Source organism: Podarcis bocagei, assembly GCF_964188305.1.
Source record: "Podarcis bocagei genome assembly, chromosome: Z".
Classification (NCBI taxonomy): Eukaryota; Metazoa; Chordata; class Lepidosauria; order Squamata; family Lacertidae; genus Podarcis; species Podarcis bocagei.
The window spans coordinates 30,375,840-30,518,652 of NC_138140.1; the positions used below are offsets into that span (position 1 = coordinate 30,375,840).

The window sequence follows — 142,813 nt, forward strand, 5'->3', positions numbered from 1 at the left end:
TGAGGTCTGTTACGAAAGCTTTGAAGACGCTGAGGATCCCTAAGTGTGTTGGTGTCTGTTGGCATCGGTCGCTGTGATGTTTGGGCAGAAGAAAGCTTTTGAAGCTCCCGAATGATTGACCAAGAGGGAGAGAACATGACAGTCAGGCATGTATCTCTGCCAGGGTCCTACTTGAGAGGACAAGCTCCTGAAACACCTGACATCATAATGATGTCAGGTGTTGGACACCTATCAAAGCTTTGGGGTTGCTGTAACTGCCAATCAGCTGATCGTGGGTTAGAGCAACTGCCTTTGAAGATGCACTTTCAGTTTATTGGTGCTGGGGGACACACCTTCAAAGAGCCTACCTGTCCATTGGTCAAGGGGAGCTCCTTTGAAGTCTCTGCTGTTGTGCTATTGTGCAGTGCTTTCCAAACACTCAACAATGATGGTACAATGCTTCCAAAACACCATGCACAGGGCTTGCAAAGTGTCTTGAGCAGTGCTTCTGAAGATCATCAATCAGTTGCTTGTTGGTGCCTATGGTTCCTTTTCCTGTCTTTGTCCATCTTTAAAAGAATTCCTATCCTATATCCCATATCCAGAGCTCTTTGTAAGTAGAACATGGATAGGAAACCTTGTGCCTCACCAGATGCTGTTGGATTCCAGCTCCCATCAGCTCTAGGCAGAAACGCCTGTGGTGAGGGATGATGGGAGCTGTAGTCCATCGGCATCTGTACTCAGTACTGAGGGTGCATTCGGACATGGAGAATATTGCTTTAGTTTTCCAGATTATAATCCTAGTGCCTCTGTCCCATTTTCTAATGTTTCTGCAGACATGCTGTGTTATGTAACTATGACTTCATTACCTTTATACCAGCATGCCATGCTAAATTTCATTCGCACCAGTGGGCATGGTGCGACATCTTTGGACAACGCTGTTACTCCCCCACTCTTTTATCCATGGAAACAGCAGGAAAGAACTGTATGCCAGTATGCTACCCCAAATTTCCTCACTTTACTCCCATAATTTTCAGGGTTAAGGAGGCTGCAGTTGGATTTTTTTCTGGAATCAGCACAGAAATTATCTCTAAACATGTGCTATATTCCACCTGTCTTCTAGAAGTGGCTTTTACAACATGCGGAAGCTCAATTATAACGCAAAAATTAACAGGGAAACATCGGGAAAATGCAGCGTGTGTTAGATGGACCAATGGTCTGATTAGGTATAAAGTAGCTTCCTGTGTCCCTACTGATTGGGGAAGGGTTGTAATAGTAGCAGCGCTTGTGTTTTACATGCAGAAAATCTCAGGTTCAATCCCTAGCATCTTCAGGTAGGCCTGGGAAAGACCCTAATTGAAAAGCCTGGATAGGCACTGCCAGTCATTGCAGATCATACTGTTCTCAATGGACCAATGATCAGTCTCAGTGTAAGGCACCTTCTAATGTCCCCCTCCCCATTTTTTGTATTAGCCTGCCAATAAGCCAACAAATTGCATCTACCCAATGATATTTCCGTTGACTTGAAAGCACACTGATCCCTGCCTTGTCCTGTACAAGTTGAAATGTGATGCTAAACCCTCCGTCATCTTACATTTTCCAGTCCTTTTGTCCCTTGCTGCGTAGTAATTGCAAATGGCTTGCAAATAAACACCCGGGATTGTTTTTTTCCAGAAGGTTGGGCATTTCCTTGAGAGGCTGTTCTATCTATCAGCAGCCCATTTAAGTGCTTTTGAAGGCTTGTATACAGGTTCCTTTTACAGTGTATTTGAAGTTTGTAATCCTGCTTAAATACACATAAATAGGAAGGATTAACAAACTGCTGTGCAGAGGCCAAAAGAAGACAGAGCTAGAGGCAATCAAGGGCTGGCCTATCAGATGCAGGGAATGAAATGGGGGGAAAGTGGGAAACTGTCAACAAAAATAAAATGTTACCGATCCTCGGCCCTTTCTGTTTATGCTGGAGGAAGCTTAAAATAATCTGTGGTTTCTGATGCTTGATTTAGTTTTCCACAAGGCTAATTAGCACCAGATTAAGTTTGCTGCCACTCTCGCTTAGGACGGAGATTGACAAATTCTTGCTGTTTATTTGTTTTCCGTTTTTAAAAAAAGGACCGGAGGCCATAACAACATGACACATTTAATAAGGCTGAAAGTAATGTGGGGAAAAACATTCATGTATATAGAAGTTTGGCAGCTGAAAGGAAAGTGGAGAGGAGAGTGGATGTATTCCTCGGATCTCTTTGCTCTTTGTTAAGAAGAGTATTCTGTTGACTGACAGTTCTAAGGAACAATAGCGTGATCCAGCCAAGGTTAAGCATTCCTAAATCCCACTGACTTCAAGATTTGAGATGGGCTCATTATCTGTTCTAAGAAGCAGGCTTGCAGCTTGAGGACAACTGCTGGATCCAGCATTGCTGAGAGATTATCAGGTGGGCTGTGGCTTGGGATGAGTGAATCTGTCAATACAGTAATGGTTTCTTTCAGTTTCTCATTCTTCCACTCTTAAATTCAGTTCTCCGCATTTTCACAGCAATCTGCCATTAAAAAACAACACAAGTAGCATTTTAGTGCAAAGTTCTCCAAATATACCCACCTTGGAATTAATTTTTGCCTAATATATACTACACACACACACACGCACATTTTCATATACTTTTTTCTGCTAATATTTGCATTCATATGCATAATTTTTGTACACATCGCCTGGCTGGAGAACTGCACTGCTAAATTTGGAAATTTTGAAGGATGGCTGTGTTTTGGTTTGGGAAACTGTGAATTAGATGTGTTCATCTATATATGTGAACGGAATCAAATTTCTTTCTCATTCCTGTAATGGTATGTATACAGTAGTACCTCGGGTTACATACGCTTCAGGTTACATACGCTTCAGGTTACAGACTCCGCTAACCCAGAAATAGTGCTTCAGGTTAAGAACTTTGCTTCAGGATGAGAACAGAAATTGTGCTCCAGTGGCGTGACAGCAGCGGGAGTGGTGCTTCAGGTTAAGAACTTTAGCTAAAGTGGTGCTTCAGGTTAAGAACAGTTTCAGGTTAAGTACGGACCTCCGGAACGAATTAAGTACTTAACCCGAGGCACCGCTGTAATAGTAATAACAACAACAACAACAATAATAATAATAATAATAATTTTTTATTTATACCCCGCCCTCCCCAACCAAGACCCGGCTCAGGGCGGCTAACAACCAATAATAAAAACAACTTGATTAAAATACAATTTAATCTAGTTGACAGTAGTCATCTTGCAGGGGCTTGGGACTCATCAGATACTCAACAATGGCCATTTCTGACAACAATGGCCATTTCTGATTTGCACACCATTTATGGATGCCAGTTTAGCTGAACAGGCTTGGATTTTAATCCAACTGGAGAGGGGGGAAATGGACTTTAAAAGTTTGCCTCTCACTTGAGGTGGGCTTCTTTGACCCTCCAAAGCTTCCTCAGGAGAACTTTACCATATCTCTAATAGCTGCTGCCCATGCATAATCCTCTTCCTCCTTTGCCACTTAAGGGCGTAAGAACCCTGCTAGATCATGCCAGTGGCTCATCTAGTCCAGCATCCTGTTCCCACAGTGGCCAAACAGATGCCTGTTGAAAAACTGAGAACAGGACCCAAGGAGAAGAGCATTCTTCCCTTCTGTAGTTTCCAGCAGCTGGAATTCAGAGGCATAATTACTCCTGACTGTGGAGGCAGAAGCATTTCCCTTCTGCTGGAAAACTTTTCTGATATGTCTGTCTCAGACTTTAATGTATCTCTGTAACTTTAAGTTTTATTTCCAAACATGCAAGCAGGGTTTAGGTATAGGCAAGTATGCCTGCAGTGAACCAACTGGGCAGCTCTCTCCAGCTGGGAACTGTCAGCACCCCCCCCCTCACACTGCCCCTCTGCCTTATCCAAAACTGTCAACAGCTGTTTCATGCACACATACACACATCTGGCCCCTCCCTCAGTTGGAGGAGTCATTTTCTCTAAGGCACAGTGGGTATCTCCTTCTAAGGCATGGGAAATGTCCAAAGGAAGATCTTATAATCAGGAGCTTCCTTGAACCTCTCTAAAGGAACCTTGTTATAAGATAATGGTCCCATACACCAGTGGGACTTGGGTAAATTGTAAGGGTGGATTGTAGGGTGCCTCCAAACTTTTGCTATTTTGCAGGAGGGAGTCAAGTGCATACAAGGAATATAGGTTTGTGCAATTAAAGTAGATTCACAAGCTTTGTCATCTTAGCACAATAAATCTACTTTTAATATGTGTGTGTATATGTTTGTGTGTTTGCATGACTTTTTATGCTTAGGAAAGTGCTAGTGAAATGTGTGGGTTGTATGAATAATGGGAAGACTTGTAAACACTCTGAAAGTAAATTAGGAGGAATGTTTTTGTCATGCAACCACGCTGTAAACAAATCAGTAAAGACTAAACATCGTCTGAACACCATGTAAGCTTTGTGCAAGCAAATCAGGACCAATGCTGAATACACAGGTCATCTGAAGGGCCATTTATTTATATATGGAGTGGTATTACCTTGTGTCCAAGCCTTTTGGAAAGATGTATAATTCACCCTACAAAAATTAAACTAAGCTGAAACTCTATACACAAGTATCTGGGAATTTTCTCAGTGTATTTCTATGTGTAATTGCTGAGAGGTAAGCCTCACTGCAAGGCTTACTTGCAAGTACATGTACATAGGCTTACAGCCTTAGTGAGATGTCACATATAATCTACACCTTTATTATTCTTTTTAGGTTTTATAAAAGATTGTATTATGGCAGGCAGATCCTAACTGAAATATTGGGAACAAACCCAGTTTCCATTTTTAGGCGTACAGAGTCCAGCTTACAGTGCTTTTGAATAATTTTGTGTCCTATCAAAACTCATGGAAAGGTAACTATAACCCTGTCTCACAATTGTATGAATAATTGCATCTATTTATTTAATTTTGGAACACACTTACACACAGAGACAACTTATTAAAAAAAATATGCAGGCAGAAATGCTACATTTGCTATTGTGGCCTTCACTTATCCTTTTCTGATGTTAGTTTTCTGGCAAGAATATACTTAATTTATTTATTATGGTGACTTTTATCACCATAGCTATATGTGCACATTCATTATTTTTCTTCTTTTGATTAAGAGAACCTTCTCAAATAAAAACAAACACAAAGAGGTCCCTAAAGGCCACATCATAACCCAGGGATAGCCTTCTAGAAGTTGTTGGGACTACAGCTCCCATGATCCCCTGACCAGAGACCATTCTGGCTGTGCCTAAGGGGAATTTGCATCCAACAATATCTGGAGCGCTACAAGTTCCTACAAGCTTACACTTGATGAAGCACCATCCTATTATCTTGAACAGCTAACCACAAACCTGCCTTCAGCTGGTCGGTCAGGACCCACTATTGGGTCATGCTGTGATCCTAAGCAGGTTGCAACAGAAGCACTACCACCATGCAGATATATGGTAAAGGATAAAGAAATGGGTCCCCAAACACATGCTTGGGTGAAACGTGGGTCCTGGGTCTGAAAGGTTTGAAAATATGTGGTCTAGAAAGTATGCAGGCAATTTCTGAAGCTCAGGTGGTGATGTTGTTGAGGAGGATTCAGAATTTCTAGCAGGTAGACTGAGTGGGGGAAGATATACCTGAAGGGCTGTCACATAATAAGGGGCAAAGACTTGGGGTTGTATCCTATGTTAGTGATGCTCAAAAGAGATCTACTGAAATTAATGAGCATCATTAGCAAGCCCATAAATTTCAACAGGTCTTCTCTCAGTATAACTTAGGTGGATGCAGTCCGCCTTCTCTGCATCTCCAGAAAGCAGTACTAGAATAGGTTTAATTTATAGGAGGATAGATTTTGATAGAATATTGGGAGAAATATATTGGATTATGTTCAACAACAGTGCAATAATTTCTCATTGCACAGTGGAACATCCTCCCCTCTCCTCCTCCGCTGCACTCATCTCTAAATCTCTTCTGGGGGTCCCCTCAGCCCCCTGGAGCAGATTTGTGGGTGGTGTGCCCATGGGCAGAGGAGTGGGGGGAAATGCTACCATGCTAGCACTAATAATTGAGTTTTATTTAGCTGAATACTGGCTCCTGACAGTAAGAGCAGTTTGACAACAGAATCAATTACCAAGGACCACTATGAGCTCTCCCTCACTTGAGGTCTTCAAACAGAGGACATCTGCAAAACCACACACACACACACCTAGTTTATTGGCTCCAACAGAAGGCTTCTTTCAAACTTAATATCAGCAGGAGAGAACCCTACAGGTAGGGAAGGCCTCTATGGGTGCATGTGCATATTGACAACACCCTGGTACAAAGAGAACTTTGAATGCTTCTCCCACAGTTTACCACTGGGGAGGTGAGGAAAGACCATCTTCAGGAATGGGGAATGAAGTCTTCAGAAGAAAGAGACTGTCATCGTCTTCTTGCCGACCCTATCCTTTAAACATTTTTTTTTTCTTTGCATCAACTCTGGGGTGATAATGTTACTGTTAAATTATGCAGCCTGAGGCTTAGCTTGGAGATAAACAGAAGGAGAAGTGGGGGTGGAGATGGGGGGGGGACTCCACTCTAAGCCATCTCAGATGTCTGATGATAAAGGCAAAAGCCAAGGACTTAAAAAGCATTTGTTGCCTATTCCGAACTCTGCTAATAATACAAAACCCTGATTGAAACAGTTTGTGGTTTGAGGTATGACATAAACGAAAAGATATTTCCCGAAAATCAAGGTGCTGCTTGAGCTCTTCCAAATGGAAACGAGAAGGAAGTCTATCTGGTAAGGTTTTTCTTCAAAGGTCACTGCTGCAAAACACATTAAGACCCAGGAAAGATGAGCAACACCATCCAGTAGGTAAGGCTCTTATCTAAGGAAGAAGTTTCCATTTGAAGTGCGGGGGAAACTGAGAGCATGTTAATTAGAAGTTAGTAAGGAACTGAAGAGAGGGACTATGGTGAGGTCAGTGAGATATAATAAAATGGCTGAGAAGCTGGAAGCCATCCAGGGAGCATCTGAAGATAGCCATCATGTGCTGAAAGTGGAAATCATGCAGACAGGAAGAAGAATGGCAGAGACACTGGGTGTGTTCACACTTCCCTTAGTGATACCAGGATAAGTACAACTAGGGATGGAGGAGAAATTCAATACAGTTCACCATTTACAGACAGACGTACCAAATCAACATTTTTTGAAACAACATGTGGACTGAAACACAGCTGTTCTTAAATAGTCACACTTATCCATATTTTGCAATACACATATACATTTATACGTGCCCTTTACCCACCCACCCACACATAACTTGATAAAGGGTGCATACAAATGCATATATTAATGAAAACAATATATGGAAAAGTATTTTAGCAGGGAAAATGGCTTTGAAAAAAATGTATATTAGGCAAAAATGCAGCTAAATGTGTATAGTAAGAGAAGGGCACACAAAAAACGTAGATGAATTTTCATGAGGACTTTAAGGATTTTTTAAAATGTTTTTTTTACAAAGTGATGTAGAAATGTGGAGAACTGATTTCATCTCAAGTGTGTGTGTGTGTGTGTGTGTGTGTGTCAGTGAGAGAGTGAGTGAGAGAGAGAGAGAATCTTCCTATATACATAAAATTGTAAGGCTGTTGTCATGCTGCAGTTCAATTGACCACCAGCAGGACACACCAACTCCAGCATGATGACAGAATGGCAGGCAGGCAGGCAGGCAGGCAGGCAAGCAAGCAAGCAAGCAAGCAAGCAAGCAAGCAAGCAGTGTGAGTGCAGGCAGCCCATGTGAGCTTTTTAATTGAAAAGGGAGTTGTTTCACAAGTGTGGTTTGGCAAGTCTAGGGGTACTCCATATATGTCACTAGAGGCCCAAGTGACCCCTGTGGTCAGGAGTGATTTTCAGTAGCACCAGCTGCAACTGTTCCTGGACCACAGCAGCCTGACCACAGCACCCCATGCTTTGGTAACCTCAAGGCTTGATTGTTGCAACATGCTTCATGCAGGGCTACCCTTGTATCTGGTCTGGAAGCTGAAACTAGAAAAGAATACAGTGGCCAGATTGCTCAGAGGAACATCAAAATACAGTCAAACCTCAAAACTTGAACATAATCCATTCTGGAAGGACGTTCGACTTTGAAACATTCGAGTTTTGAGGTGCAGCTTCTGATTGGCTTTTGCACTTATCAGAAGCTGCATCGGACATTCGTCTTTTGAGGAACATTAAAAAAACGGACTGTTTTCGACGTTCAGGAGCCGAAACATTCAGCAATGGAGCAGTTCGAGAACCAAGTTTTGACTGTATTAACATAACCAGCTAATATTCAGCAGTTCTACATGTGCTCTCCTGGCAGTAAGTACCATTGAACACAGTGCAACTTGCGTAGTCATGCATAGAATTGTGACAGAAAAAAGCAAATAAGTCAATGTCCATACCGAAGATATGGAGCATAGAGGCTAACAGTTCAATCCTATACATGTGTACACAAAAATAAACCGCACTATAGTCAATGGTGTCTTCTCCCAGATATGTGCACTGCAATCCTATATAGGCCCCAATGAGCTGAATAGGACCTGGGAAAAGGTAAGCATAGGACTGCAACCTAAGATTATTGACTTAATTCCATTTTTAAACCTGTACCAAAGGAGCTTGCTTTTCAGGGATGCAAATATAGAAACAACTGCATCAAGGACTTAGCTGCTAAATATTTTCTAATTCTGTTGCTCTTGTTGTTTGTTGATCCTACCACCATCTGCCACAGAAAATGGCATGATATAACAGTGATTTCTCTCCTGGGCAAAGTTCCTGGAGCCTGGAGCATTTCAGGCCTTTCTGCCTGAGCCAAAGTTGCAGCTCTGAGCCTTTGATGTCTGCTGCAAAGGCATCCAAGGACAGTGTTTTGAGACTTTTGAATCTGTGTGAACACAGAAACTAACCTTAAGACTCCAGGATTGGGAAAATGTTTTCAGTGCAATTGTGGCATGTCAAGTTTGTGTTTTCATTGAGAAAGACTTGGGGGCCTGGAGAGTAAGGCATGGGGAAACAGTGGCATAGCTAGCCACTCAGGTGCCCGGTGCGACACGCGTGTCCTGCAGCCGGGGGCGGGGTGAGCCACCCATGGGGGCGAGGTGAGCTGCCCATGGGGACAGGATGCACTGCATGGAGCCTCTCCGCTGCCTCCCCCTCAGCTATGCGGCGGCTGAGGGAGGGTTGTGGGCAGATGCAAGCCCCACGCTGCCGTTTCAGGCAGCACAGAGCCTACAGGCACCCAAGCCGCCACATCACTTCCAGGAGAGCCACGTGGCTCAGGCATGCTGCAGACCCCGTGGTAAGTGCTGGCCCCCACGGCGTGGCACCCAGTGTCAGCCACGTTCCGTTGGTTGAGTGAACTAAAAAGTTTTGTGAGCCCAATTTTTTGTAATTTTGTCATCCCCTCCTTCAGTGATGACACCCGGGGCGACCGGCACCACCCGCACTACCTTCTTCTGCCACTGGGTAGAAGGTACTGCAGTATTAGGAGAGCTAGAGCAAAATTAAAAAGAGAGGGAGCAAGAACACAGCCCTGTTTCACACCTCTATCTATAACAACAGGGTCTGACACCTCGTCCCCTGGGATTATTCTTGTATGACAAGTATTATTTGAATAAAGCTTTTTAATCAGGTAAAGTAACCTAGGATCTAGGCCCAATGACTCCAGTTTGGACCATAACAGCCCCCTATCGACTGAATCAAAAGCAGCCTTAAGATCTAAAAAGGCCACATATAGGCCTTCTTTATGGTGCCGCGAGTACTCGGGGGCTAAATGGGATAACACTAAAAAGTCCTTATGAAAATTCATTGGTATTTGTAGTGTGATTTATTTTATTTTTTGCAGATCATTTTTTAAACCTTTTTTTACCTTTTTGTATTTTATTTTCATTAATATGTGCATATGTATGCACACTTTATCCTAGTATATGCATTTTTGTGACACATTACTTGGCTGGAAAATTGCAAAATTCAGAGAGGTGCAAACATTGAGGGATGGCTATGTTTCGTTTTGCACATTGTTTCAGAGAGTGAGAATTTGGAAGGTTTGCCTTTACGTGTGCACTGTATCAAATTTCTCTCCCATCCCTATATTGGAGGACCATTTCCTCTATTTCTATAGCACCTTTACAAAGTAACGTATGCACACGTTTTAAAAAGACTGGGTGGGCCATGCCCCAAGGAACATACATTCTAGCATCGTAATAGTGCAGCTATCACAAGTCCAGGTAGTGCTTGTTGACAGAATGTTTTCTGACCCACAACGAGCAGACAACAGGTGCATTTTTTAAAAAAGCATGGCAGTTACTGATATCACTGCCAAAATTTCAGACTTATGGAGGCCACAGGACCTAGTGTGTAAATTTAGATGTCCCAAGTGAGGCAGCCACACCCTAAATTCAAGCGCACAGTCTTGTGCAGGCAGTGAAACTTAACTTCTTCAACAAGAAAACTTTACCAAAGAGAATCTCCAGATGCTGTAGTTTAGCCATTTCTTTGTTCCCATGGTTCCAGCAAGATTTGAAGCTTGTGTTGGTTTGTCTTCCCATCTGATTACTGAGATAGTTAATTAGCCAGCTCTCAGCTGCAAGGCTGATGGCAGTGACACAATTACTTTAATCAACTTTAAAAAAAACCAAAAACATTTTTGAGTTGGCTTACCTGTAACAGCAAGTTCTCAACATCAGAATCCAGCTGCTGCATTTAAATTGTTGACTGAGATGTATCAGGATGCACTTCATTACTGGAACTTCCCAGGTCATCTTGTTCCAACTAATTACTAAGGGATTCCAAGGGTTCTTCAGCCACAAGGACACTCACGCTACGGCTGCCAGAGAAATGCTGCCTTTCTTTTTCTTTTCTTTACACATCTGGGCCAGATTTATGTTCAGAGTCGAGTGAAATGATCTCATGCACTTGGAGTCATAGGATCACAGAGTTGGAAGGGGTCTTCTAAGGCCATCTATTCCATCCCCCTGCTTGATTCCAAAAATCTTGAGCTAGAGAATCCTCAATACAGGGTGGTTCAGCTCCTAAAGGAAGGCCTCAAATAAGGGACACTCTGCCACCAGGTTATTGGTTCCATTGCTGAGCAGCTCTTATAATTTCTCCAAGTGTTCAGCCTAAATCTGCCCTCTTTCAGCTTAAACCCATTTGATCTAGTTCTGCCCTTTGAGGCAGAAGGAACCAAGCCTGTTGCTCTCTCCTATGTGCCAGCCCTTCAGGTACTTGAAGAATGTGACCGTGTTCCCTCTCAGTTTTCTCTTCTGCAGGTTAAACATACCCCGTTCTTTCAAACTTTCATCATGGAAGTTGTTTTCCATACCCCAAATATCTTTGGTGTTCTCCTCTGAACACATTCCAATTTGTCTATGTCCTTCTTAAAATGTGGCAACCAAAAAATGCCCACAGTACTTCAGATGCAGATTAAACTGAAATTATTACTTCCGTGACTTGGAAGCAGTAGCTCTAAGGATGCAATCTAAAATTGCTTTAGCTTGCAGCTGCATCACACTGTTAGCTCATGTTGTGCTCGTGGACCACTACAATCCTAATATCCAAGCATTAAACTTGTATGTTTGATTGTTGTTGTTGTCGTCTAAATGCAGGACTTTACATTTCTCTCCCTTGAATTTCATTCATTTTAGTTTCAGCATAGTTTTCTATTCTACCAAGGTCACTTTGAATTTCATTCTTAAAATTCTGGATTCACCGCTTTGAATTGCATCCCTGCATTTATGGTGGCAGAGAACAGGGCTGCATCTACACAGCTATTTTAAAAAAGGCTCTGGAAATGCTCTGCGAAAAACAGTTTTAAAGCTCACAGTGGAAAATTTTATAGAGTTCTGATTTCAGCTCTACAGTGCCATCTGGTGTCACCGTGTTATAACGGTGTTATAACACGGTTATAAACATAACAATGTTTATTTTTACTAATATAGCTGAGTCCCATGACTTTTCAGTGGTGGCTCTCCATTTGGGAGTATTCTGCACAGAAATACTCTGCTTGGTACCATCACTGTCTGTTTTTAGGTGCCAGACAAAAGCATTCTTATTTACTCAGGCTTATGGTTTTTAATTGGGAGGGTAGTTAGATGTGTCAGTAGCCCCTATTCTGCTCAACCTTTAAGTGGGGTGGGCAGAACTTGTTCCTTTTAAATGGATTGTCAGATGCAAGCAGTGCAGTTATTTAACTAATTTATTATGCATTTTGTGTTTTTTATATTATACCGTATTTTTCGCTCTATAGGGCACACTTTTCCCCCTCCAAAAATGAAGGTGAAATGTGTGTGCATCCTATGGAGCGAATGCAGGCTTTCGCTGAAGCCTGGAGAGCGAGAGGGGTTGGTGCGCACCGACCCCTCTCGCTCTCCAGGCTTCAGGCAGCTATCCGCAAACCTTCTGAGTGAGGTGGGAGTTGGCGCTGCGCTCCCCGGGCTTCAGGCTGCAGGCAGCTATCCGTAAGCCTTTGGGGTCCGAAGGCTTGCGGATAGCAGCCTGTTCTTTGGGCTGGGGTCGGGGGAAGCTCGGACTTCCCCCGTCCCCAGCCCTGCAAGCTCTGGGAGTGACAACGAGGTTGCGCACAATCTTTCCACTGCTCCTGGACCTGTTCTGGGGGCTGGGGTCGGGGGAAGCTCAGGCTTCCCCCGCCCCAGCCCTGCGGCTGGGTTTTTTTTCTTCTTTATTCCCCCCCCCTAAAAACTAGGTGCGCCCTATGGTCCGGTGCGCCCTATGGAGCGAAAAATACAGTAATTTTATGTTGTGAACCACCCTGACATTTATGGGTATAGAGAGCTATACAAATTTTAATAATAATAATGGTGGTGGTGGTGTTACATGGTCACAGCCAGGAGCTCTGCTCCACATAAATGTATCTTGCAATGTACAAAAATCTATTAGTTTGAGATTTGCCATTATTTCTCTTCTTTTTGTTGCAAGGTTACTAGTGTAAAGTTCTGTGGTCAATGCAGACTGAACTCTCCTACTCCTGCAGATACAGGGATACTGGGTTTCAAGGAGATGGGATGTTAGGCTTCAATCCTACACAGACCTCACTGGGAAGAAAGCCACATTGAACATTATGGCTTTCTTCCAAGTAAGCATGCATTGAGTTGCATTGTTATTAACTTATTACATGTCTATCCCACCTTTCCTCAAAGCAGGCCAAGAAGACATTCACAGTCTCCTCCCCTTCCCCCATTTTATCCTCACAAAAACCCTGGGAAATATGTTAAGCCAAAGGATGGTGACTGATCCAGGACTACTCTGTGTGCTTCATGAAGGATATGGCCATCAGTGGCTGCTAATGTTCTGTGTCACAAGTTGAAAGAGGGCTGCTGTGCTCAGGTTCTGCTATAGGCTTCCCCTAGTAGTCATCTGATCAGCCACTGTGAGGACAGGCTGCTGGACCAGATAGGCCTTTGGTGTGATCCAGCAGGACTCTTACTTAGCTCTTATTAAATCACCGCATAGTGTACTTCAGCGTTGATCAGCCAAGTCCAGCAGACGTCAAGGGAAGCCACAGATATGCATTTGACGTGTTAAGCACAGATTAAAGGAAGCTGTGCAGACATTATTTCATTTCACATTTCACATTATTACCTGGCTGGCAAGTGAAAGGAGCTTCAATAAGATTCCTTTAATGGTTGTGAGTTTTGCATAAAATATGCCTATATTACGGAAAGGCAGGGAGATTGTCACACCCCAGGGACTCCCCAAAATTGCAATTGCTTCAGGGCCCCTAATCTGTCCCACCTAGAAATATAGCCATCCTGGAAGGGCAGAAAATTATTTCAGTCTGGCTAACATTAATGTGCAGGCTATTTGCTTTCCTCTTAATTGCCTAATTAATTCATTCCCCTCTGCAAGTTTGTGCTTTAGATCATCGTCCAACATTTCAGTTGGAGTTTGTTTAGCTAGTGACAAAAGATTAGAACTGATAGATGGAAATGCATTTGAAGTGGCTTTGATAATCGCAGATTTAGAACAGGTTGATGTTTCAGTGGTGGAAATCCTTCCTGGGGATCCCCTCCATATTCTTTCTACTTAATTTCACTTGCTTCATGCCATCTATTGTACGAAGTGATCCATATGTTCAAACTTTTCCATTTAATTGCCATGGAAATTTGATAATTTCATCCTAAAGGAAAGTGGAGGAAAACTCAGGAAGAGCTCCAATTACTTCAAGGGGGGGGGGTGTAATCTTGATTAAAGCACTTCCCCCATGGAAAGAGGGACCTCCTGAACTTTGCGGAGAGCTGACTGCAGAGAAGCTTATCAACCTCCACCCATTTTAGGGCCTGAATAACGGTACAGATTTATTATTCTAGATGTTGTTTCCCCTGCCCACAACCAACCCTGTCCCAGTAGTCCTGAAATGTAAGCACCTCACAAAAGCACCTCAAAACCTGTCAAAGTTGCTGAATAGGATTTATATTGTTTTCTTTCTAGAACATTTATTACTTATTTAAAGGCTTTTTATGAACCGCTTGATATTTCAAAAACCTCCAAGTTGTGTATGGTGTAGTATAAAAACCATACAATGTCTCATCAAAGCATTAAAACAAAAAGATAACCTCAAACCAGTAAAACAGCAGTATAAAAACACATAAAGGGATGTAAACATGTAACCCCGGGTCAGGAAAAGCCTAGGCAAATAGTAAGTCTTCACAAGATGTCTGAAGCAGCTGAGAGTTGTTAAATGGCAGAGAGAATAGCATTCCCCAATCCAGAGGCAATAGCAGAAAATATCCATTTCCAGGTCGCTGCCCTATGATTTGTTGTACATCACCCCAATCTTGGAGCGGTACAAGATTCCAAGAGTTCCAAGCACTTACCCAGGGTTCATGTTTCCTTTTTAGAATGAGGGATATCAGAGACTGTGGCATCTTTATGATATGTGCTTTATTTACACATATGTACAACCTGAGTCTATGATGGAGGGGCTCACAAGCATTGACATCCTAAAAGGGTCTTGTTTCTTCCACAGCAGCAACCCTGGATTCAAACTGAAATCAAACATTGCTCGTTCTCTCCAGCTTGCTGCTTTCCCCTCTATCTCACTTCAATGCAGCTTTTGATCCTAAACTCTGGCTTCGTCTGTTGAGGGAAGGAACCCCCACACACTTTCCATCTCGTACAGAGCCTCTTTTGTTTCCCCATAATGGCTCATCACCCAGGCTATCATCTCAACAGGAGGCCAGCCTGGCGATTCCAAGAATTAGAAGACATGGTTAAATTTTAACACTTGAATTCATAACAATATTCTCTATTTCGTGGCCCCATGAGTGGAATTTTCCAAGATGGTCTATTAGCTCTTACAGGGTTGGTGTTTCTCAAACACCAAAAGGCTTTTCTGAACGGGGAAATTTGTGCAGACATACCACCAGTCACAGTAGGGCTGGTTCTAGATTTGATGGGGCCCTTAGTGTGTACATAGGCCCAACTCACACAGAAGCAACCCTACTATGAAACTGAAAGTTGGGTTGGCCATTACTGGCTGTTATCTTTGAGGTGTGGAAGATAGATGTGACCTCAGGACCACAATTTGTTGGGAAGATGGCAAAGAAAATCCTGTAGATTGGGGATGGGGAACTTTTTCAGCACAAGGGCCACATTCCCTTCTGAGCAACCCTCCCAGGGCCATATGCCAATGGTGGTCAGGGCCAGAGGCAGAAGTGGGTGGAGCAACAAATGGAAATGTAAGAGCTCCCTTTTTCCCCTCACCTATATGGCCCCTGTCTCTGAATATGTGAACCTAGGTCTCTGCATCAACACAGATTGTGGGATGGCCCTCTGTCATGAATGCTTCAGTTGAGATTCCTGCATTGCAGGGGGTTGGACTAGATGACCCTCAGGGTCCCTTCCAGCTCCTCAATTCTACAATTCTATTATTTGTGCTCTAATCATATTTAGGGTGAATGCAGATATTGTACAGGTGCCCTCTCAAGATGGTTTGGACTACAATGACCCTGTTGGGTGGGTTTGATGAGACTTGTTGCCCAAATCATCTGGGGTGATGTTTGGTGAAAGTTGTTCTACAGGATGGTGGAAAAACAAAAATGCAAGGCAAAGTTTTTCAAAATGGTTGGGAGGGTGGGGTATTGTTTTCATTTCATATGCTATGAATTTCTGTGTTTTTATATTGTAAACCACCCTGTGATCCTTGGATGAAGAGAAGTAAAGAAATAAAATAAATAAAATAATAAATTTAAATATGAGGCTTTTGTTTTCGGAGCAGGGAACCTAGGTTCAAACTACTTCCCCTATGCTTAGAAGAATGCATAGGGAGGAATCGCCCAATTCCGATTCCATAACACCAAAAGTATAAGGGACATGTCCCCACAGATCACCACACCCTCTGCTGCATGGTTGGTCTGAATGAACAGGTACTGAGGGTGGCTGTACATGTGTAGGACTGGGGATCCTGATGGCCAAACTGTATGTACATAGGAGTCTTCCTTGTGATGAGAAACCCTGACTGGCCAGACTACATACACGTAGGGCTTGTTAAATATAATTGTTTAATTGTATATTGTTTAATTGTATATTGAAATGGAAAGTAACTCTGTATGCGTATTGCTAAAGGTTTAACATTGGATAATTCCACTGAAGCTAAGCAAGACCAGCTGAGTGCTTAACAGTTGATAATTAACTTAGAATGTATCTCTGCCAGCTCTCGTGATGTACAGTCATACCTCATGTTGCGTTTGCTACAGGTTGCACGTTTTCAGGTTGTGTCCCGCGGTGACCCGGAAGTACCGGAAATGGTTACTTCCAGGTTTCGCTGCTCACGCATGTGCAGATGCGCAAAATGACGTCATGCACATGCACAGAAGCAGCGAATTGCAACATGCGCGTGCACAGATGCGAGTTGCTTTCTTTTCAGGTTGCGAACAGGACTCCGGAACGGATCCCATTTGCAACCAGAGGCACCACTGTATTTAACTTAGATCACATGGGGTATTCAGTTGCAAATCTCCATTTTGTGTGATTTCATCATTGTTCTCTCTCTGAAGCAGTTGGGTAGAAAGGTTTGCAAATGATTTTCTCTAAGAATACATTCTTAGGCTGTAATGGAGGCTGCGGCAGAGGCAGAGCTTTGTTTCCAGCTCTGGATGAAGTAATTTCATATATCTAAGATGCTGTACCTGTGCTTGGAGAAGCACGTGATATTATGCAACTATTTGGATGCACCTTCAATGTTTTGAGTGTCTGTTTTGGAACAAGTTCTGTTAGTAAAGCTTTGGAACCATATTTTTTGACTGGACAATGTTTATTTCAAGAAGAGTAGTTTTTATGCATCCTATTGCTTCCATATGCACAATATTAATAATTGCAATAGAGGTTTTCCTCACATTTAGGAATCCTGATTGGCCCAAAGTTACCAACTTTCCTCCACTTTTCCCAGGACACGTTCATCTTGGCTACTTTCCAATCTTCCAATCCTGGAGGCTGATCCGAGGAACAAGTTACATAGAAGACAAGCAATTTCTCATTTGAGTTCCTTGAGAACTCTCCGGTGGACACCATCTGGGTTCAGATATTTGTCAGCCTTTATTTTTTCCATTAGGGACAAGGGTGGCGCAGTGGGTTAAACCACAGAGTCCAGGACTTGCCGATCAGAAAGTCGGTGGTTCAAATCCCCGCAACGGGGTGAGCTCCCATTGCTCGGTCCCAGCTCCTGCCAACCTAGCAGTTCGAAAGCATGTCAAAGTGCAAGTAGATAAATAGGTAGCACTCCTGGGGGAAGGTAAACAGTGTTTCCGTGCGCTGCTTTGGTTCGCAAGAAGCGGCTTAGTCATGCTGGCCACATGACCCGGAAGCTGTATGCCGGCTCCATTGGCCAATAAAGCGAGATGAGCGCTGCAACCCCAGAGTCGGCCACGACTGGACCTAATGGTCAGGGGTCCCTTTACCTTTACCTTTAATTTGTCCATTAGGCCTAGATGTTCATCTCTCATCTCCACTATCCTCCTCAGTTCCTTTGACTCAAAGACTTCCCATTATGTAGTTCAGTCTCTTTTCTGTATCGAGCACACCTTTCTGTGGATCTGATCTATCCCACCGGGTGCAGTTGCAATTCAGGTTTGATATGTAAGCAAAAGCTTTTAAAAGGGCGGCAATTTAATCTCACTTCCACCCTGATGCAGGGATGGCATTGCTCACTGCACCTAAGGGCAGCCTGCTATCTGAGGAGATGCCAGGCAGATGAGGTGGCACAGACACCTTTGTCCTCCAACACCTTGCCACCACTCCCATGCCCTAGCATCAGCCACCTGAGATAGCTGCCTCATTTCCCCTAATGATAGGGTTGACCCTAGCAGCTGTGTTGGTTGGACTGGCAGTGGCATGGACAAGAACACCTGACCCTTTCAGCTGTATTAGGCTAGGCATTGCGAAACAACATTGGCATTGGGAACACACTGCCAATGAACAGGATGCTGCTTTTCACTAAATTTCCCAAGGGACTTCTCAGTAGCTGCTCCCAGATTTTAGAACTTGCTCCCTAGGGAAGCTAGGCTGGCTTCTACCTTCCTGTCCTTCTGCCGGCAGGTGAAGCTCTTGTTCCAACAGGCTTTGAGGGACTGACTCCTTTTCATTAAAGGGCTGGTGTCATGCTGTTTTTATTGTAATTACTGGTATGTTTAAAGCAGATTTTGTATGTTTGTAATTTGAATTCTATCAATGTTTAATAGCATTTTAATGACTGATTCTTCTGTTTTTAGCAGTCCTTATTTTTTATCTGTATGTTGCCTTGCGTCCCATCAGGGGAAAAGTCGAGGTATGTATAAATAAATAAATAGTCTGTAGGGTTGCAAATTTAGAAATAATTACTGTAATTTAAATAGAAGTATAATACATCATTTATGGATGCAAATTTCTAAAACAATTACCGTCATTTGAACAGAAGTACAGTACATTTCATCCTAGCAGAGGAGACTATGGTCTGTGTGCCTTCTTAGTGTGCCATCCAGGAAACCATGGTTGATGGGCAACTTCAAGGCCCCTCCTCCTGCTTGCCCTCCTTATGACTCTATATCTTTAACCCAGACTTTGACTGAATAGCCTTCCAAAGAGAAGACAGTCCAATGACAGCTCTTCCAATAAACATCTGCCCTCTACAAAGTAGGACACACAGCCACCATCATAGGCAGGGAGGTTCCTGCAGAAAAGATCCACATGAGTTCTTAATAAGCACCTTGAACGTGCTTAACTTTGACTGGGTCATGCCCAAATTTGAAACAATTTTGAACCTATTAGCAAGCAAGATTTCCATCGCCCATAACTCAGCCCTGTAGGGAAGGCATTTGGTTCCATCAATAAGCAGTAGTAATTTGAGGCCTGCCAGGGTTTCTTGCTTGTAAAGACGTGGGTTTTTGTTTTGTTTTGTTTTGTTTTAAATACAGATGTGAATTCTGCCTCTACCCTCCTTTGGACCCAAGGCTAGCATACTATGAGCCCTCTGGAGCTCAGACCGCATCCAGGGACAGCTCCCCCACCCCTCCCTGGACTTGATTATTTCATTGACAGCAGTCAATATCTCCCTGCATAGGAATGCATTTACTTATAGGCACATAAGTAATTCATTTATAAAATTGAATTATCCGACTAAGGGAGATTGTATGTTTTGATTGTGTAGCAGTACTTCTGAAACTGACTTAAAATTGATAAAAGCCAGATGGGAAGCGGAAACGGTCCATTTCATGACTCTTTAAACGTTTAAATTTCTTAACCCTTGGACTTTGAAAATTTCCCTCCAAAAGTTAAGGGTGTAGTGTGGAAGCAATTTGTTGAAAGGGTTCGTGGTATGCAAAACAGGTAATAAGCACTTAACAACAGTGTGTTGTGGAAATCGGGGAAGGGGGGTATTAAGTCTTTACCCCCTGGCTAAAATTAATCTCTTTATTGGGTGGGTGGAGGAGGTATTCTGAAAAGGAAGATGTCTGTCCAGAGAGGTATTTGTGCTGGCAAAAAAGGGGGGGGGGTTAGACTAAAATGCTGGGGGTGCCACTTCCATGGAGGTCTCCAAGCAAATAATTCAACAATGGAAGAAGTGTTGTGAAGGCAGAAACTCTTTTCTGCAGTGTAGAAGGCAGTTTGGAAAAGGATTGTGGGACAACAGGCATTGGATAGGAGAGGGTGCACAGGTCTATTTCTGAAAAATCAGGCCCAGACAACCATATTTGACCCAGATAGTTTTTTTGGTGTTACTTTTTCTGTCAAAAGAAGAAGAATAATGGGCTGATTCCCGTTTGATTGATTGCCCGAACAATTTAGAAAAATGAAAGAGGCTGGAGAATCCCCAATAGCAGGGTTGAATAATACACACACACCACACACACACAGAGCCTTGCTTTGTCAGACCCAATAGGGCTGGCCTTGTGATGAGGCAGAGTGAGGCAGCTGCCTCAGGTGGCAGAAGGTGAGGTGCGGGGAGGGAATGCAGTTGTGAGTGCCATGTGGTGTGCGCTGTACCCTCTGTGCTAACTTGCTGCCCTCCAGTGCAGTGGAAGGCCTCCAGTGCAGTTTTGTCCTTCACCTCAGGCAGCAAAATGTCTTGAGCTGGCTATGTGGCCAAAGGTCTATATAGTTCAGTGTGCTGTTCACACAGTGGCCAATCAGATGCCTGTGGGAATCCCATAGGTACGACCTAAGTGCCACAGCAGTGCTCTCTGCACTTGTGATTTACAGCAAGCAGTATTCACTGCCACTGGTCGTGCGGGTAGAACATAGGTGTGAGATGCTGTTTTAGACACTTCTGTAATGAGTATTATGGGGGGGGGGTTAATTGTAAAGATACTGGATGTATATTGGATATTTATAGCGGACTGTGTTTTATCTCCTTTTTTCATTGTGCTAGTGAATGGTGATGGCCTTGGCTGAGCAATCAAGATTTGGATTTCAGAAAGGGACCATTAGTTTTGATGTATTTATATGTATTCTGGGTTTTTTCTGGAAAACAAAACCATGCAAAAATAGGAGGAGGTGGGGCTGCCATAAGCTCAGTAACTTTTGGGGTGTCCTGGTTTTTACTTTTAGAAATATGATAACCCGAGGAGGAGGAGGAGCTTCTGGCATTTTGCTCACTAGCTCTTGCCTTATCCAAGAATGAACATACCAACTGCCCTCACCCACAAAAAACCCCCACCTGGGATTGGCATAGTCAACAGGTGAGGTAGAATCATATCTCCATGATAGAGCACATGATTTGCACGTCAAAAGCTCTAGGTTCAGGTTCAAGCACCACCATCTCTAAGTTAGACTTGGCAAGTCTTTTGCAGAAATTAATATTGCACAGTTCGAAGCAAATGGAAGCATAAGAACTGCCTCCTTTTGGAAATGACTCATTGTCCAGGCCCTTAAATATAGTATTCAAACTTTTACTGGCAGAATTCTTCAAAACAAAACATAAGCATCATAGACACAGCCGATATAGCCATACAATGTATTGTACATGTACATACAATGTACAGGTGCGGCATCTTACAAAATATGAAATAATCCGAACAGACATATAAGCAAAGGTCTCTCTCTCTTTCTCCACAGCCTGCATTCCAGCCTCCATTGGCCTTAGGCTTTTTACTCTCCCTTCTGGAGAACTTCATTTACATCCTTCTACAGCCACCACCCTTCCAAGATGACGGATTTGCAACTCAATACCTTAGTTACCTGATCTAAGGTTATAACAGTTTATAGTAGCAGAAAACAACCAACAGTTATTCATTAAGGAGCTCAGAGTCCTTTAGAAAACAACTGTGGATAAACCCCAATGTGAGCAACACACATTTAGCCATTATCAATTTTAAACCTTCATTAATTCATATACATTTTCAATTTCTGTGTCAATTAACAAAGTCTCCTATTGGAAACCCTGGATTGCCACTATCAGTCAATGTGTAGACAATACTAATCCTGATTTACCAATAGTTTCACTTTGTACAAAACAGTTTTCTATGTTCCTTACTTGGGCAATGCAGTAAAACAAGGGTGGGAGAATCTGCAGCCTTCCAGGTGCTGCTGGGAGTGCAACTTCCATCATCCCTGTTGACCAGGTTCAGACTGATGGGAGGTCACAGACTGCCTGCAGTAAAGAGAATGTCCTCACCTGTTGTTATATCTATACTGATATATCAAAAATTGTGTATCATTGTCCTTGTATTGATTTCCTGTGCATTCTAGAAACTGCCATTTGTCCTTGTGCTCTCAGCTGAAGATGGGTATCTTTCATGTGTCCAGGAACACAGTTTGTAGAACTGTATTAAGCTTCCTAACGCATTTGCCTTCAGTCAGAACAGGGTCGCCTTTTTCCAGTTTGGAGAAACAAAATCTATCAACAATGCCGTGTTTAAGATTTTGTCCTTCCTGCTCTATTCATATTTTCCAAAACAGTTTTCAATTTTCCTCCTTCCAGCCATTGCCAAAAATATATTTTGGCAGACAGCAGGATAAATTGCATAGCAGACACGGGGAAATCATTTGTTTTTATCTTGAGGCATTAGAGAAAAGCCGATAATTTTTGATCACTTGCAAACATGTTATGAACCATGCTGACATCCAGCGTGCTCATCGCAATGTCTCTTCATTTTATCTAAACTTTTCTGACAATGCACTCTGATGTTTGGCATAACAGGGAAGAAATTAAAGAGGATAGATTGCTCCTGACTAGGAATGGATTTCTAAAGCCAAATGCTCAATTTGTATAAAGTAATTGCATATGTTATTGCTATATACTATTATTATTTTTGAAATCATTGTGAAACAAAGGCAACTTGCAGTTGTAAACAGCTGTCAAGCATCACTGCTTTTACTCTAAAGCAGGCAGACGGAACCTGGTGCCCACCAGATGTTGACAGATCACGACTCACATCAGCCCTGACTGTTGGCTATGCTGGCTGGGGCTGATGGGAGTTGGAGTACAGTAAGACCTGGAGAGACACAGTTTCATCTCTCCTGTACTAAAGATATACAGTAATAGTCATATCAACATTATAAGTATCATTACCTGCCCTTCACCATTAGGTCTCAGGGGGTGGTTGCAACTGTTTAAGATGCAACTGATTTCATTTTGGTTTAAACATAATGCTATTGCAAAATATGGTCTGAAGCTCAACATCAAAAAAACGAAGATCATGGCCACTGGTCCCATTACCTCCTGGCAAATAGAAGGGGAAGAAATGGAGGCAGTGAGAGATTTTACTTTCTCGGACTCCATGATCACTGCAGATGGTGACAGCAGCCACAAAATTAAAAGATGCCTGCTTCTTGGGAGAAAAGCAGTGACAAACCTAGACAGCATCTTAAAAAGCAGAGACATCACCTTGCCAACAAAGGTCCGTATAGTTAAAGCTATGGTTTTCCCAGTACAGTGGTACCTCAGGTTACAAACGCTTCAGGTTACAGACTCCACTAACCCAGAAATAGTGCTTCAGGTTAAGAACTTTGCTTCAGGATGAGAACAGAAATCGGGCTCCAGCGGTGCAGCAGCAGCAGGAGGCCCCATTAGCTAAAGTGGTGCTTCAGGTTAAGAACAGTTTCAGGTTAAGTGCGGATCTCCTCAACGAATTAAGTACTTAACCTGAGGTACCACTGTAGTGATGTATGGAAGTGAGAGCTGGACCATAAAGAAGGCCAATCGCCAAAGAATTGATGCTTTTGAATTATGGTGCTGGAGGAGACTCTTGAGAGTCCCATGGACTGCAAGAAGATCAAACCGATCCATTCTGAAGGAAATCAGCCCTGAGTGCTCACTGGAAGGACAGATCCTGAAGCTGAGGCTCCAATACTTTGGCCACCTCATGAGAAGAGAAGACTCCCTGGAAAAGACCCTGATGTTGGGAAAGGTGGAGGGTACAAGGAGAAGCGGACGACAGAGGACGAGATGGTTGGACAGTGTTCTCGAAGCTACCAGCATGAGTTTGACCAAACTGCGGGAGGCAGTGGAAGACAGGAGTGCCTGGAGTGCTCTGGTCCATGGAGTCACGAAGAGTCGGACACGACTAAATGACTAAACAACAACAATGGCAAAATCTAGAGGAATAAAAACAGCTTTCAGGGGAAAATTGTCATTTTCTCCTCCTGCTACCTTGTCTAAGAAATGGTAAATCTGCCCAGTATACATAGGTTTCATTGTGTCATACCCTCCAACTATGTTCCATCATGCCACATCCTCCAGCATTTCTCCAATGAAAATAGAGACATGCATGTTCAATGGAATACTAAGCTTGTATTGGGATTGCAGCTTTAGTTGCTCAAAATTAATGCCATTGGGTTCTTTATTGCCCCTCTTTGCATTTTATCTGCAGGTATTTGCAATCAATTGTTCTCTTGTAGTGGAAATGAAGGTTCAGACACTCTTCTTAGCTCTAGTCCAGACTCTGCCAGCTTGGCACTCTCAAATGGTTTTTGAATTTCAGCTTCCATTAGCCCCAGTCAGTACATAATGGCTGGGGTTGATGGAGGTCACTGTCCAAAACATTAAATATTAAACATAAAAAACCCATCCCAGAAATAACAAAAAACCCCAAAAATTTGCAGTCCAAAACACTAAATTCTAAATATAAAATAACAAGACACCAGATGCTAAGATGATAAATACTAAATACAAAGACATAAAATACAAAAAATAGTCTCTAAGTGGTTTACAAAAATAGCAAGTGTGTGTGCAATGAATCTGTAAAACCACAGTAGAATATTATAGAAAACTGCAGTTCAATAATATTAGCTATCTGGTTATTACAGCAGCTCTCACACTATTAATTAGCTAGGACAACCTTTGCCAGTGCTGGCTGGGGCTGATGCTGATGAAAATTGCAGCCTAAAATACACAGAGAGCACCAGGTTGGCAAAGGCAGTCCAGTCAAGGGTGCTCAGAGAGAGAGAGAGAGAGAGATTGAGAGCAGAAAAATGGTTGTTTGCATCCCATAGCTGTTCCTGGTAATATTGCAACTTCTTTTCACATAGCTAGAGCAGGCTGCATGTTTACATCCTTTGCAAAAGTGACATTTCTTTTTCTTTCTTTTATGTGGGTGGGGGTGTACAAACAAGCAAAAAAATATATCATAAAGGAATTACAAGAGTATGCTTTCTCACTGTTTTCTTTTTTCTGTTTGATTTTTTTATTTTATTTTACAAGTGTAAAGTTATAACAATACCAAATGTATATCCATATTTAGATAGTTCTCTGAATCTCCTGACTTCCCACCATCCCCTCCATGGGTCCTATTTTCAACATTTTCAACTGCATATTATTACATAATCCATAGTATTACTCCATACGGTCCATAGCATTTATTATGAGTATTATTAAAATTCAGCTAATGTTTTCATCTGCTTACAGTGGTCACTTTCTCACTGTTTTCAAACAAGACAGCTGGCAGTACTTGGAGTAAAAAGTACCAACTCACACACCTTGACAAAGGTAGCTCAGTTAACGGAAAGTTTATTGAGAGACACGCAGTAGAGTGTCTTTAAACATCAGTCTCAGTGAGTACAAAAGAAGGTGGCTTATACCAAGTCAAACCATTGATCCATCTAGCTACACTGACTAGAAAAGACTCTCCAGCGTTTCAGACAGGGGCATTCCCAAACCTACCTGGAGATGTCAAGGAATGAGCCTGAGACCTTATACATGCAAATCAGATGCTCTACCACTGAGAGACAATGCTTCAAATGGTAGCCAATCTCAGTCACCTGAATGACTTGCCAGATTTCCTTAAATATCCATGGGGAGATAAGGCAAGCCAAACTTCCTGGGGAAAGGGGCAAATACTCTTGCATTGATTCCAGAAACCACCAGACAAGACCAGTAGTTTCTTTTTGGTTCTAACAAATTGGTTCTAAGTCTCAGCAGAACCCCCAGTCTTTTTCCCCAGAAAGCAAACAGTAGGTATCAACTTTTGGAGAATACTTGGGACAGTCTCATGGTCTTCTGCTATACACTGTTAATCACAGCTCTTTTTAACTCTACCACCCTCAAATAAAAACCACTATCAGTAACAAAATGCTCACAAGTTATCTCTCTCTTTCTATAAACATGTCTTCATTGCACAACCACTTTACTCGTGGTGCAGAAACATTCATTGACTCTATGCCTTCATTTATCCTCATTCTCTGCACACATTTCTTGGTAATGCCCACTAGGTGGCAGACGAATACATTTAATTGACAAAGGTCTATAAGGTGATATAACAATATTATTTTGGGATTTTCAGGTATCAAAAAATTGTTTATCACAGCTAGTGCAGTTCTCCAGACATTTAGGATTAATAGGCCAAAAAAGGAAAATTGAAAAGCAAAGGAAGTAAATTTGCATTGATCAAACCACAAGGCCTGTTCTCAATCTATGCAGTTTTGTCTGTATAGTGCAACTGCTTGATAACTGCAGTGCAATTTCAAGAGGTAACATCAAACCCCACATTTGGGAGTCCTGGATTGCCTAAACCAAAATGGACCAATAAATGGAATAGTAATCCCCAATCCCAATTGTTCTGATGTTTATTTCTGAATGTATATAAGGCACCACATGCACACTTCAGCACCAATTATCAAACCTTCAGTTCATTACCAATGTGCAGATATGCATGAATACAACTCAGCAAGAGAACAACTTTGTTGTGATTGTGCATCCAGTTGCATCCAGATTCTTTTGTGCTGTGTTTTACTAATTGGCAGGGGTGCCTGTCTGTGTGTGCATCAATAAAACAAAATGAAATGCCTCATGCAATTATACCTATGATTGTATCAGAATTGCTTCTTCTTTTTGGCAGTGTTTTCTCAGTAGGCGTAAGTGTAAGGGAAACAGTTTTGCCGAAATATGTCAAGGAACTTGAGGAACCGAGATCTATGACGTATTCTGCTTGCTTCAGTTCTGGAGTTAATTGGAGTGAAATTCATCAATCTAAACCAGAATTCCTTCTTTCAAAGATGTGTTTATAAAATTTTCAAAAACAGCAACATAAAAACAAGATGAACAACAAAGAAACAAAGAACAACAACAGCTGTGTGAAGCACGTTATCGCAGTTAAAATAAGCAGAAGATTCAACGAACGTTTGCAGAAGTAATGAGACAGACTCCTAAAAGGGACACTTTTGGCAGTAAGAACCCCACACAGATACGGTGGCCTCGCCCCATAGAGGCATATGGTGTTTGTGGGGCTATACAGCATGCTTTTCTTTTTCTTTTTAGGAATATAAATAGATACCATACAGCATCAAAATTGTTTTGTTTTTCAATTCCCATTAAAGCCAACCTAAACAAGTGACTCTTTGGGCAGAGAGAACTAGAGTAATGTGGGATGTGGGGCCTGAGGTCCCCCAGATATTGTATGCATTTGACTCCCAACTAGGGGCATCTTACCCTAGAGGCTAGTGGTGTTGGGCACCAGGGCACCAAGTTCTGGAGGGCGCCGGGGAAGAGGCAGAGGCTGGACGCGCTGCCCCCCGGCATCAGCTCACCGCCCTCACCCGCCTCCACCATGCCACCTGTGCCAAAGCAGCACCGTGCCCGGAGCCTCCATGGCATGAAGCAGTCAGCTGAACCGGGAGGCACCACGTCCAGCCTCCGCCTCTTTCCCACCAGAGGAGCTGCCATCCAGCCACTGCCCACCTCCTCCAGCCCCGCTGGCAGTGCCGTCCTCCCTAAAAAAGGTCGACAACTCTGGGAAACGATGGGTGGGGTGGGCTGCCAGAGGGAGCTTTGCACCATGGCGCCGGATATGCTTAAAACGGCCCTGCTCCCAACAGCCCCACCATCAGGGCCAATGGTCAGGATTATAAGAGAGAGATATATACAGTGCTTTTCTTCTAGAAAAAAGGCGCCGGTACTCACCATGAAGTTGTTACGAGTGCCACATTTTAAACCAGTGCTTTTCTTCTAGGGAAAATTGGGTGCCGGTACTGCTTACCCTTGAGTGTCCCTGCCCAAAAGCTGTACTGTATATACTGTGTAGTATACTGGTTTTCATGAGAAAATAACAATATAGAAACAGGTAAGTCCCACCCCACCCTCACAGTAGAACAAGCAGTTGAAAAGCTTGCTGAGGATATCCAAAGCAAAAGAAATTACAGCGTCCAAATGGCAGAGGACAAAAGCCATTTCAGCTGGTGTTCAACAGTCTCAGGAAAGCAGATAAAAGAGCCTTGTATGTGTATGGCTCCCTTAGCATATTTCATGAGTGGAATCCAGGTAGAAAAAAAGGTCAAAAGGTTTTGCTTTTCCTTTGGCTAATTTTATACGGAATGTTAATTTTCCTTCAATGTGCCAAAATTCATGGAGCCATTGCTCAAAGGTTAAGCTAACTGTCGGCTTCTAGGTTTTTGCAATTTCTAGTCGAGCAGTCAGTAATATGAAAGTTTTATGTACCATCTTCTCATTGTGACTTGGCCAATACACGATAACTGCAGTGCAATTTCCAGAAGTAACATTAAACCCCACATTTGAGAGTCCTGGATTGCCTAAACCAAAAGGAACCAATAAATGAAGTAGTAATTCCCCAATCCCAATTGTTCTGATGTGAAATAAGAAGAACCACCAGACTTGTCACTGTATTAATTTCTTTAAATATCCAATCCCAGTTGGATTTGGAGTCCAATGGCAGGTGGGGGGTCAGAGGTTAAAGTAATGATACTTTGAAATTCAGCATTCTTTTTGAAAAGAATTAAAACATTTGAAATTTCACTGCTAAAATTTGACTTTCAGAGATACTCTTAAATCAACAAATGCAATACATTTACACTTTCCACCCTCTGCCCCCCCAAAAAAACCTGACTTGGATCCTAAAATAAGATAAGGAAGTTCCTAGAATAATTTTCCCCATTCCCTTCTCCCCACTGCAAACATTCTAACCCCCTACCCGATTAGTACCGGGGGGGGGGTCCCCTGTGTGGTTGCCCTGAACAATGTGGGCTGGAGTATGGGAGCTACTGAGCAAGAGGGAATCACTGAAAATTGGTCTTTGATTCTAAGATATGATACCTTAAGAAAGTTCACAAAAAGAACATTTATTGTGTCTTATTCCACAGTGTTCAGGAAACAGGAAAGGGAAGGGTGAATATATTCATTTCTGAGTCTCTCTGTTTCTCATTTTTTCCTGTCTTAGGTTCCGTTCTCCACATTTCTGCATCATTTTGGCATTTTCTTGAAGAAAGACCAGCATTTTAGTACGTATTAATTTCTCCTCTCACTCACACATTTTTGTAGGCAATGCCCCCTAATATACACATTTTCACAAAGAAAATTTCCATAATGTAATGCATTTCAGTATGTTATTTTCACAAATACAAGCATTTTTATGTATGCTCATATGCAATTTTGGAGAATTGCATTGCAATTTTTAGAGAGGTGCAAATTCTGCAAGGTGGCTGTGTTTCAGTTTGTATATTATCTCAGAAAGTGTGTACCCATCTCTAGTGGTAGTTGTGGCCACTGAGGGTGGGCAAAAGAGGGCAAGTTGGGAAATTTTTCACTGATTAATTTGCTTCCATTCATTTCATTAAATTGTCTTGGGGTCCAAACCTCTTCCTTACAAGTATCTTCATTTGTAGTTCAAGTGAAAGCAGAAGAGTCTTTTCAGTGATGGCACCATTCCTTTGGAATGACCTTCTCACTGTGTTGTGTCTCATCCCAATTCTGCATAATTTAAGATGCCGGTTAAAAACTCACCCTTTTCACTGAGATTTTAGTGTCTGACATGTTTAAGTCACTTTTATGGAGTACTTAACCATGCTGCTTATACAATTTATTATAATTTTTGAATGCTTTTGTTTATTATGTACTATGTTGATAAGGAGATCTCTTACTAAATAAATAAATGGACTCGAATTAAAGAACATATACATTTGGGGGGGGAATGCTGTAAGCACTCTCAAGTTAGGAAAATGTGCTCTAGAATCCACACACACCCCAACTAAAAAAACCCAAAAAATACCTACATTCTGGTTAGTAATATAAACCATTTCGGTTCAGGAAATTGTAAAGAACTCCTTATGTTATTCTTCCTGGGACAGTTAAATTAAATTGATCTTGAATTATCAGTATCAAGGAATTCTGCAAATGAAATTGTTGATGAAATCCCCCGACCGGAATGGACAGGAAGCTGGACCTCCACTGAGTCTTTTTGGAGGCAATGAAATTTTCTATTGACCACAAACTGTGCCCCTGGAGGTATATAAACTGATGACAACCACAAGTTCTCGGAACAGAAAGCAGCATCCTCAATTGTCTCCTCATCCCAGTGTAAGTCAACCAACTGCGATGGGGAGAATTGAGCCAGCAGAAACATTAAAATTTTGCAATCTTAAAGGAATATCCCCATGAGCAATATAAAGCACAACAGTCTCATTTAAATTTAGGACCGTGGGAATGACAGGCTGTCCGGTGCATGTGTTCAGTCGCTATTGTTCTAACAAGAGGCTAAGTGCCTGCCAAGCGTTTGCATATGTTCAGCATCTGAAAGTCGTATTGCTTCTGACAGCAAAGAAAAGGCACTTTAAAAATAAATAATAAATAAAGATAGCAGTTGTTAGATGAACTAACTTGAATTGCTGTTGTAAGGAGTTGCCACGTGCCATTTCATGTATCTCTGTTTTCTGAAAACTAATGCTTGAACAGCATGCTTACCCGTTCATTCATTTCTTATCTCTTAAGACACCCCCCCCCCCGGAGGGATTCAAATGCATACCAGAGCACAATTAAAGTGTTTTTAACGCCCAGAGAAGTACACATTTGCTGCAAAGCGAGCAAGTACTTCGAGTGAGGACGTCACACTGTATCTTTAAAAGCTTGGTGGTAGGGCATGGGAACTGTTGGGACACCTTTGTTGCTTCTGTCCAGTTGTGTACATCTTGCCTGATCCCTAAACTCCAGAATCGTGCCTCTTGAACTCTGTCTGCTGCTAATCCTGTGCTGTTACTTGCTTGAATAAAGAACTCTTTCTTACATTTAAGAGCCTCATTGCGTGTGTTGGGTGAAAAGCAGGAAAATGGGCACAGTTTTCGTTACCTGTGTTTGTTATCTTTTGGGGGGGGGGTTGGTGGCAGCAGCAGCAGAACTGACTTCATTCATTGCTTCTAGCAGCTGCCATTTCCCATTCAAAATGCAAGTTGCATTTTTCTGAGTTGGTCCTGGATGGTAGTGGAAATGATGGCTGCCACCAGAGTCCTATGTTTCCCCTCCTTCCTTAAACAAATGAATGGTGGGATGAAATAAGTTTGTAGTGATGAAATAAGGCAATGCAGGGAGAAACACATACCCCTAACTGAGAACACTTACCCAAATGTGTGAACTTCCCATTGAGTAGATATTGCATTGGATCCAGATTATAGGGTTGGAACCAACGAATTATAAATGGAGAGAAAATAGACATGATTGCTGTTCTACAAATTATTATTTATTAAATTTGTATACTGCCGTTCAACCATAGATCTCAGTGTAGTTCATTGCATAAATGCTAAAAAAATAAAGTACCATGGTAGATATGGTTCAATAACAATTCTCATACATTGGCCTATTTAAGCAACTCCATGAAGTGTATTACACTAGCAGAACGACATTTGTGGATTTAGTTTCACTTTTCTCATATTGGTGTTCTATGGCAAGGAACAAAATCAGATTTTGTGAGCCGAAGATTCTTTTGTGAGCAAAAGGACAGCCTTGGATACAGTCAGTTGTGCTTGTTCTGACATTAGGTGTTGTGAAAGTGCTCTGGAACTTTGCTACACTCTACAAGTGAGAGAAAAATTAATGTGATTTTGTTTAGCCATATCTAAAACAAAAACAGCAACCATGATCAACCTACAAATAAGCAACCCAAACTAAAACAGAATGCATAAAACAGCAGAAGATCTGATGAAGCATCTTAAATTCACGAACAGGAACAAAAACTGCTTTTAAAAAAATTAAAAATAAGATTGTTGTAATAAGTATTTCATATCCAATGCTCCATTTATTATCAAGTTTGAGAGTGATGTATGCCAGAATGTACAAAAATTAAAGTGGTATAAAATAGCAGAGAAGATAACACTCAATCTTACACTTGAAAACACTCTCGTCAGTGAATTTATACGGGTGTTTATAAAGTCTAATTCTGGTTTCTTCTGGGTCATCCATCTTGCAGAATCCCACAAAATTGGATAAATAAATTTTAGTATTGAAAGAGGTACTCAGATATGGGATTACCGTATTTTTTGCTCTACAAGACTCACTTTTTCCCTCCTAAAAAGTAAGGGGAAATGTGTGTGCATCTTAGGGAGCGAATGCAGGCTGCACAGCTATCCCAGAAGCCAGAACAGCAAGAGGGATCGCTGCTTTCGCTGCGCAGCGATCCCTCTTGCTGTTCTGGCTTCTGGGCTTCAGAATATTTTTTTTTCTTGTTTTCCTCCTCCAAAAACCAGGTGCGTCTTGTGGTCTGGTGCGTCTTATAGAGCGAAAAATACGGTATATATTCTAGCACTGTATCAACACAAAAGCAAAAGCTCACTTTGGACGGAGTATGAGAATAATGCCCATCTAACAATGCAGAAACCTTAAAGTGACAGCTGTTCTTCTGAAGAAGTATGGATGATGTATTAAGTATTTTTCCAGTTCCTACTTAAATTTAGAGCAGCCAGTGAATGATGGACAATGGTGTCTGAAATTTAGGAGAGTTTCTGCTTGATAGGAGGGATAGTGCTCGTTTAGATTTAGGGGTGAGAGAGAGAGAGATTCAGTTCAGTTCTCACTTTGTTTCATATGCAAACTGAAACGGAGCCCTCATTCAAAACCACGCTTCTCTGAATTTTGCCATGCAGTTTTCTAGCCAAATAATGTGTATGGAAATGGACATATTAGTAAAAATTGTGTATACAAATGCATTGTAAAAATGAAATTGATTTGCAAAAATGTGTATATTAGGCAATCTGCTTACAAAGAAACATATATTAGGGGGGAATCTATGATCAACTGTTTGAACTCTGAATATGTTGAAATGCTGATTTTGAGATTAGAATCTGAAAGGAACTTTCAAAAAATGTTAAGTGCCATCCTAAACATGCCTACTTAGTAGTAAGTCTCACTGAGTTTAAGGGGACTGTGGGATCCAAAGAACTGTTTTAGTTTCATCTTGTCAGCTTAGATATGATGCATCTGAGGCAACATTTTCACCAGATTTCTATTTCATCAAAACCCAACCATGTCTTAGAAAGTTATCTTTATTAGTTGATATCTCCTTCTCTAAAAGATGCCCCTTTTTTGGCATCTTTTTTGGCATACAAGTTTCAGGCCATCAAAAGGCAAATTTTGGAAACTACCTGTTTATAGCATTCTGGAATACGGGGAATCAAATGTGTGTGTCATTATATAATGATTATATGGTTTCATTCATATTTGCACCAGAAGGGGGAAAATGTATAACAGTACTGCTTGTACATCACATTAATTACAGTAATTTGATGAAGTGTTTATCTTTTATCAAAATAGGGGATGTTTATCACTGGTGGAGTTTGTGTTTTGATGTTGCTACACTCATTTCTTCATTTCATTTTGGTTTGATACCATCATCAATCCTCATGGTGGCCCTAGGTTTTGCATCATTATCTTAGAGTTGCCATACAGCTGGAATTTCCCGGACATAGCCAGAATTAGGCCGTCAGAAACTGTGTCCGGGCCGAAATCCCTGAAATGTCCGGGGAAATCTGGACATAAGACAACCCATGTCGGTAATGTCAATTTTGGCGAATTTCCTTAAAAGTTATTTTGGTTTTGAGATTTTGCTCAACAGCTTTTGTGTCTGGATTTTCACCTTTTGAAATATGGCAGCCCTACGTTATAGGCTGCTAAATCTAAAATGGTGATCTACAGTTAGACTCTAGTGCATTTGCAGAAAAGGAAATACAGAGGCCCTTATGAGCACTTACTGCACCTGTGCACCTGTGTGCACAGATCAATGAGCTGTGCAAATGTACATTCTTTCACACACGTTGCACATGTGTCAAGACAGCTTATACCTGTGTTGGGAGGTGTTCTGGGAAAATAAGCTGCTGATGCTGTTGAAGAAGAAAAGTAAGCTTATATATGCACACAGAGAAATATATATTGGGACAATATAAGTTTGAATTCTCACAGGCAAATTTGAGTAAGGAAGTTTTGCTTTGAGATTGTTTCTGCCTCCTTCCCTTCAAATTAGTTCCAGCCCTATTTTTGAGCATTTTGCTGCTGTCCTAATGAATTGTCCTTGTATGTATTATTTGTTGTTTAATGTAATGCGCAATAGCGCATGAGAAATGTGCATGCATAGTATGCGTGGGAGGCTGTTTGAATTTGCCATGAGCAACAGACCCCTGAGCCTCTTTCTCATTAGTGATGAAAGCAAAATAATTGGTGCAGGAAAGATGCATTTTCTGTGCAGCTAATAAATCACAGATGCTCCATCATATGTTCCCATTACACCTTCCCAGCTCACCCGCTGGACGGTTATTTCTGTTTGCAAGAGATCTGTTTTGTTCCTTGCTCACCAGGAACTTCTGTGTCTTCTCAGATGGGCCCTTGGGGAAACAGCCCTATCTCTCAGCCTGACTCAGTACTCCTGAACTGACTGATTACCTCCCAGAGGTTTGAAAAGAGGAACAATATAAAAATGGAGAAATGCTTTTCTCAGTTAGAGGAAGCAGGAGTGGCTATAAAAATAAAACCAAAGCAAATATAATAAAGTAACACTGAGGCATCCTTAAATCTTGACTAGTAGGGGAAGGCTGCAACACTTATATGCACATACCTGCTTGCTGAAGGATTTGCAGGTTACTAGGATATGCTCCAGTGGAGAGTAAGTAGCTTGCTTCCATGAATTGAGTTTTCAGGGGAGGCTGACCCATTGGAGTTTGTAGGGCACAGTCTGCTCTCAGCCAGCCCCCAGCTGCCTGTCTTCCTACTTACATCTAGTCCATGGGGTGGCCCTGGCTGTCAGCTTCCTCTTCCTCTGTCTCAGCATTTCCTTTGTACAACACAGCAGAGAAGAAGATGGGGACAAAACTAGAATTAGTTGCCTCTGCCCACCACTGACTCTGGTTCCATTGGCCATTGGCCTCTCTGCTTTCTGGTCTACCATCCCCTATAGGCACCACCACTGGTGTTCATTGAGGGATCAGTGCTCCTCAAGCATGCATATTTTTCACAGTGTCACATGGCATCGCTGGCCTTAAAATGTGACTCAAGACTCCAGTCCCTCAGGGACCACCTATCTCCACATGTACCAACACGGACCATGTGTTGGCCATCTGAGGCCATTCTTTATGTGCCACTCCAAGGGAGGTACAGAGGATGGCTACACACTGAACAGGCCTTATCAATGGTGGTTCCCCAGGGAGGCACGCCTTGTGCCATCATAGTCTGTTTTTTGGTACAGACAAAAACATGCTTATCTACCCAGGCTTTTGGTCCTTGCTTTGGAGAACAATCGAGTGTGCCTATAGCCCATTCTGTAGTTATCCTTTTAATGGGGCAGAGTGGACCTGTTTTTTGTTTGTTTTTTAAATCTGTGGGTGAGCATTTTAGGTTATTGTTCTTCTATTTTAATGTTTCTTATTATTTCCATCCTGTGACACATTTATGTAAAAAACTATGAGACAACAACAATTGCCAGCCCATATCTCCTCCCCCCCTTACTGCCATTTAATCTGGATTTACCGTTTCTGAGGGAAATCTGACAAATTAAAAAAACCACACACACACACACACACAATTTCCTGTTTGTGATATCTGAACAGCCAATATTCAGCCCCCAACTGGCAGCACCAAAATGTTGTTTTTCACTGTTCTTCTTGTCAGTTTAATATGCTGATTATTTTAACTGAGGTTCCATCTGCACTACACAGTTAAAGTAGTATCATACCACTTTAGGCAGTCATGAGCTACATTCACATGGCAGTTTATTCCATTTTCACAACATGTCCCTTGCTGCTAATTTTCACATATTTGAGCTATCCACACACTGCAAAAGCCATTTCTGGAACTATAGTGGAATATAGTGCAATTTTCACACTCCCATATTATTTGCAAATGGCTTTCTTCTGGAAGCAAATAACACAGAAATGAACACTAAACTTGTGCTATCTTCCACTACAGTTCCAGAAGTGGCTTTTATGAAAATTGTAATGGCAGCCTTGGTTTTCCCCAAAGACTTCTGGAAGGTATAATCTGTTAACTGTGCTGAGAGTTGTTAGGAAACTCCTATTGCTTTCACAAAGCTATGGTTTCCAGAGTTTCCTAGGAAGAGGGGTTGATTCTGGGAATTGTAGCTCTGTGAGGTACCTTAACCCCACAGAGGACTTAAGGTCCATAAATAGCAACACCCTAGAGGTCCCGGGCCCTAAGGAAGTCACATTAGCCTCAACCAGAGCCAGGCCCTTTTCAACTCTGGCTCCGGCCTGGTGGAACGCTCTGCCTCATGAGACCAGGGCCCTGCAGGATCTGATTTCTTTCCGCAGGGCCTGTAAGACAGAGTTGTTCCGCCTGGCCTTTGGCTTGGAATTAACGATCCCCTCCCACTCTTTCTTTTTTTTCCTCTCTCCTTTTGTGATGGAACTCCTATTTGGGGATTTTCTTGGCTTTTTTCTGGCCCACATAGGACCAGTCTGGATAGTTAGCCTTGGTGAAGACTTGACGTTTTCATCCCCCCAAAAGTTTTTGATTTGAGTTTCTACTGAAAGGAGGCTGTATTTTAATCTTGTTTTTTAATCTTGTTTTTAAAGTTGTATTTCAATCAATTGTTTTTGTATCTGGTGTTAGTTGCCCTGAGCCCGGTCTTGGCTGGGGAGGGCGGGGTATAAATAAATATTATTATTATTATTATTATTATTATTATTATTATTATTATGGCATCCTCCAACAGCTCTCAGGAAATAAACCACAGTTCTCACAATTCTTTGATCCATGCAATTTCTTAAAATTGTGTCATGTGGGAGGCTCCCCCATATGATCTAGGCACAGCCTAAACAATGTGGAGAGCTTCTACAGGGACAGGAAACTCCCCACTTTAGAAGTTTACTGTCTTTGGAAGACAATTGGACTTTTTATTTTATTTTTTTATTTTTATTGGATTTGATTTGATATGTTAATTGGATGTTCTTATTGGAAAATTAGTAAACGCTTTAAAAAAGAAGTTTACCCTCGAGCTCATAGACAGTGCAGGAGACAGTAGCATGGTCATCTGACACCATTCTCCCTGCTAGCACTTTGCTTTACTTGAAGTCTCATTTGTATGATCTCACTAAATAGAAGAGATTCAGGGCCAAACTGATTGTGACCCTCAAATGATATGAATTCCCTTCTCCTGGCCTCATTTCCCTCTTTCTTACAAAGCAGTCATAGGAGACTTCAAGTTTTAGCAACCAGACAGCAAACTGGAGGGTGAAAACGCTGCTAAACCCACCCCCACCCCAAGACTGTTTCCTGCTCAGAATCAGCCCAACATGCCCTGAAAGAGAAAAGAGGCAGGCAACTATATTTGCTCCCTGTGGATGGAAAGTCAGCTGGAGGGGGCAATGCTGAGTGAGGAAACAACAAGAGGTGAAAAGTCTATTCTGCTCATGGTTGCAGGCTCTGTGACTGCTAGCTCCAGCAGCCAGCTGATTATCAGTGCTTGCAAATCACCGTGCAGAAGCACTTTGCAGGTGCTTGCAAAATGCCTTTGGCCCAGTTCTGCTTTTACCTGATCCACATCTGATCCACATCCACATGAGACATCAGGTGTAGAGCAGGTGGTCTTGGTTTGGCGAAATGGAGAGGCCTGGTGGGCCTAATTAAGTCCAAGGGTTGGAGGTTCCTCACCTTAAATGGTTGGATGGGGGATGAAGCAGGGGGCACATATCTATGCATCTATATCTATCTGTCTCTCTATCTATCTATCATCTATCTATCTATCTATCTATCTATCATCTATCTATCTATCTATCTATCTATCATCTATCTATCTATCATCTATATCATCTATATCATCTATCTATCTATCTATCTATCTATCTATCTATCTATCTATCTATCATCTATCTATCATCTATCATCTATCTATCTATCATCTATCTATCTATCTATCTATCTATCTATCATCTATCTATCTATCTATCATCTATCTATCTATCTATCTATCTATCTATCTATCTATCTATCTATCATCTATCTATCATCTATCTATCTATCTATCATCTATCTATCATCTATCTATCTATCTATCTATCTATCTATCTATCTATCATCTATCATCTATCTATCTATCTATCTATCTATCTATCTATCTATCATCTATCATCTATCATCTATCATCTATCATCTATCATCTATCATCATTATCTGTCTGTCTGTCTGTCTGTCTGTCTGTCTGTCTGTCTATTTATGGCTTGAGGCCTGATACTGATGACCACAAGAGTAATTTTTCAGACAGTTTTACTTTCTTAGCTGAGTGCAAATAGTCTGTTCTTCTGCCTTCTGTGGAGCTGTTCTACATCACTGATCTGGACCGTAGATTTAGGTTTTAAAGGACATTCACTTCTGTGCTGTGCTGGATACAGAACCCGTTTTGGATGTCATGCATTTGCACTTACTGACCCAATAAAAATATATAGATACAATTTCACTCTGTTTTGTGTTGCTTTGACAAAGCAGTGCAGTTAAGTAACCCTAGACTCTGAACTTAATGGTGTGGCGGGTGTTGGTGGTGGAGATCTCTTAAGATGATCTCGTGTATTACTTTACACACTTCAAAATGTGCTGTGTTCGGCAGCACTCCTGCTCAGTCTGCTGAATGGGGCCCAGAGCTCCTGTCCCAAAGTCCTGCCCCAGAGGCACTACTGCCATTGATCATTACTATAAAGAACAGGTGGATCAGAATTCAAAGCCCTAGGTGATTGTGAGCTTTTAGCAATGAAGTGCTCCCTTTTCTTTGTGGAGGTAGGATCCGCCTCAAAGAACCAAGGACCCCACAGAGCTGGCTCTCCCCATATGAACATGCTTCAGTGGAGTGTTGTATCATTTGTTATTAATTCTATCATCTATGACTGAGACGGGAGGGGGAGAGGGAGAGGGAGAGGGAGAAAAGCAAGAAATGAATCTCATTTCATGCATCCAATTGTTTGGGCATTGTATGCCACAAAACATATGGCCCTCGTTTGAAACTCCTCCAAACCATAGAGGTCCATGTGCAACTGATAAAGCCCAATTTAGCTGGAAAGGTGGGGAGGAGAGTGGGGGGAGGACAACTCTCAAATCAAATTCGAGAAGGACGCCCTATATGCTTCCTAAGTGCTAAACCCAAGGGAAATTACTTCATCAAACCTGATCCAGACCACAGTAATGAAGACTGTGATATAGCTAGTGTTCGGCCATGTTGACTTTACAGTACTGGAATTAATCCATCTGCATAGCAGTTCAGTGAAATCATTTCCAGGCCGTGGAGTCTCTAGGGGTGACCATTTCTTTTTAAACATTTTTTTTCCAGGCCCAGATGCCTAACCTTTCTAGCTGGGGGAATGAATGTTATAACTGATATATTGTTAACTTTTTTAAAAAAAAAGAAAAGAAAAAGAAAATTAAAAGCAGTGACAGCTGTCTGTCTTGATGGGATCTTGTCAAATTTTCATTAAGAGGATCATAACCCTCAAGTTCCAAAACGAATTTCAGTGGCAGTTTGCACACCGCTGTCAGCCTCTTCCTCTTTTCAGCTGCACTATACTGTAGGCGACCTTTGGGGGCCTGTTTAGCCGTTCCAAAGTTCTGCTAATTTGCTTGGATGGGTTTTCATGCCGCTTAACATTTCGCACAGCTGGAGACAGGAGCACACTCAAATTTGGGGAGGAGGGGTTGGGAGTTTCTCCTCTGAAAAGGACTTCAAGCTAATCCTGTTGTGATGTAGGTCTATCCAATGTGTCATTAACATAGTCTGATCTTTAGTGCAACTGGTGCTACTCTTACGGGTGGATAAATCTGTCATTTTTTTCGTTCTCTCAGTTTCTCATTCTTCCAATCTTAAATTCAGTTCTCCACATTTCCACATCACCTCTTGCTTACTATCCACAATTTTTTGCAAAGCAGTTCTCCCTAATATGATGCATTTCTATGTTATTTTAACGAATATGTGCATTTTTTGCACACTATATGCATTTTTGTGCAGATTACTTGACTGAAAAACTGCACTGCAAAATTCAGTGAAGTGCAGTTTTTAGAAGGATGGTTGTGTTTTGGTTCACACATTTCTTTGGAAAATGCAAATTAGATAGGTTCACCTTTATATTATTATTATTATTATTATTATTATTATTATTATTAATTCATTGACGAAGCAAAAGCCTTTGACTGTGTCGACTACAGCAAACTATGGCAAGTTCTTAAAGAAATGGGAGTGCCTGATCACCTCATCTGTCTCTTGAGAAATCGCTATGTGGGACAAGAAGCTACAGTTAGAACTGGATATGGAACAACTGATTGGTTCAAAATTGGGAAAGGAGTATGACAAGGCTGTATATTGTCTCCCTGCATATTTAACTTACATGCAGAATTCATCATGCAATGATGGACTGGATTAATCCCAAGCCAGAATTAAGATTGCTGGAAGAAATATCAACAACCTCAGATATGCAGATGACACAACATTATGGCAGAAAGTGAGGAGGAATTAAAGAACCTTTTAATGAAGGTGAAAGAGGAGAGCGCAAAATATGGTTTGAAGCTCAACATCAAAAAAACGAAGATCATGACCACTGGTCCCATCACCTCCTGTCAAATAGAAGGGGAAGAAATGGAGGCAGTGAGAGATTTTACTTTCTTGGGCTCCATGATCACCGCAGATGGTGAGAGCAGCCACGAAATTAAAAGACGCCTGCTTATTGGGAGAAAAGCAATGACAAACCTAGACAGCATCTTAAAAAGCAGAGAGATCACCTTGCCAACTAAGGTCCGTATAGTTAAAGCTATGGTTTCCCCAGTAGTGATGTATGGAAGTGAGAGCTGGACCATAAAGAAGGCTGATCGCTGAAGAATTGATGCTTTTGAATTATGGTGCTGGAGAAGACTCTTGAGAGTTCCATGGAAGAAGATTAAACCTATCTATTCTTAAGGAAATCAGCTCCGAGTGCTCACTGGAAGGACAGATCCTGAAGCTTAGGCTCCAATACTTTGGCCACCTCATGAGAAGAGAAGACTCCCTGGAAAAGACCCTGATGTTGGGAAAGATGGAGGGCACAAGGAGAACGGGATGACAGAGGACGAGATGGTTGGACAGTGTTCTCGAAGCTACCAACATGAGTTTGACCAAACTGCGGGAGGCAGTGGAAGACAGGAGTGCCTGGCATGCTCTGGTCCATGGGGTCATGAAGAGTCGGACATGACTAAACAACAACAACAATAATAATTAATGCAAACAGAATCAAATTTCTCCTCCATCTCTGCCTACTTCCATTTCATGCATTCATATAAAACTTAAAGTTTTCCAATTTAAAAACCCAATAACAACAAAAATCTCCAATGGGCTTTCTTGTGCACATCCTTCTCAGTAATCCTTTATGGTGGGCCTATAGAGTTTTAAATGGTGTAGATAAAGTGGTTGTGAGACATTTTCTATTTAACCCTCCTTCTCCCATAATATTAGAAGTCACGACCACTTCATGAAGTTGACAGGCAGTTGATCCAGGAGAGAGGGAAATTATTTAGGCAACATGCAATTCATATGGAGCTTGCTGTCACAAGATGCAGTGATGGGACAAAACCTAGGTGGCTTTAAAGGGAGATTAGACAAATTCATTGAGGCGATGGAGCCTCCCAATAGCTATTTGCCACACAGTTAGATGAAAGCTCCATGTTCAAGAGCAGTAATCCTCTGAGCTACAAATACTTGGTCATGAGGCAATAATGAGAGAGAGCTCTGTACAGTGGTACCTCGTGTTACATATGCTTCAGGTTACATATGCTTCAGGTTACAGACTCCACTAACCCAGAAATATTGCCTCGGGTTAAGAACTTTGCTTCAGGATGAGAACAGAAATCGTGCAGCGGCGTCGCAGCGGCAGCAGGAGGCCTCATTAGCTAAAGTGGTGCTTCAGGTTAAGAACAGTTTCAGGTTAAGAACAGACCTCCAGAATGAATTAAGTTCTTAACCCAAGGTACCACTGTATATGGTGCCACATTTACACACAGTTTAGAGCCTCAGATTATGGGCTTGTCCACACTTCCATCTGTGCAGTGATTTCTAGGCATGAATTCAAGAGGGGTCCCGTCCCCTCTCCTAACCAGATACCACTCAGAATACCCATGGTTTATTATTGATTTAGAACAAATATCAATCGGGTTTTCTGTAGATTTGTTCTGATTCAGCAGTAAAAGGCGGATTTTCCCCGAGAAAGTGGCGGGCTGAAAGAAAAACCTCTTGCACCTCTTAAAATGTGGATGAGCCTTATGAGGCACAGCTAACTGGCAAAAAATCACTGAATTGCAACTTTTACCTAAATGGTTAAAAAACTCAACAGCGCAAACAGAGTCAGAAGCAAACAGTATCATTCAGACATGGCAAAAATATACTCAATGGCTAAGTGATTTCTTTTCTAATATTTTGCTTATTAGTATGTGCAGAAATGACTATAATTTATATTACAAAAATAATTAGTTCAAGTGTCCATTTCTATTTTCATTGTCATTTCTGTTAGAATACTATACATTTTTTATAATGCTATGGGATTTCTTAAACTTGGCATAGCTTTGGGATTCAGCATGTCTTAATCCAGCCTTGGCCATATAAAATAAGAAATAAAGAAAAGTTCAACATTTGTCAGTCATCCCAATGCTTTTGCACTCATTGGTCAGGTCACTGGAAGGCAAGAGCAGGTTTACTTCCTACTAAGCAATTGGGTAGTACACTGTGTATAGATACTTTTCCTTATATCTCCAATAACCAGATATTATTTGACAAAAATACTTGTAGAAATGTGTATTTTGCAAAGAAAGGTCTTTAAAAATATGTGACTAAATGTTCATTCAAATGTGTGCTTTAATGTGGATCAGTTGTTTCTTTCATTGCAGGCTAACTCATAAACAGATTGGAAAGGACTTATGAGTGAACACCTGCATATGCAACACAGACCAAGGATAGACAGATTCATCTATACCTTGGAGAGTTGCTTCCATTCATGACTGACAGTGCTGGGGCAGATGGAATGCTTAATCTGGTTCAGCAAAGTTCCCTAGAATTGCCAAATGGGTGTCTTTTGATGATGGTAGAGATTTAGGAGCTGCATAAGATAGCACTTCTAGCTTCTAGATCTCTACAATAATCCAAGATGACATTTTGCCACATCATCTAGCAATGCCACTGAAACTTGCCGAAGCAGATTAAGTGTTCCATCTGCCCTAGTACTGTCAATCATGAAAGGCAGCAACTGTCCAAGCTCCAGGACAGAGAAATACACACACTTCTTTCTAACCTTATACATGTCCTGTTCTTCCTTGCAGAGTTGCCAGGTCATAACACAGAGGAGCACTGTGTCTCTTTAACAAGGTCTCCAGCTGTGATAGAGGATGCAGCTGTGGACTCCTCTGCCCTCCTCTTCCCTATGGTCCCTTTGCTGTCCCCCATACCCCACTCAGGATAATGTGAGAGTTTGGTAGGAGAAGAGATAATTATGCTAGTGGAGGAACAATATGAGGGAGGCTGCATCTGCATTACCTTTCGCTGTGGTCTGATTATGTGACAGGGACAGGACAGCCTCTTCCCCAAAGTAGGAATGCTGTTGCTGGGTCTGAAGAGAGTGTGGCCTCCATAGCTGAGTACCAGAGTGCACGCAGAAGGCCCCAGGTCCAACCCTTGTCATTTCCAGTTTAAAAGGAACAGGTATCAGGATACTTAAAGACCACCTCTCTCTGTATTGACCCGCCTGGACCCTTAGATCATCACCTGAGGCCATCCTCTGTGTGCCACATGCAAGGGAAGCCTGAAGGCTGGCAACAAGAGAATTGGCTTTTCCTGCTCCTGATCTATGGAATGCTTGTCCTAGCCTTCATTTTTAGTGTTTGCATTTTCCTGGGCATTTGGGCAGCACCAATGATTGGATGCACAATATAGGAATTGGGCTGTTAGTGTTGTGGCATCTGCCTTCTGGAATCCCTTCCCATTAAAGCATAGACAGGCACCATCTCTGCTGTCTCTACTGAAGCACCTGCTTCCCTATTCTTGTAATTTTAAGTTGTTTTAAACTGTTTTTATTATTGTATAATCTTGTGCTTTGATTGTTGTAACCTGCCCTGGGATCTTCAGGTGACTGGTGAGCAATAAATTCTATAATGATAGTGATGATAAGCCATCTGTATCCTGTTGCTTTTAGAAGAATACTCTTTGATGTGCCTTCCCTCAGCCCAGCTTCCTCGTGATTCGAAAACCACAAGGAATTGTGCTGCAAAGAGGAGACTTTTGCACATGTGCACATGAAAGCTTTGCTTGGCATGCAAAAAGAAGTCATCAGGTGAAGGTATCCTTGCCGTTACTCTGATGCTAACAGCAATGGGAGAAAGCGACTTGGAAACACAGTAGGGGGAAATGACCTTCCAGCATTTCAATTCACAGATGTGAACATAAGCCTAGTGCAGAAATGCCCTGTGAACTTGGGGGTCACCCAGTCAGATTGATGAGCAGTAGATTCAGAAAAGGCAAACCAATGCACTTCCTTCTTTGCACAATGCATACTTAATTCATGGAGTTCACTGCCACAAGATGGAGTGATGGCCTTTTGCTTAAATTAAAATAGGAGTCAGTAACCTGTGGCCCTCCAGATGTTACTGGATGCCCAACTCCAATCATCCCTGACCACTGGCCATGCTGGGTGGGGCTAGTAGGAGCTGGAACCCAAGGACCACAGGTTCCCCATCCCCACTTTAAAATGAGATTTAGTAGATTCATGGGCATTAGCCATCACTGCTGTAAGAGCTTCCATCTCCTGTCATTGCTAAGATATTGGCAGTGGAGCAGAAAAAAAGTACAGCGGTACCTCAGGTTAAGAACTTAATTTGTTCTGGAGGTCTGTTCTTAACCTGAAACTGTTCTTAACCTGAGGTACCACTTTAGCTAATAGGGCCTCCCGCTGCCACTGCACGATTTCTGTTCTCATCCTGAAGCAAAGTTCTTAACCTGAAGTACTATTTCTGGGTTAGTGGAGTCTGTAACCTGAAGCATCTATAACCTGAAGTGTCTGTAACCCGAGGTACCACTGTATACGGTATAAAGTATTTGTCAGTGGGAAGCATTTAATTCCCATTCAATTCCATGGGGCTTTGACAGAAAGGTTATTGATGGAATCCATCCCACATGAGCAAAACAACCAGGCCTTTGTGTATGAAAAAATTAAGCAACTGAATAATAAGCCATTTAATTTATTTAACTACTTCCAAGCTATGAGCAAAAAACCCAACTTTTTTTTTGGTCACAAGTTGATAAAAGTTGTTTCATACAAAGGTTTTGAGAAAGAATGACCAAGTTCACTTAAAAAAAAAAATTAAAGGGATCAGATTACTCTTACAATGCTAGTATAATCCAGTACTTTTAAATCAAATTACATTGGACGGCTTACCAGTATTCCTTCTAAATTGAGTTTACTCATCTGTGTGCTTTCCTTTTTAGAAAGAAAAACAAATGAGATGTACATAATAAAGTTTGCAGCTCAATCCATAGGCAACAAGAGAACAGTTTTCCAAGGTCAACGTCCAGGGCACTGTCACAGGACATTGACAAGGAATTGTGCAACTATTTGGGGCTACTTCATTTCAAGCTGTTTTCTCCTTACACTTATTTACTTTGTGTATTCACTCAGCTGTTTTGAAGAAACCAAAAGATAGGCCCATGGGGTTGTCAACGTGTTTTGGACTACAACTCCCATGTCCCAGCCAGCATGACTGGATAGCATCAAATTGGAGAAGGCTGACATATCTGAAGGATCACCTTCTCTTTGTCAAGGCTGAGTGACAGACAGCTTTCAGAAATGAATCAGGAAGTCGGAGCCAAGAAGATCACTCCTGCTCAGGCCAAACAGGAAGGCCAAACAGGACAGCCAATGCCACCTCCTGGATTTGTTTTAAGTAAGAAGGTGAGCAGGTGGTGGCAGACTGAGGTTGGTGTGGCAGTGCCCCATTTTCTTTAACAGACCAACTTGCGCTGCTTGCCACACAGTGGGGTCAGGACCATCAGGTCCAGGGGCCAAATGCAACCTTCAAAGTATCTCTGTGTGGCCCTTGTGGGACTATCCGCGGTTCACACATACTCTTGAGCCACACCATCTTTCCCCAGGCCACACCTTGCTGGCACTGTTTCAGATATTGCTTTAGTGTCCTTGCCCAGCTTGAATGTGCCCTTCAACTCTCCGAATGAGTCTTGCTTACCTGGATGAAGGACAGAGAGGGGTGTGTAAGTGTGTAGAAACAAGCAATTTGTACAAAACGGAAATTTATATTGCCCTGTCCTGCCTGACATATGACCTCCAAAAGGTTGCACAGAAGAGAATGTGGCCTTCAGGATGGAAAGGATCCATACACTGGCTCTACCCCAGCTTCCCTTCTGACTCTTCTGAGCTTGGATCCCCAAATTGGAGCCCATGGGCACTGTGGGGGCCTCATGCATCCCCCTTGGTGTCTGCACCGGGGGAAGGGAGGCTGTGGGGATCTGTCCCAGCCAGGAAGCAAGAATCAGAGGCAGGCAAAGCTTCATAACTGGAGGAAGAGGCATGCCAAGTAAGTGCAGGGTCGGGTTCTTCCCCAGCCTCTTCTGCACCACTGTCTTCCAGAACCAATAGAGAATTGAAGTGAGAGGAGCCAAGGAGGCTTTCATGCAGATGTAGTCTCTGACTACGTATGCACAGCTCATCTGGAGAAGGTACATAAACTGGGAGTGGTCTCCAGTTGCTGCAACTGCTCCAAGGAGAGCAGACCTGGGAATAGCTGCCTATATGCTGGATTGGTGTGCATAGGCTTCCAGAGCTGCAGAAGTGATTTTATTGACAATAAAGAGTTACTGCTGTCCTGTGTGCATTCATTGGCTGGGAAGTGCCTTTGAAACCAAGGCTGTTTCTGACATTCCCTGGGGAGAGTGTTCCACAAAATTGGGGCCACTGCTGCAAAAGCCTATTCTCATGTACCCCCCTTGGATGAGGCACGTAGAGTGGACCCTCTGATGAAGACTGCAGGCTGTGGGCTGGTTCATGTTGTAACAGTAACAATTTCTAAATGTTTGTCTATACATATAAATGAGCATATACACAATTTATCCAAGTTAGTGGCCTCTTTTGTCCTCTCTTCTGAAGATGGATGCCATCTTTTTGCATGACACCTAGGATGCCTCCAGCCAGGTACGGTATTTTGCTTAAGGGTGCACAAAAACTTGGAATCCCTGCAGGCTGGGAATATGACATAGTGCCTCTAGATGGAGAACTACACCTTCTCTTGATTTTGCAAACGCTCAATGGTTTTCCATTTGCAAACATTCTTCTGGGTTCTAGGAAACTGGAATAAAACTGGAGTAATAATTTAAGCATTAAGGGGGTAGAGGAGGGGGGGAAATACAAAACTTTCCCTATAAAAACATTGATTCTAGGATGACTAACCTGAAGTCTGTAAATCTTGTGATTATTTTCAGATTTGATGGACACTGGACTGCTTCCTTCGTGACCCTGAATTCTGCAGAATAAACACGCAGGGTCAAGTGATTACGTCTATGAATTTATACATGCATAACCACTAAATTGTTCTCTGTCCCCAGTTCCGGGATAGCATCGTACAACTGCAAACCTCGTCAGCATTTTGAGTTATTTGTTTAATTTCCAGCAGGCATATCCCAAAGGCCACAGTTTAAAGGAAAAGTTTGAAACACAGCCCTGGGCCATATGTATTCACTATTCATAAAATCAGGGATTTGATATTTCTGTTTTTTTTGTTTTCCAGGGAAATTAGAGTAAATCCATTATCCCATATGTGGAAAGGCTCTGAAGTCTAAAGAATGAAAAAACAAAACAAAACACAACAAGAATAGCCTGATGGTATGGGAGGGAAGTACACATCTGAAACAGTGGGGAAAATCTGCCTTCCTATTAGCCTCTGTTTCAAGGTTTTCTGAATTAAACCAGTTGCTTAGATCCATTCCTGTCTGGCTTTAAGACTGGTATTTGAAAAGAAACTGCTTTGATTTCTTTGATGGGTCACCTGCAGTGAAAGATAGATTGGGGGAGTTCTCTGCCTTGTTGGTTCTCCTGGAACTCTTAGCAGCTTTTGAGACCACCAGGCATGACATCCTTCTGAGCTAAATGATAAGGATGGAGAAATATGATACTGGTCTTCAGTGGTTCTTGGTGGTATTCCCTAAACCTTTGCCATCCCTGGATGCCCAACTGGCAGTGGTTGCTAGGAGTGCCTTCTATCACATTTGGCTCATAAGGCAGCCAGGGTCTTTCCTAGAGAAGACTTGGCTTCAGCCACCCATGCTTTGGGTACTTCCATGCTGGATTGTTGTAGTGCAGTTCTACATGGAAGTGCCTTTTGAAGCCAGTCTGAAAGCTTCAATAGTGCAGAAGGCAGCTGCCAACTTTTCTGGTGGTCATAGGGCCAAACATACATCTCTATTTTTACACCAGCTCAGCTGGCTTCATATTTGCATCTGCTCAATTAAAAGGGCTGGTTTGAGCCTTTCAAGCGCTAAACAGCTTAGCACCAGGTAACATAATATGTCATGCCTCAAGTCAGGCCCAAGCCAGGATAATATATCATTTCTAGCTCCAGGGGTTCCTGTCTCCTGACACAGGGATGTTCCCACTGGGACTAGCGGCTATTCTGTGTGGTGCTTCAGCAGAGCATCAGACTATGACATCCTCTTGGGCAGTAAAATATTCTTAGGTTCTTGATTGGCTTCACCCACCATGTTTAGCCTCTGCGGCCCTTGAAGGAAGGAAGAGATAAAAGGGACGTTCTGTTTGGGCTAAAACCTTGGCCCTCTTCAGGCACTCTGCTTGCATGCAAAAGTAACATGCAAGCAGGAATGACTGCACCAAGATCTGCCTGGATACTGGGAATAATTTTTATTACTATTTTCCTTTCTAAAGGCAAACCTACCTAATTTTGATTTTCCAAAACACTATGCAATAAAAAATGCAGCCACCCTAAATTCACATTTCTCTGAATTTTGAAATGCAGTTCTCCATCCAAGTCATGTGTACAAAAATGCATTTATTAGGGTAAAGATGATGGGTGGATTAAAGCACACCTTCTCTCTCTCTCTCTCTCTCTCTCTCACACACACACACACACACACACACACACACACACACTTTTCATTCAAGCTACAGAGGTTTGAAGGAGAAGTTGGAGTGGGGTAGCTTTAAAGCCCTTTGTAAGCAGTCCCACAGTTCGCTTGCTTTGAAGTACCAAGAATCTGGACCTCAAACAAAGGAAAGAACCTGATGTCACTATGATGCCCTATGGGGTGGAGGAGATGAAGATCTGGCTCTCTGGCCAGAAAATGTTCCCTACATCTAGGGTACACTGACTAGTAGCATCTCACCAGGATATGAACATAGAAGGTTGCTTCATACCGAGTCAGACTCATCAGTCCATGCAGTTCAGTGGCTGTCCAGTGTTTCAGGCAGGGTTCTCTGGCAGTGCAACCTGGAGATGTTGGGGAATGAACTTGGAACTTTCCACACACAGTGCCGTTGCTTTGTCACTAAGCTTTGTCCCTTCCCTGAATATGGGAATAAGACTACTAAACTACTTGGTAAGTATAGTAAACATGACTGAGATTATATGGGCTACTATGAGCACTCCATGCTGGTATGATTCCATTTGTAATTTGCTGCTGCTGCTGCTGCTGCTGCTGCTGCTGCTGCTGCTGCTACTACTACTACTACTACTACTAACTAGGGTAATACATGAATGAAGTAGAATATAAGTGGGAATTTGATCCTCAAATCACCCTTCCACTCAGCATAGATTGTTTCGTTGAAACACTTTGAAAAGTCCCTTGTTACTGTTTTGCTGGATGAATGCCCAAAAGCTTTAGCCAAAGCAAACAAAAATCAATTGAGAAATTTTCCCATTCACATCCATTCATATCAGGCTTAGATCAGTTCTCAAATGCAGAGACCTTGCAACCGTTTTGCATGCAGTTGCCAGAGGTTTTGGCAGATTGACTGTGTGCCCCTTTGTATCTCCTTGAACCTTGGCAGGATCACACAACCTCTCACACAAAAGCAGAACGCTTATCTTAAATTGCTTGAATTTTGGATGGTTTGCTTTCTTAAAACTAAGCCACACTTAACTTTGACTCTGCTGTGACATAGAGGACCCATTGGCTGGATATAAATGCAAATAAAATAAAATTAACAGTTCCATAATTAAGATGTTGTTGATTTAAGAATAGCCATTCCCTCCAGCCTTGGGGTGGATGTAAAGTGTTGTTGTTGTTAAATGAACAAGAACTTTTTAGACACTGGCTTTTGGGTTTTCTCCAAAGCACAAGAGTTATCGTGACCTTCAATCTCAAAGCCCACAAGTGAGGAAGCTCAAGCCCAGGAGCCAAATACAGCCCTCCATACCTGTCCATCTGGCCCTTAGCACTCGACCAAACTCTCTCACCAGCCACACCCTTTACCAGCTTTGCTTCATACCCTCTTTGGGCATTTTTGCATTTTGAATCAGAATCCATGGTGCAAGTCAGTTGTCAGGGACTGAGGAGAAAACCAGAGGCAGAACTGAGTGGTGAGTTCACAAGTGCACACTCACGAAGAGATGAGTATGGAGTATGGAAGGTAGATTGAGAGTATATGGGTAAAACATGTAGGAGACAGAAACAACAGTGACCTTACTGTGGGTGTCTGCTGTAGACCTCTAAGCCAGACTGAATACTTGGGTGATGCCTTCCTAGAGCAGATTGTCAAACATTCAAAAAGGAGAGATAGAATAGTCATGGGAGACTTCAATTTCCCCAATATCTGTTGGAACTCAAACTCTGCCAAGAATGTAAAGTTCAACAAATTCCTTCATTGCTTCACTGACAAATTCATTTCCCAGAAGGTGGAAGAAGCGGCAAGGGGGTCATCTCTCTTGGACCTGGTTCTCACCAACAGCGTGGTGTAGTGGCTAAGAGCGGTGGACTCGTAATCTGGTGAACTGGGTTTGATTCCCCGCTCCTCCACATGCAGCTGCTGTGTGACCTTGGGGTAGTCACACTTCTCTGAAGTCGCTCAGCCTCATTCACCTCACAGAGTGTTTGTTGTGGGGGAGGAAGGGAAAGGAGAATGTTAGCTGCTTTGAGACTCCTTAGGGTAGTGATAAAGCGGGATATCAAATCCAAATCCAAACCAACAAGGAAGAACTGATTGATGAAGTGGAAGTACTGGGAACCTTGGGAGGAAGTGCTCATGCCCTTTTGGATTTTGTTATAAGCAGGCAAGGGAAATCTGAGTATAGTCGGACATGCACACTGGACTGATTTCAAAAAACTTAAGGAACTACTGGGTAAGATCCCATGGCCATAACTACTCAAACAGAAGGCAGGCCAAGATGGATGGGTGTTTCGTATAGGTGAAATACTGAAGGCACAAATGCAGACAATTCCAACAAGAAAGGAAAGGGGGGCCTCTAAATAAACTGGCATGGCTACCTACACAACTTACAGATGGGCTGAAATTTAAGAAGGGCATGTATAACAAATGGAATAAAGAGGAAATCATGAAGAAAGGGAATACATGAGTAGCCAAGGTTAGGCAGGCCAAAGCTCAGAACAAGCCCAGGCTTGCAAGAGAGGTTAAAAATATGTTTTTAAGGTTTCTTTGACTATATTAGAAGCAAAAGGAAGAACAACCAAGTAGGAAGTCCTCTTTATGAAGAAGACAGAGAAATGCCATCAGGTGACAGAGAGAAGGAGGAACTACTGTTGCATAGTATAGTAGTTGAAGCAGAGTTCTGATCCTCAGTTATCCCTGGAGCTCAATGAATGACCTTGGGCCAATCTAGCCTTACTAGAAATGGGTACATCTGTTAGTGTCAGTTTCCCTCATTTTTACAATCTTAAGTTCAGTTTTCCAAATTTCCACATCACATTTTTTAATCAGCATTTTAATGGAATTTTGTACATTTATGCTCAGCAATTATCCCTAATGAATTTTTGTATGTTATTTTTAACTGATATATGCATTTTTGGTATGCATTACTTCTTTGGAAAACAACATTGCCAAATCTGGAATGGTGCTGATTTCAAAACGTGTCTGTGTTTCAGTCCGTATATTGTTTTGGAAAACATGTTAGGTTCACCTTTAAATACTAACTGAATCAAATTTATCCCCCATTTCTAAGCTTGCCCTACTTCACAAGGTAGTTTGAAGCTCAAAATGAGTGTTTGTGTAGATGCTGTTTTGTAGGAACAGCGTAGTAAAGGGTAATGAGAGTTAAATAATGATGATGGTGATGGCAACTGGCCATCCATGTAGAGAAATTTGTTTACAGACAGTTTCCTGTTTGTAACAGAGTCTTGATGAAATTATGCCTTTAAAAAGCATTCATATAAATCCAAGACAGTGACCCTGCGACCCTCTAAACTCCAGCTCCCACCATCCCTGTCCCCTGGCCTTGCTGTCTGCAACTGATGGGAGTTGGAGCCCAACAACACCTGTAGACTCAGTTATTCCTTTTTATATAAATGATGATTAATCATATTCAGGATTGTCAGAAAAGAGACTGAGCCACTAGCATTGGGCCTTTCTATGAATTTGTGGCACGGCCTCATTCGGAGTTAGATTGCACTACTTTGCTTTTATCATTGTGCTGGTTTGTGTACTTAGATTTCCCTGTGTTTTCGTTGTTTATTGTTCAGTTTTATGGTTTGAGGGGTGACCCGCCTGAAAAGATTTCTAGAAGCCTTTTAAATAAGCAACGGTGTGTACAATTTCAGCCACTCCCCATCTCAAAAAAGGACATTGCAGAGATGGGGAAGATGAAGGAAAATGCCAACCCAAATGATAAGAGTGCACCTTCTATAAGAACATAAGCAACTGGTATTCATAGAATCCAGAACTGTAGAGTTGTAAGGGACCTAACTCTTCCCTCCCACAATGCTGGAATCATCACTGACCCAGCAGGAATCACCACTGCCTCTGACCGCATCTATGGCTACTAGCTATGATGGCTATGCTCTGCCGCCACAGTAGGAGGCAGCAACGCTTTCTGAATACGTGTTGCTGGAAACCACAGGAGGAGAGAGTGCTCTGGTGCTTGGCCCCTGCTTGCAGATTCCCAACAGGCATATGGTTGGCCACTGTGAAAACAGGATGGGGGACTGGCTGGACCATTGGCCTGACCCAGCAGGCTCTTCTTGCATTCTTATGTCAACCCAAATGATAGAGTACGCATTTCCCATGGGATAAGACTAAAATGTTTGGGACATTTTAGTTTTAGGCTTTTTAAAAATGACTATGGAGAGGTGAAAAAAAGGCACAGAAGACCCCAGGTTCATTCCCTGTTGTCTCCAGGTTGGGATGGGAAAAGCTCCTGCTCAAAACCCTGGAGAGCCTCTGCCACTCGGAATAGACAAAACTGAACTAGATGGACCAATTGGTCTGACTCAGTATAAGGCAGTTTTCTATGTTCCTCTGTTTATGGATGTATGTGTGGTGTTTAATTCAGGGATAGGAAACTTGTAGTCCTCCAGATTGTTGGACTATGAGTCCCTGATAATTGGCCCTGCTGCTTGGGGCTGATGTGAGTTGCAGACCAATAAAATATACAGAGGATCACAGTTTCCCCATCACTGCTTTGATTTGTTTAAACTTTCAGCCTTCACTCTGCCATCTTATAGCAACGTGTAAAACATTGTGTTCTGTAGTAGTGCAGAGCACCATCAGAAGTGGGACCCTTATTTACACTTCTCCTAAGCTGACAAATATAAGGATCTCATTTGTAATCAGTAAAGTTGCAGGGCTGGGGGGAGCTGAATTTGCAATACAGTACAGAGGGGATTTAAAATTCAGGCACTAGTTAATCTTGGCCTCTTGAGTTTGCCTGTCAAAATCAGCTACATCTAGTAATAAAAACCACCTAAGGACCTTTTTGTACTGACCTTGACTCCCCATAATCCAAAGGTGGAGCTTCTTTCTGCCAAGTAAATCCCTTGTTAATGTTGCTGAGATTGAAATTTATGGTCATGGAAGGTGTTGAGCCACCAGAACAGATGGTTACTTACTAATTTGGGGGTTATTTGGAATGTTTTTTGAATCTGAGCAAAACTGTCCCATTTTGCAAGCTGAAAGGGCCATGAGTTTAAGGGGCTCGTATATTAAATCATTGTGTGTTTGCCTTATTGCAAAAGATTATTTGCAGGATAATTTACAGCCCATTGTCTGATCATCTGCACAGCCGGAGGCAACTGAGATAATACTTTAGGGACAGATTTTTCTGTCCAGTGATCAAACTGACTCATGAAAATGTACAGCTTGCTGATCACTGAAGCTCTAGTTGGTTTTTCTGTTTCAGGATAACATCTCTATTAATCCATGTTATAAAAAGAAGAAATACATTTTAAAACTACCAACATCCTCATTTGTATTAAAAAACTACGCTGATCTACGTTTGTCCAAATAAGCTGGTGTTTCTAGGTGTCTGGTCCATCACTTGCACTTATTTATTACTTTAAAATTAAAACCAGGAAATAATAACCAGAACCCCTCAGGGGATTATCTTAAAAAGCATGCTTTCACTCATGTTTTCATACAGAGGGTTCATGCGGTTCTAATTTCCAATACAAAGAATATATAGCTCACTTCATGGTTGACATCACTTTCCACAGAAAGTTGCATGGTGGTTCTCTCCCCCCCCACCCCCTTCTTTGTTTCAATAAGATATTATTATTTTATCCTGTTGTCAGATGTTTGCATTGGCAGATCTCATGCAGTGCAAACGATCATTCTGGCTGCATTTCCAAAAAGTTGCTTTGAATAAAATGCTTAGCAAATTAACATGAAAATGAAGATGGAGGTTCTGAGTACAATGGAAAAGCTTCATTAACTACAGATTCTATTGTTCTTTAAGTAAGAGGCTATGACCTTCCCTATTTTTTGCTTTCCCCTCTCCTTATAATGTTACTTTTCCCACTTTTCATTCATTGGAACAAGCCAGGATCCAATAACAAAATAAAGTTGAGTAATGAAAATTAATAGGGAGTCTTAATTTCCAGGCGTGTGGAGTCTATCCATGGCAGATGAATTGTGCCAACCAGTAATAGCATGATATATTTACATGGGCTTTTGTACTTCTCCAGTACACAGCTGAATCAGATGGATTTGGAATGCTTCAATGTGTTGCCAGCTATAATGGTCAGCAGTGGAGGGGACCTGAAAGTCTTCCTCACTTGGACCAATGGTAATTCTTTCACCATATGAAAGTTACAAGATTCCTCCAGGGAGATGGACCCAGCTGCAACTTGTTTGAGCTGTTGAGCAAAAGAGAAATGTTGGGCCTTTGGAAAGAAAAGGTTTCATCAAGATCTTAACACACACACACAAAATGAAAGACACAAACAGCCCCTCTATAAAACACAATTGATTGTCCCTGTGGGTATTAGGAGATATATCATAACTCCAGCACTTTCTGCAGCTGTTCTCTACCTTCTACATCTGGCTTCATAGGTAAGAAAGAATGGCGTGCATAGTAGAGTCATCATCACCACTGTCCCGGGGGGGGGGGGGGGAGATCCAGTCAGGGGCATGGGTGGAGAGGGAATATATTCCTATGGAATTCATTAAATCAGACAATCAATTTATGAGCATCAGCTATGTCCAAGTAGCTACATTGCAGACTTTAGGACTAGCCAATTTGGATTCCCTACAGACTACATCCCCTATCAGCCCCAGCCAGAATGGCCAGTAGTCAGGGATTGTGGGAGTTGTAGTCCACAACATCTGGAGGGCACCACATTGACTTTGGTCGTTTAGAGCTGTTGCTGTTTTTGCTAAGGATGCTTCGGAACTATATGTTTTTCTTTTGCTTCAGCATCAAGGAGGAGGAATAATGGGTGTACTGACTGTGTAAAAAGAAAAAAGTAAATATCATAGTTAAATGATGCTCATATCATTTGAATATTTCCAGCAACCCTCAGAATAGTCCCTTAGAAAAAAAAGTAAGCCATCACTTAAACAATGTAACACCGTTATATCTCCAGGGCTACCAAACAATTAAAGCAACTAGCAGCCCCTTGTGGGCTCAAGAAACACAATTATTAATTTCTTAGCAATGATGACTGCATACATCATTTTTTATGAAATAGCTGAGGCTCAACTCTGCAACATGATCTACAATTGTTGCTGGTCTCTTTCTGGTAAAAGGCTCCATAAACTTACTGCAGTATTATTATCAGTGCTTTTTTTCTAGAAAAAAATAGGTACCCAGCCGTGAAATTGTTACAGTAAGTGCCACACTTTTTAACAATTAAAGTACCCCCTGAAAAAAGCACTAATTATTATCATTTACAGTGGTACCTTGGTTTAAGAATTTAATTTGTTCTGGAGGTCTGTTCTTAACTTGAAACGGTTCTTAACCTGAGGTACTACTTTAGCTAATGGGGCCTCCTGCTGCCGCTGCGCCGCTGCTGCATGATTTCTGTTCTCATCCTGAAGCAAAGTTCTTAACCCGAGGCAATATTTCTGGGTTAGCGGAGTCTGTAACCTGAAGCGTATGTAACCTAAAGTGTATGTAACCCGAGGTACCACTGTATTGCTTTTTATATAATTTTTTTTGTCTCAGGTTGATATACAATATCCAAAAGCAAGCAAACAAACACTTTTAAAACCATGCAAACTAGACATTTGTTGTAAATATTCATTTATCTAGCTGGAAAAGCCTATTGGAATAAATTTATATTCAGTTGTTTCCATGAAGAAGGCTAACTTAAGCACATAGCTTCCTGAGTCTCTGCTACCCAGGCCTTCTGTGATGTCACAACAGCTGAGCCAATGGTGGCCAGACATCATGGCTACATCAGCTGATTGTATTACCAGTGGTGTGGCAGGCAGCAAAGTCAGAAGTAAAAGAACATGCTAGCTGGGCTGATGGGAGTTGAAGTCCCAAAGATCTGGAGGATTCCAGGTTGAGCAAGACTGGTAAACCTAATGATAAATGGATGTTTAAAACAGTTTCTTATAGATTTACTAGATTATCTAGCTGCTAGGAATGGGGGAGAAATTCAGTTAAATTTGCACTTACTGGCACTTCACACTTTCTGAAATTATCTGAGAAACAAAACATCCTGAATTTGCTTCTGCCCATATTTAATGAAGGTCATATTTTTGTAATAGCTGCATAAAATGGGCCATATGTGAAATTTGCTGCCTTGCTGATTTTAATTTTCCATTAAATTCAATTCCAATTTACATCTCCCCCAAGTATAATCTCTGCTTAAGTAAACTTCCCCAATTTCTTAAGCCCTTTATGAAGAAAATTGAGCTGTCTCTTCACTCGGTGCCTATAGCGACAGTAACGTGGCCATTGTGTGTTTTTCCAGGACTTCTTCAACAAATAGGCGTTGGCCATTTTTATCTCAATAATTCCCGCCCCCTGCCCCCCAAGTCTAAATCTGCACCTATTAGTATTGCCACACCCATGTGGTATTTGAGGCAAGGACAATATTTACCAATTCTTTTGTTAGTAAAGATGTTATTTGAGATATTCATTCTGTAATAAATATCTCTAACTATTTGATCTGTTTCCCAGTCTCTATCACTTTAAGCCTTGCTGCATGTCTGTACTGTATCTGTGGGATGTTTAAACTCTAAGCATCCAATGTGTTTCAATGCCAGTCATGTCTATTTGGAAGAGCTCTGAGACTCGAAATTCCATTTCCCCCCTAATCCTAGCTGTTGGAGGGCTTACTACTTATCAGCCTTCTTCCTCCTCCAAATCACCATCATTGTCTTCTTTGTCTAGGCCCCCAGCCCTTATTCCTTCAGGTGGTTCCAAGTGCAGAATCTATACTTGGTTGCTGTGTGAGTGTCTCCATTGTGGGGCACCACTAAATGAAAGAGAAATCCCTAGTAATATTAGAACCCCACTTCCTGGAGCTTTAAAGTAATTGTCATCTGTAATGTTTCTGGGGCTATGTCTGGGGCAGTTTCATGTTTTTTCCTATTCTGGTTTTACCCTCTACCCCAGCTTCATTTTCGATGAGGTGGCATAGCAGTCTATTAATTCTTGTTGGAAAGTCTTACACTTCTGTGCCACCTCCTCCTTCATAGCTGATTTCAAGGCCACTGAGGTTACTGGCGTGTCCTCATTCATTTCTTGTGGCTGGTCCAGCTGGGTGTTCTGACGCCATTTTAGATGCTGCGGCATCACCCTCAGGCCCCAAGTGACGTTCTTTGTATATCATCGCAAAATGGACTCGAATGTTATGCTTCTTAGATTTGCTTGGTCCCTACAGCATACCCCATTCTATAGACAAGATTCAGGGATAATTTTCATAGACAACGGAGCTATCAGCCTACGCCACCATCTTGTTGGTGTTCAAGCTCCTTCCCTTTCAGGAGGATTCTTTAAATAAATAAAAATGTGGAATTGTTGAGAACAAAAAAACTGAAAAATGAGAAACTTAAGAGAAACAAAAATTGACAAGTTCACCCATCCCTTCTAGCTATTGATTAAAATGGACCAAATCAATGCACAAGCCAGGGAAAAGTATAAATTTCCTATCTAAACATAGCCTTTTCCTACCAGGTTTGGTTGTTGTGCATGTAGAAGTTCATTTTAACCCATTTCGTGAATGTGAAGGGACACCCCAGGTGAAATTATACCTGAAGGACAAAGCCCTAACCTGATATGCAATGGTGTCAATCTATAATGACCCAATTTTGGTTGGTGAAGGAAGCATGGATTTATATTTGAGCAAAGGAAATGAGTCAAAATCATTTTCTCTCTCCCTCTCCCTCTCTCTCTCTCTCTTTGTTAAATGCCTAGGCAAATTTCTTTGAGGTGGTTTCCCTTAAATCTCTCTGTGTTTTTTCCCCGTTTAAATACATAAAATACCATTTGATTTTCCTGGACGCTAACCTAGACAGCTGATAGATTTTCCCTTATTACATGTGACAGGTAACCCCCCACCCCACCCCAATCAAGTGGCCTTCAGAATATTTTTTCATTTGCACACGAGAGAGCCTAAGTTCACTTACACACACACACACACACACACACACACACACACACACTGTCCTGGAAGCAAGAGCACATTCTATCATTCTCCATTCCAGTACTCCTCCCCAGGGTAAAATTGGACAGAGTACATTTAAATGTCACTCAAACCCCCCTCTTTTTTCCACTCAGTTTTAACCATATGGGTTAATTTTACCCTCTCTCTAATTCCCCTATTATTACACATTCTTTAAGTATTTTTTTAAGTATTATGAGGAGATTCAACACATGTTGAGGATTTCCCCCTTCAATTAATGGGAGAAAGGGAGGCTGTTAGGTCTCTTTTTGCAGCGTTTCAGAGGGAGGGGTTCAAGAGAAAGGGTCTTTCATTGGGGATTGCAAAACATCTCATGGCAAAGGTCAGCAGGGTAACAGGAAAATGATTTGTGTTTGCTCTCTGAAGAGGTGCATCAAGAAAGAGTCCAGAAATGCTTGCAACTTTTGTTTAAAAAGCAAAATAAAATTGCATACTCCACCAAACATGCTGTTTTTAAAAGTATGTCCCATTCTTTTCCATTATTTGATTAAAGTTAGTTGAGGCCCTAAAGCAGTAATAATTTTGAGGATCCCTACTCCACCATTAATACTTATTTTGCATTTAGGAAACCCAACCAGATGGCGGAGTATTATTAGTATTAGAATTAGTATTAGCATTAGCATTAGCAATAATAATAATAATAATAATAATAATAATAATAATAATAATAATAATAAAAAACATATTTCTTTCTTGCTTTTTCATCCCCAAAATGGATACTCAAAACAGCTGGTAAAATTTACATTATGTGGTGTGGTACTTTAGAGCAGCTGTGGGCAAATTTCAGGTTTGTGGCATCTACTTGTCACATGGAGAAGCCAAGTGCAAAATATTGGTGGGACTGGAGCCAAAAGCAAAAAATTTATAATTGTGACATGGGGATGGAACCCATGACCAACGCATCTGGCTGGTTAGAATGCTCCTGTTAGGAGTTAAGGAAACACTGAAACATCTGCTTGAGATCCCTTTGGTTAAAACCAGTCCATATTCATACGGACCTGGAATCAACAGTTGGCATGGCTTCTGGGCTCAAGCTCTTGCATGGGGACCCAATACCTATCAGATCTAGCCATAGGACCAATGCTATGTTGTGTTGTGATAAAAACAAGCTGAAAAATGTACCCACCCAGCTACTAATTCCTCTTTATCTGGAAAGAGCTCGTATCTAAAAACAGTTTTAGGGATGGAAGAGGAAATCCTGGAATTTTAACATGAATGGCTAAATTTAAAGTGCATCCTATTGCATTCTACTCAGTAGGACTTACTTCCAGGTGCATAGGATTGCAGCATTAGATCCATCAATGGTTGGACGAATGGTTAATAATCCTGCTCATGGTTTCATCCAGTGCTCATTATTTGCTTACTTTTCTGAATAGCACCAAATAACAGATTATAATTAGGATTTCCATTTTTATTCATGGGTATAATATACTGGTGAGGGGTGCATGATCAGAAGAAACATTTCCTGAGAACCTATCAGTGAAAATTACTCCCCTTTTTGTTCTGTTACCCCTACATGCTGTTGCTTCTGCAACATCCACCCCACCTCCCACCCTTTTCCTTTCCTCTTCCTGGGTTTGCCACATAGGAAATTCTAACCAACTGGGGATCACAGAATGAAGTGGATGACATCGTGCAGGTCTTCAGCCAACCGTGTTTGGCTATGCAACATAAAACCATCAGTGAGGACAAACAACATTAACTGAGAGTGAATGTATTGCTTCCTGGAACAGTCACACACAGAGCCCCAATGAGTCAAGGATCATTGCAATGAATGGGATGTTTTCATTATACTATTTAGCCAGGTTTGGCTATGTGTCCGTATCACTGAGGCCAGATTAAGGGAAGGGAGAAAGAAATGAGGGCAATGTAGATGAATAGGAAGAGGGGGCAAGGGGGTGTTTTTTTCAATACTGCCCAAATGTTTTCCCCAAAACACTAAATAGTTATGGCATAACCTTAATTACAGTGCTCGTGAATTTATGGAGCAGGGGCTTATTAAAGTTCATTATGAGCCAGATAAATTGGAGGATGAAATTATAGCTATCCTGTGGGACTTGACATTTGAGCACATAAAGGAAAAATAACTTGGGCATGACTGAGACTGGACTACTAGGGATGGTTACTGCCAAGTTTTTACTACCTTTAAAAAGAAATTAAAGCAAGCCCAGAATTCAGAGAACCACATGATAGAAGAGACACACGCAAGAGATCATTAGACATATAGCAGTTTGTATTTTGACTCATAGCCTGAAATTCAGTTTACATTTTTCCTAATCAATGAAGCTAATATTGCTTACAGCTCAGGCATATGCCTCTGCTCAGAAGCAAGTCCTGTTGATTTCAGTGGGGTTTGCTACCTCATCCATGGGCAACGAGCTAAGGCTCAAATCTCCCATAAACAACAGTAATTACATGTGACAATAAATTGTGCCGCAATGAAACCAACCACCATTCCCGCCCCCAAATGGTAAAAACAGATCTGAAATGTTTCCCTGCTAAGAGTTCCTCAAACTGGAAGGAACAATTTATGAAAGCTCCATGTTGGAACTGAAGGCAAGTTAGTATCAGATTTATAACTGCAGCGCTGTATACATCCAGGGCATTATGTCAGATGGAGATATAGAAGATAAAGGTATCAGGCGCCTGATGAAGTGCAGGTGACCAGTAACTCTGTACTGTAAGCTGAAAGTCATATGTCAATTCTTGCCTCTCTCTCTCTCTCTCTCTCTCTCTCTCTCTCTCTCTCTCTCTTTTCTTTTTTGTTCTTGTTCAGTGGAAAAAAGTAGCATTAGCAAGCCAAATGTTCCTCCATCAAAATCAAAGGTGCAATCTGTCAAATGCAGTTGCTATACAACAACCTTCACAGGGTTCTGCCAGGTCTGTATGGTGCGATTGGTTTCTGCAGTAGGCAATTTAAGATTAATGGATCTCCCTCCCCACCCCTTCTGTTCCTTTATTTTATTTTTATTTTTAAATAATGTATATTAAAGATTTTCCTCATTTACAAAAGCACATGCATTGTCTCTTTCTTCAGGTTGTGTTTTCTATGGATCGGTTACATTTGTTGTGAGACATTGGTGTTATATGCAGTATAGGGTTGGGAAGGAAAGAGGGGGGATGGGAGAGAGGGAGTGGGGTGGTGAAGCTTATGTTCTTTTACTTAGCGTATATATGCGGGTTTTGTGTCAGTGTCACTTGGGTAGGTTGTCTTTCTATTCACTAGTTATGTTTCCTTGGTGGTAAGAGAGGTTGGGGGAGCCTGGGGTGTGGTTGATTGTCTTTGGTTGGCTGCAGTGGGATTTGTTTGTGCGGGGGGGGGGTGTTGGGTTAAGTTAGCCATACTGAATTGTATGCTGTCAGTGGGTTCATGCTGTTTGTTAAGTTGTGGGTGAACATATCAGACAACACAGCGATTCTCCAAACAGCTCTTGTTTATTCACAGGTCAGAACAGAACTGAACTGAAGGGTTCAGCCAGCCTGCTTATATAGAGCTCCACTAGAACAAAACAGTAACCACTTTCTGTAACTATCCAATCACTGAACATCACTTTCAATCCCTTATTTGCATATGTGGACCTGAGTGAAAACTATCTACAGTATCCCCCTGCTGGCCCAGGGTGAGAACTTCAGTACATAACACTGTTGTCTTGTTGGGCTGTGTATGTGATAAAGGGGAGCCATGCTGGAGTGAAGGCATCCTCCTCATCTATTTCTCCCCATGTCAGTTTCAGTCTACTGGTTAGTAAGGCTGTTTCCCATACTACTTGATACCAGTGTTCCATGTTTATTCCTGACAAGTTCTTCCAGTGTCTGGCTATGCTGTTTCTGGCTGCTGAGAGAAGTGGGTTATGAGCTCTTTATAGGGTGAGTGGGCATTGTTATCTTGGAAGATGTTCAGTAGGGCCAGTTCTGGGGTTACTTCTAGTACCTGTTTAGTTATTTTGCTTATTTCTTATATGACTGTTGTCCAGAAGAGTTGGGTTTGGGGGCATTCCCACCATATGTGGACGTATGAGCCTGTGAAGGTGCAGCCTTGCTAGCATTTTGGTGAGGTTCCTGGGTGTATCAGCACCACTTTCCATGGTGTTAGGTATAATCTGTAAGTGAGTTTCAGAGTGAGTTCTTTTCTTTTCACTGATATGGATTTTAAGGGAGGTTTAGACCACATTCTAATTCAATTGGTGGGGTTATTTTCATAGCCTATGTCATCCTCCCATTGTTTTTTGATTGTGTCAAGGGGTTTGGGGGGGTGTTTCACAGCCGTGTTTTATATATTGTGGATACCATCCCCTTGCCACATCCTGTTGTTGTTAGGAGAAGGTTTTCAAAGGTGGGCAAGGGCCTAGTGGCTGTTGATTTTACCAATGGGTTGTTTAAGAAGGCATGTAGTTGGCGGTGTGTTAGTCAAGGTATTTGGGTGTCCCCTAGTTTGTTTTGTGTTTCTTTTTTTGATATGGGTTTGCTATTTTTAGAAGTCTGCTAGGCGATATAGGCCTTTGGTTTGCCAGGTTTTTATCTGGAGATCTTGTGCTGCATGGTGGAATAGTGGGTGGTGAGCCAGAGGGATTAGTGGGGATTGGGTTGGGGACAGTTTGCCTACTTCTTCCTTCCATGCTTTAAGCATGATCTGTGTGAACCTGTTTAGTGTGGTGGGGATTTTCCTTAGTTTGTTTTGGAGGAAAGTGTATGCTGGGGTGGGAGTGTTTTCGTTTATATCTCTCTCCAAGTATACCCATTGTTTTGTCTCATCTTCTAGAATGTATGGAATCATAGAATCATAGAATCATAGAGTTGGAAGAGACCACAAGGGCCATCGAGTCCAACCCCCTGCCAAGCAGGAAACACCATCAGAGCACTCCTGACATATGGTTGTCAAGCCTCTGCTTAAAGACCTCCAAATTATGTAGCACACTTGGTTGGCAATGTAGTATAGTTCTGTGTTGGGGATTTCACATCCTGAATAGGGGAGGTGCAGGTGTTTGGGGCTTATTCTTGGCTTTTCATGTGAGAAGATAAATGAGTGTTGTTTTTTCTGCCATTTGTGGAGTTGCGTTGGTGGAATCCAGATTGGAAGGGTTTGGAATAGGTAGGTTAATTTTGGAAGGGTGGTAATTTTGATCATGCCTATTTTATCTGAGTGAGTGAAGTTGGTATTGCTCCATCTCTTCAGGTCTTTGTTAATTTGTCACCATAGGGGTTTATAATTGTTGAGGTTTCTGGTTATTTGTACCCCTAGGTATTTGAACTTGGTGTGGCAGAGTTTTTTCTTTGTGATATTGGTGAATTATTTTTGGATATGGGAATGGGGAGTGTTGAAGCACATAGCCTCAGATTTTGCAAAGTTTACTTCTCGGCCCGATACCATTGAAAATGTGTTGGGTTCTTTGGTTAAGGTAGTTGCTGTGGGGGTGGGTCTAGTGTCATGACCATCAGGTCATCTGAAAAGAGCCCTAATTTATAGGTTTTGCCTTTTATTTCCACTCCCTTGATGTCAGGGACTGCCCGGGTTAGGATTGCTAGGGGTTCCAGGGCCAGAATGAATAGGAAGGGAAACACTGAGCATCCTTGTTTTGTGCCTCTTTGGAGTGCTAGGATATTAGACTCCATGTTGTTAATTCTGCATTTTGTGGAGGCTTGCGAATATATTTGTCAGAGGGTTTGTAGGAAGTTAGGGCCAAACTTTATGTTGGTTAGTACTGCTTATAGGTAGTTCCATTCTAAGCAATCAAAGGCATTCCCCTGTGGCCTCCCTGACTCATGATACAATCATGGAAAGTACAAATGCATCAGTATTGCTTTTTATTGCAGAGTTTCATGAATGCCCAGAAGGGAATGTGCACACCTCTAAACCACAGCGTTTTCTGCCAATAGGAACATGCCCCTCATTCATGCAGTGGGGGTTGTGGGGTGGGCATGTGGGATGAAACTGAATGTGTGGTGCATTGGTTCCACTTTAGAAGCTAGACCAGGTAATTTGGAACTCCAAAAGTAAGGAATTCAGATGGGGAGAATTTTGAGGACATCCCATAAGAAACAATGGGTTCTCTTCTAACCCACCCACTGCATTTCTTTCCGTTGCTATTTCTTTGGCTTGATCTGCCCCTCTTCCCAAATTTTTTGTTCACCTGCAGAATTTCTAAAATTAATTCAGCTTGCCTTTTGCTAAAACCTTTACATATTTCCTTCTCCCATATGCATTGGCCACACAATTGTTGTGCATAAAGGTGTGGGGTGGGGGTGTTGTTAATGTAGGCTTGATGCAACCACAAAAAATAAATGTTTCAAAGTGTTGGTCCGTTGTGGTGTTTTGTTTGTTTGTTACATTTACATCCTGTGTTTCCTCTAAGGAGGTTACAGTGGCTTCCGTTGCTCTCCCTCTCCTCATTTCATCCCCACAACACCTTTGTGAGGTAGGTTAGGTTGAAAGACAATGAGCGGCCCAAGGTCACTCAGTGGGCTTAATGGCTGAGTGGGAGTTTGAACCCATGGTCTCCCAGATCCTAATCCAACACCACTATACTGCCGACTGTTGAGCTGGTCGTGCACGGTAACAGAAGCACCTGTGGTTCAATACTGATAGTGTTTATTGAAAGATAGGCAGACTATGTACAAAAGCAGAATCCTTTCACTTTGTTCTTCTCACCACCTTGCCGTTCTCACACTGCAGATTGCAGGCTCGTCCTGCAATCTCAAATGCCTGAACGTCTCACTTCAGAGTGCAAAATGCAACTGCCTGCTACAAACTGAGAGCAAATTGCCTTTATCTCAGCTTCCAATGTCCTTGAACCTTAGACATGTGCTGTAAGCCACCCAGAGTGGCTGGGGAATCCCAGCCAGATGAGCAGGGTATAAATAATAAATAAATAAATAAATAAATAAATAAATAAATAAATAATAAAATTATTCTTTTTTTACTACTACTACTACTGGTGCATTGGCCCTGAGACAAGTACTCCAGTTACTTGGTGCTGAATGTGCAAATTACTGAAGTATACTGAACTACCTCTTCTCAACGTATATGTGTGCATTTGGGATGTAGAGGAAGGGGAAGTGACTACAGCAAACTTGCATACACAGTGTTTTGTGCAGAGTCCAGGAATGAAACAAGAAGCATGACCTGCAACAAAATGTTGCAGCATGGAGTGTTCATTTTCAGTGTTTCAAACAGACAAAGCCCTCCTGCAAGACACTCCATTCTGCCCCACCCCACCCAATTGTCCATTACCAGCCTCTTACAGATGCATGCACAGTCCTCATTGGGTTGTTTGAGGAGTTTTTATGGTGCAGCTGCATTCGGATTGGTGTGTACAGTTCTGGTTGCCTCAACTCAAAAAGGATATTGTAGGCTTGGAAAAAGTTCAGAAAGGGGCAACAAAAATGTTCAAGGGGTAGAGGAGGAAAGGTTACAGCATTTGATGCCTTTTAGTTTAGAGAAAAGGAAAGCAAGACCTGATAATGATAGAGGTAAGTTTTCCACCTTCTCCCATAATGCTACAACCTGGGAATATTAAGGGAACCTGTATGTTGTAGGCAGTGATGATGGCCACAAAAATGAATGTCTTCAAAATAGGACTAGACTATTTTGGACAAGGCAATCAATGGCTACTAGCTAGGATGGCTATGCTCTACCTCCACTGTCAGAGGCAATGCACCTCTGAATACCACTTGCTAGGAATTGCAGTTGGGTAGAGTGTCCTGCTTTCAGTCTTTCCGAGGCATCTTGTTGGCCACTGTGAGAAGAGGGTGCTTTGCTGACCATTGGCTTGATCCAGCAGGCTGCTCTTGTGTTCTTACACTTCTTGTGGGGGGCAGGGCTCCTAATGATTTTTAAACAATTCTGCAAACCTTGGAGTTTCCTGGAGTCTTCTGATAGCTGCCTCTTGTGTGTGTGGATGGTGCTGTTTTGAGTACCGTATATAAAGAACAGCACTTGTTCTCGAATGAACGATAGACAATCCCTTAATACATTGGTTTCACTTTTGGTGGGGAAAGTCTAGGTAATTCAGAAGTTGAACCTTTGGACAAGAAGTCAAAGAAAGAGAATCTTCGAAGCATCACCATGAGATGATTTCTCTATTTCTTGATGACAGGAGAGCAGGGCGTGAGGTCAAATAATTTGCAAATGACAATAGATCACAAAAAGGGGCTCAGCATCTGTCTGTGAATATTAAGGCTTTCCATATTCATTGCATTTCTTTTCTTTAGAAAAAAAGGATAATACTGCATTAATATGACCTAAGCTTCCAAACCATTCCTGATTATATCATCCTCAATCATGTTTTGCTTTTCTTTAATTCTTCACCATAGGAAATTTAAAAAGTTTGGTTGATCCCTGGCCAAGTTTCTTTGGTTTTCTTTTCCTTTTTTTTCAAATGTGTTGCAGTGTGAAGGAAATAAAAGATTACTTGAAATAGTTTTTTTAAATAACATGTCATCTCAGCAGAGATAACAGTTTCTTCATAATACTCTCAGCTGGCTCCAATTAGAGTCGATAAGAGAACAAAGGAAAAAAACAAGTGTGTACACTCTTTAAAAACCCACATTTCATCCTTGAATTGTAATACTCCATCATCACCAAAAAAACAAACAAAACCCAACTCCAAAAAAATCCCTATGACCACATTTCCTACATTTTAAAACTAAAACACATAGACCTGGAAACAAAATGATCAAAACAAAAACCTTATGGCAGAGTGATGCAAATTCCATCTGTGATTGTATAACAGAATTTGGCAACACTGCTTGGCATCCTGAGAATCTTGGTGGTACTTCTTTTCAAAGTCAAGTTGCTAGTCCTTATGGATTAAATTGATACATTTGAAAGCACACCAGTAAATCTCAGGAGGCAGAGGAGGAATTATGAACAGGAATTTTATTGCTTGAAGGGCTCCAGCACTCCTTATCATTCCCAGGTAGTGCAGTTAGGTAAATTTAGACTGAGACTTACTTGTCTTATGTGGTACGGCTGGGGAGCTCAGTGAAATCTATTATCAGTGGAGGCTAATCCATTAGGGTGAATGGGGCACTATCCCACCAACACAGGCTATCTATCCCCAGCCAGCCCCTAACTGCCTGCCTTCTTGCTTACATCTAGTTCAGGGGGTAGAAGCATTGCCTCTCAACTTCCTTCTCCTCCTTATCAATGCTGCCCTTGTAGAACTCAGCAGGGAGAAGGATGTGGACAAAACTGGAATTACAGTAGCTGGATCGGTCTTCATTGACTCTGGCTCCACCTACTGTTAGCCTCCCTGCCTTCTGCCCTGCCAGTTTCATTGAGCACCAGCCATCACTGTCCAATTACATTATTAACTTCAAATATAGCCAGGTCTGCTATGTTTGGAGTAGCCTCCTGTTCATTCTGCTGAGTAGGGCCCTGGACGTCTGCCCCAAAGCTCTCTCCTAGCAATGCAACTTCTTAAGTCATAATGAGGACAGGCCCATGACTCAAATGTGTATAGGTTAATTTATTGAGAGGAAGAAATGCACATTTAGGCTGACATGGGAAGGGGATGAGGAAATGAATTGTGGCTGTTAGGGCTTTATCTGAGTTCAGAAGTGCCAAAAGGGTTTTCTGTGTCCAGTGAGATTTGCTCCCCCCACTTTCAATCTGCAATCTATTGGTGAGAATTGCTGTTTAATGCCTAGTAAAACATAAACAACTGCTGTTATGTACTGAGTTGAATAGGATCCAAACTGCAGCAGTCTGATTGGTCCTAGAACAATAGGATCCAAATTGCAGCAGTCTGATTAGTCCTAGAACAATAGGATTCAGAATGCAGCAGTCTGATTGGTCCTAGAACAATGCAGCAGTATGATTGGTTGACAGGAACCACCCAATCCTGCTCCAGATAGAAGTGAATCCACAACCTGATTGGCTTACAGTAGAATTCCGGAATTAGCCAATCATGTGCAGCCCATTGTGTAAATAGTGTATATAAAGCAGATACTGTGAGGGGACTTTCATTCATTCCTCCTCACCACTATGAGCTGAATAAAGAGCATGAAATCACTTTGCGACTCTGAGTATATTTCAACTGCATATGTGAAAATTAAAGTGCTAGGTGGCTAAGGTCCCACCAGTATTGCACTTTGTAACTTGCTCATTCAGCCTTTACTACTACTACTAATATGATAATTATACAAAAGAAGTCTCAAAGTGACTTGCCAAGGTGAAATACAACAAATAAGAACAATTTTAATGGGATAGCATTGAAATCCTTTTGGTATGTAGAGTGAGCAGCCTTTAAGCTTGTGAGCCTTGGTTAGAGAGTAGAATTTACTTGTTGCAGTCACACACCGAGAGAGATGCTTGTAGGTAATAAAATAATAAAGTTGTTTGTAGCACATTTTTTTTAAAAAAAACTTGAATAGAAAAGTTTTCATTTCTAGCCTAAGTAACCAACCTAGAGAAGAACAAGGCAGCCATGCTTTCTCCTTTGTTCTCTGAAGTTAATTCCAAGGTAAACTCTCATCTTGAGATCTGAGAGAGAAGTGGAAGGAGGAGGAGGAGGAAGCTGTAAACAGGATGTAATCTAATGCAGTATTTATCAGCCTAAACAACAAAGAGATAGAGAAGTAAACTGATATGTTAAAGGTACAAGGCTAGTCTGGGAATGTTGTTGTCCTTCACTCTATCGGCCTTAACCCTATGCTGGCGTCTCTTCTGCAAGGTGAGTTGCACCCAAACTTCCAACAAATTTTAAACTTTTTTGTTGTTGTTTATTCATTTAGTCGTGTCCAACTCTTTGTGACCCCATGGACCAGAGCACGCCAGGCACTCCTGTCTTCCACTGCCTCCCGCAGTTTGGTCAAACTCATGCTGGTAGCTTCATGAACACTGTCCAACCATCTCGTCCTCTGCCATCCCATCTCATCAATTTTAAACTAGAAAACCTTAAAACACCAGATCTCCTTCCCACACACCTCTCCTAGCTATCTGTTTAATTGCATTTTAAAATGCTAATTAAACATTAGTTCCAACCTTAAACTTACTCAGGACCAGATCCAGGGTAGAAAGTGGTCCCCAGGTCAACCCAGGATGAGTCACTGTCAACCAGATGTCCCCTCTTAATCGGAGTCACAGTGCATGTGCAACCCTATTAATTACCAAAGGCCTGGGTGAACAAAAAGCTGTTAGCTTGGTGCCTAAAGGCTGACAAAATGCCACCTGGTATGTTTCCCTGGGTTGAGCATTCCACAGACAGGAGGTCACTGGTGAAAAGGCCATTCTCATGTTACCATCACCTGTACCTCCCTCAGGTGGGACATATGGATAATTTCAAGCAGAGTTAAATATAATAACAACTTTCCTTTTAAAAAAAGTAAAAAATAAGGAAGGGGCAAGCACAAAATACCCAGCACAAAAGATCTCCACAACACCCACCAAAAATGTGTCTGGCCACTCCCATGACACTTGGACATCTATGTTTCTCCTCTAAAATTACTTACTTTTTTTCAAATCAAAGGCACTTTCCTGTACTATTGCAAGCATACTGCAAAACAGACTTGCCTCCCTGAGAATTTAATCCTACTGCTTTCATACTACCACCTTCCACCCCTGCAGTGTAGCCACTGCCTAACTCATAGCCAGGAAGGGCAAGGGAATCCAATAGTTCCATATCTTTAATTATTACCGTAATTTCAGTCACATAATTTGTTGTTGTTTTTTTCTGGGTGAAAATGTGGGTTGCTTTAATAAGTACAGTGGCATGCAGCCTTAATTTTCAGTAGCTTGAGAAGGCTTCTAAGACTCTCCCTGGAGCCCAACAGAAATTGAACTTCAATTCCCCTTTGGTCTTCCAGAGGATGAACCCTTGTTTGTTCCTTTCCGCCCAAGAGATTTTGGTGCAACCTGGAGCCTGCATAGCACCTAACAGAGCCACATTTGAATGGCTGCTACCTCCTCTTGCATTCCATCTTGAGGTCAATGCACAAGGCTTCACCCTCAGCCAGCCTTTTCCTTTCCCCTCACCTAGTGGCAGATGGGGCACTGCCCCACCAAGCCAAATGCCATTAGCCATTTGCCTGTCTTCTTTCTTACTGCCAGTTAGGGGGTGGCTCTGCTTGTCATTGGCTCTGGTTCCACCTCCTGTTGGTCTCATAGAATCATAGAATAGAATCATAGAATCCTAGAGTTGGAAGAGACCACAAGGGCCATCGAGTCCAACCCCCTGCCAAGCAGGAAACACCATCAGAGCACTCCTGACATATGGTTGTCAAGCCTCTGCTTAAAGACCTCCAAAGTAGGAGACTCCACCACACTCCTTGGCAGCAAATTCCACTGTCGAACAGCTCTTACTGTCAGGAAGTTCTTCCTAATGTTTAGGTGGAATCTTCTTTCTTGTAGTTTGGATCCATTGCTCCGTGTCCGCTTCTCTGGAGCAGCAGAAAACAACCTTTCTCCCTCCTCTATGTGACATCCTTTTATATATTTGAACATGGCTATCATATCACCCCTTAGCCTCCTCTTCTCCAGGCTAAACATGCCCAGCTCCCTTAGCCGTTCCTCATAAGGCATCGTTTCCAGGCCTTTGACCATTTTGGTTGCCCTCCTCTGGACACGTTCCAGTTTGTCAGTGTCCTTCTTGAACTGTGGTGCCCAGAACTGGACACAGTACTCCAGGTGAGGTCTGACCAGAGCAGAATACAGTGGCACTATTACTTCCCTTGATCTAGATGCTATACTCCTATTGATGCTATACTCCTATTGATGCCTTCTCCCTGCCTTCTGCTCTACCAGTCTAAATGGGCACTGGCCACCTCTCCCCTGCTTCTTTTTTGTTGTTGGTGCTGTCTAGCCTGATCAATAGTTCTGGAGAACTCAAAAACATGTACACTATTTTGCGGTATTTTGATTGGCCTAACAAATGTATTGTCTGTTTCATTATTAGTATTAGTAGTAGTAGTTTTAATCTGAATGGTTTATTTAATTAGATGAAGATATTTAGACTTCATTTTATCTATTAAGCAATGCTTCTTTTGATTGTGCAAACATATGCAAATCTACTCATACATAGGTCCTAAGACTTACTCTCGGGTAAAAGTTAACAAATGGAAACTAATGCAAAACACTTATAGAAATTGTAAACAGTGCTAATATTCTCTCTTCCTTATCATACCAAAAGAGCTCCCTCTTCGAAATTTATGCCTTTTAGACACAGGTATAATCTAAAACAAGAGGTATGCTTTTTGATCCAGGGATGTTATTTTACACTCATGCAAATTTATGCAAATTTAATAGCCTGATCAATTGTAGGGAGTTTTAAGTGGTTTCTTTAATCAGATAAGAGTCCTAAAAAGATTGAATTGGGAAATTGCTCTTTGGGATTTTTGCAAACTGGGTTTTGCAAAGTACTGGGGGGCGGCGTGTTTGTGTGTGTTTTGCCTGAGAATCTTTATCCCGTTCGAGTCGGATATTCTTTTTTCAGTTCTGCTTGGCGCTAGATGTTCAGTTCAATAAGCAGTAGTGATACTTGAGTTCCTAAATGTACTTACGTACTGAATGTAAATCGCTGGCTCCCAAATGTAATATCCACGATCAAAACTTTGAGGCTGCCTTTGCTGAAATAAAAGAAAGACCTAGTGGATGATTAGCGATTTCTGGGCAGGAAAGAACGTCACTGCCAAGCTGAGAGCGAATTCTTTCAGGCTGGATAAACGGCAAACGCCCCTCTCGATTTGCTTGAAAGATCATGGAACGTTCTAAAATCGAATGTTCCTTTTCCTCCCGAATAGCTCCAAATTCGCCTCCGCCTCCAAACCCGCTACCGTGCGCTCCGGTTTAACTTCAGTTTCCTCATGATCGACTGGTTTTGTACAGACAGCCTTGCCTGTTCTCAGAGAAAGAAATAAAGGATCAAGGAATGCTCTGAGGTTTTCAGTGGAAATGTACATACTTCCATTATTTTTTTGCAAGGGCTTTCTGTCTCTCTTTAATTGTGAGCGCTACCTTTTGTGAAACTTTGTGGAGGATAGAAATAATTCCCTTTGGCTCGGTGTGATAAGAGCCAGGGTTCTTTAAACCTCAGCCCTTGAATCGAATTGGAGCGTGGGGATAAAGGTTTGGAACAGAATACCTCGCTTTTGATCAGAGGCGGTTTCCAGAGACTTGGACGAGATAAAAGGTAGAATTGGGTAGGTCAGCTCCTATAACAAGCAGAAGCAGGTGTAGCACACAGCCGCTAAGCCTTGCTTGGGCTACAGCTCCTGGCTGAGCGGACACTATGAAAGACCAGGATTTGTCTCTGAGCAAGGAGCAAAACGACCTGGTTTGGAATATTCGGACTGAATACATTTTTTAAATTGTAAACTCCTTGGATCCGTTAAGGTTAAAGGGAGGCTTATGCATATAATAAGTAATCAATAACATTAGAACTCAGGAGCATCCAATGAAGCGGAAAGTATTTCCTCTTACGACGCAGAGTTGAAACTAAGGAAGTCCACTCGCAGATGATGTCCATTTGCTTGGTATTCCACAGGGAAGAGCGCTATTGCGCCCACGTCCTCCTTACAATTCCTCCCCCCGGGCACTGGTTTGCCACTGTGAGAACAGGATGCTGGACTAGGTGGGCTCTGAGCAAACAGGACTGGATCTTAGATATGTAAAGATATAGCATAGAAGGAAGCACAGACACCATTCAGTAGCAAATCTCAGCTGAATGTTGATGCTGCTCTGCTGTCTCTTTTATTCATTTCCTTAGTCGCCCCCCACTTAAAGTTATCACGATGTAATATGCAGTCTTAAATTACTTGTGTGCAATTAGGGAAAGAGCGAGCAAGCTTCTTCCATGTGTTCCCTCCCACGTCCAAGAAATGTCACGTCGAAACGCGGCGGCGAGAGGAATTCAAATATTTCCTTCACTTGTTTCGTTTCTCCCACCCGCGGCCCCTTTTCGTTGTGTTCAAGTGAGACTTTAAATACAGTGGTACCTCGGGTTAAGTACTTAATTCGTTCCGGAGGTCCGTACTTAACCTGAAACTGTTCTTAACCTGAAGCACCACTTTAGCTAATGGGGCCTCCTGCTGCTGCCGCGCCTCCGGAGCACAATTTCTGTTCTCATCCTGAAGCAAAGTTCTTAACCTGAAGCACTATTTCTGGGTTAGCGGAATCTGTAACCTGAAGCGTATGTAACCTGAAGCGTATGTAACCCGAGGTACCACTGTACTACACAAGCTTACCAGGGAGTAAGACGCATTGTATAGAGAGGGGATTACATCTAGGGAAAATATGCATAGTATCCGGCTGGAAGTGCGCGAAACTTTATGGACTGGAAGAATAAATGCCACGCCTTTTTTAAGAAGAAAAACACAAACAACCCTGCAATCTAAACGTGAAAATTGCACTACAAGTGACTTTTGTGTATGCGCGCATTATATTCATTAGTCGATAGATGGTAAACATGCATTGCGCTCTAACACGCTGAAATCCCTAGTTCGAATCTTGCCTCGGTGGGTAGATAGCCTCCCTTAACTGCCGCGCACGGGAATACAATTTTCATCTACATTTCAGGGTTGCTGTAAAGATTTGCTGGGATACTGTATTCGCGGGAGGTGTCTTTGAACAACCCGAAGGCTGGATAGTTAATGCTGCACGAATTCTTGTAATTGTGTGAAGAGTATTGCTGAACACCCAGAATTGCGGAACGAGTGCAGGTACAAATCCTAATCACTCTAGAAATCGGTTTGAAAACAACGGCAAAGAGGGATTGAGGAGGGATTAAGGGATAGGAAACTCGACAGAACCAGATCACATGCTGCCTTGATAGGTTAGAGGGAGCGTCACCACTGCCATCCCTTTCACAGCTGAAATTGTGTATTCCTACCCTTTCCGCACTATCCCGTGAGCTAGATATAGATAGATATAGATCTATCTATTTATGCATCTGCTTCCTATCTAGGCTCTAGCTGAGTCGATATAAGAGAGGAAATCCTTATTTGGAAACCAATCTCAGCATGTCTGATGCTTTGGAGGCGGCGGGAGGGGTCCTGTCCCTCTCTTTCTCCAAAACCTGCGGATGATCCCGCCCTACTTTGGCCTGTTGACATTTTACTGACAGCCCTCCTTCAGTGCAAACAAACAGGTGGAGATCGGATCACTCGGTCTCCCCGCCCCGTCCCCCGCGCCCGTCTCTTCTCTCAGAAAGTGAAATCGAGAAAGGCGCGCGCTTTCTCCGCCTCGTAATTGACATGAGATTTTGTCAATTACGAGACAACTTGCCCATTACAAGTCAGCGTGGCTTTCGCTTTCCTACCCTGGAGGGAGTTTGGTAATCGGCTCTCTCCTGCCCTTGCCACTTTATCAGCCATGGGTCACTAGCAACGCTTGCGATTTTCCAGTTGGAGAGAGAAACCAGGGGTGCGCAACCTGAGCTTTCATTCTTTCTTTCAAAGCTTCGCAGGAAATGAGCAACACAACCCAAAACACTAACAAAGAAAGCTGTCTTTCACTGAGTCAAACCATTGGTCCATATAACTCAGTTTTGCAGACACTGACTGGCAGCAGCTCTCTATGGTTTTTCACGGCCCTGCCTGGAGATGCCGGGACATTCTGCGTGCAAAATAGTGGCTCTGCCACTGAGCTAGGTCCTTCCCCAAAGATTATTTAAGGCGTTAATATTGGGAGCTGTCCTGTCCGGAAGGCTTTGGGAGGAGTGAACTGCAAGGTTTTTGATCCGATCTCTCTAGCTGCCTCTTAACACGTGCATGTTGCTGCGCCTTCGAAAAGTGATTTCCAGTGATTTCGGCTACGTGGACCAGCCTCTAGATCAAGGGCCGGGGACACAGTTTTCCTTATCGCCTGGAACGCTGCGCTTTGTAATGGAGTCACACATCCAGCTACTACTGACGAAGTGCTGAGCAAGGAAGAGATGTGCTGCATGCATATGTGAGCCAGGTGCTTGTCGATAGGCCACAAATGAAAATCGTAATTAAAAAAACCCTCCTAACAAACCCGTTTTCCTATCAAAGGCAACCGACCCCCCAACAACCAAACCCCGTTTTTCTCCTCCTCCTCCTCCTCCTCCTCCTCCTCCTCCTCCTCTTCCTCCTCCTCTTCTTCTCCAAGACGAACGGAATCATACTCAAAGTAGACCCACTGTGCATTTTAATTATTTTAATGAATATGCTAGACACACACACACGCTTATGAACTATTATGGCATTAAGTTGTGTATACACACACACACACACACACACACACACACACACACATATATATATATATATATATATATATATATATATATATATATATATATATATATATATATATATATATGCAGGTTTTGGTGTCTTCGGGTGTCTTCCCGTGTAAGAGTTGGGGTGTCTAGGCGACGTTTCGACGAGATCTCACTCGTCATCTTCAGGCTGGTGCTTTCGGCTTCTTGTTACTAGAACAGAGCCCTGTTCTAGTAACAAGAAGCCGAAAGCACCAGCCTGAAGATGACGAGTGAGATCTCGTCGAAACGTCGCCTAGACACCCCAACTCTTACACGGGAAGACACCCGAAGACACCAAAACCTGCATTCCTGCACCCGTGAAAATCTACGAAAGCAAATATATATATATGATTTATTTCAGTGAGCCTGACTGAACTAGGCATCAACCTTAAGCTGCAATATTACACCCCAGGAGTAAGCCCCACTGAATTAAATAGCATTTATTTCTGAGTTCACGTGCATAGGGTTGAACTGCCAGTCTTTTGTTTTGCAGCTGTCCTATTTTTAAAAGATATCTGATGTCTTTCCCTGTTTATGGAAGTTTTCAGTATTTAATGCTGTATTGTTTTTAACACTCGATTGGGAGCCGCCCAGGGTGGCTGGGGAAACTCAGCCAGATGGGCGGGGTATAAATAATAAATTGTTGTTGTTGTTGTTTTGTTGTTTTGTTTTGTTTTGTTTTCTATTTCCTTTGGCTGAGAATGTAGACTTGTATCCTATCAGTGCAACCCTACATGTAGCTACTCAGATGTAAGCCTCATTTGATTATTGGATTATTTGTGTCAGGAACAATTGCTGGTATGCTTTTTGACTGTAGAGGAATCCAGTTTTAAAAATTTTGGGGGCTCTGTGGTGAAATAACATTGCAGCTATGCATCTGCACAGTTCATATGTTCTACACTAGAAGTGTTACTGGCCCTCTGTGCATCATTATTACTAATGAACTATATAGTGTCCTGGTTAGTTAGAAAGTATTAGTTAGGAACATAAGAACATTGGACGATTCCTGCTGGATCAGGCCAAAGGCCCATCTAGGCGATTAACAAACCCATGGGAAGCCTGCAAGCAGAACCAAAGTGCAACAACACTCCTCCCACCTGTGATACCAGCAACTAGCCTTGCCTGCAGCAATGGAAGCAACACATAGCCATAGTGACTCGCAGTCCCTGGAAGCAGTTATCCCCTAGAAATGTGTCTAATCCTCTTTCAAAGCCATCCAGATTGGTGGCCATGACTACATTTTATAGGAACGAAAGACAGTTTAACGATGCACCACGTGAAAAGGTGCTTTCTTTTGCCTGTTTTGAATCTTCCAACATCATTGGGTTATTATGACAGAGGGAGAAAATATCTTCTCTATCTGCTCTCTTCACACCATGTATAATTTAGTGTGGAAGAAAGAGCTGAGTGTCCTGCACGCTAGAGTGCAACATTCAGGTTTAGGAGAAGCCTTACTCCCAATACAGTACAGTACAGAAGTAATCCATCTTGGTTAGGACTGTGGTGATGAATTATGCCCCCCCCCCACGAAAAAAAAACCTGATGGATAATAAGGATACAAAATACACTTCCTAAGCTCCATTTTATACAGCAAGGCTTATTTTTGAGCAAACAAGCAGAGGTTTGCAGTGAAAATCTCATTGATTTAAAATTTTATTTATCCATTACTCTCTTAACCATTAGCAATATTCCAACGAGTAGCACATCTTAGACTGAGACCAACAGGCCTTCTTCACTAAAAGTCATGCGGTGTGGTGGTGGGGAGCAGTCCCCTGGTCTAGACAAGTCTGGACCAAGGCATTTGGGGGACAAAACAGGAAGTCCAAGTGGTGCTCATCTTGCCCACACCATATGGTAAAATAAATAGTGACTGTTCACCACCTTTTAATGTTGCCCTTCCTAGCTTGTGACTGTCCCAGGTCTGAGGGTGGGGGTAGAGAGGGAGAGGAGAGACATTGTAAATAGAGTTATCTTTGCAGTGGAGTAGTGTTTGTTTGTTTGTTTGTTTGTTTGTTTGTTTAAAAAATAGCTGACTAATTTGTGTGAAAGAACATATGTAGCAGGCTAGGAGCCTCCTCAAAGCATACTGTGCATTAAGACATGCACAGTATGTAAATGACAAATGCACATTGTACTTCACTATCCTGAAGAATGAATGGACTGTGTACACAATGATTACCGTAAGTAAGGCTAAATCAGGCATCCCCAAACTCGGCCCTCCAGCTGTTTTGGGACTACAACTCCCATCATCCCTAGCTAACAGTACCAGTGGTCAGGGATGGTGGGAACTGTAGTCCCAAAACAGCTGGAGGGTCGAGTTTGGGGGTGCCTGGGCTAAATCGATGCACAACTGCTTCCCGTTTGGAAGTATGTGGAATTGTAGTAGCAAAAGCCTTCTCCCCATTTTTTTTTTTTTTAAGTGCAGTCCTCGGTATAGGGCTAATGGTTCTGCTGGGAGCCGCTGAGAGTGACTGGGGAAACCCAGCCAAGTGGACAGGGAATAATAATAATAATAATAATAATAATAATAATAATAATAATAATAATAATATGTTAGTAAGTGAAGGTTACTTCCATGTAAGTGGAAATAGGATTGCAGCCAAAATAGCACTTCTTTAGTTTTTAAAAATAAAATAAAAATCCACGCACATGGAGATCCCCTTGCTCAGAATATCATTCTAAAATCGTGCCGTATTAATAATACCAGTGTGTATTTTACTTACACCAATAAAAATATTTATGATTACAATAGACTGATATTATAAATGCAGTAATAGAGTGTTTAATATTATAACCGGGACATCTGCAACGTATTACTTTGATTCATTCCTGCCCTTACTGTATTTGGGACGCGTCTGGTAGCGCTGGCAATGTATGTTTACTCAGAAGTAAATTCCACTCGGTTCAACAGGGGGTTACTTCCGCCGATAAACTTGCATATACTAATAAGTCACCAAAGTAGGGCTTAAGGGAGTGACCAGGAGATGACCTTTTTGAGCTGTTTCCACCTCTTATACACGTTTTTAAAACACACGTTTTTGTTTGTGTAACTAAATGTTAGGTTTACCAGTTATTCTTGCGCGGGGTAATTTGCTGGTTTAAAATTTGTGTTGTAAATTGCTCTGGGATGTTATGAAGGGCGGTATACTGCATATTTAAATATTTAGATATTTAAATTTAGATCTGCATAAACATAGGTTTATAAAACGCATTACAAGAGCAACGCGAGTACCATCCTGCAGTCGAAGGGCACAATCCGGCTAGCGAAGCGCGTTGACATTGTCACTTATTCCAAGAGGAACTAAGTACGCCCCAATGCAATCAAGCAGAAATGAATAGTGCTTTGAACTTTGGCTAGATTGCAACTAATCTACCTAATTTAGTCCTGTTCACTAATTTCAAGGGGTCCACTCTGTTTAATCCAGGGTTGTACCCAGCGTTAGTCATATTCATGTCAGATTTATTGAAACTAATGGGCAGGACTACGGTCCATTAAATGCGTAAAACTTAGCTGAATACAACCCATATTTCTCAGCCCCATGGAACTCGGAGGGAATTGCCTCCAGGTAAACATGCTATTGCTGTACTATTTGGACAAATGCAAAGGCTTTGAGAAGGCAGCTGAAATTAGCAAGCCCAGCGCGATTTATTTCCATTGATGGAGTCCCTCCTTCGCCTAATCTGTTCCAGGCTGTTATTTTTCTGGGTGGTTCTGCAACAATGCGATTGTCCCTGGAGTGGCTTTAAAATCAAAATGAGGAAATATCACATCCTGGATTCTGAACGTCAAATGGGAACCACCAAACCGTTTTAAGCCTGAATAAATGAAAATCCCAACCCCCCCCCCCCAACTCGTCTGCCTGCCCGGCCATTCACCACTGCTTAAGTAGAGAGGAATTGAAACCAAAGTACAGTATTTGGATTTAAGCGGCCTGCGTAAATGCTTTTTGTACTCCTAAATGGAAGCCAATGTGTTGAAATGTCAACGATCAATGAATGCTATGACTTATCCATCCCTTACTGTTCCCCTATTGCTGTCCCTTCCCGGTGGGAATTCAGGGCACCTTCCAGCCAAAGTTAAAAGCACTTTTCATTTAAGTCAGATTGCATAAGGACGTGCTTAGCTGTTTCCTATTGGAATCAACAGCAATTTCAACGCGCCTAGCTGGCCAGATCGTGCGCTTCGATTGCAAGCGCCTCGCGGCAGGGACCAGCCCCATTAGGTTTCACGCGTTGCTGTTGTAAAGCACTGAATGAAACTCAGGATCAGCATCATCAAAGAGACGCCGTTCCCACCCTCAGTTCCGACAAAACTAGTCGCCTCTTTGGGGCATTTTTAAACAACTTCAAGAGAAGCCATTTTATCAAATAAGTCTGCGTGGAATAATAACTTGAAATCAACGTATCGCTTACAACGTATCGCTTTTACTGTACTGGGCAGTGGATGTGGGGAGATTTCAACGGAACTTCCTTCCCCATAAAAGGCTTCATCGGAAGATTTGACCCCGAGCGCGCAGAAATTAACATGCAGCCCGATCCTGTCTATGTTTACTCAGAATTAGATTCCATTAAATTCTCTGCCGCTTGCTTGCAAGTAAAGACTCACAGGCTTGCTGCGGCTGGGATAGCGACAGCTTTGTTGTTGCTGATTATTTTATTTTGTTGTTGCTGTTTTCGTAACAGAATTAAACGTCAATAATAATACTAATAATAGGCAGGCATGTTTGTTTCGATGGAAAGGTCCGGAAGCAAACTATTTGAAACGTTGCTTCTAGTCCTCATTAATTCCTTATCCCTCCCGCGCCGCCCAGTGGTACGAAGACTTAGCAGGAGACAACTCGCCAGATCTAGACGGGGACTGCAGAAGGGACGCCCAGAAAGACGCCTCCTATTGCTACTCGCTTCTGCGCTTTGCCTGGCAAATTGGCACCCAGCAAGCAATATATGTCGAATTCCCTTCAAAGTTTGCCGACGGATAGGAGAACAGAGTCTCCGACATTCATCTCGGTAAGGAGGGGCGAGTTTTCCTCAACCCCATGGCCCTTCCCCATTTTTCTCCCCCGCACCCCCTTCCCCCTCTCCCTCATCCTCTCTCTTAAGCACTTCCAACAGTGCCTAACACAAACAGTGGAGTCTGTTGGCTCGATCCAGGTTCAGCTGACTTCGCGTTCCCTCTCCTTTTCTAACCCTTGTCAGTCTTACTCCTCTGTCCCTGGGATTTGCCAAAGAAGGCAGTTCTGTTCTCTCCACACACACACCCCACCTTTTTAAAAAGTAGGGATGGAAATGTCGTCTTCTTTTTGCTAGTCGCTTCCTCGGAGAGCCATTAGGAATCCTGAATGGAGCTGGGAAGCTGGATATATTTTCTCACTCTCTAGGATGCTGCGCAAAGTGTTGGAAGGGGGTTGATCGGGCCACAAGCCCTTCCGAGCTGGGCTGAAGTTTCTTTTCGGCTTTGAAGAGGGGGGAGTAGGGGAAGCAAAGAAGGAAGGCTTCCCTCCTGATCTTTCTTTATTTTATTCTCTAAAAGAAGAAAGAGACTCCACATTTGGAACGGGGATCATGGCTTTGAGCTCCAGGGCGCATGCTTTCTCCGTGGACGTTTTAGTGGGCAACTCGGGGAAGCGCAAACTTCTGGATTTGGAAGAAGAGGAGCGCTCTGCTGAGAAAGTAGCCGAGAAGACAGTCTTCGGGAAAAACCAGGCGCCAGGTAAAGTCGCCCTTCTCTCTTCTTTCTTCTCACTGTAGTGCTAGTCCGGCAACCGCCGAATCGTGTAGTCCAAACTATACATTCTTCGGAAGTCCGTCAGCGCGTTTAGAATTGTAGCCTGTAAGGATTCAGTCCTAATTTCCTGCCCCAGCTTCCCTGAGAGCAAATTCCCATTTAATCCAAAAGAATTTACTTTTGAGTTAGGATTGCGCGGTTCAGCTGAGTCCCCCCCTGCGTCTGATAGGGTTTACTCCCTGGTACAACCTTAAGAAAAGCATGGCACGGAAACATATTATTTATTGTATTTCCTCATTTGCCAGCCGGAAGAAGAATCCGGCGTCCCCCTAAAACTTGCTCTGTTTTCAATAACGCTTGCCCTAGATAAAAAGTTAGGACTGTGTTGAATAAGCGAAGGGTAAAATAACAAGGGACTTTGTACAATGAAGGCGAACGCACGCCGAGGGGGTACGTTTCCAAATCCGAGTGCTAAACTGTGAGTTTTTAATTTAAGATTCTTAAATGTGAATAGGGCTCAGCCGTGCTCCCAGTTCTACTAAAGGAATGGATCAAAGCCTCGTTTTACACCGAGGGAAGACCAAAGCGATTAATCTGGGGCCTGTGGGTGATCTGTGTTCTGTTTCGGGCATAACCTTTAAACTCGCGCAATTCAAATGAAATTTAGAGAGGCCAATTGCAGCGAAAACTACACCTAGCGCTCAATTGAATGCCAAGTAATTGCTTCAGTGGCGGCGGAAGAGAGGAAACCCCCCCATCGTTATTTACACCCCAGGGAACATACGACCCCGCAAATGTTACTGGACTGTAACTCCCATCATTCCTGACCATTGACCAGACAGACTGGAGCAGATGGAAGGTGGCGGTCCAAGAGCACCTGCAGGGACCGAGAGTTCCTCATCCCGGATTTACTCTCGTCTTCCACACATTTACTTGCGAGCTCATATTTCCCCAAAATTTCTCTAGGAACGAAGCCGTGCTAAAATAAGTCATATGTGTGCGTGCGTGCCTGCAATTGTTTGAATCGTTTCTTAAAAAAAATATCCACACTATTTAAAGCACATTAAAAGCCCTCTGTTTTCCCCAAAGACTCATGGAAGCTGTAGCTTGTTAAGGGTGCTTAACAAACTACCGTTCCCAAGATTCCTGCGTGGTGCTGGTAAAGTACTTTAAATCCATAGTGTGAATGGAGCAGGTTCGAGTGCCATCAGATTTTCCTCCCAGCAGTCCATAGGAATTATCGGCGCCTACAAAGTCTCTGCCTAGAAAATCCTTCCAGGACTTCCAATGGATATTTGAGAGCACTTCCTAAAAACGAATGGCTCTCAGTGGCCCTCGCAACGCATCCCTGCAGCTTCCGCTTGAATTCCGATCCGAGCCACTCGGAAGGAAAGGGAGCCAATGGCATGTCCAAGCCGCGGGCACTCGCTGTAGTTCTGTCCCCGTACCCCGCTTGCATTTATTTCCTCCCAGAAAAGAAATCTAAGGGAGAAACGGCGGGCTCCCTCCCGGAGGAAACCAGAGAAGGGGCCGGAGCGATCCAAGTGGACCTGCAAGGTTCGGAATTGTGGAAGAGGTTTCACGAAATCGGCACTGAAATGATTATCACCAAAGCCGGCAGGTAGGGCATCTGGTCCGGAGTTTCATATCTCTCTTCCTTTTTTTGTTATTGTGTGTATGCGTGTGCTGCGCGCGATCTGCCCCCAGATAGCACTCTAAATTTCCAGTAACGTGTTAGCGACTGTGCTTGCCGGCGTGTCAGCTGCTGTGCTAAAAATGCACACAATTGCGCTACCCTTTCCAATAAACCAGCGCTGGCATGGTCCGAAGTCTATGCGCTCACGGAATTGTGGGTTCGATCAAGTAAATTACTAAGGCTGCTGCCCTATACTGTACCCGCTTACCTGGGAGTAAGGCAAGCCCCACTGCGCTGAGTCGAATTTACTTCAGAATAGACATGTATAGGATTGCACTGTAAGGCCTTTTTCTTTCTTTTAACAAACACGGGTGGATTCTGGTACATTCCACCTTTCATTCATTCTTATTAATATCCTGTTTCTGAGGGACACTTTCCAAGTCCCGCCGGTTTCAACGCCAAATAATTCAGCGCTTGCTCAACTCTCTCCTGGAAAGTAACTGATTGATCTTGAGAGTGCTTTGGTCGGGGTGGGTCGTGAACAAATGGCATGCTTACTCAGAAGTAAGCCACACTGTGTTCTAGAGGGTGGGGGAGGCTTATTTTAACAACGGAGACAAATTTGTTCTCCCCACAACTCAGGGAGAGGCGTCGCTATCCTCCCCCTCCCCCTTTTATTTCCAATGAAAACGAAACGGGGAAATCAAGGGACCTTTCTTGCCAGAGGTTACATTTTTTAAACTCAGCACCTCAGTGTCTGAGGCAGAATTTCCGTCCATGGTAAGGCGAAGGGATACAGGAAAGTCTGAAAGAGCCTTACATAAATCACAATTCAGAACCGTAGTTCCATCAACCCTAACAATTACTTTGCCTGCTCCAGTTCTCTAGAGGCGCGGGTGTGTGTTGGTCCTTGCTCAATCCTGAACCGAAGCTCCTTATAATCTTGGAGGGTAATTCCTTCACACACACCCCTAACGCTAAGGACCAACACACACCCGCGCTTAAGATAATTTGTTTTCCCTATTTCAAACCAAATATTTGCAGTACCGGGGATGGGGGAAGCACAGGCAGATATGTTTATCGTTTGCTCCTGTCCATCTACACTGCAGGCTCCCCTCTCCTCACGACCTGGAATAAATTCTGTAGCGAAAAGCTCCTCCTTAATAACAGTGATCTTGGTAAGATCGTGATTTGGGAGAGTGAGAGAAAACTGATGAGCTAATGGATAATTCGGTGGCCGAGGACTTTTCTATGGGGATTTTGTGATATGCGTAAAACGTATCACTGGTCTCCCGCACCGACAATGCAGTAGCCATTTTCTAATATCATTTTAAATAAAAGGTTATTCAAGTCCCGGGCTCGCAAACCCTGCAGGGCCAACTTAGCAGGTCTCGGTGAAAAGAAAGTAAAATATATGTAAACCACTAAACCCAGAGTCTAAAATTACGTTAACTGCACCACTGAATCGATAAAAAGACAATCTCTTCCCACGATATTCTTTCTCTTACCATCGCCTCTCTCACAAGTTCATCCTTCGCTGATCAAGAGAAATGACTATAATAACCTTCTGCAGGGTCTTTTCTCCATTAAATCTATTCGATTCCCAAACCAGAGCTCCATGAATTAGTGGGTGACGAGTCATTATCACCAAGGCCGAGCTGTTAAGGCAAAGCCTGAGGCTGCAATTTCATGTACGTTTACATGGGAGTAAGAACTCGGTGAGACTTACTTCCAAGTGAAGCCTTAAAGGAACAGAAGAAGCTGCCTTATGCTGTCAGTTTGTCTACATTGACTAGCAGCGGCTCTCCAGGGTTTTAGAAAGATAATCTTCCCCGGTTCTAAATGCAGATACCAAAAATTAAAGCATGTGCTCTTCCACTGAGTTAGTAAGATTGGGTGACATGTCACTAAAAGGGAAGAATGTGAGGAGCCTAACATCAGGATCCTAAACATCCTTGGTTTGATGTCAGTGCATTTCAAGGCAACCTATTCCTAAGTAGGTGTCCTTTCTTTTAACTACTGGAGGAAACTGTGCATGGATTTGATCTGCCTACAATCCTGCCCATGGTTACTTAGGAGTAAGGCCCTTTAAGCCAAGCAGGACTTACTTCTGAGTACTTGATTTATTTGATTTCTTACCTGCCCTCTACTATAAGGTCAGAAAGAGACACAAAACATTTCTGATAAGCCTTCCTGGAGAGAAGGCTGACCTTGTCACCAGTATGGTGTCATTAAAAGAAGGAAGGAAGGAAGGAAGGAAGGAAGGAAGGAAGGAAGGAAGGAAGGAAGATGCTTTTAAAAATTTGTTTTTGAACATCCATGCCTGAGGATGTGTGCCGTGGAATTCCAAATCTCAAGATTCCAGTGTTTTTTTGCACTCAGTAGCTAGATGGATGAAATGCATAGCTTTAAATGCTTTTGCTTTGTGCACCCATTTGTTGTTTGGCTGAACATTTTTGCAGTTCTTTGCAGAGAGAGGGAGAAAGCGAGATTAATTTATGAAGGTCATAAGAAAATATGAAGGGCCCAGTCTGATCAAGCCAAAGATGTATTGTTCTCAACCTTCAGCAAACCTGCAAGTGGCACCTGTGTGCAACAGAGTTCTCCCCACTTGTGATTCTCGGCAACTGGTATTCAGAGGCTACTGATTCAGACAATAGAGGGAGAACGTGGCCATCATGGCTATTAGCCATTGACAGCCTCATTCTCAACAGATAAGAGTTGTGAGGAGTCAGAGTGCAGTAAAAGTCCCTGGCCAAGCCAGAATGTAGACATCTCACCTTATTTAAAACACCTCACGCAACATCCCTTGCAAGATTATTAAAACAATGAGAAGCCAATGTGTAGTGCCCCCAGATGTTGTTGGATAGGAATTCCCATCAGCCTCAGCCAGCATGGCCTATGGTCAAGTTGAAGTCCAGTAGCATCTTGAGGGCACCATGTTAGCTACCCCTGAAGTCTAGGGCAATAAAAGGTTCTGCCCTGAATAGCAGGTGCAGACAGAATGGTCTTCAGAAAAGTGCTATGCAGAGGGTAATATGTTTTACTTCACTTACTTCAAAATGTGGGAAACCATCCATGCCTTATTTGCTCTCTCATCCTTACCCTTGACCTCAGCACTGCAGTGGAAAGCCAGGTCCATGGGGTAAGGAGTTCTGTGGTGCCTTAAAGGCAGAGGTGCACTGGAATTCTATACAACTCTACTCAGATAACAGCCCCATTGAATGCACTGGGACTCACTCCTAGCTAACTAAGGCTGAGTTCACACTCTCAGTTACTGTGCACTCACTGTGTTGGGTTTTTACCCAGATTTCTGTGCCGTGTTCACACAGGCCATTATATATTTTTAAAAAATGCACATTTCCTGCAGGGTTGTTTTTTTTAAGCACAGCTGGTTTTTTTGATGCATTGTTTCTTAAACCAGATTCACATGGGTTGGAGCATTCAAGCCTTTTCTAATTTATCTCTAGCCTCCTTTGCACAGGGCAAAGACACCCCCATCCTGTAGTGTGTACACAAACAAAATGTGTTTGTGACACTATGAAGCCCTGCTGATGTGAACAGGGAGAGAGGAAAGACCCATGGAAGGTGTGTGTTTATGTTAACAACTTCACGGCCTTCTAAAATGGTAATGTGAACATACCCCAAGTATAGGATTGCAGACACATTTGTTAGGGGACTAGAGGAGGATGGGGAACCTGTGGCCCTCCAGGTGTTTCTGAACTTCATGTCTCCCCAGCCACCATGGCCAACAGTGAGATGCAGTGAGAGTTGTATAGTTCAGGAACATCTGGAATGTTTATTTACTGTTACATTCACATCCTAACTTTTCTTTATTTCATCCTCACAACAACGCTGTGAAGTAGGTTAAGCTGAAAGATGGTGACTGGCCCAAGGTCACCCAGGAAGCTTCATGGCTGAGTGAGGATTTGAACCCTGAAAGGTCCTGGTCCAACATTCTCGCCACTATACCATTGCTGGCTCTCTGTTCCTCACTGCTGGGCTGGAATCTTGTTTTTCTGGTAAACCTTTCTACGGAACTGGCACATCGACACGCTCTTGCATCCCCACTCTCTCCTCCCCTTGGTCTTCGGTCCTTCTGAGACTTTCCTTCCTACCTTTCAGCCGCAGCCCAAGGCTTGGTAAACGAACAGTCTGGTCCTACTGACAATCTGTTGGAGGGAGAGAGAGAAAAATCCTGCTGTGGTTGGGGTCCTTTTTCCCACGAAGCATGTTTTAAGATTTAGCATTGATAATGGTGCCTGAATGATTTCACACGCATTCGCGGGTATAGAAAGATTTTGGAAAACGAAAGAAAATACTAAGCACTTTTAATCGGGCTTATTCACTATGACAGAAACCAGCAATTTACGACTTCTAGTAGAATTTTGCATAACACTATAGCTACTTATGTTCTTACTAATAGGAAGGGTTCAAACTATTACTTCCACGCCGGTTTCTACCAGGTCTCTGTGGTGCAATGTGCCAGTGCTGTTAACCAGAAGGTTTGTGGTTCGTGGGCAAGATTCCTGCACTGCAGCGGGTTGGACTAGATGACCCTTGGGGTCCCTTCCAATCCTACAATTCTTTGATTCTGCTACACCTGAAAGTAGATCATTTATCCCCTTCTGATGTGATAGGGAATGGGGGTGATGATAATAGAGGGAGCAGCAAAAGAGGGAAACTCAGCCGGAACCTGTTCATGTTTACTCGAAAGTAATTTCCATTGAGTTCAAGGGGGCTTACTCCCAAGTCAGCACGCACAGGATCATGCCCATTTCTTGAAAGTCCCATCAGCTGTAAGCCTTGCAATGCAAAGGGAACGGGGTGTCCCTTAAACTCCAGTGCTCCTGCAAATGTCACAGGGAATGCGCTCAGGCTGGCGGTGTGAAAGGCAGGCTCGCCGGCCTGAGACTTCCGGGGCTCATAAAGCGGCAGGTATCCCTTCAGGTATGGCTGTGGACAGTTGCGCGATGACCCCTGAGCAGTGGAGACAGAGCGGGATAAGAAAAGAACCAAGGAACTGGATGCCAAATGAAACCTATTGCTCTTCTTACGCTTCTCGCAGGAGAATGTTTCCGTCGGTCAGAGTCAAAGTGAAAGGTCTGGATTCGATGAAGCAATATTACATCGCCATAGACGTGGTGCCGGTAGATTCGAAAAGATACAGGTAAAACGCGGACCGTTCTCCTTTGGAAGCTAAGCAAGATATAGGGTCAGTTCACACGTGCACGCTCTCATTTGCGGATGACTTCAGCAGGAGGTGATGACGACGTGCCTCCTGCTTGTGTCAGGGCCTTCAGCTCCCAACCAGCACAGAAAGGGATGCGCATATGGTAGCATCACCTCACACTCAATCTTTTCCCAGCTTCATCCGCCAGTTACAGGATGGTTCCTTCCTACATGTACGTGTGAATCAGTCCCGCTGATGTCGAAGGGACTTGCCCCTCCACCCCAGTAGGCCTGGAAGCCATTTTAAAGCAAGCAGATATGCTTCATGCAGGATTCCCTTTTCTCTTCAAATACTTCCCCCGCTCCCTTCCTAATTTCATAATATGACCATCAACTTACACGTGAAACTGCAGTCCGCTCTTATGCCTATTTTCTCATATTCAGCAGGATTCCCCCCCCCGCCCCCCTTCTAGGAAATAACCGCGTCTCCTCAAATCATTCAGGGCCGGAGTTATGTGGAGTAATCCTAAACCGATTCCTCTTTTTTTAACCTTTTCTGACCCATTGGCAAAATATATCAATAGTTTGCTGTTTGCACGAATTGACGACATCCCAAATACTCTGAAGTATCTGGACCCAAAGAGATATTTCCCCCACTAATTCCTACTGATTTTAAATCCGCGTGAAAAACAGCAGTCAAAAACGGATTGTAGGCAGGGCTCTTCAGACGCTGACAGAAAGATAAGATCCAAGTCAGTTCTAAATGCGAGTTCTTAAAGCGCAGTCCTATGTCTGCACAAAAGTAAGCCCTACTGAATTCAGTGGGGCTTACTTCCATGCAGGTGCGGTTAACACTGCAGCCTAAGCAAACTCCTTCAGACTCCATAATAAGTCAAGCCTGCTGGTTCAGGTCTATAGCCCATCTTGGCTAGCATCCTGTGGGCCTACCAGAAGCCTGTGGGAAGTCTGCACGCAGGACCTGAGAACAGCAGGAGTTCCAAGCAAATGGTATTCCATACATAGCGCCCCAGACCGTGGTGGTAGAACAAAACCATCGAGGCTAGCAGCTTTGTCCTCCATGAAATTATCTAAACCTTTTTTAAAAAAAGAAGAAGAAAAAAAGGTCACTTGAGTTGGTGGCCATCACTGCCAGTGCCTCATGAGGGAGGGAGTTCCACAGGTTAACTATGCGCTGCACGAAGGAATATATACACTTCAGATCTGCGTAAAGAAGTATACGTACACACACGGCGGGCCTGCGTCCCCCTGGCGCGAGATTCTATGTGCCACAGACAGAAGCTGTGTGCCCCACAGTCCCGTTTACTTTCACCCCGTGCTCTTCCTTCCACCGCTGGTCTGGGAGACGATGTGCACATTGGTTTCTACAGTACCTCTTTCCCATATAGGTGCTTTTGATCAGGACTCTTAGGAACACGGGAAATTGCCTTATACTGAGCGTGATTATTGCCTGCGCGCCCGGGTTTCAGGGAAGTATTCCCAGCACTACAAGGAGGAGATGCGGGGCACAAGAGACGTTCCGCCGCTGAGCTACGGCCCTTCCCCAAAGGGCTTGGGGAAAGTTGCAAAGTAAACAAACAGTTCGCAGGACCTCAGGGAGCCTTCGACAATAATTTGACAGGTTGAGATCAGGGGCTGCCTTTGAAAAAGCTGCCTTTCTCTCCCACATCAAAGGCAGCAGGAGTCTTGAGCTAACGCAACAGTGAGCGTGTTACGTCCCAAAGGTTTCAATGCGGGATATGTAATCTTCTTGTTTAAATCGCTCACGGAAATCAGATATACTTTCTATAAAATAATAATGCCAGTTTCGGTGTTCCTTTTGGGAAGATCCGCCCCACACATTTAGGATATTCAACACATATGAAAAGCACGCTGGAAACTAGTTCTGTGAGAGGAAAGCTGCGGTTCCCATGATTCTTTGCGAGAAGCCATATGCTTTAACCGTGCTTTAAATATGTGGCGCGTTTTTGCTCTGTCGTTGCTTTCGCAGCGCAACCCTATACATAAGAAAGTTCCCCGAGTTCCATAGGAGTTACTACCTAAAACAAAATAATAGGATTATTAACACTGCGATGCTATACACCCTTGCCTGGGAGTACGCTCCATAGAGCTCATTGGGCCTTACTTTTGAGTAAGCATGCATATGGTCCTTCTGTCGGTGTTCTAAAGGTGAAAAAATATTGAGATGTCCGCTGCAGAGAGAAACATACTCAGGGTTCAGATACCTGTCCTTGTCCTCCTACCTGACATGAGTGAATTTCATGAAGCGAATGTTTCAAGCGTTGAGTCCTAAATAGAACTATAATCTCTTTGTGGGCAAAGCAGGGGTAAGAGTATAGGGCAGAAGGGGGGGGGGCGGAAGGCTGAGACTTAACGATCGCGAGCCAGTTACGGTCCCGCGGAGTGTCTGGCAAGGAAAAGGAGGCTTTAAAAACCTGACTGCTGGGGATGCTGCACACCTGGTCAGTTTTTTGGAATCCCTTTGAAGGAGCCCTGAGTTTATAATGAGGCACAGGCAATGCCCCCAAACTCCGAGCACATTTCACAGGACCCCAGAACAGAAAGAACCGGGAGGAAACTGCAACTATAGGATTTAGTATTTAATCATTATTGTTAGAGATCAACTCAGAGTTGATCTGCTACTAATAACTGATGTTGGAGGGTAGCATCAGGTGAAGAACTTACTGGTTTGTTTTTTTCATTGAGCTTCTTGGTCTCTCTTTACACCAGAAAAGGAATCCTAGGCTACCAACCAAAAACAGCTTAAATAAGTGGCAAATGTAATAAAAGGGTAGCCTTCTGAATGGGCAGTGAGAGATGAAGGAATGTCCTCAACATTCCATTTTTAAGGGCTCTTGACAGGGTAGGCTCTGATTGCCAGGTGACTCAGCACTGCTGCCAATCATGTGTACTCTGCATAACTCAGAAAGAGGGCATAATATTGTATTGGGGGGTGTGTGTGCTCAAGAATGTTTGTGAGTTTCCTACAGACAGAGTCTGACTGTGAGAAGAGGATGCTAGGCCATTGGTCTGATCTGGCAGGTGCATCTAATGTTCTTATGATGTGTGGTTGAGAAGCCAACTACAGGACTTAATGTGGGTTCTGCATCAGATTGTTCTGCTGATTCCTAACCTCACGACCTCTGTCCCCTATGAAGGTATGTCTACCACAGCTCCCAGTGGATGGTGGCTGGAAACACAGACCATTCCTGCATCACACCCCGGCTTTACATCCACCCAGATTCCCCTTGCTCTGGAGAGACCTGGATGAGACAGATCATCAGCTTTGATCGGGTGAAACTGACCAACAATGAGATGGACGACAAAGGGCATGTAGGTGTGGATTGGAGGGTGCACTGGTATAACGGGAGAAGAAGGGAGGGATGGACAGAGTTTTCTTGTTGGAACAAGAAATAACTTTTAGGGCTACCCTAGGATTTCCTTATATGTGTGTTCATTTGAAACCATTGTATGTGGCACTCTTCATTTTACCAAAATTTCTAGGGGAGCTCATGCCAATTAAAACAAAACAAAACCCACAATCAGTTAGGAAGTTGGTAGTCTGTCTAGCTTTCAGCATTATTACATTCAGAGTCACAGCCCCATATGCTTTGCAGGTTGGAATTTAAGAAATTGCAAGCGAGGGAGAGAAAGTTGTGTCACTGTGCATGTGTATGAGTTCCTTTACCATGAAGTCAAGGGATTCGGGTGGTGGTGTGGTACAAACCACTGAACCTAGGGCTTGCCGATCAGAAGGTCGGCGGTTCGAATCCCCACAACAGGGTGAGCTCCCGTTGCTCGGTCCCTGCTCCTGCCAACCTAGCAGTTCGAAAGCACGTCAAAGTGCAAGTAGATAAATAGGTACCACTCCAGCGGGAAGGTAAACGGCATTTCCGTGTGCTGCTCTGGTTCGACAGAAGCAGCTTAGTCATGCTGGCCACATGACCCAGAAGCTGTACGCTGGCTCCCTCAGCCAATAAAGCAAGATGAGCACCGCAACCCCAGAGTCGGCCATGACTGGACCTAATGGTCAGGGGTCCCTTTACCTTTACCATGAAGTCACCACAGTGATGCAAGGGCCACATCGGAGAAAATGCATAGCTGGAGCCCCTTTGTGCTGCAGCACCTGTCCCTCTCATCCTGCTCTGGTAATGTAAGGGCATAAAGATCCAATGATGGAGCTCCTTACCACCCCCATTGTCAAGGTCACCTCCCTTGGAGCATAGATCAGCACTGATGCTATAAACCAGAGATAGGAAAATGTTTTCATTCCAAGCATTACATCTCCATTTCTGGGGGCTACATGCCAGTGATACACATGGCCAGGGGCAAAAGTGGGTGGAGCAATGGATATGATTCTTACCTCTGTACAAGTGCCTACATTTCAGCCATGCAAAAGCCAGAGGCTTCTATGCACCCTTTCACCCACCCACCTATGCAAGTGAGTGGCACTCAAGAACACAGAATAGGGCTGGGAGAGTCCCAAGAGCCAGATATAGTAGCACTAGGTCCCTAGACCTGAGGTTTTTAAAGACATTTGCCTGTCTTCTCTTACAGATTATTCTGCAGTCCATGCACAAATACAAGCCAAGAGTCCATGTCATCGTCCAGGATTCCCGGTTTGATCTGTCCCAGATCCAGTCACTGCCAGCAGCAGGTGTTCAGACCTTCTCATTTAAAGAAACTGAATTCACCACTGTCACAGCCTATCAAAACCAGCAGGCAAGTTAATAATAATAATAATAATAATAATAATAATAATAATAATAATAATAATAAATTTATTTATATCCCGCCCTCCCCAGCCGAAGCTGGGCTCAGGGCGGCTAACAACAATAAAATAATCCAACATTCTAAAAACATTTCATTATAAAAATTAATTAAAATCAAATTGATGGCAACCATTACGCAAAATTCTGTGCAGATTGCCAGAGGAGGGAGTCAGGTTGCGCCATTACTTAAGAGATGCTTCAAAAATGGTACTTCCATTCATTTCTCTTCAGAATTTGGAATTGTGCAAATTAAGGTAGTTCCTTTTCTACCCTGAAGTGGGACTAATGTATTAAAAAAAATATGCACACAAATAAATTAACACAGAAATGCATTATATTATGGAAAATTGCTCTGTAAAAATAGGAAAACTATCATGCTAAAATGTGTGTATTAGGAGAAAATTACACTAAAATCCCAATGGAGTTTCATGAGAACTCGTTTTAAAAAATAAAGAAAGAAATACAAGTTGATGTGGAAAGGTGGAGAACTGAATTTAACACAGGAAAAGTGAGAAACCGAGAGAAACTGAAATTGACACATTCACCTATCCCTAGTGCGCATAGTCTTGGCCTGAACCCTCTAAGCTAGATTACATCCCTCAGGTGTGGTGGAAAGCGCTACTAATAAGGTCAGCTTCTGTATATGGAAAAGTGTGTGTGCACAGACCAAATTGCAGTGTGCCTCAATGTTGATTAAATGCTGCCCCTACACAAAACTTGATGTTAATGTGAATGAATCTGTCAATTTACATGTAATTTGGTTTCTTATTTTTCCAGTGTTAAGTTTGGTCTGCCCCATTTCTGCATACTTTTCAGATATTTTTATATTTTAAGCCCTCATGAAAATTCATATGCATTCTCAGGCACATTTCTCCTGTCATACAATTTTTACAAGTCAGGTTTCCTCTGTAGAGTGGATTTATCCATGTTATTTTGGCTGATGGATGAGTTCCTTCCACACCCTTTGCACTTATATACACATTTTTGTTTGCATTCTTTAGTTGGAAGACTGTATCACAAAATCCAAACAAAAGCAAAGAAGAGCTGTGTTCCGATTCACATGTTTGGGCTAGGGAAGTGTGGGCTTTGTGAAACCCAAATGAATTGCTCTCTCATTCCTAGTTCAGTTATTTATACCAAAATTCTTTTTTTTGGGGGGGGGTGTTTTCCTTGCAGGGGGCACCACTCATAGGATTTTTTTTGAGTTTCAGTTAAAAACAGGGACAACACAAGCAACAATACAACAGGGTTATTAATAGAATAAACAAAACTCACTGAAAACAATCCCTACTATATCATGCATGTGAGGTCATTTTTTGCTCACAAACTATTTGCTCATAGTTAAGATCTTTAAATGACATAAATTGAATGATAATTATTATTACTTATAAATTGTGTGGCGGTTTAACCACGAGTGTGCCAAAGTGCACGGATGCATCAATAGAACAGTACTGAAAGTATATTGATGTGAGCATGCATAAGATCACATCAAAACTGCTGATTTGGTGAAGTTTTCTCTTTAGAAGAATCAGGGCAATAACATTAGGGTATGAGTCTGCAAAAGCCTATCCAGATATGAAAAGCTGATGCACAATTTAATATGCAATTTTATGCTGGTTTTGTTTATGTTTTGTATCTTTTAAAAATGAACTTGCTTTTACTTCTGACTTTTTATTGATAATTTAAATGAGTATTTTATTTTATGTGAACTGCTTAGAGGCTAAAAAATATTAGCAGTATATGAATTCCAATCAATCAATCAATCAGTCAATCAAGGAATGACTTCAAAGGTCTAGCAAATGCAACACATTCTAACCCAACAAATGATTATTAGTTAAACTGGGACTCAAGAGGAGTGGAACAAACTCAAAGAGCAGAAGAACAATGGCTTCTCACGGCCTCACCATTTATATCCCTCTCCCTACACTCAGGTAGGCAAATTAAGGCCGGGGGCCAGATCTGGCCCAATTGCCTTCTAAATCTGGCCCACGAACGGTCCAGGAATTAGTGTGTTTTTACATGTACTGTATACCTAAAACCCTTTACTGAGGACAGTGCTCCACAAAACTCACAGAATGCACTCTAGTGACCATGAAAAGCTCATGTTTATATGTAGGGTAATTGTGACAATTTCTTAGAAACCTGTTCTAACATTGAGCACATATGAGTAGGGATGGAAGGATCTGTTGGTTTTGTTCTGTCCATTTCTCAATTATCCAATATTCAATTCATTTCTCCGCACTTCTGCAGCAATCTGCATTTTAAAAAAAGAATAATTAATCAGCATTTTAGTGTGACTTTCTCCCAGCAAACATACTTTTGCATGCTGTTTTGTACACATTTTTTTGCAAGCAATTCCCCTTAATATAATGCATTTTTAATGTGTTTTTCACTACTACATTTATTTTTATGCACTTCCCCCTAATATATGCATTTTAAAAAAACATTGTTTGGAGAACTGCAACACAAAATTCAGGCATGTGCATTTTGAAGGATGACTGTAGTTACGTTTTCATATTGTTTCAGAAAGGGCAGATTTCATAGATTTGCCTTTAAGTGTGAATGGAATCAAATTTCTCCTGCAAATGAATGACATTCTGTCTAACTAGGTTTTTGCCATTCTAGTGTTGGGTTACTTCAAGGGTAGGCAAATTAAGGCCGGGGGCCAGATCTGGCCCAATTGCCTTCTAAATCTGGCCCACGAACGGTCCAGGAATTAGTGTGTTTTTACATGTGTAGAATGTATGCTTTTATTTAAAACACATCTCTGGGTTATTTGTCGGGCATAGGAACTCGTTCATTATTATTTTTTTCAAAATATAGTCTGCCCCCCCACAAGGTCTGAGGGACAGTGGAAAAGTTTGCTGACCTGGTTACAGCACTCAAACAATTCTTTCTTTGTTGTTTTGCTCCGAATGTCCACAGATAACAAAACTGAAGATTGACCGGAATCCTTTTGCTAAAGGGTTTAGAGACCCCGGAAGAAACAGGTAAATTATTATTATTTATTTGCTGGGCTGTCCACTAGTTAAAGGTACAGTGGTGCCTCGCAAGACGAAATTAATTCATTCTGCGAGTTTTTTCGTCTAGCGAATTTTTCGTCTTGCGAAGCACGGTGTCGGAAAAGTTTTGGAAAAGCTTCAAAAATCACCAAAAACCTCAAAAAAGGCTACCACACCGTGTTCTATGAGTTGCTCCTCGAAGTCAAGTCGCAACTGTATTAACGGTGTTAAGAAAAAGGAAACAAACTTGCAAGACGTTTTCGTCTTGCGAAGCAAGCCCATAGGGATATTCGTCTTGTGAAGCAGCTCAAAAACCGCAAAACCCTTTCGTCTAGCGAGTTTTTCATCTTGCGAGGCATTCGTCTTGCAGGGCACCACTGTATCATAGTCCGGCCTTGGTCAGCTTCGTGATCTCCAAATGTTTTGACTACAACTCCCATCAGCCCCAGCAAGTGCTGGTGGGAGGAGCTGTGGTTCAAAACATCTTGAGGAGACCAGATCCAGGAAGGCTATCCTAACTAATTGATAGTATGAGTTTCAGTGTAATAACTGGTTAACTAATGGAGTAGTATATGCTTTTGCCTTGTAGTTTTCTATTACATAATATTGCAGTTTTCCAGTTTCATCTGTTATTTTCCTAAAACACTTAGAGTCTGCTTTGCTATTAAGCTGCATATACACATATGAAATAATAAATAATATTTGCACATGGTAAAAACAATAGTTACAAACCCCCTCTGTCCAACCCCTCACCTTGTTTTCTGATGACCCCATGGGTGTTGCAGGAGGCACCCAATGTGGGACAAAGGGAGGAGAGACTCCTATTTTAAAGTGGTCCTTATTACTCGCAGTTTTCACAATATTTCATGTTTATTTCTAATATTCAGACGTATGCCTCTGAATACCAGTTGCTGGGATCCACAAGTGGAGAGAATGCCGGTGTTACTCTTGTGTCTTGTTTGTGGGCTTCCCATAATGGGCATCTGGTTGGCAATTGTCAGAACAGAAAGCTGTGGCAGATGGGCCTTTGGTCTGATCCAGCTGCAAGGCTTTCCTTAAGTTAACAAGCTGGAGCACATTTTAAGCTAAGCAATTAAACAAAACAAAAATTAATCGGTTGCAATCTGATTTATGTGTCATATCCTACTTTCATGTGCATAGTAAGATATATTTTTGCCAGAATCTCAAGAGCCACCCAGGATGTACTGCGTGCTCACTAGAGCTTCTGAGACATCCACCTTCCAAAAACAACCCTCCCTACCTCTTGAGGGCCAAACTAGATTATTTGCAGGCTATTTGTTTGCTATATGTGAATAGTCTGTCACTACATCTGTTTGTTTAGTGCAACAAAACTGCCTTGCTTCCTGTCTACAAACTTGCTGGATGCAGAAGCTTCTGCACTGTGGCACCCTGCACAAAATCCAATGTGCCCCCCAATCACTCAACTTCCATTCATACTTGCAGCACCTTCTGTGATGCCCCAGAAGCTTCACACCTGGCGTGACTGAGTCACTTGTACTCCCCTTTGATGAGAAGGGTGCATTCCTAGTGTGGAAACCTGCATGTGGATTGCCCCTATCAGAACCGAAGCCTTCATTTTCCGTGAAGGGGGGTGGGTGGGTGGATGTAATACAACTTTTGGTATATAGTCATTGGTAGGTTGATACACTGATAATCTCAACAATATCCTATTTTGTATGCCTTGGTCTCTTAGGATCGTGGGCAAGAAAGAAAGTGTGATGCAGGGATATTTTGCTTGAATTCTGTAATCCCCCCCCCCCCCATCTCCATAAAGGAAAGTGGAAATTTGATTACTTTTACAAGTGTTCATATTTCCTATTTGGCCATTTCCTATAATGCTATGACTCTGCTAAATAGTACCCCACTTGTCAATATCTGAACCAGGCTTTGGGACATATTCCTGTGCAAGTGCTAGGCTGATGTCCCTGCTTTGCTTTGTAGAGGAGTATTGGATGGACTTCTGGAATCATATCCGTGGCGACCATCACTTACCCTAGATTTTAAGTCTTTTGGTGCAGAAAGTCTGGGTAAGTACAGAATTCTCCACTGTTTCTGAGATCATTATGCTGAACTTTAAGCAACAGTGGCATGATTTTCAACATGTTCAGTGCAGTCAGTTCCTTGGAGGCTTTGGCAACCTGAATACTGGGATAGCAACGAAGCTAATTTTCAGTAAAGACATTGTATCTGATGGCCATGCAAATTTGGCTTTTAACTTTCTGGGCTAGAGAATTAAAATTATTTAAAACATCATTTCCCTGCCCCGGGGAAGGTTAGGATTAGGATCCATGTTTCACTCCCTGTTTTCTCGAGACAGGGCTGGGAAAGTCTCCTGCATGAGACCCTGGAGATGTACTGCCAATCAGTGCAGACAATACTGAGAAAGATGGATTGGTGATGTGACTTGGTATAAGGCAGCTTCCTATATTCCTGTTAATGCTGTATGTCAGCATGCTCATGAAATGCTTTTGATAAAGGGCCTTTCCACGCCGACCAATACCAAGTCTCACAGCAATATAATGCTGAGCTGGACTGACTTGAGCCCCATCAGGTCTGCTCTAAGCATGGCTAAGCCTGAATCCAGAGCAGAGCTGAAGGATTTTTCCTTTTAAACTGTTTTAAGAAGAAGCAGATTTCCTTTGGAAAGACCATAGATTGGTGGTAGAGAATATAGTTCCATGCCTGGGGAACAAGAAGAACCAATGGTCTAGGGCAGGGGTGTCCAACAGGTAGTTCTGGTCGATTGTGGGGGGTTTGTGGTAGATCTTGGTGGTTTGTGGCCCCCCAAAAATGAAAAAAAAATGGGGGTGGGGAGCTCAACAAACAACTCTGGCTTCCTAAAAAAAGCTCAACAACTTTGGTAGATCACTGTGGGAGTACATCTCAGTCTCTTGAAAGTTGGACATGCCTAGTCTAGGGCACCGGGGAAAACACAGTGGCAGCCCCCAGCCCCTATCCACTCCGGAATGAATGGAGATAGGTCAGTGTGATGGGTCTCATCAGAACACCAAGACCCCAACAGCTGCCTGAGCATGATGGATGCTGGACCTGATTATCCCCATGAGGGAGTGACTGGGAGTGTCTTGTCTAAGGCCACCAAATGAATCCCTGATAGAGGCAAGAGTTGAATTGAAGGGCTTTCTGGTTCATTGCTCAACCTTGTGCAGCCTAGTCCCAGGCCTGTTTACACAGGAGTCAGTCTCACTGCAGAGCCAGCCCAAGGAATTTGGATGCCTGAGGCAAAGGATGAGATAGTCAGCAGAGAAGCTGACTGGACTGATAGCTGAATCTCATTTCAACAGGGAGCTTCATTCACTGCCCCTAAAGAAAGCAGGCTCATTTAGGGAAATGCCATAGCCTTGCATGCAGAAGGTCTCAGATGGAGTGCCTGGAGAAGTAGATGGACCAATGGTCCTATGCTGTGTATGGCAGTAGTTGCAAAAAGAACTCTAATTTCCAGCAGAGGGGTTCAGATAGGGTAATGGCAGATGCCACTTAGTGGTGTCTGGTGCCCAGTGGATCTGGCAAGGTGGAAGCCAGGGTGTCCATTATTAAGTGGAGGCAGAGCCAATTAATTCTAGTTTTCTCTCATTTGCCCTCCTATTCACTGAATCCACACTGCAGTTGTTATTGGGGATAGCCTGAGGTTGGTGGGGCAGTGCCTCATTTCCCCAAGTGGACCAACCTTTACGGCTGCACACCCCCCAGCATCTGCCACTGGAAATGTATTTATTTATGACATTTACATATTGCTTAATCATTAGAATTTCTACATGGTGTACATAAAAATAAACCATACAAGGAATGTAACAAAACCAAAGAAATCATCATAGAACCAACAGAAACTCAAACTAACTTAAAATGCCTGCTGGAATAAGGGGAACTTCATCATGCACCTGGAGTTCAGAAAAGAGGGTGTCTTTCTAACTTTAATTAGGAAGAGAGTTCCACAAGCTTGGGCCACAAGTTATGAGCTGTTCATCTGTGCCACTGGGGAACACCAAAGGGGATCTCATTGAATGAGCAGGAATATAAGGGAGCAGATAGTCCCAAAGATATTGTGGACCCCAGTTGTTCAGCCTTGTAAGTTAATACAAGAACCTTGAACTTGGCTTGGTAACATATGGGCAGCCAATGTGAGCTTTTAGGAACCAGAGTTCTGTGTTGGCAGTAGTCTATCTCCAGCAACAGTCTAGCCACAGCATTTTTCAACAGCTGGTACCTTCACACCAGGTACAAGGGTAGCTTCACCCATAATAAGGCAGGTCCTGTCTCACTCTGTTCAACGGGGCTTTAGCTACTATGCTGCTACATTAGTTCCAGTGAGTTTCAGTTGCCTGGGGTCCTTATTTTCATTCTGAATAATTCTGCAATAATTTCGTACAGAAAGCTAAAATATTTGTTGATTTTGGATGCCAAGTAGAAGGAGGATATGCTGTTTTAACAGTTCCTTTTCATCAGCCTAGCAAAGAGGGAGCTGTTGCATCTTTGGGGCCTGCGGGCAGCTTGTCCTTTGAGAATCCTAGGTCTTTGGCTTCTTCTGAGCCCAACTGATTAATCAAAGGGGGATTTGCCCCCTTTTAAGATTTTGCTCATTAATCCATCAATTAAATTGCTCAAAGCTTGCAGCCTGGATAAATACCCAGCTTTACATTCTGGTGAGATAATTACACATGCTTGATTGCAAGGAACACTCATTCCACTTTAAACTCTCTCCAAAAGAGTGTGGAAATGGCAGAATGAGTGTGTGTGTGTGTGTGTGTTTGGAGAGAGAGAGAGAGAGAGAGAGAGAGAGAGAGAGAGAGAGAGAGGAACACAAGGGCAGTCAGAGAACTTACCATGGCACTCACCTCTTCCCTCCCTCAAAAACTGGTACCACGAACCAACTGCAGAAAATAATTCTTAGTTGAATTTCTGTCATTCTGTCAAACAGTGTTACAATTTCAACCGTGTTGCACACACCATCATTTCAGTTATGCTAATAGTTTTCATACCTTTGGAGACCAAACACAGACCCGGAGTGAGATCTCGGCCCAAAATCATGACAGAGCAAGGCTCCCAAATGGCTGCCCATGCTCTCATGGGAGAAAATGGGATGTCCCAGTTTTCCTGGGGCAGTTGATGGGTATGGAGCCAGCAGGTTAGGAGAAAATAGAGAGGAGAAAACAATAATTGCTCAGGCAAACTTTGTGTTTGAACAGGAAGTCCCTTTAGCTCTTCCTGTTGAGGCAAGCCAATGGCCAATCTGGGTGGAGTCATTCCAATACCTGGGATCTCTTTACATCCTAGAGCAAAAGTAGAGAACCTTTTAATCCCAACAACCACATTCAGCCATGGACAACTTTCCAGGGTCCATGCAACAGTGGTGGGCAGGGCCAAAAGCAAAAGTTCATGGAGCAACAGATGAGAGTGGTTGATTCAGTAGGCCACTTTCTAAACACACAAAATGTCTCTATGTCTCTATGTCTCTATTATTGCATGGTGCATTTTCAGGTATGTGATCGAAACCCACCTCCAAAGAGCAATAATCTGGGAGTAACCAGAGAGAGAAAGGGAAATCTCTCTCTCTCTTTTTAAAAATATTTTAACAACATAATTTTCCTTGCCTTACTGTAGGTGGAAGTCCTGGGTCTTCCCCTGTGACACCCCCCGGGGGAACCCCGTCTCCTCTCAGCTCTCTTCTCTCCCCCTCTTGCTCTCCTCCTACACTCCACCTGTCAGCAAGCAACCTCAGAATGTCATGCCCGGAATCTTACCTCCACCACTTTGGCCTCCCCGTCTGCTACAAGATTTGCCCTACCGGCCTTTTAAGACAGCCATCGCTGATATTCCCAAGCCATCCTAAACTGGGAAATGCTTCCAGCCCACCCCTTTTGCCTCACTTCATGGTGGAGATGCCTGCACTGTCTTCTCTGAGCATAACCAACGTCAAAAGTGGCAAAGCAGAAGACCTAAATGGACCAAGCCCCCAAGGGCCCAGTTCTGCTGGACATATGCTGTATGGCTTGCATGCATCTGGAAACATTTTCCCATCAAGTCCCATTACCCAGGAAGCCCTTAATTGTGCCTTACATCCTCCATATGGTTTCTACGGCTATAACTTCTCGATGCCATCCAGGCTGATGAACACAACAGGACATTTCAAAGCAAACGACGGTGTTCCATCCCCTCTCAGAGAGAGCAGGTGCAACCACTCTCCCTGGCCTTCTGCAATTAACCACTGCCTCTAATGGGACTCCTTTAACATCGCAGAAGCAGTGGCATGTCAAAAACTGCAGAGCTTCCGGCTTTGGCTCATCAGCAAAAGCTGATGGATTGTTGGCAGTGGACCATGGAGTGGACCATAATCGGATGAGTTGAGCGCAAAACTTTGGCATCCTGAGATTCTCTATGGCAATGAAATTGTGTGTGGGTTTTTTTTTTAGGGAGTGGAGTTTGCTAAATATTTACTGGAAGGGCAAAATCCGCCATCTGTTTGTTGTAGGAGGGAGGCTCACCATTATTACTGGCAGTGAATCATAGCAGAGCTTCAGTCCTGGCTGCCGGGACACTATATAGTGTCTTCCACTGTGCCTCAGAAATAGAGATGCAGGATCATTCCCTGAAGATGGGAAGTACGTAGCTTCTGGTGTATCTCTGGGAAGGTGGTGGCAGGGAGAGGTGGACACTATTTGGTGAATATTTGACAAAATGACCCTCCTTTTGTGGGGGAAGGCTCAAGGGTAAACAAAAAACAAAAAAACACCACTCAGAATTTTGCTCTCCACTCACAAAAAAAAAGTATTTTGAGAAATTGTGGCTGAGCTCTACCCAAGCTGCCTCACTGATTTTCTCAAGGGACCATCTGTCTTCATAATAACTACACAAAATATGAAAGATACTGAAATAGGGGGGAAGCTGAGATTGCTAATTTACTCAGTCATTTAAAGAATTTGGGTGAAATGTAGATTGGACGTTCTTTCTTTTATTTTTTATTTTTTAATTTTTTTAAAGCACTTTTCAGCAGAATTTTAGCATCCATGAGATTACTGAAGTGTATAGTGATCCAAAGGTTATTTTCACCAGACTCTGTGCCTTTCTCATTCCTCAGAGTTATTTTGAGAATATCTTTGCATACTCAAATTGATTTCATGGATCTTTTAAAGGACTGATGCCTCAATTCTTCCTGTCCCGAACTCCCTCTCCCTGTTCTCTGAGCAAAGCACTTATTAGACTATTGTCCCATTCAATCTCTCCCCCCCTTGCCTCCAATCACTATTAACTGTTTATTAACCTTTTCTATGTTCAGTGTCATAGGCCTGTTTCCTCTGGGTTGTACCAGTTCAGGTTGCAGGTAGAGGCTGTTGCATTATTTGCTTCTCTTTATATATGTTCTAAAAAGTGCCCTGCGCATAGAAAATTAGCATGTTAGGGAAAATTCTAGGTAGGAACCCCATACCCTCCAACATTTCTCCAATGAAAATAGGGACGTCCCATTCCATAATGATAATTATGGGGGTCAGATAATTCCATACCCTCCCACATTTCTCCAATGAAAATAGGGACATTCTGGGATCAAACCAGAAACTGGGATGGCTTCTCTAAATCAGGGACGTCCCTGGAAAATAAGGACACTTGGAGGGTCTGGAACCCTTCTCTTGACACTTCATCTAATATATGGAGGGAGATATTCTGAGTGAAGGTTTCAGTCCTGCTGACTCACATCTGTGGTCTGAATTGCTCCAGCCCAAACACAAATTGGCCACCATGAGAACAGGGGGACAAACTAGACATGACATGAAGCATGTGATTGGTCCTTTTATGTGCCTTTAGTTTCGTTCACTGAATAGTACTTGTGGGAGTGGCAGTGGTGCTTTCAGGACAGGACTTTGGGGCAGGTATCCAGAGTCTCATTCTGGACTCAGTCTCCCAATCTGAGCATGGCAGATATTTACTGGGGCGCAGGTGGAGGGAAAGTGGTTGTACACACGCTTTTCATTCAGTGCTGTGTTGCCAGCGTGTGCTCAGGGCACCAAAACAGCAGAGGCACACACAAAAAGGAGACCCATCAAATTCCATCATAATGGAAACACACACACACACACACACACACACACACACACACTTTCTTACACTCCACCACAACTCTTTCTCCATTTTTATTTTTATTTTGGTTCTCTTTTTATTACTTATCCCCACCTGAACCTGGGGGCGTTCCTACAAATGTAGATAGAAATAATGCCAGGAAATCAGATCCTGTTGTGCGTTACAATAAATCTGTTTTGTTTTGTTTTATAGTTTAGTATTGTTTTCATTTCACATTACAAATGGCGGGGCACCATAATCTTTTCAATGCTCAGGGCCTCTAATGGTGTCAATACAGCTCTGTTCACATTTTAAAAGGCCTGACATCTTCAAGCAGGGCTAAGGCAGATTCCTGTCTGAAACCCTGGAGAGCAGATAGACTACTGAGCTAGATAGACCAATGGTCTGGCTTGTTCCTCAGTTTCCCTCCAGGAGCGAACAGGTGTGCTGTCCAGATCAAGATTTTGACAAGGGCAAATGGTTAAACCCAATTTCCTTCCACACTGTAGTCTGGATCTTCCCATAGCTACTGCTTTTTTTTTTTTTTTTTTAAAGGAGGCATGCAAGGCCAATCACATTCTTTATGTTGGTCCTAATCCGTTACAGGTATTCTCAAGCCCAAGGGCCAGATTCCCCCACAGGCAACCTTTGGAGGTCCACATGGCACTAGTATTGTGGGTCCAGAAGTAGAAGTGGGTGGGGCAACTGGCATGGCTCACCGTTTTGTACAGTAGGCTACATTTCAGCCATGCAAAAGCCAAAGGTTTCTACATATAACCCCACCCCTGTACCTCTCTCCATCCTTTCTCCAGGCATTATCACAGTTCAAGGACACATTCCAGTCAGGCATGGAGCAGGACCTATAAAAACAATGCCTTGGGAAAAGGTGTGGCTCCAGAAGTCCCAAGGGCCACTTAAAGAGGCGCAGAGGGCCACATTCAACATTCCGTCTCTGCCTTATAGCAACTTTTCCAGACTCCTTCAGCTTCTTATTTCCTTCCTTCCATCTGTCTCTAGCAAACAGTGTGAGGCTGATAGAAGGTAGATCTTGCCTCTGCAGGGAATGCCTGTAGGTTTTTTGTTTTTTAATCAAAAAAATTAGAGCTGACAGAAACAAGTAAAGGGATCCCCCTCCCTAAAAGAATAAAGTAAACTAAGCCACACACATTATAGCTCACCATTTGTATAAGAAGAGCAGAACATCGTTCCATGTGAATTAAGTTACTCCTAGAGCTTCATCACTGAGGGAGGATTTGAGCCAGAGTTCCCCATCTGCCAGACTACAGACTGGAAGAGAGCGATTTAAATAAACTGAATTTGCTTTTAAGCCAATGGCTCAAGTCCACTCCCAGAATTTCTCATGCTAAAATGTAGCTAATAATTGAGAACGCAAGAAGAGCCCTGCTTGGTCAACCCAGTTGCCCATCTAGTCCAGCATCCTGTTCTCACAGTGGCCAATCAGATGGCTCTGGAAAGTCCTCTCCTCATTTGTGATTCTCAGTTACTCATATTCAGAGTCATACTGCCTTCAGCAGTAGATGAAAAACATAGCCATCATGACTTACATTGATAGCATTATCCTCCATGAATTTGTCTAGTCCTCTTTTAACACCACCAAGCTGGGGGGCATCACTACATCTGTGGGAAATTTACCTATTCTACCAGCTTTTCCCCCTTCAGCTCCCAAATCATTGCCATATACACCCACCAAAATTATTCTAGCTGTCAAATTGGCTTCCCTTTCCATATTACCAGCCCTGGGGGGTTTAAGGTGTAGGTTGATGGGGTGATTACCTTGGGCGCTACTTGAACAGATGCAGAAAATGACAACCAAAAGTCATTCAGTATCTCCAGGTAAGTTATGCAATGTCTTTTATTTACACGGAGCAATCAAGCAGGCTTTCCCTCAAGATGATCACAACAAAGAACCAATTACCAGTATGCTCAGAGGCTTAAAGGTAAAGGACCCCTGACATTTAAGTCCAGTCGTGAACAACTCTGGGGTTGTGGCGCTCATCTCGCTTTACTGGTCAAGGGAGCCGATGTTTGTCCACAGACAGTTTTTCTGGGTCATGTGGCCAGCATGACTAAGCCACTTCTGGCGAAACCAGAGCAGCGCATAGAAAGGCCGTTTACTTACTGTTTACCGGAGCGGTACCTATTTCTCTACTTGCACTTTGACATGCTTTTGAACTGCTAGGTTGGCAGAAGCTGGGACCAAACAATGGGAGCTCACCCCATCACATGGATTCGAACTGCTGACCTTCTGATCGGCAAGCCACCCATGTCCCGTTAAGAGGCTTAGAAGGGGGCAAATGGTCAGACAAACTGACAGCCTTGTAACTCCCTCTGTGCAACCCCCTAACACAGTAAAGCACACTCAGCTACAGAATGCATAGCTGGTGGAGGATATTGCAGATATAATGTGACATTAAACAGTGACAGCAAGCAGCCCTGCTTTGAGCAGGAGCAGTCTGTTCGAACTGTGAACACTCTTAATTGCAGCCCTCACATACAACAGTGATAAAAGTTCCTAAAAGCTACTGAAAACAGAACAAAGCTATATACAGTGGTACCTTGGGTTACATACGCTTCAGGTTACAGATGCTTTAGGTTACAGACTCCGCTAACCCAGAAATAGTGCTTCAGGTTAAGAACTTTGCTTCAGGGTGAGAACAGAAATCGTGCTCCGGCGGCGCAGCAGCAGCAGGAGGCCCCATTAGCTAAAGTGGTGCTTCAGGTTAAGTACAGTTTCAGGTTAAGTACGGATCTCCGGAACAAATTAAGTACTTAACTTGAGGTACCCCTGTACCAAGAATAAAAGTGTTGTTGTTTTAGCATGCATTTCTCATAATATACACATGCACAATCTTGCCCAATATACCGGTACATGTTTTCAAAGAGTCTCCCCCAATATAGGGAATTAAATTTATTTTTCATATATATCCCTCTTACATACACATTTCCCATATATATATAGGAAGATATATCCACTGATATATCTTTGTACACATGTTTTAGTTAGAGAACTCCATCACAATATTCAGAGAAGTTTGAATTTTGAAGGACAGCTGAATTTTGGTTCGCATATTGATTTTGGGAAGTACAAATTAGTCAAGTTCTTTTTTGAAATGCAGACTGAACCAAATCTCTCTTCCATTCCTAATTTGAATTAGGTCATTAGCATGTGACAGCCTCAGAAACTCCCACCACTTCCACGTGCTGTGGGGCAAATGTTTACTAGAGAATTAACAGACTGACTCCAGCACCTGATGTCATGATTAAAGGTGGTTAAGTGTGTCAGACAGGGTTCAAATCCCCAGTCAGTTATGAAGCTGACTGGGTGACCTTGGCCCAGTTGCAGTCTCTCAGCCCAACCTACATCACAGGGTTGTTGTGAAGATAAAATGAGGAAGATAAAATGAGGAGCAGGAGAACCATGTACACCACCCTGACTGCTTCGGAGGAAAGGTATCAAGGTAATAAACAAAGCTGAAATTTGGATGTGCTGTTGAAGAAGAAGAAGAAGAAGAAGAGTTTGGATTTGATATCCCGCCTTTCACTGCCCTTCAGGAGTCTCAAAGCGGCTAACATTCTCCTTTCCCTTCCTCCCCCACAACAAACACTCTGTGAGGTGAGTGGGGCTGAGAGACTTCAAAGAAGTGTGACTGGCCCAAGGTCACCCAGCAGCTGCAGGTGGAGGAGCGGGGAAGCGAACCCGGTTCCCCAGAATACGAGACTACCGCTCTTAACCACTACACCACACTGTTGCTCCAGGATATTGTGAGAAATCAAAATGGTGATGCCTCAGAGCTTTTCACAGCATCCTGACACATACCCTCCAACATTTCTCCGATGGGAATAGGGACATCTCATTCCACAATGATAATTTTACTATTTATACCCCAGACATCTTACTGGGTTGCCCCAGCCATTCTGGGCAGCTTCCAACATACATAAAAACATAATAAAACATTAAACATTTAAAAAGTTCTCTGTACAGGATTGCCTTCAGACAGCTTGGGGGTTGGATAACTCCATACCCTCCAACATTTCTCCAATGAAAATAGGGACATCCTAAGGAAAAGTGGGACAGTCTGGGATCAAATCAGAAACTGGGATGACTTCTCTAAATTAGGGATGTCCCTGGAAAATAGGGACACTTGGAGAGTTTACTGACATGCAGAAATAAGCTGGCAAGCTACTTCCCATAATGATTTTATCTCTGAGTGTGCATTACTAATATTTAAGATTTTTAAAGTTTGCAATTCTAACTATTAGTGCTAAATTAGGTCAGGCAACAGTTCAATGGGCTATAGTATGATTTAGAACTGCCCATATGATTTAGAACAGGGATGGGGAAGCTTTTTCTACCCGAGGGCCACATTCCCACATGTGCAACTTCAGGGGTGAGTGTGCTAAAGGTGGGTGGGGCTGGGGAAGTGGGTGAAGCCTTGTATAATAGGTTATACCAGACATGTTCAACTGGTCAACCGCAATTGACAGATAGATCCCCAGGTGTTCCTGGTTGATTGCGGGATCCTTATCAATCACGGGATTTAAAAAATGGGGGAATGAATGTCTCTGCCCCCTACCCCCCTCGCTCTGTCCCTCCGTTGCGTAAAGTGGATGGTCATTTGGCATCTGCTGTTGGTGATTGGGGATACCATGGTTAGCTTTAGCGGCAGATTTTTAGGTGAACGATTTATGGCATTTCCCCTCAAAAAAACTTCAACAACTCTGGGCAATCCTCCCCCCAAAAGCTAAACAACTCTGGGCAATCCTGCCCCAAAACACCCACCCTGTGCATGCTCCTCCTCCCTCCAATGACAATGGGTAGATCACTGCAAGTTTTTTTTTATACTGGGAGCAGATTGCAGTCTCTTGGGAGTTGGACGTGCCTGGGCTATACCATCAGAGATTTCTACACTGCTCCATCCAGGCAAACGCTATCACAGCCGAAGGGCACATTTCAGCCAGGCAAAATCACTTGAAGATGCAGAGCAGGACCAGTGAGAAGTCTAGGGTGAGGGTGTGTGGCCTAGGGAGAATTCTAAGGGCCAGAGATATCAGTCTGCAGGACTGCATTCAGGTGAGGTTACCTGCCCCTAACTTAGACCCCTGATTGCCAGTGGTGGTATTGACACAGGCATCATAAAAGGTAAGGAGGCCACAGTAAGTGGAGCCATAGCCAGTGGTGGTTGTTGTTTAGTGATTTAGTTGTGCCCGACTCTTCGTGACCCCATGGACCAGAGCACACCAGGCACTCCTGTCTTCCACTGCCTCCCGCAGTTTGGTCAAACTCATGCTGGTAGCTTCGAGAACACTGTCCAACTATCTCATCTTCTGTCGTCCCCTTTTCCTTGTAGCCAATGGCAGGAGAAGACAACTATTTCTGACTTTGTCTCTGTCCACCTTCCTAGTGAAATCTACCAAGGCAACACCCTAGACTGATTGTCAAGTGGGGAGCCACCACAGAAAAGGCCCATTATCATGTTGCCACCCTCCAGACCTCTCATGCAGGAGGTACACGAAGAAGGGCCTCAGATGGTGATCTTAGGGTCAGGGTCAGTTCATATGGGGAGATGTCGTCCTTGAGGTATTGTAGTCCTGAGTCGTTTTATGCTTTATAGGTCAAAACCAGCCAACAAACTGAACCTAAATCCAGAGAAGACTGTGGCACTATTAGTGAGTGGTACTGTAGACTGGATGGATGGGAAGTTGCCTGCTCTTGGTGGGGTTACACTCTCTTTAAAGGAAGATGGTTTGAGCAGAAGATGCCAACCATGGCCCTACTGCACTGGCTGCCAGTTAGTTTCTGTGCTGAATTTAAAATGCTTGCATGATACTGAATCCTATGGCCACAATAAGTTTCTGCATTTGTGTGTTGTGATTACAGCAACATCAGAAATATATATGTGCATATCGGCTGCATCGTGGGTGGTGCTGTGGGTAAAACCTCAGCACCTAGGACTTGCCGATCGCATGGTCGGCGGTTCGAATCCCCGCGGCGGGGTGCGCTCCCGTCATTCAGTCCCTGTTCCTGCCAACCTAGCAGTTCAAAAGCACGTCAAAGTGCAAGTAGATAAATAGGGACCACTTACCAGTGGGAAGGTAAACGGCGTTCCGTGTGCTGCACTGGCTTGTCAGATGCAGCTTGACCCGGAAGTGTCTGCGGACAGCGCTGGCTCCCGGCCTATAGAGTGAGATGAGCGCACAACCCTAGAGTCTGGCAAGACTGGCTCGTATGGGCAGGGGTACCTTTACCTTTACTTACCGGCAGGAAGGTAAATGGCGTTTCCGTGCACTGCTCTGGTTCGCCAGAAGCGGCTTAGTCATGCTGGCCACATGACCCAGAAGCTGTACGCTGGCTTCCTCGGCAAGTAAAGTGAGATGAGTGCCACAACCCCAGAGTCGGTCACGACTGGACCTAATGGTCAGGGGTCCCTTTACCTTTTTATAGGCTGCATGCGCAGAAATAAAATTTCAGGAGATTACATGTGTTCTGCTCACACCCTCTCAGCTTCAGCTGGGTCACCTCCAACAAATTTCCAGAACCCTCACACTTGCAATTGCTTTAAAATTTAACCCATTATAAATATTCCATCTTTGCATGAGAGAAGTCAATGCATGAGTCCCCACTCTCCACCCCCCACCCCCCATCTATGTCTGCTTACATTTACAGAACAGGGTGAATGGATTTGACAGTATTTGAAGTACGGTGATTTTACAACCTCTTTGAAATGTATTGCGTTTTGATCCTCCAGGAGCCAAAATTAAAGAACGCATTTGTATCCAAGTTCAGTTCCCCAGCTGGTTTTGCCAGAATTTAGTCATGTTTATGGTAAAAATTTAAAAGAAACTGAAGGCACAGCTTGAAAACGGTGGTGGGTTGTTGCTTTGATATGTGTTCTTTCATATATATATATATACACACACACACACACACACACACACACACACACACACACTCCTTGAGTTTGGTCTGCAATTAGATGATAATTTGTATCGGAATTATATAAACAAACCTGGATTGGATGACAATATGAAACAGGCAGATAGGTATACGCATACTGTTTGAAACCTGTCCAGTATTAAAGATATTTACATGTGTGGTTCAGCCACTTCAAACATGCTGTTCCAATAAAGGAGAAAAGCTTGTATCATTTCCTTCAAAAGTTTCAAATGTACATGTTTACAAATTTGTACTGCACACTAATATGTAAACAGATATTATTGGAAGCAGATGCATGCACATACAATATCAATCTGTTCATTTCATTGTCATATAGATGTAGGGTCCCTCCAGACTAGGGGCTCACCCACACTTTACTTTTGCACCGAGCTTTCTAGGCACAGGTCCTTTAAAGCTTTAAAGCCTTCTGTCAGACCACTGGGTTTTTGTTTTTGCTCCAGCACTTCCCCCCTTCGAAAACCCACTCTTTACTGCTGAATCGGAATACACAGCAATTCAGGTTTTCCATGGATTGCTGTTGACTCCAATTCAGTTATAAAGAGTGTTTTATTTGGAAAAAGTACCAGGGCAATTATATATATATATAAAAAAGCATGGGCCTGTACCTAGAAATGCAGAGCAATGGTAAGTGTGGATGAACCCTAGGGTTTTAATTTTTTTTGTATTGTGTATTGTGCCACATGTGGCTGATGTAGTAACAGTGCATTAGTGGTGGATTTATATTGGACTGTCCACACATCAGTCCACTTTAATATTTGTGTTGTGATGCTTCTCCGACATCGTTGCATTAATGCCATCTGGTGGAAGGGAGACAGTACAGTCATACCTCGTGTTGCGTTAGGTTCATGTTGGATCTTTGCGGCTTGCAAAAGCAGCAAACCCGGAAGTGTATACTTTCAGGTTTCACCCCGCGCACGTGAGCAGAAGCATTCTGCGTGGTTCACGCATGTGCAAAAGCATCCTGTGCAATTCGCACATGTGCAGAAGTGCTCCATCGCGCCACATGCGTGCGCAGAAGCGGCACTCTGGTTACGGACTTTTTGGGGTGTAAACAGCACCCTGGAATGGATCTAGAGGTACCACTGGTACCACTGTATTCTTATGCTATAGTGTAGCAGAAGCAGAGCAACAGTTACCAGACTCCCCACCCCTTAACTTTTTTATACTTCTGCAGATCTTGGGGTTACCACGAACCTGGTGATACCTTTTCCTTGGGAATGAGTGATGAGGACAGGATGAGCAATAATGCACATAGAAAGGTATATGTATGAGATATTATACACAGACATGCAACCTTTTCTTACATTTATATCCCACCTTTATTCCATAATAGGACCCAAGGTGTTCTACACATAGTTCCCAGGCAGTCATTCATCCAAGCATTGACCAGACCCAGACCTGCTTATCACAGCAAATGGTGACCTCATATGCTTGCAAGCCATATTTTGGGACTAACGGTAGGGATAGCAACAGAAGCAGCACAAGCAGTGATCTGAATGTAGATGTTGTTGGAAGTGTAACAGCAGGGATCATATAGTGTCCAACTTAAGGGTTTTGTTGTTTAGTCCTTTAGTCATGTCCGACTCTTCGTGACCCCATGAACCAGAGCACACCAGACACTCCTGTCTTCCCCTGCCTCCCGCAGTTTGGTCAAACTCATGCTGGTAGCTTCGAGAACACTGCCCAACCATCTCGTCCTCTGTCGTCCCCTTCTCCTTGTGCCCTACATCTTTCCCAACATCAGGGTCTTAAATTAAGGGTTAATTCTGTTAAAGCCAAGAGGTGGACAATTGGAGGCATTGATTAGCAAGTAGGTATGAGGTAGCACACACTCTGATTTGCTGTGTAGTTTTGAGGGAGTTTTTCACTGTTTGTTTGGTTGGTTGAATGTCATCCTGCTGTGTGCATGGTCTGACCTAAGAAAGGCAAAACTCTCTCCTCAGATCATACACAGCTTTTGTTTGGTATGCTCAGTAAAATGCTATTAGGTCTTTTCTCTCTGCAATCTGTGTTATTTATGTCACTTTGCTAACAGAAGATCCCACATATGTTCTCTGGCATATCCAGGTAATAGGATCAGGTAGCAAGCGAAGTAGAAGACTTCTGCCTAAGATCCTTGGAATCATTTCCATGCAGACTAGAAAATACTGTGTAAGGTGAAACAAAGGTCTTAGAGGACAAAGCAGCTTCATAGATTCACTTTCCTACATTTATCCGTTCCACTGCATGTAAATATTTCTTGTTTAAAGGCACTTTTTATTTTCTTTTATTTTCTTTACTTTTTACTTTACTTTACTTTTTAAGACCCACTGATACAGATTTGGGGAACCTTTTTCAGCCAGGTCCCACATTCTCCCATGGGCAACCTCCTTGGGGCCCACATGCCAGTAGCAGGCAGGACCAGAGGCAAAAATGGTCTGGATTTAGGGTGGTTCCCCCACAAAGAGTGTCAAGCCAAGGGGGCACAAGAGGAGGAGGAGGAGGAGGAGGAGGAGGAGGAGGAGGAGGAGGAGGAGGAGGAGGAGGAGGAGGAGAAGAAGAAGAAGAAGGAGGAGGAGGAGGAGGAGGAGGAGGAGGAGGAGGAGGAGGAGGAGGAGGTCCATAAAAAAGCAAATGTACCAAAAGGAATTACTGTGGAAATTGTTGTTCATTAGCTTGTTGGGCCAAGGAAAGGTATAAATGTTTCAGATGGAGCTTCTTAGATCAAAGTAAATAGAGTTCTGTTGGTACAGTGGATTTCAGCCATCCATATATTATGGGGAGCAATACTGACTTGTAGAGTTTTTACAGATGTTGGAAATGACATCATGGTTTCTTGGCTTCTGGACCATGGATCACACAAGTGATTTTCTACTAAACATCTCGTGTTTTATGGCTGCCTCACAACCCATTTCTCTACTTTTCACTTTTTCAAAACAGACTCCAATGCCATGGAAAAAAATCCACCTTTCAAATGTAGGGGAGTCAATATTTCAGGTTTAGTGATGGATATTTTGCATATGTATGCTTGTGTGTTTTAAAAAGTACAATTTTCAAACTTCACAAGTTAAATTAAAAATTTTAATTTTTAAATAAGGATCTCAATCTACAAATGCCTTAAACTAACCAGGAGATAACGATTAATTTCTTTTTAAAAGTTAATGAACAGAGTGAGGGGGGTTAAGGAGGCTAATTACCCCCATCATAGCCTCCAAATTACCTCTTGTGGTCGGAGAGATGTTATTGTCAGCCATCTTCCAATGCGCCCCCTAGTGCCCCCCCCCCCGATTTCTGTTCTCATCCTGAAGCAAAGTTCTTAACCCGAGGTACTATTTCTGGATTAGCGGAGTCTGTAACCTGAAGCGTATGTAACCTGAAGTGTATGTAACCTGAGGTACCACTGTATATTACAATCAGAGAATGCCCTGCTTCAGTGGAGACCATGCTACCCTGCCTGGTTGCAAAGCAACATCTCTCTAGCCACCAACTTCTTGGCTTTAAGACTAATATAATTAACACCTAAGATACAAATGAAATTATCCCTGCAGTTGCACTTCCAACATATAAAGGGCGTGAAGACAGAATGAAACTGATGAAGAAGCATCCACATCTTATCCTGCTCAAGAGATGTATATTCAAAAGCAAGGATAGCCAATGTGGTGCCCTACAAATGTTTCAACTTCAGTTTTATAATTCCAGACCATTGGCCCTGCTGGCTGCGGATGATGGAAGTTGGATTCCACAACATCTGGAGGGTGCCACATTGCCCCCCCCCTTCTCTGAAGGCCTATTTCAATGGAATAACTTCACAGATAAGTTCTGTTTTTCTCCCTAATGTTTTGATTCAGATCTCATCTTTTAGCAGGCCGTGATCTCTGCAACAATTTCCTTGGCTGCCTAGCCAAACAGCTGTTAACACTTAGCAACCAATCAGCTCAATTTGGCTCACCTGTGTGAGTGATCTTTGACAGGTCCATCTGCTTTAAGTCAACTTTGCGAATAAAACAGACTTGAGATCCAAAATATTTCTCCATGCTAAATGCAGTGAACACAAGACTCCCCTCCCTGGAAGATCTAGAATTTTTTAGGAGTTCAGTCCAATTTCTGCCATTTTTACTATAAACATCTCAAAAGCCTGGAGCAAATAATGTATTTATTCCATTGTTTCTTTCATCTCTCTCTCCCTCTCCCTCTTTCTCTCTGGTTCCTTTTTCATCTCTGCCATAATCAACCCTTAGGTAGGAGGTAATATCAAATATATGCAAAAAGAAGAAGAAGAAGAAGTGGATACTAAAATGTGTTTGGTTAGTTTAACTACATATGTAAAGCTCAAACACTGCCTCATTTCACACATCTACAGGCATGTGTGTGCCTGGGATTTATAAGCAGCAGAGAAAGTTAAGGAAGGGTGACAGGAGGAGGAAAGGCCTAAGAGGAAAATTGTGTGCAAGTAAAAAGAAGCAGAACAAAAAACCAAGATTGTAAGCATGATCACTTGGAGGTAGTGAGAAGGGATAGACTGTCCTTAATCCTCCTGTATAATAGGGATGGGTGATGATTTTGGTTCACTCTGCAATCTGGAATGAAACCCCCAAGCAGTCAGGGCTGGCCCACCCATGAGGCAAGGTGAGGTGACTGCCTCAGGCAGAAGGATCCATAGAGGCAACAGGTCCATCCTCTAAGGAAAAACAGGAAGAATTGCGCCTGGCACCAGCAAATTTTTAATGTCAGCATCAGACATGCCTCCTTCCACAAGGCATTCCAAAGTTGGGACAACAGTGCTGAAAAAGTTGAGAGAGAACCCTAAGAAGAGAAAGGAACACTGCCGGAGAGCTGTATATACCACCATTCAATAAACCTGCCGGGTTAGCAGTGCTTATACAGAGCCTGAATTGAGTAAACAAGGGATCAACTGACATCACAGAAGCTAGCATCCATTCTGCAAGCAATCCACGGGAGCTAGCATCATCCCAAAGGACAAACTGCCTTGAAATATTTTTCCTCTGACGGACAGAAGACTTTTAGCAAATAATGGCTCATTTGCTAATCACGGGAAATACATTTGGGGCTCTCGTCATTTCTGAAGAGTTTGAAAGTGGATATGTCTTTGGCAGGTAAAGACATGAAAGAATGATTTCAAGATAATTGCTGGCTTTAACCTCCCCCTCCCCCAAAGGACCCTCATACATGTAGTCAGAGGGAAGCATTTCCTCCTAATTCATTCCCAGTAATTGTAGCTGGTTGGCTTAATCTAATGGTTTACAGTTTGACAGCCATATGCCAACAATAGACACCTGTCCTCACCGTTGAGTTATCTGTTCCTGTCTGTACAAAATACACCTGTATGTGTTTTTCTAAAACATTTCCTAAGAGGCAGAGCCAATCTGGGCTTTATTAAGCTGCTTTGAGTACTTCTACTTTCTATTTTTGATGATTCGCTCCAGTGATCACACAATAGCATGATGCATTGCCTGCAATATACTGAGAACAGAGTATTTTGATCAGAATATAGTAGACTGGAGCAGTTGTTTATAGGAACCCTGGACAAGTCTCCAAGAAGTCAGGATTTGAGGCAAGCTCCCTTTTTTTTTGGTATATTTCATTTTAAGCAGGCATGGGGAACCTATAGCTTTCCAGGGATTGCTAGCCGACAACCCTCATCATCCTTGACAACTGGCCATGATGGCTGGAACTGATGGAAATTGGAGTTCACTGACATCTGGGGAACCATATGCCTGCTGCCTGGATTTACAGGGAGGAAGAACTAGTCTATTTTTTCCAGGAGGCTTACAAAATACTACCCATGTAAAACTGCAGCAAGTTTTCACACAGTGGCTTAGGTTAGTGAGTATCCTACTTGCTCAAGGTGGATGAACATCTTAATTTTTTTTAAGTAACATGGTGAAATATATTAAATTAAAGTGATGCCTTACTGCTACTAGCAGCATTGCTACTAGTACAGTGGTGCCTCTGGTTATGAACTTAATTCGTTCCGCAGGTCCGTTTTTAAGCTGAAACTGTTCTTATCCCGAGGCGCGCTTTCACTAATGGGGCCTCTTGCTAGATGTGTGCCTCCAGCACACGATTTCCGTTCACATCCTGGGGCAAAGTACGCAACCAGAAGAAGCGACTTCTGGGTTAGCGGAGCTCATAACCTGAAGCGTTTGTAACCAGAAGTGTTTGTAACCAGAGGTACCACTGTATTATTCTCAGTGTTGATACAACTAGCATTGGATTGTATCCAATATTAATCATATGCAGAGTTAGTCATACTATTGAAATGAATGGACATGCTTAACCATTAGGTGTTCTGCTATCTCCCTATAGCCATCCCTAGGGACCCGCTAATTCCAAGGTTGCACATTAGCAAAAATGGCACCCCCCCTTCCCTTTATCAGAGATCTGATACACAGAAACAAGAAGGTGGAGCATATTGTGTCAGGGGCCTATACATGCACCCTGTTCAGATGTCCGTCAGAATGCATATACAGTGGTACCTCTAGATACGAATGGGATCTGTTCCAGAGCCCCGTTCGCATCTAGAAGCAAACGTAACTAGCAATGGCACGTCTGCGCACATGCGTGTCGCTTTTCACTGCTTTTGCGCATGTGTGTGATGTCATTTTGGGCGTCTGCACATGTGCAACCGGCGAAACCCGGAAGTAACACGCTCTGTTACTTCCGGGTTGCCGTGGAGCGCAACTAGAACGCGCTCAACTCGAAGCGTATTTAACCCGAGGTATGACTGTATATGGAACAGCATGATTGTGTATGCCTGGCCTGGTGCCACCATGCAGTATTAGATCTGGCACCTGCATGTTGTCCAGAAAGAGGATGCAGGTTTTGATAATGTGCATAAGCTAATTTAAATGCAAATTGAGAAGCAATTGCTCTAATTTCAATACATATACATTGCATCTCCCCATAGCAGAGAAGTCTATGCCCAGGCGACTTCATGTGTCTGCTCAGTCTGCTCTCCAGGTGCAAACTGATGATGGGCAAGGCTCTTCCTACTTGCGGTTCTTTACCACACGTCAGAACTTGGGCTGCAAATCAGGGCACATAGACATCCCTTGCTGCATCACAGAAGCAAAGGAGTATAGGAACATAGGAAGATGCTTTATACAAAGTCAGAGCAATGGTTCATCCTTTGCCTACAATGATCGGCAGAAGCTGCCCAATGTTCTAGACAAGGGGGCATGGGCGTAGCCAGGGGGGCAGCTGCCCCCCAGATCTGGTAAAACAATGGAAATACTTAACTAACTGACCAATCATGTTGGTTCTGCCCCCCTAACAAAAGTCCTGCCCCACACAACAAAAATCCTGGCTACGCCCATGCAAGGAGGAATTACCAGCCCTACATGGAGAGGCTGAGGATTGAACCTGGGACCTTCTGCAATGCAAGACAGATGTTCTGCCACTGAGTTACAGCCATTGTGTCCATTTTCTGGAAGAAGTGTGCAAATGTCCTGTGTTCAGCTGTGTTCATGATCACAGTATCTCTGGCTGTGTGTGCACTAAATTTCAGGGCAATGGCTAATTGGAAAGCATGGCAACACATGTCAATGTTCCATTGAGGGAGCTCAGTCAGTAAGTTTACAAAGCCCAGTCATCTTTATATAAACGTATAATACATATCTATCATCATATAAAACTAAGAAGCTGATCTTTATAGGTGAGATATATTTAATTGCAAGGGGGTTTTTTTTGGTAAAATAAATAAAACCCTATATTCAACTTTTTTGGCAAGATTAGAATGGAAAACAATACTCCCTGGCTCCAGATGCTTGACAGTCTAATTCTGTAGGTTACATTTCGCACATAGCCACAGCTGCAGCCAATAAGTGGGCTGTCTTTATTATTCTCCTCTGATATGAAGTTAAAATGAACTGGAAATGTTTATGCCATAAATGGCTTGCAGCATATTAAACAGATAATGCAAGGCTAAGGCCTTCCTTTAAAAACACAGGGTGTCCCATCCAAACGAGCTGAACTATGGTAACCCAATCCAGAGCCTTTCCCCATTTACCGGAATAGTTGCTCTGTTCACATACACAAGACAAATATCTCTTTGCTGAACAGAGGAGGGTTCATTTTCTGTCTTGCCATTCTAGGGAGCCAATTATGCATTTCTAAGGAAAAGGATGAAAGAGGACATAGATTTGTATAACATTGGCATATGATAATTTACCCTAGCCTTGGACACAATAGAGAGCCACCCAATTCTTTTGACTGTAAATTGTTTTAATGTATTTTAATTTTGTATCTCTGTATGTTTATATATTATATGACCTGCTCTGAGACCTTATAGTAAGGGGCAGGTAATAAATCATTGAAACATGGAATTGTAAAGGTAGAAAGGACCCCAAGGGTCATCTAGTACAACCCCCCCTACAATTCAGGAATCACAGCTAAAGAATCTCTGACAGATAGCCATTCAACTTCTGTTTAAAAACCTCCAACAAAGGAGAGTCTACCACCTTCCATTGTAGTCAATTTCACTGTTGAACAGCTCTTGCAATCAGAGAGTTCTTCCTAATGCTTAGTTGGACTCTCTCTTTTTGTAATTTGAATCCACTGGTTTGGGTTCTCCCCTCTGGAGCACTGGAAAATTAATACTATTCGTAATAACTGGTTGCATCTAAGTACTACTCAGAGTAGACCGACTGAAATTAATGTACCTAAGGTAGTAATGCCCATCAATTTCAATAGGTTTGTTTTATGAATAACATTGGATACAACCCAGTTGCAAATTTAGAAATTTAGTTGCAAATTTAATGCAAATTTAATTGCAACCCAGTTGCAAATTTAGAAATATTATAATTTCAGTAGAAAGATATCTAGCCATTGCTTGCCGGGGGGGGGGGGGCGGACGACTGTGACCAGGTGACTTTCCTGTGCCTCCTCAGTCTGCTGTCCAGGTGTCAATTGTGGATGTGCAACTTCAAGGTCCCTCCTGCTCTCCTTTCTTGGTTTGTTTGTTTTTAAGTGCAAACCAGGCTGGGAATGGACAATCATTTAAAAAGACAACTGCAATGGAAGGCAAATGTCAACCCTAAATTCTTCCCAGGTAGGGATGTTAGGGAATCCAAATGAAAACAAAAATAGGACCAGAAAATGCCAATGTTCACTTATTCATCCCATGTCCAGAAAAGAAACAAAGCCAGTTTATATCATCGGAATTAGCTTTTGCTGTTGCTTTCAGTCTGCAAATGGTATATAATTGAATAACAGACTGTGATGTAATTTACATAATTACAAAATTACACAGTTTCAGAACAGCTGAAAAAGTAACATCGGTTTTGGCAGAAGAACTGCAGCGGATCAGAAACAGTGCTGCATGAAAAAATCATAGAGCAAAATGGTGCCCCCTTACATCCCTATTCCTAGATAGCCTTGAAAACAAAATCTATGTTCCATCCACCCCATTGCAGTTCCTCCATTTGCATTGTAGATTCCAGTACACTATGACTGGATCTTGACATATTAAAAAAACACACCACCATTTCAGGAAAATGTGTTGTAAAGCTCATAATGAGAAATCACATTGCTGAAGGATCGAACTTTACAGTGCCAACTGGTGTCACAGAGTTAAAACACATTTAAAATGCTTTTTTTTTTTACTAATGTAATTGAGTCCTATGTTGTGTATTTAGATTATTCTGCTTTGTTGTCTATTTGCTTCCTCTTCTTTGACAGTCCTCCCTCCTCCGACAACCCTGTGTGTGTGTGTGTGTGTGTGTGTGTGTTTATAAGCAGTGTATTAATTCTTTGGTCTTGCCGTTGGTATTTTTTTCCACCGAGTTGGGGGTGGGGAGGGCGGGGGAGGACAGGCCCCATCACAGTTAATCACCTCAACTCAACATTCCATTTGCTTGTTTGCACCAGTCAATCAATTGAGCTAAATCAAATTATTTAAGGTTGTTAATTCTTCCAGCGTCTGAGTGCCCTTTTTCCAACATGTGCACCTGACATGTATTTTCCTTGAAACAGGATACCTCTCCCTCAACAGACACATGCCAATCAATCCACTTTTGTGAGGAAATACCACAATGGCACGAAGAAGACTTGCTGACATGTGCTCGCAAATTGCTCTTCAAGATGTTCTAAAGCCTCGAGGGAGGAAAAGGCCATATGGAAAAGGAAAAGGGGGAAAGGAGGAGGAGGGAAGGATGACAGGAGCGAATGTTTGCTCATTTGATTTGAAGCGCTGCTCGGAGGAAGGCATGGCGCATGCAACGTGTTTGTTTTAGGCTGGGCCCGCGGGAACCCAATTTTTTTTTTTTTTACGATCCTGAGCATTTTGCAGAGACTGTGCTTAAATCTTCATTGTTACAGTCATTGAACAGCATCAAGAAAACAAGATAAGAAGCACATAAAGCACATTATTCAAATGTGTATAATGGAACAAAATAAAATAAAGTAGATTAAAAAAATACAGAGTAGAATAAAAGGGGCATTAACAACTTAAGGAATCCTATCAATAACCCCAAAGAGAAAAAAATTACAGGGTGTCTGGGTTCAGTTCCTGGTGGGTTTTGTTCAGTGCAGCATAGTATGTGGACCCACTGAAAGAGTGACAGATGAATGTTGGTCTGAAAGGATTAGGACATAAAATGCACCTGATCATCCTGGCAAATTTGAAAACTTCATTAAAGATTTCATGCAAGTTACAGTAAAAGGAGTAATACAGGAGGACATGGGTCATCAACTCAAGCTCTCCAGAGTTTCAGGGACACTGTGTTTATGGTAGGGGATATTTGTAGAGATTATGCTGAAGTTTCTGGGAATACTTTTTTGTTTGGTGGGCCGGTTGAAATTCTATTTCTTTTTTAGCCCCCACCCCCTTTCCAAGGAGGGTCATTTTGCTGTATATTAACAGACTGGCAGGCCTGTACCTAGCATTGCTAAGGATGCCTAAGAAATAAATAAAAAATCAGCACAGTTTTGAAATCAGTGGTTAAAATCAGTGTGATTTTGAAAATCTGAGTGCACCAGGATGATTCAAAATGGCATTCAGAAAGACCAAAATAATTGCGCATTTGGTTAAAATCCGGGCAGTTTTAAAAGGTCCGACCTGCCATCTTGGTTCAGCCATTGCAACAAGTTGTGCTCCAGCAACAGGACTTCCCCCTCTCTGTGCCCCCAAGATTGGCTCTGAGGGGTTGGAAGAACCTGCAGAACAATGCACAAGGAGAACAGAGAAATGTTTGTGCTGATGCACAGATTATAATAGCACAACATTGAATTCCTCCCATAGAGAACAAACAACTTTCCAAAACTCATAAGGTGGTATTCAACACTAGTCCCACTCAGAGAAGATCCACTGAAGTTAATGGATGTGGCTAACTTAGTTTCATTAATTTCAGTGGGTCTGCTCTGGGTAGGACTTCATTGACTCCACCCTCTAGTAGATGGTTCCTTATCTTTATTTTTTAGATGGCTACCATTTCCCATCAGAATAGCATTACATCCCGTCCAATTTTTGGAAATACAGAATGGCACCAAGGCAGCGGTGACAGAGCTCTGCTATTGCCACTTGTGGCAACTAAACAAAAAAGTCAAACAAGAATAAATAAGCCATGATGATTATGCTAGCGGTGAGCACCTCCTTCTACGAACATAAGAAGCTGCCTTCTAACTCAGTATCATCTGCATTGCCTGGCAGCAGCTCTCCAAGGTTTTAGCCAAAAGTTATTAGGAACCCTGTCTGGAGATACTAGGAACTGAACCTGAGACCTTCTGCATACAGTGCAGATGCTCTACTCCTGAGCTATGGCCCTATTTTGATACACAAGCTCACCAAGAGAATATTCGATGAAATGCCTCTCTGCCTCTCCTCCTCCATCCCCAAATAGGGATAGGATGTCATTTTTACACAGCACTTACTAGCCTGTTGCTTTTGTGTGCAAAATAAACCTTGCATATTTGCTTCTATTTTAAATTCAGACAGTACACAGTAACAGTACACTGTCTAGAGAATTATTATTATTATTATTATTATTAGTAGTAGTAGTAGTACTAGTACAGTGGTACCTCAGGTTAAGTACTTTAATTCATTCTGGAGGTCCGTTCTTAACCTGAAACTGTTCTTAACCTGAAGGACCACTTTAGCTAATGGGGCCTCCTGCTGCTGCCGCACCGCTGCCACACGATTTCTGTTCTCATCCTGAAGCAAAGTTCTTAACCTGAGGTACTATTTCTGGGTTAGCGGAGTCTGTAACCTGAAGCATATGTAACCTGAAGTGTATGTAACCTGAGGTACCACTGTAGTAGTATTATGATTTATGCCACACCCATCTGGCTAGGTTTCCCCAGCCACTCTGAGTGCCTTCCAGCAGAATATGAAAAACATAAAAAAAATCAAACATTAAAAACTTCCGAATACAGGGCTGCCTTCAGATGTCTTCTAAAAGTTATGTAGTTCTTAAATTTCCATTGCAATCCTTCTTTAGTTACAATGGAAATTTATATTAATTCACATTGTTTATTTTTGTTTGTTTTTGTTGTTGTTTGTTTTTGGTTTGTTAAATTAAAATCAATAAAAAAGAAATTAAAAATTAAAAATTAAAGTTATGTAGTTCTTAATCTCCTTGACATCTGGTGGGAGGGTGTTCCACAGGAAGGGTGCCACTGCCAAGAAGGCCCTCTGCCTGGTTCCCTGTAACTTCACTACTCTCAGTGAGGAAGCTGCCAGAAGACCCTCAGAGGTGGAGCTCAGTGTCCAGGCTGAATGAAGTTTACAATAATTCATTAACACAATCAAACAGCAATAATAAATATATCAGGTTATGATTGTAAAAAGCGGGGTGGGGAGCAGGGAACCAGTCCCGTCAAAGATGAAAAAATTATGGCTGCAGAAATCATAGAGGCAATGAGCTCACAATCATTACTATATTTGGCCATTATATATTGTACAGCCTAGTAAGAACAGGAAATGATCAGATTTGAGTTCTAAGTCAGTGATTTCTCTTACTCTTTTTAATCAGTATAAAACACTGAGGAGTTGCTGGCAAAAAGCAAAGCCCAATCCTAAATGTCCATACCATATGCTTCTGTTATCACTTTTGTCTGATGTTAAATAAGTCCCCTTTTTGGATGATGGGAGTTCCACCTGGATATCTCAAAGCAAAATTGGGTGGCTTAAGAATCCCTACAGAGTTAGCGAATAAACAGAAAGATTTACAGAAAGAGCTTCTAGAGGGCCTGCATGAAACAGCTGCATGCTAGGGGAACCTTTGAACATGTGGGAAGAGGAGGTGGAAAAATTGGATTCAATTTGGGACTGTTTTATTTTTATAAAGAGTAATCCATACTGAAATACATTTCCTATTTGGGAGGGGGGATCTGTTTGACTGTTTCCACAGCTAAGTCCCCCTCTCACAGAGAAATGACACGGTGTGTGTTTTATGTTCCTAAAGGGAAGAAAGGGTCATCTCTGCGGTTCATGTCAAAAGAAAATTGATATTGACTTTAAAAAATAATAATGCTCAGAGACATTGGGGTTAAGGAGCCAGAAACAAGTAAGAGTACATTATGAACCATTGTAAGTTAAAGAAACAGTTAAGAATGCTAGCAAGTAATATGTTTCTTTTGCTGTATTTTCCAGCCTGCAAAATTTTAGATTTACTCCACTAAGTACAGTAAAACATACAACCAACTAAGTACAACTATATTTGGATCATTTCATTTCTTGCTCCACACGGTTAGTTTATGTAGTCAACAGGTTCAGTAGTATAACTTTTCCTAGACCCAACTGTCCCATTTCAGACTACAGATAATGATTGCATATGCTTCCCTCTGAGAAAATGTCCCGCATGTGGAAAACTAGCATGTTGGGGGGGGGGCAAATTCAGTCTAGCTTTCTGCGCAAGAGGTGTTTTGTTGTTTTTGCAGGAGCACTCAAATTAGCTAATGGATCACTCACAGCCTGAAGTAGTACAGGCATGTGAAGAGTTTATAATTTGGTTCTGCTGATGGCAGAAATCCCCCAAGGCTACCTTTGGGTTGTAAGAAAGCATTGATTTCTCTTCTTACCCATGTTTGTTGCATGCAGCACTGTTGCCATTCTGCTGCAGTTTGCCTTCCACCAAAATAAAAAGGTATTTGTCTTGCTGTGGGATGATTTCACATAATGAATTCCATAATGAATTCCATTAGCATTACTTTATTCCACACCATTGATTTCAGTACAAAGGAAACACAATGCAAATTTGGGGACAGGGGGACAGACACAAATAATTACATGTTTTTTGTGGACTGAAAACAACACTGAATGTCCATTGTATTCATTGGTTTGATTGCTGCTACAGACATGGGGCGAATAAGTGAACACCAGCAATTTCCACTCCAGTTTCTGCCCCTAACTACTTATACACTTTAAATGTAAACTTCAGTTCTTTTGGTGAGCTTACTGCAATTTCTCTCTCTCTATCTTTCTCAAATGGAGAAAAAGGGCGATGGCAAATTTGAAAAATGAAGTACTATAACTTGTACCAGGGAGCTCACCTGCATTTCTTTTGCCTTTGTTTTGAATTTCAGGGCTTAAACCTGAAACATACGAAGGAAAATAGAGGACTGGACCTCTGAGCAGGTGCACAATATTTTTTCTTTAACCACTGATTAGCTACAGAGCATCAATCATCATATATCAGGGTGAAGAGTTCCCAGATAGTAGAGTTATATGTGCCTGGATGGATCTGATACGTTGTTGTTGTTGTTGTTTTTACTACTACGACAACAACTCTATTAGTACCACTACTATTCAGCAGCACTGGTGGAAGACCATTCTCCAATCCCCCTGCCTTCTGAAGTGAAGCAAGCAATAACCATTGATAAGACCTCCTAGGTAGGACCAAGTCTGACAACACTCCAATGGCTTCATCAGTTACAGGAAGAAAAAAAGGGGGGTGGATAAAAAGGGGGGGTTCTCCTAAATGAAATACATATTAAAGCTGGAGGTCCATTGAGACAAATTATGCCCCTGTGAGATTTGCTGAAAATCTACTAACAAATTAACAGCCTGAAAGGTTAAGGCAAACATGTGTAAGCAATGGATGGTACATGCCAGAGGATGGCCCTTGTGACATATAATCTGGGGAGAAGAGGGGAAGAAGCAGATGAAGGGGCGGCTAAGGCAGCAGCATCAGGTTGCAGCCTTTGGGATCAGCTTGAGTTATCCAAAGAAAACAGCTCAGCATCTGGTAGCCTCAGCATCACAGAATGAGAATGAGGAGCTGGACAATGCAGATAGACTTCTAAAACTGTTCTCCTTTATTTTGCTGGTTAAATCTGCAATCTGTCTAGCGAAAATACTTTCAAGTGACAACACTAGTTTAAGCAACAGGAGCAGGGCCAGTACAAAAGTTGGCAATCCAAACTTTGTCTCCCCTAGGGGTTTCAATAACATCTTATTTTTTTCAAAATTTGAAAAAGAAAAGACATTTGAAAAGAAGGCACCTTACTTTCTAAACTACTCTGGGGAAAAATATTATCTGTACCTCTTGGTACTGGAACAACAAACAGACAAATGGTGTTTCTTCAGTGTGGGTCACTGACCTCCAAACGGGCATCCCTGAAAACCAAACTATTTGGATAAAGACAGAAGAGGCAGGTGGCAAGCCCAGAGGAACACATGGAAAACAAAAGCGTCACTTTAAATTTCAATTCCAGATTTAAAAGAAGCAACCCAACAGCCTGATTTAGCATCAAGCAAGCCCAACTCTGGTCATACACAAAAGGTGAATTATCCTGGTGGCTTTTGCCACAACATGGAAATGCCCCCCCCCCCGTATTTATATACCAAAATCAACTCCTTGGCTTAGAAATGAGCAGAGGATGTGACTACTAAGAAGTAGAGGAATGTAGTTAGGCAAAATGGCAACAAAACATGTGTATTCCTCTTTGCGTGTCGAGTTCCCCAATACACCCCAAAGGAAAACACAATTGACACTTAATTTTTGTTTAGATTTTTTGGCATAATTTTGGCCACAATTTTATTCAAATACAGCAATGTGAATGGTTGCTTAGGCATTGGTAGCACTAACTGCCCCCGCACAGGGACAGCTCTGACATTCGCACCCCCCGCGAAGTCAGGAAGGGTAGGTCACCTGGGGAGAGAGACGGGACTGGGAACCATGCCTCACCTCTCCCCAGAATGCTCCCAGGGGCTTGCGTGGCCCTAGCCCCTTGCCAGGGGATTTCGGACAAAAGCATGGGGGAGCCCCTGGGTTCCTTTAACGGTAAAACCCTTCAGCAGCAGCAGCATTTTGGAGGGGCAGGCACAGCCGAATCCATACCCCTCCAGTAACCAATTCCAGACCAATGCCTAACTGCAAACCTTACAAGTTGTGACGATTTGCTACGCGGTAGGCGAAAACCAAGTGGCACACACTAATCAGCCAAATGGCAAAATTCCTACCAGGCCCCTGCCCCAAAGCAGACGACCCCATGACAGGCAATAGCAAGGTCAAGCAAACAGCCTAACATTAGGGAAGGGAGGGCGGGTGATCCGAAGCACGCAGCGAAAGAGGACGTCCGTTGCTGTGTGCCTTGTATTTAACAAATAGGGCTGTCAATCACTAAATGGCAACATCTAATTTTTCCCCAGTAACAGCCCGCCCCTGCTTACGAGTTGGCCAAACCATCTGCCCAGAAACAGCAAGGTGTCTTGGAATCCCCAACCGCAACACGTGCTCTCCGTGATGGAGAACACGCTTTGTAAACCACCCCTTCCTATTATCATTCATTTAAGAAGGTAACTGCATTAGCCACAGCCACACTAACAGAGAGAAACTCTTTGCACCTCTCCTCTGTTTAGAATGGTAGGGAGGGTGGCTAGCCACTCCTGGCATCTAAAAATGGAAATGTTTAAGGGGGCATCTTCAATGTAGCAGGGGCCAGGACAGTGCAAACAGGGACTGAGCAGCTAGAGCAAACAGTTTCTTGTGCATTCTGGAGTTTTGAGGGAATATTTACTGAGACCTTTCATGGTCGCTCTCAGGGGTACTGGTAGGCACACTGGGGGCCATGTTTGTGCCCCCGGTTTAACAACAGCAGCAACAAAACACTTTGGGGGGGTTCCTAATTAGGCTGCTGAAACAAACCTTATGCATGTGAAAGGACTGTGTGCTCACCCAGTTCTGCTACTAAAAACAAAATCCTGGGTTGAGCATGTATGCAAAGTAGGGATGTTGAGAAATTCAGTTCAGTTTGCATTTAAAGGCAAACCTGCCTAATTTGTATTTCCTGAAACAACGCATAAAGCAAGACATAGCCAGGTTTCATAATGGTACATAGGATGGAACAATGTAGGAAGCTGGCTTATACTAAGTCAGACAGTTGGCCCATCTAGTTCAGTACTGTTGGCACTGACTGGCAGCAGCTCTCCGGGGTTTTGAGCAAGGAACATCCCCATCTCTACCCGGAGATGCTGGGGATTGAACCTAGGACCTTCTACATGAAACACATGTGCTACAGGCCTTCCTTTCATTATGATTTGCAGCTGATGAACAGAGATGTCCCAGTCAGTTACTCAACTGACATCCTGTAAAACAGCCAATACTGAGGAGAAAGGTCCTTAAGAACACTAACTCCTTTCTATAACAAACTGGAAACCAGTCAAAAGTCCAAGATCAATATGTTTCCCATTGGTCCTGCACAGTTTATGAATCATCTGGCATGAGATATGTGTATGTTGCAACTTACAGCAACCCCAGAAAACAAAAGAGCCTATTTGTGGGGGAAACAGCTTTGTCCCATGCCTGCTTGAACTGATTCTTCCTGAGGGACTCAACATGTTCTTTCCACTTAAGTGTCAACATGTAAGGATCCAAAGTGATGAAAAATGTCTGTTGCTCTTGGTTTCATCTTCATCCTGGGAGATAAAGGCATGTGTGTGTTGGGGGCTGTCTTCTGCAAATCTGTTCTTATTGATTTTGCAATCAAACCTTTCCCCCTTTTCATATTTGGTCAATGCACTTCCTCTTGTCGTGGAATGAACATTTGGCTTTTCAGTGCCAAATGAAACGTGACTTTTTATGAAGAAATTTGGTCTTGCCAGTGCATGGCTCCCAGTCCCATTTTAACCAATAACTAGCATGTGGGGGGAACTAAACAAAATCAGGACCATCACATGGGAATGTGAAGACTCTGCTTCCTCTGTGGTTCCAATCAGAATCAGGTCTCCCTTCTTTGCTGTTTCCTGGGACTGTGCACCCAATTTGACCAAATCCCAAATCCTGAACCAATATGGCAAATATGGGTCAACCAAGGATTCAACCAGAGCATGTTTGAAGCAGCTCTGGATGGTCCTGGGTCAGATCAGGTTCCCACAGAATGATCCAGGGCTATCAAATGTGAGGAGGCAGTCTGGTGTTGAACAGCCTGTCTATGTTACCTTCTCTCCCCCCACCCTGACTGCATGTTCAATCAAGGTTTTAAACACCTCCTGTTCCTATGTCATGGTCCTGATTAGAAATGCCCAGTTGGGCCCCACAGCTCCATCTGATACGCAGGCTGAGACCCTCCCTGCCCGCAGACTGTCTCACCAGAGTGGTGCATGCTCTGGTTATCTCTCGCTTGGACTACTGCAATGCGTTCTATGTGGGGCTACCCTTGAAGGTGACCCGGAAACTACAATTAATCCAGAATGCAGCACCTAGACTGATGACTGGGAGTGGCCACTGAGACCATATAACACCGGTCTTGATAGACCTACATTGGCTCCCAGTATGTTTCCGAGCACAATTCAAAGGGTTGGTGCTGACCTTTAAAGCCCTAAATGGCCTCGGTCCAGTATACCTGAAGGAGCATCTCCACCTCCATCGTTCTGCCCAGACATTGAGGTCCAGCACTGAGGGCCTTCTGGTGGTTCCCTCGCTGCGAGAAACCAAGTTACAGGGAACCAGGCAGAAGGCCTTCTCGGTAGTGGCGCCCGCCCTGTGGAACGCCCTCCCACCGGATGTCAAAGAGAAAAATAACTACCAAACTTTTAGAAGACATCTAAAGGCAGCCCTGTTTAGGGAAGCTTTTAATGTTTAACAGGTTATTGTATTTTAGTATTTTGTTGGAAGCCGCCCAAAGTGACTAGGGGGACCCAGCCAGATGGGCGGGGTATAAATAATAAATTATTATTATTATTATTATTATTATTATTATTATTATTATTATTAGGAACATGTGGTGCTCCAGGGTTCATTGGACTCAAACTCCTATCATCTCCAGCTAGCGTGGCCAAAGATCAAGGATGTAGGGAGTTGTAGTCTGGAAGGCCACAGGTTCTCCATCCATGAGCTATCAGAATGAATAGCCTTTATGTAGCATATCTATCCTCTGTGAATTGATTTGTATTAACCTTTGTAGCATATCCCTGTATGTTCCACCACCTTCTGATGTAAGCTAGGTCAGGACATAGGAGAGAACCCTCTTCACCAGCCAACTGGTCCAAGCTACAGTGGTGCCTCGCAAGACGAAAAGAATTCGTTCCGCGAGTCTTTTCGTCTTGCGATGTTTTTTGTCTTGCGAAGCATGGTCCGTCGCAACTGCGCCTCTTCAAGCGGCTTTTTTAAAAAAGCGCAAGACGTTTTCGTCTTGCGAAGCAAGCCCATAGGGAAATTCATCTAGCGAAGCAACGCAAGAACGGAAAACCCTTTCGTCTAGCGAGTTTTTCGTCTTGCGAGGCATTCGTCTTGCAGGGCACCACTGTAGTAGAGCAGGCACAGATCAGAGATTAAGCACCACCATTTATTTCAAAGCAGGGATGATGATGTTAACTCTGGGAGACGCTCTTTCCTAATCATTAGAGTCAGTGCTTTTTTTCTAGAAAAATAGGTGTCAGTACTCACCATGAAGTTACAGTAAGTGCCACAATTTTTAACAACAAAAGACATATCAGTACTGCGTGCCCTTGAGTACCCCCTGAAGAAAAGTAAAAAGCACTGATCAGCATGCCAAATAAATAAATAAATAAATAAATAAATAATTTATTTGTACCCCGCCCATCTGGCTGGGTTTCCCCAACCACTCTGGGCGGCTTCCACAAAGACCAAAAATACACTAAGATGTCACACATTAAAAACGTCCCTAAACAGTGCTGTCTTAAGATGTCTTCTGAATGTCAAGTAGTTGTTTATCTCTTTGATGTCTGATGGGAGGGCGTTCCACAGGGCGGGCGCCACTACTGAGAAGGCCTTCTGCCTGGTTCCCTGTAGCTTTGCTTCTCACAATGAGGGAACCGCCAGAAGGTCCTTGGCGCTGGACCTCAGCGTCCAGGCAGAATGATGGAGGTGGAGACGCTCCTTCAGGTATACTGGGCCGAGGCCCTATGGACAGGTCATAGTGGAGAGTTTTGACCAAACGTGATCCACCTGGAGGAGGAACCGGCAAGCCACTCCAGTATCCCGGCCAAGAAAACTCCATAGACAAAGACAACAGGCATATAAAAGTTATGACGCTGGAAGATAAGCACCTCAGGTCGGAAGGCATCCAACATGCTACTGAGGATCAGCATGAGTTTGACCAAACTGCGGGAGGCAGTGGAAGACAGGAGTGCCTGGCGTGCTCTGGTCCATGGGGTCATGAAGAGTTGGACACAACTAAATGACTAAACAACAACAACCACTGTAATCTCAAATGTTGACATCCTCTGCAGTTTGTGCGGCTGCCAACAGGTGGCGACATGATATGCTGTGGTTCAGTGCGAGTGCCTCTGTTTTGCATGCAAAAGGTCCAAGGTTCCACTGCTGGCATCGCCAGGCAGGGCTGAGATTGACTCCCTGCCTAAGACCCTGCAGAGCCACTGTTATTCAGTGTAGACATTACTGAGCTAGATGGACTGGCTCAATATAAACCAGCTTTCTGTGTTCCTGACTGACCTTTGCAGTTGGCTTTTTTGCACCACGCAAAGCAAGCAGCAAAAAATAGGCATGTGCTTTATTTTATTGTTATGTGCCCAGGTCCCAGAGTTGTGGGAACAGGATCACACATTATTTCTGGAATTAGTAAAAGTTAGAATTAATCAAGGTTTGGTTAAAACCATGCCAGACATTGATGGATTAAGTTTAGGATAACAAGCTAGTCAATCTTGACATAGCTGGCCAGGGATAAGCCATTAAGAAACAGCAGGGGGCAATGAAGTAAGTGGAAGGGGAAGTTGCATTTGTGAAGGGTTTCTGGGAAGAAGGATGCAGCAGAAGCCATGCGGGCTGAATGGAGCAGGCTGTTATAAGGTGTCACAAAGGTGCTGCTATGGGTGCCTTTGACTCTAATGCTGTGATTATGGCAGAAGCTGCCTCTTCACAGACTGTAAATGCTTTGAACTCTCTCCACAGTAGAGAGTTCTCTTGAGTACCTGAGTACTCCTCTGGTGTATATGTGTGGGAATAACCATATAGCTTAAAGACACTACAGTCTCCGCTGTGCCCAATTTTTCCAATGGAAACGCAAATCCTCTCACACCAATCGGCAGAGATTTGGGGTGGCTCGTAACATTTTGTTTAGGTGCATCCACCATAGCTGGGCATTTCAGAGCAATTGGGCTATATGTACGTACCATAACCAGTGGCAGGGGATGCTCCTTGCATGCTTTCATGGGGTGCAAGGGCTTAACAGGCCAGCTCAACACCTCCTGGTTAGTGGCTGTGGGCAGAGAGGAAAGGTATACTCTGTTGGCTCTGCTTATTCAGCTTTCTTTCCCACATGTCTGCACTGGCTGCCAGTTAGCTACTGGACAAAGTTCAAGTTGCTGGCTCTAGTGTATGACAACCTATATCATATGAAACCACATGATACTTACAATATCATCTCACTTCTATGCCCACTCAGTCCTGAGCTGTGCAGGAGAGGGTCTCCTGTTCTGCACAATAGAAGAACTGGGCCTTTACTGCTGTGGCCCCTACCACTTGGAATTCCCTCCCATTAAATGTTAAACAGGCAACATCTCTGTTGTCTATTCAACACTTACTGAAGTCCTTCCTCTTTCAACAAGTCTATTAAGTAGAGATCTTCCCAATCGGGAAATGATGTTTTTAGATGTTTTAATTGTTTCATTGTTTGTGTGTTTATCACCCTGGGTAACTTTTGGAGGAAAAACATAATGACAAATAAGTAAGTAATATTTGGGACGCGGGTGGTGCTGTGGGTAAAACCTCAGCGCCTAGGACTTGCCGATTGCATGGTAGGCGGTTCGAATCCCCGCAGCGGGGTGAGCTCCCGTCGTTCGGTCCCAGCTCCTGCCCACCTAGCAGTTCGAAAGCACCCTTAAGTGCAAGTAGATAAATAGGTACCGCTTTATAGCGGGAAGGTAAACAGCGTTTCCGTGTGCTGCACTGGTGCTGGCTCGCCAGAGCAGCTTCGTCACGCTGGCCACGTGACCCAGAAGTGTCTGCGGACAGCGCTGGCTCCCGGCCTATAGAGTGAGATGAGCGCAGTGGCGTAGCGTGGGGGTGCCAGGGGTGCCGGCCGCACCGGGCGCAACATTGGGGGGGGCGTTTGGCCGGCCCTTCGCAAGACAAAAGTCCATAGGGAAATCTCCGGGACAGCGGGGAAGCGCAGCGTGTCTTCCCCACTGTCCTCGGACCTCCTCCGAAGCCTGGCGGTGGGGCAGAGAGACCTCCTCCCGCCGCCAGGCTTCGGAAGGATGCTCCGAAGCCTGGCGGTGGGAGGAGGGCTCTCCGCCCCACCGCCAGGCTTCGGAAGGCTGCTCCGAAGCCTGGCGGCAGGAGGGCTCTCCGCCCCACCGCCAGGCTTTGGAAGGCTGCTCTGAAGCCTGGCGGCGGGAGAAGGGCTCTCCGCCCCACCGCCAGCCTTCGGAAGGCTGCTCCGAAGCCTGGTGGCGGGAGGAGGTCTCTCCACCCCACTGCCAGGCTTCGGAAGGCTGCTCCGAAGCCTGGCGGTGGGAGGAGGTCTCTCCGCCCCACCGCCAGCCTTCGGAAGGCTCCTCCGAAGCCTGGCGGTGGGGCGGAGAGACCTTCTCCCGCCGCCAGGCTTCGGAAGGCTGCTCCGAAGCCTGGCGGTGGGGCGGAGAGACCCGTGCCAGCCTTCGGATGGCTGTCCTGAAGACTTGTGGTGGGAGCAGTGGCGTAGCGTGGGGGGTGCAGGGGGGGCCTGCCGCACCTGGCGCAACATCTGGGGGGGCGCGGAAGAGACTTGAGTGCTAAAATCCACGGGTTAGGGGGCGCAAATTACTTGCCTTGCCCCGGGTGCTGAGAACGCACGCTACGCCACTGGATGAGCGCACAACCCTAGAGTCTGGCAAGACTGGCCCGTATGGGCAGGGGTACCTTTACCTTTTTTTAAAGTAATATTTATCCAGAACTTATGCTGCTGGATGCTCCTGTCAGCAGACAGGCTGTCAGATCCAGGGCTCCTGCCTTTGTGATGCTAAAGTATACCTTAAGCTGCTCTCAGAATAGTTAAGTCCTGTTTAAACTAGCTGTGTATCTGCTTCTGCCCTTTTTCTCTCTACCATCGGTTCTGTCCCCACTACAAAAATAATATGCTCTGTCAATTTCAGTTCCTCTTGTTTCTCATTTATCCAGTCTTGAATTAATTTCTCCACATTTTGTAGATATTTACAGATTTTTTTAAAGAATCCTCATGAAATTTCACCAGCATTTTACTATGAATTTCTCCTAATAAACACATTATTATATGGAGTTTTGACTAATGTACACATTTTTGCAACCAATTGTCCCGAATACACTGTAAACACTGGTTAGAGAAACAGCACCACAAAATTCAGATCAGTGAGAACTTTAAAGAGAAGTTGTATTTCAGTTCACATATTGCTTCATAAAGTGTGAATTTAACCTTTAAATGCATATGGAATAGGATTTCTCCTTCATCCCTATTATAATATATATATTTTTAAATGACAAAAGTTACAGCCCTGTATTAAATCCTACAGGGCTATTAAATAAAGACTGATTGTAAAAGTGGTAGACGACAGACAGACAGTCAGGTAGATAAATTTGCTACACAATTGAAATGAGTCATCTGCAAAGCAGAGTTTAATTAGCACCTCCAGAACTGCAGCATAAATCTCAACAGTGTGCAAAGGAAGTGAACTGTAGAATAAGCTGTCAGCAGCTCCCTATGATTTGACAGCGTCCTACAAATGCATTCCACATTCTGACCCTGGCCGTCAATCATCACTCTGCGGCAGCCCTGCATTTCCCCGTGCAACTGTCATCTGTTCTGCAGACTCCGGGATTTGGCTATCCTTTCTTGCGAACTTGTCATCTATCATTATTTTGGAAATAAACGAGACAGCAGAGCATTCTTCGGACTGATTGAACATGCCTCTGAATCCTGGATTTCAGCCTGACATGGTTCATCAGAATGTTACACAATTAGAAGTGGAGCTTTAAGAATTAAAGGGGCGATGGGGAGTGGGGGGAGAGATACACACACACTTATCAGTGGCCCAGTCCAGAGACTCGGATGTTCTTCAGTATCCATTGCTTATTTAAAATGGCACAAGTTAGAGCCAGGTTCTCACTTGTGTTTTTGATGTGCACATCATTCTAGTATACATGGAAGGGCTGTGCAATGGATTGCAGCCAAGTCCTGAGCCCTGAACTGAATCAGGCTAATTCAAGGGAGTCCATGTGTTGGTTGAGTCAAGTTGAGATAGCCATGGATCACTGCAGGTTGGGTTCGTGACCCAGAGCGATCTGGGTCTGTCAGGGTTATGGGGCACAGGAAAGAGCGGCAGGTGTGGGCAGAAAATAAAAATAAGAAACAATGATAAAGACGAGCTGCAAGGCAGCTATATGTTCATGACAGACGGTAGGAGTGGGTGGGTGCTTTTCCTGCATAACTTTTCCTGCTTCCCCTCAGGCCTTTCCTTCTTCCCACCCCCTGAAACAGTACCAGGCAAGATGGAATCCTCCTCCTTAACAGTTGGTAAGCAGGAGGTAAGCAGCTTCAATGTGAGTATAGGGAAAGCCACTTGTGAAGGAGTAGCGTGGCACAGGAAAGGATCGTATTCTCCCACTTACCAGCTGGCAAGTGAGACGATTCCATCCTTCACAAGCAGCTTCCCAGCATTGTAAACCAGAGCAGTATCCCACAAGACTGAACCTGCCTTGCTCTCAGTTGTGGGGGAGGAGAGTTTAGGAAGAAGAAGACATACTATACATATTCCCTTCCCATCTCCCCAACCCAACCATATGTTGAACTGAGGGTTTCCTCAGCTCCACAATTACTTTGGAGTCTAGGGTCGGTGGTCCCCTGGGAGGTACAGACTGGGGCTATGTGGCATATCTGGGGGAGTTGTGAACAACCCTAATATAGACCGGCTTTTGTCTTAGTTTCAGTGATGGGAGCAGATCCAGATACACTTATGTGCTCAGGATTGGCCAGTACAGTGGGGCAATGCTGTGTCTTTACTCTAGACAAGAGTGTTGCTGCCATATACCTAGATGGTGTGTGCATGGGGAGCTTATCCCTTCCTTATAATACTAGAATCTTGGATCTTCAAACTGGAAGTTGGAAGAATCGGGATAGACAAAAGAACATGCTTCTTCACACAATGCACAGCTAGAATTAAGAAACTTGATCCTGTGCAGCAGAGACAGGTATGAACTACTAGATCAGGTGTGGGGAACCTTTTTCAGCCTGAGTCAGGACTGGCCCACCCATGAAGCAAGGTGAGGCGACCGCCTCAGGCAGCAGGATCCACAGGGGCAGCAGATCTGGTCTCCAAGCAACACATCCCCTACTGCTGTGCCCTTCTCGGAGAATGGATCTGCTACTTCCTTGGCAACTCCCACCAAATGCCACCTCCACAGGGGCTTCTTGGCGAATAGGAAGGTAGATATTTCCACCCCTAGGGAGGAAATTGCGGGGGCTGCCCTCTGGGGTTTCCTGGGCTCTGCACCCATCCAGCATGATGGAGTGGGTCCCTTTTCTCCTTGTGACGGTCTTTGCTTCCCACTTCAGCTGTCAAGTAAGGTTGATTTGATTCCCCATGCCCTTGTTCCTGATGTAGATTTCCACTCACCCCTTCTTCCTCAGTTTGTGTGTGGAATGCCATTATATGGTTCTCCTGAGATACAAAAATGTATTGGGCTGGCCCTGGCCTGAGGGCCACAGATACTCACAGGCAGTGCTTTTTTCTGGGGGGAAGCAGAGGTACGCATACTCCTAAGCAGTTTGTGAATCTAAGTTTGGCCTCATTGAGGAGCAGTATTTCAATATGAGTAGGAAAATGAGAGTACCCCTAAACATATACATAGCTGTCAAGTGTCCCTTATTTGAAGGGACAGTCCCTTATTCCAGCGCCATGTCCTGCTGCTGTCCCTTATTGATAGATGTCCCTTAAATGTCCCTTAAATTTCAAAGGAAGCAGCTCTTCTCCCTCCCTCCCTGCCGGCCAGGGAGGAGGGAGGCTCCAATTGTGTTGCTTGGCTGTGTTGCTCACCCAATAAGAAGTCTAAGAACGACTGGGTGTGGAGCTTGCATGCCTTGTGTGTGGCTAGATAATGCAAGCTGAGGGGTTTTTTGAATGCTGGACGCCATTTTGTTGCACGTGCTGCTGCAAACTTTGCAGTGCAAAGCCAGGCCGGGAAGCCATCTTAAGTTGAGGCTGCATAGGCCTTGTGGTGCATGTGATTCAGATTCTATTCAGTTGAACCTCTGGTTACAAAGTTAGTTGGACACTGTTCTCGAAGCTACCCAGCCTGAGTTTGACCAGACTGCAGGAGGACAGGAAGACTGGAGTGCCTGGAACAGGTGAGGCTGCAGGTCCCTTATTTTGGCTGCTGGTCCCTTATTTTCAAGGCTGCTGGTCCCTTATTTTCAAATCTGTAAGTTGACAGCTATGCATATATATTTTTAGGAAAAAAGCACTGCTCACAGGCAACCTTCCAAGGGCCACATGACATTGGTGGGGGGCACACATAGGTGCCTCCAATCTCACCTCTTTGCTGAACAGATTCTATCCCCAGTCAGCTCAGATAATGTAAGTCCACATGATGTATTTTCAGGGCTTGTTGAATCTAGGCAATACGTCAGCAGCATTTGCAGAGCAGTGCCAAACACCTGTTCAGCAGGGAGTTCCTCATGGGTGCACAGTGCATTGCTGTACATGAGATCTATCCCTTACATTCAAGCAACAATTTCTGTTCTGAATACTTTTCCATTAAAATGAGCCCATGATTGCACATCATTACTGTATATAAATATTGTTATGCTGAGCAAACAAAGACTCAAAGAAACTGTTATGTATTTGTATGCACATACAGTGGTGCCCCGCAAGACGAATGCCTCGCAAGACGAAAAACTCGCTAGACGAAAGGGTTTTTCAGTTTTGCGTTGCTTCGCTAGACGAATTTCCCTATGGGCTTGCTTCACAAGATGAAAACATCTTGCGCTTTTTTTTTTAAGCCGCTTGAAGAGGCGCAGTTGCGACGGACCGTGCTTCGCAAGACGAAAAACATCGCAAGACGAAAAGACTCGCAGAACGAATTATTTTCATCTTGCGCGGCACCACTGTACTTATGTATTCCATCAAATGGTTGCTTAGTACAAAATAGAAAAGGGGGAACCCTATAATTAATCTATTTTATGGCAAATGTCACTACAACCGGATGAAATGTTTAAGTTCTCATTTCTTACGCGAGGGTGCTGTTTATTTTATGAATTCCTGCAAACATCGAAACCAGTCTATTATGTGCCCACTTACAACCTCCCTACCCCAAATGTATGGCTGTGAGTAATTCTGTTACAAAGACTTTGGCATTAGATCACAACAACTGGGATAATTCCTCTGCCATGAGACCGGCTTGCAGCCACTGCACAAAATGCCAACGGAATGTCTCCATTTGAAGTGCAACAGGGCTGTACTGAGTTGATCACAGAAATTATTCCAGCCGTGGTACACCACATATTTCAAGAGCCCACCATAAAAAGGGTCCATAAAAGGGGTTCCCATTGAATCCTGGGATTCCATCCCATAATACACCTTGGTTCCACTTCCTGCAAGAGACCAAAATAGCAGCAGTGTTTTTTTAATTGCTTCTCAAACTGTTCCTAACTGTAAAGAGGCCAAGCGTTGTCAACAATCTGGTGAAAGTTAGGAATCAAAATAGACACAGAAACACGCAACCAATGTGCAAATTCTTCTAAAATTTCCTGAAAAAAATATTAATATTCCATTGTTGCGGAACTTTAAGCCTCTTTGTCTGGAGCTAGGGACTTTCCTCAGGACACACCTCCTCACAAGCCACACCCTCTTCGCACAGGCCATACCTCTAGTCAGTCTTGCTTCATATCCTCACTTGGTTGGAATGGGTCCTTGAATGCTAATACTGACAATGATGGAGACAGGTATGTGGGCGTTCGTAGAGACTGTAGAAAGGTGAAATTCATACTCATTTATTTGCCCACTTTTGCTTTGATCTCCCAACCATCATTGGTGGGGATGTGGTCTTCAAGCTGAAAAAGATCTCCCACTCCTGCTTTAGATAAACAGGATAAATTGGCCTAATTACTCTGTCATTGTTGCCTGATGATTTGTACCAATAATTTAGGGGCTGTTGGGAAGGGGTTGTGACTGGCCTAAAGTCACCTCATAAGTTTCATGGTTGAGAGAGGATTTAAACCCTGGTAGGCAAGGTCCTAGTCCAACACTCTGGCCATTATGCAATTATGCTCCCAATATTGTCTATGGCTCCCCATTAACAACCCAAACCACTGATACTATGGCAGTGGCTGCAATACAGAACTCCCTCTTGAATTATATTTTGCTGTCACCCATTTTGGCTTCATTTACGGGCAAAGTAAACCTTCTTTTGCTTACTCGGGCCTTTGGAATGTCATCAGCCTTCTTGATGACCCTGCTACTTTCCATATTTTGAAAACAATTTTATTTTAAAGACAGGATGAGAAAGCTAAACAAGGAGGAAAACAAAAGCAAAAGGCAGACAGCTTAATCCCTTTAGTTTCCAGGAACTAAGGTTGTGCATTGGATTTTTGTTGATTTTATCGTTTTATCTTTTTGTAAACTGCTTTGAGGTTCTTTTTACAAGCAAGCGGTGCCTAAATTTTGTGAAATAAATAAATAAATATAAGGTTTCTTGGATGCTATTTGATTAGATACCAGTGCTTCTTTAACAGGTGGCTCACCTTGAAGCACTTCCAAGAGCTGCTCATGACTACACAAGAGATAGTACATTAGCCATTTTATCAGCAGGAGTCCAAACACAATGCAGTGGTACCTCAGTTTATGAACTTAATCCGTTCTAGAAGTCCGTTCTTAAACCGAAACTGTTCTTAAACCGAGGTGCACTTTCCCTAATGAGGCCTCCCGCTGCCAGTACCCTTCCACCATTTGGATTTCGTTCTTAGACCAAGGTAAAGTTCTCAAACCAGGACACTATTTCTGGTTTTGCGGAGTTTGTAAACCGAATCGTTCTTAAACCGGACTGTTCCTAAACGGAGGTAAAGGTAAAGGTACCCCTATCCGTACAGGCCAGTCATGTCCAACTCTAGGGTTGCGTGCTCATCTCACTCTAGAGGCCGTGAGCCAGCGCCGTCCGGAGACACTTCCGGGTCACGTGGCCAGCGTGACGAAGCTACAGCTGGCGAGCCAGCACCAGCGCAGCACACGGAAACGCCGTTTACCTTTCCGCTATAAAGCGGTACCTATTTATCTACTTGCACTTAGGGGTGCTTTTGAACTGCTAGGTGGGCAGGAGCTGGGACCGAAAGACGGGAGCTCACCCCGTCACGGGGATTTGAACAGCCAATCATACAATCAGCAAGTCCTAGGCACTGAGGTTTTACCCACAGCGCCACCCGCGTCTCAAAACTGAGGTACCACTGGCTAATTAAAGGATCCTAGACCCCTTAAATAATAAAAAAGAGGTCTGGACATGAGAGGAACCATTGCTGTACACCACTAACCCCTCACAATATAAAGCTCTTCCACATTTCAATTTCAGCCACATTGTTTGGATATGCAAGGCATAGGAAGACATCAATACAAATAACTTTAATTTATTGTGATGGTGCTGTGAATTATACGTACTACCAGAAATAGCTGGCATATGAGCCCATTTGTAAATCACCTGGAAAATTCAGTTGGTCCAAAGAAGGGCAATTTAGTTACCAATGGGGAATGGTAAATACTTACCACATTGCACCAGTGCTTTGTCATTTGCCATGGTTTCTGGCCCATTTCCAGGCCCTATTCAATTATTTTTTAAATACCCATAACAATTCTGTGGTCCAGTTATCTGCAGGGCTACCTTCTCCTATATGCAACTGCCCTGTCATTGAAATCATCACTGGAGAATAGGGATGATGGAGTTTATCAATTTTTATTTCTCTCTGCTTTAATTTTTTAGGGTTGTCATATTTCAAACACTGAAAATACAGGCAGAAAAATTGTTGAACATTTTGGGCAATTTTAAGTTTCAGATAGAGATAATTGAAGGCAAATCCAAATTATTATCCAAAATGTATAACATATTATTGGAGTGGGATACCAAAGATGAGGAAATAAAGGGGGTAATGACAAGATGGGCAATGGATCTGGGATAGAATATAGAGTATTACAAATGGTTGAAATTATGGACTAGTGGAATGAAATTTACGGCATGTGTAACACTCAGGGAAAATTTAGAAAAGATGATGTATAGGTGGTACATTACACCAGCAAAGCTAGGGAAAATGTATAAAACAGGAAATAAGAATTGCTGGAAATGTAAAATTAAAGAGGGTAACTTTTTCCACATGTGGTGGACATGCGACGAAATGAAGAAATATTGGGAACATATTTATAATGAGTTTAAAAAAATATTTAAATATACATTTCCCAAAAAGCCAGAAGCATTCCTACTAGGAATAATTTGGGATGAAATCAAAAAAGAAGATAAGATACTATTTCAGTATGCCACAACCGCCGCCAGATTATTAATTGCCCAAAATTGGAAGAATCAAAATACCCCATCAATTAGAGATTGG

At 43.1% G+C, this 142,813-nt stretch overlaps 1 protein-coding gene and 1 long non-coding RNA gene across 2 annotated transcripts; both read left to right on the plus strand.

Moving 5' to 3' along the window:
- Positions 1-57,062: 57,062 nt before the first annotated feature.
- LOC308578974 lies at positions 57,063-60,953 on the plus strand. Its single transcript, XR_014004238.1, has 2 exons — positions 57,063-57,140; positions 60,846-60,953. It is a non-coding gene; the product is annotated as an uncharacterized lncRNA (long non-coding RNA).
- Positions 60,954-81,968: 21,015 nt separating this feature from the next.
- On the plus strand, positions 81,969-103,798 carry TBX22 (T-box transcription factor 22). Its single transcript, XM_081179906.1, has 8 exons — positions 81,969-82,186; positions 83,675-83,822; positions 88,906-89,007; positions 92,186-92,360; positions 93,585-93,749; positions 96,725-96,789; positions 98,764-98,849; positions 102,439-103,798. The coding sequence occupies exons 1-8, from the start codon at positions 82,039-82,041 to the stop codon at positions 103,050-103,052; spliced, it is 1,503 nt and encodes a 500-aa protein (XP_081036032.1). The 5' UTR covers positions 81,969-82,038; the 3' UTR covers positions 103,053-103,798.
- The last annotated feature ends 39,015 nt before the right edge of the window (positions 103,799-142,813 follow it).

Coding starts and splice junctions, on each gene's coding strand:
- TBX22 (XM_081179906.1), top strand. CDS start 82,039: ATGGCTTTGAGCTCCAGGGCGCATGCTTTCTCCGTGGACGTTTTAGTG. Junction 92,361..93,584: donor AGATGGACGACAAAGGGCAT/GTAGGTGTGGAT, acceptor CTTCTCTTACAG/ATTATTCTGCAGTCCATGCA. Junction 93,750..96,724: donor CAGCCTATCAAAACCAGCAG/GCAAGTTAATAA, acceptor GAATGTCCACAG/ATAACAAAACTGAAGATTGA.